This window comes from Dreissena polymorpha, chromosome 15 (assembly GCF_020536995.1).
Source record: "Dreissena polymorpha isolate Duluth1 chromosome 15, UMN_Dpol_1.0, whole genome shotgun sequence".
Classification (NCBI taxonomy): Eukaryota; Metazoa; Mollusca; class Bivalvia; order Myida; family Dreissenidae; genus Dreissena; species Dreissena polymorpha.
In genome coordinates this window covers 20,630,166-20,774,344 of record NC_068369.1, presented here as the reverse complement: position 1 = coordinate 20,774,344, position 144,179 = coordinate 20,630,166, and the positions used below count along the sequence as shown (strand labels likewise).

General features: G+C 34.7%; 5 protein-coding genes and 1 long non-coding RNA gene across 11 annotated transcripts in view; 4 read left to right on the top strand and 2 right to left on the bottom strand.

Annotated features, from left to right (window-relative positions):
• LOC127859393 (uncharacterized) overlaps window positions 1–32,517 on the bottom strand; it is an 87,738-nt gene extending 55,221 nt beyond the window's left edge. For 2 of the 3 annotated variants that reach the window (XM_052396753.1, XM_052396752.1), the window contains exons 1-6: window positions 32,042–32,517; window positions 24,875–24,926; window positions 20,163–20,242; window positions 14,744–14,912; window positions 3,832–3,992; window positions 2,074–2,164 (exon numbers count right to left, since the gene is read on the bottom strand). In XM_052396753.1, coding sequence (XP_052252713.1) covers window positions 2,074–2,164; window positions 3,832–3,992; window positions 14,744–14,912; window positions 20,163–20,242; window positions 24,875–24,926; window positions 32,042–32,107 — 619 coding nt within the window. In that variant the 5' untranslated portion in view covers window positions 32,108–32,517. The remainder of the gene's footprint in view (window positions 1–2,073; window positions 2,165–3,831; window positions 3,993–14,743; window positions 14,913–20,162; window positions 20,243–24,874; window positions 24,927–32,041) is intronic. The other variant, XM_052396754.1, reaches the window with a different exon arrangement.
• A 9,055-nt stretch (window positions 32,518–41,572) lies between these two features.
• LOC127859397 (palmitoyltransferase ZDHHC3-like) lies at window positions 41,573–60,957 on the top strand. Its single transcript, XM_052396768.1, has 8 exons — window positions 41,573–41,732; window positions 44,454–44,610; window positions 46,309–46,418; window positions 50,688–50,749; window positions 51,490–51,577; window positions 53,851–53,923; window positions 55,736–55,841; window positions 57,263–60,957. Exons 1-8 carry the CDS (start codon window positions 41,614–41,616, stop codon window positions 57,337–57,339), a joined length of 792 nt encoding a protein of 263 aa, XP_052252728.1. The 5' UTR covers window positions 41,573–41,613; the 3' UTR covers window positions 57,340–60,957.
• Window positions 60,958–63,840: 2,883 nt separating this feature from the next.
• LOC127860403 (uncharacterized) lies at window positions 63,841–96,415 on the bottom strand. 3 transcript variants are annotated; one of them, XM_052398458.1, is made up of 11 exons: window positions 96,352–96,415; window positions 94,082–94,895; window positions 90,990–91,181; window positions 87,880–87,909; window positions 83,215–83,276; window positions 82,561–82,858; window positions 77,790–77,953; window positions 74,852–74,975; window positions 73,722–73,775; window positions 71,763–71,874; window positions 63,841–69,843 (listed from the first exon to the last, which is right to left on the bottom strand). In XM_052398458.1, the coding sequence occupies exons 2-11, from the start codon at window positions 94,773–94,775 to the stop codon at window positions 69,669–69,671; spliced, it is 1,905 nt and encodes a 634-aa protein (XP_052254418.1). In that variant the 5' UTR covers window positions 94,776–94,895; window positions 96,352–96,415; the 3' UTR covers window positions 63,841–69,668. The 3 variants fall into 3 exon arrangements, with proteins under 3 accessions (XP_052254418.1, XP_052254419.1, XP_052254420.1); XM_052398460.1 differs by lacking the exon at window positions 63,841–69,843 and adding an exon at window positions 70,586–70,727; XM_052398459.1 differs by lacking the exon at window positions 87,880–87,909.
• Window positions 96,416–99,682: 3,267 nt separating this feature from the next.
• LOC127860623 (deacetylase EF_0837-like) lies at window positions 99,683–105,685 on the top strand. 2 transcript variants are annotated; one of them, XM_052398832.1, is made up of 6 exons: window positions 99,683–99,909; window positions 102,419–102,535; window positions 103,392–103,542; window positions 103,957–104,042; window positions 104,413–104,646; window positions 105,003–105,685. In XM_052398832.1, the coding sequence occupies exons 1-6, from the start codon at window positions 99,822–99,824 to the stop codon at window positions 105,422–105,424; spliced, it is 1,098 nt and encodes a 365-aa protein (XP_052254792.1). In that variant the 5' UTR covers window positions 99,683–99,821; the 3' UTR covers window positions 105,425–105,685. The 2 variants fall into 2 exon arrangements, with proteins under 2 accessions (XP_052254792.1, XP_052254791.1); XM_052398831.1 differs by having other exon boundaries at window positions 99,685–100,104.
• A 5,746-nt stretch (window positions 105,686–111,431) lies between these two features.
• Window positions 111,432–134,597, top strand: LOC127860239 (V-type proton ATPase catalytic subunit A). The gene is made up of 16 exons (XM_052398169.1): window positions 111,432–111,528; window positions 114,133–114,226; window positions 115,030–115,158; window positions 116,754–116,843; window positions 117,730–117,854; window positions 118,378–118,515; window positions 119,732–119,883; window positions 120,329–120,491; window positions 121,362–121,470; window positions 124,044–124,281; window positions 125,257–125,320; window positions 126,629–126,772; window positions 127,097–127,156; window positions 128,623–128,717; window positions 131,317–131,488; window positions 132,337–134,597. Exons 1-16 carry the CDS (start codon window positions 111,526–111,528, stop codon window positions 132,427–132,429), a joined length of 1,869 nt encoding a protein of 622 aa, XP_052254129.1. The 5' UTR covers window positions 111,432–111,525; the 3' UTR covers window positions 132,430–134,597.
• Window positions 134,598–138,180: 3,583 nt separating this feature from the next.
• On the top strand, window positions 138,181–141,139 carry LOC127860669 (uncharacterized). Its single transcript, XR_008039882.1, has 3 exons — window positions 138,181–138,335; window positions 139,110–139,171; window positions 140,858–141,139. It is a non-coding gene; the product is annotated as an uncharacterized LOC127860669 (long non-coding RNA).
• The last annotated feature ends 3,040 nt before the right edge of the window (window positions 141,140–144,179 follow it).

Sequence of the window (144,179 nt, the reverse complement as noted above, 5' to 3'; positions counted from 1 at the left end):
AGTTAAAAAAAAACTTAAGTTGAAATATTGCGCAATATTTTTTCTTATCTCCGCCATTTTTTCTTTACAAATAAGATTTCACTTAAGTTAAAGTCTGGTAGCTTCATAAACTTAATAACTTTCTTTACTCTGTGTATTTTTTTCTCATATAATTTAAAATAAAGTTAACTTCCTTAAACTCTTAAATGAATTTCTTAAAGAAAAATACTAAGCGTCTCATGTTTTGTTTTTGAAATTTCAAATTTAACTTAAGAAATTTATATAAGAAATTTCTCAACTTAAGTGAAAACTTAAGAAGCTACTGGAATATGGCCCCTGTTCTATATCGGCTTATTCCAAAATTCTCAAGTCGACAATTGTTCCACACAAATGTTCCAGACAAATGTTCCAGACAAATGTTCCAGACAAATTTTCGTATACAGTATTAGCTTTACCCAAATTTTGTAAATGGACATAAATTAAGTATTTGCTTTGCATGCCATTAAATAAGTACTGAATACTGCAAGTTGTTGTTATTGAGCATCTTTCTTGGATAATTGGGCTTAACACATGTGCCTAAAGTGTTGTCCCAGATTAGCTTGTGCAGCACTCACAGCCTTATCAGGGAGGACCCTTAATGAAAATCAAGTTTAAGCAAAAAGCGTCCTCCATGAATTGTCAACACTTTACGCACATGCATTACGCCTAGTATTCCCCGAAAGGGGCTCAATAGTGCACTGCGCACACACACACAATACACTGTACAGACAGTGCACTGGTATTCACATCATTGGATCCTGACTGCCAAAGTTGTTGGTAAAGCAGGACCTGTTGCAGACGGGCGTTCCTTTCTAGCAGTCTATCCATGTAATCTGAGCAATCACCATAGATACACCAAAATTTGGGTCATCATTAAATTAAGTTTGAGTGATTAACCCTTTCCACCATGAAAAACTAAGTGAAAATGGCTTTTGCAAACAGCATAAAACCAGAACAGCCTGCGAGTAACTGGCAGTCTGTTCAGGTTAAATGCTGTTTGCTGCTCATCAGTAACTAAGGGTTGGAATTGAAGTCTTTAAAACTTGAATCTAGTAAGAAAGGTCTTTAATCAAATTTAATTTTCTAAGGGACTACAAATTCGTTAAATACGTATCTAAGTGGTAAAGGGTTAACCAAAATTTGAACAGTAAACACAGTCTGTTTTTTCATAGTTTAATATTTTGAGTTACAACATATTTGTATTAAAGGTTACTACCATAATATGCTTCAAACCATGGTAATATATTGGAAATGAGCTTGTTGATGGTGTAATTCAACATCAAACATATACATTGCAAAGAAGGAATATTTACATGCCTTGCTCTAGGAAAACCTGTTTTTTTTGCATGTGCTTTAACTCTTTCAGTGCTGGAACCGAATTTTGAAGTCCTTTGCAAACAGTTTGGATCCAGATGAGACGCCACAGAACGTGGCGTCTCATCAGGATCCAAACTGTTTGCTATTTTGATAGTATTCTTTGAAAAAAATCAAAGAAAATGCTAATTTTACAAATTCAGCAGACGACATTTTCGCAGACGACAAATTTCCCAGCATGCAAAGGGTTAAGCGTCATACCAGATTAAAGTAAAGTACAGTAAACTACGGAATTTTTCGTTTAAAGGAAGTCTCTTCCAAACAAAACCTCCAAGGAATGTGTACATCCTGATTCATCTGTGTGGACTGCACAGGAGGCGGAAAACTACAACGGGCGAGGCATGGTCAGGGGTGATAACCCCAAAAAAGGGTTAGGGTAAGGGTTAGGGTTAGGGGTCGGGTTAGGGTTAGGGTTGGGTTTAGGCTAACCCAAACCCTAACCCGACCCCTAACACTAACCCAAACCCTAACCCCCTCTAACCCCCCCTTGCGCAATACCATACCATGCCTCGCCCGTTGTATTTTTCCGCCTCCCGGACTGCACAGGCTAATCTGGGACACTTTATGCACATGCATTAAACCCCTTTTTCAAGAGCATATCTCATACACATGTATATAAATAACAAAGAAATAATAAATTTAAGCATGTGTAACCTTTTTGCACTGTTGTTGGGTACATACCAGCTTTGTTGAACATGCTCTTGTGGGGCTCAGGTCCCAGGTGCTGTATCACAGGGCTGGGAACCTGCTGTATGATATGCTGGGGTGGGGCCTGAAATAGGGGAACCAGTGTAAACAACTATGAGGAGGGTCCTGAAATAGGGGACCTGTAACCGGTAATGTGAACAATGAAAAATGGAGGATAGGCTTAAAATAGGGGACAAGTGAGAACAGTTTAATATGAGGAGGGGCCTAAAATAGGAGACAAGTGAAACCAATTTAATATGGAGAGGGGCCTGAAATGAGGAACCAGCGTGAACAATGTAATATGGGGTGAGGGCATGAAATATGGAACAAGTACAAACAATCTAATATGGGAAGAGGCCTGATATACGGGAGAAGTGTGAATGATGTGGATGGGCCTGAAATAGGGGACAGGTAATAAAAATAACAAGAGCACCACATAACGGGTGCCACGCTCGGCTGCGAAAGCTTGTCAGATTTTTTTTTTTTTTAGAGGTCACAGTGACTTTGGCCTTTGAACTAGTGACCCTAAATGGGTGTGGTGTGTAGAACTCATCAAGGTGCATCTACATATAAAGTTTCAAAGTTGTAGGTGGAAGCACTTTGATTTTAGAGGCAATGTAAAAGTTTTATATTAGAGGTCACAGTGACCTTGACCTTTGACCTAGTGACCCAAAAATGGGTGTGGCGTGTAGAACTCATCAAGGTGCATCTACATATGAAGTTTCAAAGTTGTAGGTGGAAGCACTTTGATTTTAAAGCCTATGTTAAAGTTTGATATTAGAGGTCACAGTGACCTTGACCTTTGACCTAGTGACCCAAAAATGGGTGTGGCATGTAGAACTCATCAAGGTTCATCTACATATGAAGTTTCAAAGTTGTAGGTGGAAGCACTTTGATTTTAGAGCCTATGTTAAAGTTTTATATTAGAAGTCACAGTGACCTTGACCTAGTGACCCAAAAATGGGTGTGGCATGTAGAACTCATCAAGGTGAAACTACATATCAAGTTTCAAAGTTGTAGGTGGAAGCACTTTGATTTTAGAGCCAATGTTAAGGTTTTAGCATGACACCTACGGCAGACGACGAGCTGGCTATGACAATACCTCGGGTTTTCTCCGAAAACAGCTGAGCTAAAAATTAGGGATTGGCTTGAAATATGGGACATGCATGATAAATGTAATATGTGGAAGGGGCCTGAAATAGGGGACAAGCATGAACAATATAATAATGGGAAGGGGCCTGAAATAGAGAAAAGTACCAACAAACTTTTTAGAAGGTCAGGGGCTTTAAATAGGGGACAATTGCAAACAATTTAATATGGAGACAGGCCTGAAATAGGGGACAAGTGCAGACAATGACATTTTGGAAGGGGCCTGAAATAGGGGACAAGTGAGAACAATGTAATATAGGGAAAGGCTTAAAAAGAGAACAAGAGTAAACAATGAAAATTGGGGAGGTGCCTTAAATAGGGACAAGTTCCACATTATATCAGGGAATGGCCTTAAATAGAGGAAAAAATGTCTTTAATGAATCAAATTTTACAGATATAGGTTGTGATGAATAATTTTCAATGCAAAGTTGCTTGTTTATATATAAAAAATAATAATTCTGTTGTGTAAGCCATTGAGATGCATTTACAGATAAAGAGTTTAGCAAAGTGTTGTTTCTGTTGAACATGTCTACTGTCTACATCAGATACAATAATTTCTCTCTTAAAGATGCTGTATTTGTTTTTGGGCAACAGTAATGGTACCTGTATGTACTGTGGTGCCGGGTGCTGCATGATGTGGGGAGCCGGAGGTGGTATAATGATTGGAGGCGGGTTGGCGGGAAACTGTCGTATAGGTGGCAAGTTATACTGGCGGCTCGGGGAGGCTATCCGGTGTTCAATCACATGCTTCACTTGGGACATATCTGAAATGAGAGTCGCAATTTTGCATTGTTTATAATAAAAACGAAAAAATATGAAAATGAATACTAGGGTTGTTACATTGAGCAGAATGATGATTTTGGTATATCATCATCATCATCATCATCATCATCATCATCATCATCATCAATCAATCAATCATCATCATCATCATCATCATCATGAATAAGACCAGTCTGCAGAAACAATTGCTGTTGTTGCTGCTGTTGCTACATTTCTGATGCTTGGAACGCTGTTGCTCATGATGATTATGATGATCACAACTCTCAAATGATGATAATTATAATTATGATAATGATAATGACTAACAACTGGCAGCTGATGATGTTGCTAATGAAAAACATTCTAAGTATGTATGAGTTGCAGTAAAAAAGCAAAACAATAAATGAATGCAAGTAGAGAAAAAAAAGTTCATAAATACAATTATTAAAGATATAAAACAAAAAGTGCTTAACGTCAATACATTGAATTTATTAACAAATTTGGGAATTGTATAATAAATAATCATTAAAATATATGCATATTAAAGTTAACACAATAAGATATTAAAAAATCATATAAATTTAAACAATCTGTCAATGATTAAAGAACAAAACAAAATAATAGTACGTTTCTCTAAGGTTATAGCAATTTATCTGCCAAAGTAATAATCTTTAAATTTTAAATAGTTAAAAAAGAAATAAATTGCAAAACTAAGTGAGTAAAACAATTTCAAATTTAATTTAAACAGACAGTTTATCTTAAAACAATCACCTGACAACGATGATTTTTGATCATCTTGAATATAATCCTTAACTACTTGATCGCCGACTTCTTTCAACCACTGTTCTGGTATCATATCAACACCATTCAATGTCGACATTCATCTGCGGCATGAATTGACCAACGTTCAAGAAAGATCTATCCCCATCAACGCATTTGATTGTTTACCGCATCTTTTCATCAGTACATCACATAAATCATCGAATCATCCATAGAGACACATTAAATTATTGATATAAAATCAATCATCCTTTATAGGTTGAGTCTATTGCTATCAAAAGCGGATATTTCACATACACTGAGGATCCTTTTCATAACATTATTATCGAATTTGAATTCCAATTTGAACTCTCAGGCAATGGTATTGATAGAGTGTGAATGAAGAAATTAATTTCTTGTATAATACTTGGCTATTTGCAAAAACATTTTAAAGAAATTTTTGTGGTAAGTATATTCATCACCTATTCAGCCTTTGAAAAAGCCCTTTCCTCTAACAGAAAAAATGAATGACCCAAGTTTGGTGACTACATGCCCAAATTGTTTACGAGTAGCCAACCATTAGTAGTATAGGAATTGGGTATATTGATTTATTTTCATTTCAGTTTCATTGGTAAATCAACGTCAGTGATTTATGTACCACCTGTGCATGGCTTGTTTCTATGCAGAAAATTTGAAAATGGAGTTAGTTCCCTTTGGAAAAATATCTCCATGATATAATAGAAAATGATTATTTGCCAGTAAGATTTTATTGTGTCTTAAGCAGTAAAAAAGGTGTTGGTTTCAAATTTCCGAAATGGCCCAGATTTCTTGTGCTGACTATTATCCTAAACTTGTTGATTTCATCTTAAATTAGTTTACCACCATTCATGTTTTGGAAAAGAATACTCTTGTAGAACGATTGTCATCCAACAACAGTATGAAATGTAATACTTTGTGTTTTCTTGTCTCTTCAAAAGGCTTAAAATCGGTTATTCCTGCATTGGCAGATTTTTAATCATTATGTAACCTTCTGTAAAAGATTTGTATGAATTCAATCATACAAATATATATGCTTTAACAGACAGAATAAAGTCTATCACATGTATAGAAAAATACGTTCTGCTTCATACAATGAATATTTGCTTTCATTTAACCGTGTACAATTTCACTCATAATATAAATAGGATACCTTTTTTAGGTCTTTACATCTCTTCATTGAATTTAATACATTTATTTTCTATTTGAAAGCTGAGCAGTCTATGTTTTGTTGGCATCCTGTCTAACAATGATGACAAAGCTTATTTGAGGACTAAGAAAAGAGCATTTAACCCAAGTGACAATGACACTTGCATGTCTTTAGGGTGAATACAAACATTATAATTATCAACTATTCAATCTGACAGAAAATGCCAAAAATAATCATAAGGTTATTTAGATATATTTATTAAAAATACAAAGATGGCACAATACACGCACAAAAGGACAAGCATTTCAAAAGACAGATGATAGTAAATTATGTTCAAATCAGAAAAGCAAGATCATCATGTGGATGTACAGGGTTGGTAAAAGTACGCCCCTTTCAGAGCAATAAAAAGAAATATATTCATCTTGAAAATTATGATTGTGAGCATCATAATACTATTCTTATTATAAATAAATCACTTTAACCCTTTCAGTGCGGGAACCGAATTTTAAAGGCCTTTGCAAACAGTTTGGATCCAGATGAGACGCCAAAGAAAGTGGCGTCTCATCAGGATCCAAACTGTTTGCTATTCTGATAGTATTCTTTGAAAAAAATAGAAGAAAATGCTAATTTTAGAAATTCTGCAGACGACATTTTAGCAGACGACAAATTTCCCAGCATGCAAAGGGTTAAGTTTGATAAGTGCTAGTCTGCATCAACTGGAGACAATCCTACATGGATTTACATTGGAAGATCCACATTCTTCCAGAATGGGCTTTTTTGTAAAAAGACCATGTTATCAAGAGAACACTTTTTGTTGAGTGGTCTCTGAATAAAAGATTGACAGTATATATTTTCCCCTTTGATTGCCTTAACCCTTTGCATACTTGGCAGGATGGCCAAGCGGTCTAATTGGTTTTTACTCCAGGACTCGGGGGGGGGGTCATTGGTTCGAGCCATGCTTCCGGCTACTTTTTTTTCCCTGTTTCATTTTATTCTTGATTTTTTACTGGAGCTTTTTAGATCCAATGTTTACATTTATCAATATAAAGCATTTAATGACAAACTTCAAAACATGCCAAAATCTATGAAAAGGCCCCTTTAAAATTCGACATCTCAATGTAAGCTATATACTGAAAAAAATTTGCCACATTTGCCCCTAAAGGTGAAAAAAAAAACACTTACTATATACATAGCTCATTTGTCAGGTATTCACTGATGCTAATAAAGATTTGAATGTTCGCATGTGAGACCCATAATAATAACTTACCTTTAAAGCGCGTTAAAAGAGTTGAGTTGATTGCAAAAGCAGAAGTGAAACAAATATCATGACAACTATATCAGAATAAGATGCCTTCTGAGATTGGATAGTGCCTCACATGGGTCAGATTGTTATAGAAGCTGATCCTTATAAGTAAGTCTTATATGCAGTTTCTAAATGCCTAAAATGTATGCACATACAATTAACAACATTTAAACATCTATTAATGAGCAATTTTTATGGGAGAAAGGGGTTTCATGCATGTGCAAAAAGTGTATTCTCAGATTAGCCTGTGCAGTCCACAATCAGGGGAGACACTTCCCGTTTCAAATGTACTTTTCATTGAAAGGAAGACTCTTCTTTATAACAAGAGCACCGCCTTGCGGGTGCAGACCGCTCATCTATTTTTCTTTTTAAAGGTGTAGGGACCTATCTCAATTTCAATCACAAAGGAGGGAGGGGTGGAGTGGACAGGGGTGTATAGTGTGGGGGTGTGGTCATTTATTACATTATTTTCCAAAAATGCAAAAACAATGCACAAAAAAAATAATTCTTGGGGTGATTCTTGGGTGGGATGGTTGGACGGTATATCAAAAATAAAATAATAAAAATAAATATTTGTGTTTTTTAACCATGTTTGAAAAAAAACAAGAGATGTGTTTGTCAGAAACACAATGCCCCCTATTGCGCCGCTTTGTTGAAATTATTATAATTTTTTTTTTTTTTACCTTTGACCTTGAAGGATGACCTTGACCTTGAACTTCAACCTCTCAAGATGTGCAGCTTTAAAATATAATTTTGTTGACCTTTGACCTTGAAGGATGACCTTGACCTTGAAGGATGACCTTGACCTTGAACCTACACCACTCAAAATGTGCAGCTTTATGATAACGCCGCTTTGAATTATTTTTTTTACCTTTGACCTTGAAGGATGACCTTGACCTTAAAGAATGACCTTGACCTTGAACTTCTACCACTCAAAATGTGCAGCTTCATGATAATGCTGCTTTGGAATTTTTTATTTGTTGTTTGACCTTTTACCTTGAAGGATGACCTTGACCATGAAGGATGACCTTGAACTTAAACTTCCACCACTCAAAATGTTCAGCTCCATGAGATACACATGCATGCCAAATATCAAGTTGCTATCTTCAATATTGAAAAAGTTATGGCCGATGTAAAAGTTTTCTGACGGAGAGACACCATAAATTTGACCTTGAAGGATAACCCTGACCTTTCACCACTCAAAATGTGCAGCTCCATGAGATACACATGCATGCCAAATATAAAGTTGCTATCTTCAATATTGAAAAAGTTATGGCCAATGTAAAAGTTTTTTTCGGACTGACAAGACAGACTGACTGACATACTGACGGACAGTTCAACTGCTATATGCCACCCTACCTGGGACATAAAAATTCTTTTTTTTTTAGGGGGGGGGGGAGGGGGGGTATAGTGTGAGGGTGTGGTGGTCATTTATTAGATGATCTTTATTTAAAAAAAAAATAATGGGGGGGATTGAGGGGGGGGATTCAGGGGGGTGGGGGGTATTGGACGGAGTCAATTGTGGTATGTCAGGTAAGAGTTGTTTTGTCAAAGTATCAATCGAATCTAATCATAAATAAAGAAGTTATAGCAATTCTAGCAAAATTTAAATATTTGACCTTGAGAGTCAAGGTCATTAAAAGGTCAAGGTAAAATTCAACTTGCCAGGTACATTACCCTCATGATAGCATGAAAGTGTTTAAAGTTTAAAGTTTAAAAGCAATAGCCTTGATACTTTAGAAGTAAAGTGGATCTAAACACAAAATGTAATCATATATTCAAATACTCAGTTTTATATCCAGTAGGAAAATATTCTCGGTCAGCAGCTGGAGCGTGCTCGTCGCGACCGAGGCCAGAAGCCGCCTGCAGAAGATTGATTCTCGCGGTTTGATCTTTTGCGGATGGCTCAGCATATATTCAAAGTTACTAAGTCAAAAAAGGACCATAATTCCATAAAAATGACAACCAGAGTTATGCAACTTGTCCTTTACTGTCCCCTTATGATAGTTTGCGAGTGTTCCAAGTATGAAAGCAATATCTATGATACTTTAGGGGTAAAGTGGACCAAAACACAAAACTTAACCAAATTTTCAAGTATTAAGGGCCCATAATTCCATCAAAATGCCAGTCAGAATTACATAACTTTGCCTGCACAGTCCCCTTACGATAGTTAGTAAGTGTTGCAAGTATGAAAGCAATGGCTTTGATACTTAAGAAAAAAGTGGACCTAAACACAAAACTTAACCAAATTTTCAATTTTCAAAATATAAAAAGGGCACATAATTCTGTCAAAATGCCAGTCAAAGTTACATAACTTTGCCTGTACAGTCCCCTTACGATAGTTAGTAAGTGTTGCAAGTATGAAAGCAATGGCTTTGATACGATTACCGGAATAAACCCCCTTCGAAAGAAACCCCCTTCCCTAAAAACGGCATAGCGGAAGAAACCCCCTTTCACATTTTGCATACGCGGAAGAAACCCCCTCGCTAGTTTTGCATAGGCGGAACAAACCCCCTTCGAGTTTTCAGACAGGCGGAATAAACCCCCTTCGTGTTTTCAGAGAGGCGGAATAAACCCCTTTCCTAAGTGTTAAGTCTTTCCCGCAGAGGTAGTAAAATCCCGACTCGAACGATTCCCCAATACATCCGTTTCAACCCGACTCTATTACTGCATGCTTGCTTCTTTTCAAGTTTATATTCATTTCCCGATAATCCCGTTTATAACATTTTTAAAGCACCTTCTGGTAAATATTAACGATAAAAGCTCTCAATAATTTCTTTAACACAAACCTTGCCATGTTTTCTCTTGTATCAAATAAATTTCGGCATAAGTGTACTATTTATAGACTATTTATAGACTTGATGAAATATTCTCGGTCAGCAGCTGGAGCGTGCTCGTCGCGACCGAGGCCAGAAGCCGCCTGCAGAAGATTGATTCTCGCGGTTTGATCTTTTGCGGATGGCTCAGCAAATCCAGCTGAGTCCGTCACCCTCGAGCCGGATGTCTTCTTCACTGCTGAGACTGCTGTCTTCTCCAGGATGCAGCGGATCTGACCAATCCGCTGTTTATCGTTGAGAGCTCGCCTGCCCGTACCGGTCCAGAGGTCCTGTCTGTAGAGGGACGGGTACGGCGGGACAGCAGGAAGGGGGTTTCTTCCGCCTATGCAAAACTAGCGAGGGGGTTTCTTCCGCCTATGCAAAACAAGCGAGGGGGTTTCTTCCGCCTATGCAAACTATGAAAGGGGGTTTCTTCCGCCCTGCCGTTTTTAGCGAAGGGGGTTTCTTCCGGAGGGGGTTTCTTCCGTACACCCTTTGATTTTTATTTTTTTTTTTTTTTTTTATTCAATATCATACATATAATGTAAACATGTATATGATCATACAACACAGTGATTGTATAAAGCAATAAAGTTCAGACATGTTATACAAGATATGCTATTATATATATTTTTTTTTTTGAGAGAAAAGAAAAGAACAACAGAGGAATAGTTTTGAAAAATGATGAGTTGTATTAAGTCGGAAGAAAGCATACTGGATTTGTGTGTTTTGTTGTAAATTCACAATGATCTTGTCTGATTGAAAAAAATATAAACAAAAACTTTTTTAGAAAGATAAAAAAAAGTGAAATGTATATAAGTGGACAAAACATTATGAGAATTTAATCCGATTCCATTTTTGTTCAAAGATTTGTAATGTGTCATTATTGAGGGCTATTTCTTTCTCAATCTGGATTTTTAGTTTAAGACTATGGACAAAACAATTAAAATTTGGTACTTGTTTTTTGTACTTCATGTTTAAGATGAAATATTTCATCAATATAACCATAAAATTCACAATATTATTACCGTCTATTGATTTCAATGAGTTAATTCCGAAACGTACATTTAAGAAAGATAGTTTAACGTTTAGTTGCTGTTGTTCAAGAAAAGATGTTAATTGATTCCAGATAGGCTGGATGTGTTTGCACTCCCAAAAAAGATGTTCTATAGTTTCAATGTTTTCACTGCAGAAGTCACACAGATTTGAGTTAGATAATTTGCATTTAAAGAGATATTTATTTGTAGCTATAATTCTATGGATGTATTTATATTGAAAATTTCTCAGTGTGCATTCAATAGTTGCTTTATATGGCATGGTAAATATGTGTTTCCAATTAAGTTCATTTTCTCCAAAAAGGACTTGCCATTTATTTTGGATTTTGGAGTTTTCCGTAGGGTTTTTAATTTGTAGTTTGTAAAATATTTTATTTGTTTTGTTTTTTCTTCCAAGTATGTTTTCTACAAATGTTGTTTGAGTACATGGTGTATTATTTGTATTGATTTCAGATTTAATATGTATGGGTATGCTTTTGATTAGTGTGTAGTACTTCAGAAAATTATTTGAAGGTATTCCATGTATGTAGCATATATTATCAAAAGAGTAGAAATCCTTAATTCTATAGTCATATAATTGGTCGACATATTTAATGCTTCGTTCAAACCAATCTTTATAGAAAAACGTCTTATTGTTTGAAGTTATGTCTTTATTGTTCCATAAAATTGTTTTACTGCTAGTTTGGGTTTCTAATTTATGAATGACATCACTCCACGCTGATAGAACATCAGACAGAAATATGTTTTCGTTTGCAATTTCATGTAAGATAGTATTGCTGATGTTACATTCAAAGAGTAAGGAGTCACCATATTTTTTTAGGATTTTCTGGTAGAATAATTTCCATTTACTCGTATTGGTATTATCTAGGTATCTTTTAACCCAGCTGCATTTGATTGCATTCAAGAATGAGTCAATGTTCGTTAATTGGATACCTCCATTTTCTACAGATTGAATTAACTGAGTTCTTTTTATTTTATCAGGCTTACCGTCCCATATGAAATTGAATATTGCTGATTTTATATCGTTAATAACATCTTTTGGTGGATTTGGGAGAACTGTTAATACATATATTAATTTAGGAAGTGCAAACGTTTTCAATGCTGTGTTTTTTCCGATTAGTGTAAGTTTACGATGATGCCATGATTTTAAGCAGTTTTTAAAATTCTGTAATTTAGGTAGAATGTTTTTAAGAACTGTATCCTTTTCATTATTTGTGAAAGTAATTCCTAACGTTGTGGCTTCATCGGATGTCCAATTAAATTTCATTTCTTTTTTATATAGAACATTACTTTGTTTTAATTTACCTACTCGTAGCACAGTACATTTACTTTTGTTTAGTTTTAGACCCGATGTCATTCCGTAAAGGGTTAGCGACTCTATTAGGTTATGGAAAGAATCGTAATTGTCGTTTAAAAAGTAAGTTGCATCGTCAGCAAATAGGGATTGTTTGATTTCTTCGTCAGGTTCTAGTGATATGCCTTTTATGTGTTTATTTGATTGGATGTGATGTGATAGAAACTCAATGCAAATAATAAATAGCGATGATGACAGTGGACATCCTTGTCGAACCCCCCGTTCGATGTTAAAACTGTTTGAAAAGAAGCCATTGTTAATGATTATACTTTTAATATCGGTATAGAATAGTTTGACCCATTGAATGAGACTTTCACCAAAGTTCATATTTTCTAAGCAGGAGAACATAAATGAATGATCAAGCGAATCGAATGCCTTTTCAAAGTCTGCAAAGAATATTAGACCAGGACTATTTGAATTGTTGAAATAGTTTATGCATTCTTGGATAAGACGAACGTTTTCACCAATGTATCGTACACCCTTTGATACTTAAGTAAAAAAGTGGACCTATGCACAAAACTTAACCAAATTTTCAATTTTCTAAGTATAAAAAGGGCACATAATTCTGTCAAAATGCCAGTCAGAGTTACATAACTTTGCCTGCACAGTCCCCTTATAATTGTTAGTAAGTGTTGCAAGTATGAAAGCAAAAGCTTTGATACTTCAGGAATAAAATGGACCTAAACACAAAACTTTTTTCAATTTTCTAAGTATAAAAAGGGCACATAATTCTGTCAAAATGCAAGCCAGAATTATCTTACTTTGCCTGCCCAGTCCCCTCATGATAGTAAGTAAGTGTACCAAGTTTGAATGCAATAGCATTAATACTTTATGAGAAAAGTGTACCTAAACGCAAAACTTAACCGGACGCCGACACCAAGGTGATGACAATAGCTCATAATTTTTTTTCAAAAAATAGATGAGCTAAAAATCAAATTTAGGCAAAAAGTGTCATTTCAGATTAGCCTGAGCAGACTCTACAGGCTTATCTTTGATGACACTTTACACACATGCATTAAGACCCCTTTGATGACACTTTACACACATGCATTAAGACCCCTTTGATGACACTTTACGCACATGCATTAAGACCCCTTTGATGACACTTTACGCACATGCATTAAGACCCCTTTGATGACACTTAACACACATGCATTAAGACCCCTTTGATGTCACTTTACACACATGCATTAAGACCCCTTTGATGACACTTTACACACATGCATTAAGACCCCTTTGATGACACTTTACACACATGCATTAAGACCCCTTTGATGACACTTTACGCACATGCATTAAGACCCCTTTGATGACACTTTACGCACATGCATTAAGACCCCTTTGATGACACTTTACGCACATGCATTAAGACCCCTTTGATGACACTTTACGCACATGCATTAAGACCCCTTTGATGACACTTTACGCACATGCATTAAGACCCCTTTGATGACACTTTACGCACATGCATTAAGACCCCTTTGATGACACTTTACACACATGCATTAAGACCCCTTTGATGACACTTTACGCACATGCATTAAGACCCCTTTGATGACACTTTAGGCACATGCATTAAGACCCCTTTGATTACACTTTACGCACATGCATTAAGACCCCTTTGATGACAATTTAGGCACATGCATTAAGACCCCTTTGATGACGCATTACGCACATGCATTAAGATCCCTTTGATGACACTTTACGCACATGCATTAAGACCCCTTTGATGACACTTTACACACATGCATTAAGACCCCTTTGATGACACTTTACACACATGCATTAAGACCCCTTTGATGACACTTTACGCACATGCATTAAGACCCCTTTGATGACACTTTACGCACATGCATTAAGACCCCTTTGATGACACTTTACACACATGCATTAAGACCCCTTTGATGACACTTTACACACATGCATTAAGACCCCTTTGATGACACTTTACGCACATGCATTAAGACCCCTTTGATGACACTTTACGCACATGCATTAAGACCCCTTTGATGACACTTTACGCACATGCATTAAGACCCCTTTGATGACACTTTACGCACATGCATTAAGACCCCTTTGATGACACTTTACGCACATGCATTAAGACCCCTTTGATGACACTTTACGCACATGCATTAAGACCCCTTTGATGACACTTTACGCACATGCATTAAGACCCCTTTGATGACACTTTACGCACATGCATTAAGACCCCTTTGATGACACTTTACGCACATGCATTAAGACCCCTTTCTCCCAGAGGGGGGCTAAAATAATAACCTTGCTTTTGAGAGCGGTTAGTGTCTGGCTGATTGTAGAAGTAGTTGTATCTAGCGAAGTCTGGCAGGGATCGTCTAGATGGAGGGGCAGGCAGGGGGGAAGGTGTGTACCGACGGCGAGCACTGTACGTACGTGGCCTCTTGCCTTCCTCGTTAAGTAGCTGCTCTCTCTGCAAACATGACATAAGGTTATGTGTGAGTACAGTAAAAGTTCTTCAGCAGGCTAAATGTAACTAAAGTAAAACTTCTATAACTACAGGTTGCACCGAGATGACAGAAATGCTGAAGGTTTAATATGACTATGCTGAGAATACAGTAGAACAGATCCCATGCAAAAGATGTCGAACCTTATTTGCTAAATGAACATTGTTTTGCTCAAAGGGAAATATTTCGCTTTTATTTTATATTTGCTAAATGGACGTTGTTTTTGCTTAAAGGGAAATATTTCCCAAACGGAATTGTTTTTCTCTGACATGAAATGTGGGTTTTTCTTTCTGCCTACATAAAGATAACTGTAGTTCCTTAATGTGGAATGTTTGTTCCTTAAAGTGGAATGCATTTTCACTTAAAAGGAATATGTGTCACCTAAAGAGGAATATTTGTTCCCTAAAGAGGTATATTTGTTCCCAAAAGGCGTTTTTTTTGTCCACAAAGATGAATGATTGATTCTATTATTGGAATATTTGTTCCCTGTAGAGGAATTATTGTTCCTGGAGATGAATTTTGTTCCCTAAAGGGAACTCTTTGTTCCCTCAAGAGGAATGAATGTACCTTAAGGGGAATATTGTTCCCTTAAGAGGCATATACGTTCTCTGAAGAAGAATGTTAGTTCCCTAACAAGGAATGTTTGTTCCTTAAGAATCAATTTTGTTCCCTATAGACGATAATTTATTCCCTAAAAAGGACTGTATATCATGATATTAATAATTGATCAATAAAGTAGAACATGTTTACAACTATGAAGGTTGTCCTCTTGCTCTGGATTCATCATTTGAGTCAATAAATTCCATAACTCAGAGCAATATTTGCTTACTCGAATATTTCGACTATATCACATAGTCTTCATCAGCGATGTGCTGGTCAGTTGAACGAGTCACGTGATGTAGGATTAACTCATGTTGAAGTTAAAACAGACAAATTGAAAAAGTGTGGGGTGGTTTATTACATACAGTGTGAACAATGCAAAAACGATGACATAGGTGAAACAGGAAGATCATTGGACATAAGACGGAAAGAACATGTAGCCAGATCCAACTCGGCCATATATGAACATGGCTCCCACACAGGACACAATATTGATCCAAACAAAACCAAAATACTAGCATCTGAGGCCTCACACATCAAACGTTGGGTCAAAGAGGCAATAAACATCAAACAACGAAGACATTCGCTAAACAGGGGCTGAAACTTCAGCCGGTGTACAATTCTCTCCTTGTGTCACGTGACCATCCTACGTCACGTGACTCGTTCAACGGATCAGCACATCGCTGAAAAAGACTATGTGATATAGTCGAAATATTCGAGTAAGCAAATATTGCTCTGAGATATGGAATTTATTGACTCAAAAAGAGTATGTTTCCCTTAAGAGGAATGACTTTTGCCTAAAGAGGAATGATTGTTCCCTTAATAGGAATGTTCATTTAACAAAGAGAATGTTTGTCACCTAAAAAGCTTTTTTTTTCCCAAGATGAATGTTTGCACTCTATAGAGGAATGTTCACACCCTAAAGATGAATGTTCTGGTGCCAAAATGGGAAATGTTTGTTCCATGTAAAGCGATGTTTGTTCCTTATAAAATAAGAGAGAAATGTGTGTTTGCTAAGATGAATGTTTGTTCAATAAAGAGGAGTACAGCAATTTTTGTTTACGGTGCTTAGCAAATCTAGTCCATACAGAGGAATGTTTGTTCCCTTAATGTAAGTGATTTTTCCATTAATGGGAATGTCTGTACTCTATAGGGCAAGTTTTTTTAAGGGTGGCAGCACGTGTGTTTGGAAAAGGTTTGTTTTTCTTACAAGAAGATTTTTTTCAGTCATTTTCCTCAAAATTTGAATATTGTTCCTACAAGAAACGACGTTTTCTTCTAATGGACTTTATGCTTAAAAGGGAAAGTAGGGTATGGAATTAAATTGTTCCCTTTGGGAATATTTTTCTTGGGAAGGTGACAGTTTTCCATTATGTGTACTTGGGATTTAACCTTTATAAGTTTTGCAAGACAACTGATCAATAAACATGCACAAGTTTTATAGCTGCATTTTAATCCATGATACAAAGCTTAACATATCATCTCCCCCCCCCCCCCGCCCCCCTCGCCCCCCTCTTCCAACAGATCTATCATCGACATGATAAACTGCAATGATTTGTGCCGGTTGTGGTGCACAAGCTCACATGCTTGTCACAACTATCGTTTTCATGAAAAATTGAGAATAATAAAAAATACAATGCACTTTGAACATAAACTGACAGCAAGGATGATAGTAAAGCTCATCGTTAATAAATGATAAATTTATTAAAAAGGACTTAAAGGTAAATTATCACATTTTGATAAATTGATAAAATTGAAAAAAATGTTTCACATTTGCAAATTTTCATTGTAGTCATGTTTTTTGCTAGGAAACAGTAATTCTGAACATTGAATATGCTCTAATCTCTCAATTATAATCATCAAATGCAAATCTATTGTATATTTGGAAAGTTCGGTTGTTATCGTTATATTTTGTTACGTTACAAGGATTGATTATTTTAGAAATAAAGTACATGTATAATTACATCAGCACGGAAAGTCATATGGTTTAAGCGCTAGACTTTTACCTAACGGTCAGTTGTTCAAGCCCAGGTTCGGATTACTTTCTTTTTGTTTCTCTAATTTTATTTTTGTTTTATACTGGAACTCTTGAGTTATTCCGATGATTACATTCATCAATTTAAAGCATTTAATGACAAACGTCAAAACATGCCATACCTTTTAATCAATGTTTGGTAAAATGATAATATTGTCAAATAAATTATGAATATTGGTTGACGAATGGGGCTTTTTTTTTCATCAATTGATGGGGCTGAATGGGTTAAGGTCCCCCCGAGTATACTTCAAAGTACCTGGGGTACGTGGAAGTATACTTCAAAGTACTCGGGGTACGGGGAAGTAGTAACCAAGAAAAAATTCGTACCCATTTTTTGGGGGGCATAATTTGTTCGTACCCAAAATTTTCATACCCACATTTTTTTGTACCCAAAATATTCATACCCACATTTTTTTTGGACCCAAAATTTGTGTACCCACATTTTTTTTTGCGTACCCATATTTTTCTAACAAAATTTTTTTTTCCTACCCAAAATTTTTTTTGGCATAACTTTTTGGCACCCAAAATTTTTGTACCCACATTTTTTTTCGTACCCAAAATTTTCCTACCCACATTTTTCATGTGGGTATAAAAATTTTGGGTACGAAAAAAATGTGGGTACGAAAACTTTGGGTATGAAAAAATTATGTCCCCCCAAAAAATTAGGGTAGGAAAAATACATTTGGGTACGAATATGTTGGGTACGAAAAAAGATGTGGGTACGAAAATTTTGGTTACATAAAAAATGTGGGTACGAAAGTTTTGGGTACGAAAAAATAATGCCCCCCAAACAAAATTGAGGTACACAAAAATTTGGGTACAAAAAAAAATTGGGTACACAAAATTTTGGGTATGATTTTTTTCCGGATACTTCTTCAATGTACCCCGGGTACTAATTTGAAGTATACTTCCCCGGACCCCAGGTACTTTGAAGTATATTTCAAAGTACCCAAGATACGGGGAAGTAGTACCTGGTGGGACCGTTACCCATTCAGCCTTAATGGGTTACAGATACACTGACCCTCATATATGAGCAATTAACCCATTTATGCCTAGTGGACAGTCTCCCATCCTTCTTAGTTGGATAAATTTATTTCCAAAATTAGGGATGTCTAGTATATTTATTTCTATATTTAGAACAATTCTAACAGAAACTCCTTTAAGCAAACAGCGTAGACCCAGATGATACGCCGCATCATGCGGCGTCTCATCTGAGTTTTCGCTGTTTGCAATGTCCTTTTTTCAGGACGCTAGACATGAATGGGTTAAAAATAGAACCTGGAGAATCAAAATGGGCAAAATAATAAAGTGTTTGTAAGGCTTTTTCATCGATTAATTGCAAAATAAGTGTATTATTAACAAATCATCTATAATTCTCTGATAATTGTTAATGCCAGATTGACATGGTATTAGTGCCTTAGATATTTCTTCTAAAGGTACCAGGCTGGAATACCAGAATTTTAAGGTAAAGAATTTTAGTCTACATATTTGTCCGATTATAATTATTTAATACTATTTTTAACAAGAGCTTGTCACAGTAGTGCCAAATCTCCGCCGAAATGTGTTTACTTGTATGACAACATTTGTTTTAGAGAGTAGAATAATATTTGTAAAACATGGCAGCTGTGTCATCTATTTATATTTCAAGGATCAATAAATATATTGTGATGGAATTATACTGTAGAGAATAAATATATGTAAAGAAAAGAAAGGGAGATAATTAAAAAAGAAGATTATACACAGTTACTGTTCTTGATCACTGTATTTTTCCTTAAACTCATCTACTCATTTTCAGTGTTCAAATAAAAATATTATTGTAAAATTAGATAAAGGGAGATATTAAAAATTGAAAAGCTAAAATATTTACTATGAAATTAAATTAAATATAATTTAAAATTATTTATAAAAAAAAATTAAAAATAATAATAAATGGAGATAATTAAAAAAACTAATGCCGAAAGAGTTATGGTTCATGTTCACTGCCCTATTCCTACTTGCCATCTGTTTATATTTCAAGTTTCAAGTAAATCCCTTCAGTAGATTTAGAGTTATGCTCCAGACAAAAATTCACTTTAAAATCTTATAAAAGGGGAGATAATTTAAAAACTAAGGTAGATAGATTTATGGTTCTTGGTCACTGCACTTCTTCTAGTTGCCATCTGTTTTTATTTCAAGTTTCAAGTAAATCCCTTCAGTAGATTTAGAGTTATGCTCCGGACAAAAATTTACTTTGAAATTATATAAAAGGGGAGATAATTCAAAAACTAAGGTGGATAGAGTATGGTTCTTGGTCACTGCCTTTCTCCTAGTTGCCATCTGGTTATATTCTAAGTTTAAAGTAAATCCATTGAATAGATTTGGAGTTATGCTCTGTATCCCCTCCGAAAATTTTTCGGCTGAGATAATAATTTATATTTGTAAGTTATTAGATTTAATTATATTTTTCTTGAATACGAAAATCTGTTGCTTCTCCCTTTCAAAATAAACATGTTTGATGTATCAATATGTGGATAAGTGCATAGTCTTTGACAAAACAACAAAAATATAGCATCTTAACACTATTGTCATCCGAGTGACTCACTCTGATCTTATCCAGGAGCTCTTGGCGTCTCAACATCGCCTGCTGCAGTCGGGCCTGCTGTTCAAGGTCGTTACTGTTGCCTGAAATGGGGACAGAATATGCGCACATGATTATTGTTGCTGATGAGCCATTTAAGATTGAAATTTCCCTGCCATCATACAATCACTGATATGCAGCTCCCTGCCATCATACAATCACTGATATGCAGCTTGCTAAAATATGTGTTGCGTTCGGAGAAAACTGGGCTTAATGCATGTGCGAGTGCGTAAAGTGTCGTCCCAGATTAGCCTGCGCACAGGCTTATCTAGGACAACACTTTACGCTTTTATGATATTTTCTGTTTAAAGAAAGTCTCTTTTTAGCAAAAATCTAGTTTAGGCGGAAATTGTCATCCCTGATTAGCCTGTGCCGACTGCATAGGCTAATCTGGGACGACACTTTACAAACATCCATTTTGCCCAGTTTTCTCAGAACGTGACTCAATTATGAATAATCACAATTAATCTTCTGCTGAACATACATTTGTGACGCTCTCTAAAAACCAGTGTCATGCATGTTCATAAATTCTTGTCTCAGATTAGCCTGTGCAACCCGCAAATGCAAATAAGTGACAACACTTAACGTTAAAACTGAAATTTTTCTAGTAGATTAACATGTAGATAAAAGTAGAGACAATGTGCAATTGTAAGATTTTCGTGGCAGGGATGGAAAACTCTGTGAAAAGCCACTTGACCTGCACGGCTACCTGCTGACAATATAAGGTGACTCTTATTTACTTTGTAGATGCCCACACAGTATTTCATGTATTTCACGTCTGTGATTGGTGCATTATACACTATCAAGCATCAGAATTGACAAATCATGTTGCTTTCAGACAAAACCCTGATTTGAAAATAGTTGCAAGTATTTCTGGTGTTATATAGAAGTGTGCATGTGGAGTATTTCACCCCTGTCAACCTTTTAACCCACACATGTCCTGGCCTCAATCCCAATTAACCCTTTGCATGCTGGGAAATTTGTCGTCTGCTAAAATGTCTTCTGCTGAATGTCTAAAATTAGCATTTTTTTCGATTTTTTTCAAAGAATATTATCAGAATAGCAAACAGTTTGGATCCTGATGATACGCCACGTTTTGTGGCGTCTCATCTGGATCCAAACTGTTTGCACAGGCCTTCAAAATTCGGTTCCCGCACTGAAAGGGTTAATGCGGCATTCTCAAGATTTTTCCTAAGACAGCAAGTACTGTTTTCACACAAAAAATTAACTTCACAAGCCTTAACAAATATTAAGTTAAAAAAAGAAAATTTCAATTTTATTCTTTTTGTTAAAAATTAAAATACATTTCCAAATTTTTGTCAATTTAACGGTTTTAACCACATGTTTTTTCCCAATCCAAAGTGCACAATGCAGAAGGGACCAATGCCCCAAATGGTGAGAGAGAAAATAAACGACGCATGAAGAACCATTTACAGTCTTAATATTGCAAACCCTCAACCTGTTTATTTCTGCAGAAGTATTTCCATCAAAATATAGGATCAAGAAGTGCATTTTTAAAATATATTTATGGACTTAACTTTGACAAATTGTGTATTCCATGCTAATGAAACTCAGTTGATGTAAACAGAGACATGTTTAAAGAGTATATCACACAACAAATACAAAGTTGTATAGTATAATTATTATGTAGCTATGAAGATTATGAAGTTTTTGTAAAAACATAAATTAATTGTTATATGGTTTTGACACGTTTAATTCTGCACTATAATAAACATACACATTAAAAATGAAATATTTTTGTGTTGAAGTTGTTCACCCACATGCGTTCTTGAAATACATTCCAAGAATCCCTTGCTAATGTCAATGCCTCCATCTTATTCTGATTAAACACTTTTAAATACCCAATATTATGCCAAAAATCAATGGGTCAAAGGCACTGATAATCTCCACTAACACGACTATGACAAGACGATTTGTATTAAAATGCTTAAATGGTCCATATGTCGTCCCTCAATAATGTGCGATATGATTGAAATGCCATGAATGACAGATAAAATTTGGCTTAAACAGATGTTTCGGGTTTATCAGAGAGATTTTTGCAACACCCCTGTGAAGTCAATTGGCTGAATTTAGTAAAACATTAGTGATAAATTGAAGCACTTGATGTCATCACAGTGTTAATTTTGTCCTGTCAGAGAAAACAAGATGTTAACACATTCTATGAGGGTGTTTGAAATATTAGTAGGAGGACTTTGACGTCAATTGTTTGAAAAATGATTTGAAAAATCCAATAATTAGCTTTCTTAGTGCAAATTTGGGGTCAAAGACTGTTCAGTGCAAGTCAATCAATATGGAAATCACTTAGTAACCATGTCCCTGAGTCCATTGTTTATGTTTTTTGTTTATATTTTAGTATGAAAGGGAACCTAATGAACCTTCAATTAATAATAAGAGTAGATGAAAATGAAGTACAGAGTAAAGGAAAGTTTGATAATAATGGCTCAGGATTGAATAAACATTATTCTTTACTTCAACATTTACAGAATTTCATGGCAAGTTTATCATCCTTGTGAACCTCTTCTGTGAGCACAAAGTTTCTTTTCTCCAAAAGTCCAAAGCAATTTCACGTATAGGGTTATTTGAATATAATATATAACCATAATTTTGATGATGAAAGAGATACAGAAGGACCACAAACTTCATTACACAGCCACATTCTATATTATGATCATCTGGTAATTGCATGCTGATAAGCCATTTAAGACTGAAATTTCCTACTAACAGATAGGACAACACAATCACTGATATGCAGCTTGCTAAAACATGGTAAAACATCTGCTTATTTCATATATTTGAGCTGCATTCAGAGGAAACCAGGTTTTATGAATGTGCGCAAAGTATCCTTCCAGGTTAGCCTGTGCAGGCTGCGCAGGCTAATCGGGGACAAAATTCTCCATTTTTAAAGATTTTTATATAAGGGCCCTGCTATGTGACAAGGGGGTTAAATTCATGTTCGTAAAGTGTTGTCCCAGGTTAGTTAATCAGGGACAACACTTTCTGCTTTTATGGTATTTTTTATTAACAGAAAGTCACTTCTTAGCAAAAATATCATTTAGGTGGAAAGTGTCGGCACTTAATGCACATGCATTAAATCCCCTTTTCACAGAGCACGGCTCAATATATATACATGTACATTTTTGCAACTACAAACTGGGGTATTAACTGCCAGGTAAACTTGAATTAATTTATATTGAAATGCAAACAGACTGTCACATTTGGAAATGCTATTTGCTTGATATTTCCTCACTTGTCACAAATAGGTAGAATTTCAGTCACAGAAATGGACCTTGTGCAATCTTATCTTTCAGCATATATTTAAAGAAAGACTTTCATTTCAGCCAAATGCATTTAATCCAAAGAGTTCAATGGCAAATTGCAAATAACATTGTGTTTGATTTTTTTTAAAAGTTTATAGGTCTTACCCCACCATAGCTTGTTTAAGCGTACAATTTTTGTGTTGGTTTCCACCAACCTCAGACAATCTGTTTTGATTTCTGGGACAAAGGTCCCAGGAAGGGACACGAGAGCGTTTTAACCCTTAAAGCGCTGGAGCTGAATTTTAAAGGCCTTTGCAAACAGTTTGGATCCAGATGAGACGCCACAGAACGTGGCGTCTCATCAGGATCCAAACTGTTTGCTATTCTGATAGTATTCTTTGAAAAAAATCGAAGAAAATGCTAATTTTAGAAATTCTGCAGACGACATTTTAGCAGACGACAAATTTCCCAGCATGCAAAGGGTTAATAAGCCTTTGGCAATCTATGCAATTGAGCTAAAATAAATAGATTTCAACTAATTATCTGCAGCAATGAAATGCTTCCAGGTGTCTATGGGTCCTACAATACTGCAGGATCACACTTTTCTGAAAGAAACATCTGAATTTCTTATCTTTTATGCAATTATTTTATATTGAGTGGATTGGCTATGACAACCATGTTGGTTTAATCATTATCAACAGCAGGATGTTCCCCAGTTATATATTTATCCTCTTAATTATCAATTTGCTGTTACGTTGTAACAACAAAATATTGATGACTTCATATGCAATTGCTTGGTCGTTAACAAATCACATGGCCAATCATTTCTGCTTTTTTATCATGTTTAAAAAGTTCAATAGGCTCAACTGTTTTTGTTCTGTTTTTTGCTAACTCTACACAAGATAGTTTTGGTTTAAACCTATTTATTTGAGCTTGATTGCATCGAAAGCCAAAGGCTTATTAACCCTTTGCATGCTGGGAAATTTGTCATCTGCTAAAATGTCGTCTGCTGAATTTCTGAAATTAGCCATTTCTTCGATTTTTTTCAAAGAATACTATCTGAATAGCAAACAGTTTGGATCCTGATAAGACGCCACGTTCTGTGGCATCTCATCTGGATCCAAACTGTTTGCAAAGGCCTTTAAAATTCGGTTCCAGCGCTATAAGGGTTAAAATGCTCTCATGTCCTTTCCTAGGTAAGACCAGTACTTGTCTATTGGGACGATGAACAAAATGCTCTCATCCCATCGTAGAAAACCAACCCATGACCACCTGGTTGCGGGAAGACCCCATATCCACTACGCCATAATGACACAAGTGAGTCTTGCACGATATGAAATGGCTGACAGTCAGAAACACCACGTCATCAGTTGTTACTATAGACTGGTTTATACTTACTTTCTTCTGAGGGAGGTCTATTAACCAGTCTGTCTTTCTCATTCTGGATTTTCTGAAAAACAGTGTCATTATTGAAAATTAGAGGGTCCACTTATTCATTGATTTATTCCCATATTCATAGATTTTAAATTTTAATATGCTCATTTTATGTTGCTGCTGCGGAACTCACACTATTAGGTCAACAAAAATCAATTATCGACATGAATAGGAGAGTAAATGGCTGACTCATCAGCAAGGGTATGGCTGACTCATCAGCAAGGGTTACATGACTGGCATTTAGAAAAGTGATATAGTTTATACATCAATATCAATAAGATACAACAAGAAAATAAATCACACATAACTAGACTGTATGTCTTTATAGAACACCGGAGTAAAAATGGATCTCCAAAAACAAAAACATCCTTTTTAAAAAGACATTTAAAAATGTATGTACTAATGCCATAATAAATGATAATAGCAATTTATTGAATTTAATCGAAGTAAAATATCAACTGATAATCAACATGATTGTATATTGTTATTTGATCACAGAAAGTCTGGAATTGCCAAAATTTGTTTGGTTTCAGTTATCAGTGCATATGCACTACATTGATTAAATAACAAGTTAATCAAAGATAAACCAAACGTCGAGCGGATTTTAATAAGATTATGTTTCTTTATTCAAAGACAGAGTGCCTCTAGCTATTAAAGTGGCAAAATGTTGTATTGAGAGCTGTTTACAAAACTGTGTGCTATACTACTTTTCACCTACCAGTAAAATACAATGACCATAAAGACATATGTTAAATATGTATCTGTAGAAGTTAAACACCTTCACAAAATAATCACTATAACTAATGCGATCTTGCGAAAAGGGGGATTTAAAGCTAGTGCGAATACCCAAAACAAACTATTTCAAACAATCGTTTGAATTTTCTAGCAAAACAATTTGGAATTCGTTACCCCAATCTATACGTCAAACAAACAATTTAATTACATTTAAGAAAAAATTAAAAGCTTATCTTTCTTCCACACTTTATGAAATAAACTGAACATGCTTCATGTTGTTTTAGTTAATAACATTAGTTTAATGTTTAAATACTGTTCTTGCATACATTGTAGTTTTATGTCTGTCATTTGTTTTTAATTATAATATATATCATTATATGTGCATGCATATATGATTCTTTATGTTTTGTTCTTATTGCTCAAGATGAAATATGATGTATTTGTTGTAAATTGTATCTTGTTAGAAGACCTTGTTGAAAATAAGATTATACATGTATATATTATGTATTATATAAATTGCATATTATGTAATTTCATCTGATGTATTTCTTAACAAGTCTATCTTCTTTAAATAAAGATTGTATTATTATTATTGTTATTAAATAGAATATGTAAAGTAAATGATGAAAAATTATACATTTATACCATGCCATGAAATTTAATTTAATATTTAATTGTTATCAAATCAATTGAGCTGAATGTAATTATCTTTTAGCAATGTCTTCAAATAAGCTGCCTACACAGAAAACTCCATTGCTATATCTTCACTCAAACTCTAGGTATTGAGTAGAAACTCTCTATTTTTAGTAACCATGATTTTAACAAAACTAACTGTTACCTTGACATTGACCCAAGCGGCCCCAAATGCAATCCAATGATAGGTCTACATGTCATTCAGAGTTAGGAGTTGTTGCACGCAAACCATAATGTTCTATGCACAAAAAGGGGCTTAATATATACTGCTAAATTGTAGGTGAGAGTTACTGGCCTTGGTCAGTGATCTAACAAAGACATGTGTAAAGTTTCCATAGAAAATTATGTAGTTACAGAGATATGAACTTGTTGCATGAAAACTTTAACCTGAATTTAAACTTTTAACCACCCATAATCTGATTTTACAAAGAATAGAAGTGAGCATAGCCCTGCTAAAATGATGGTCTGAGTTATAGGTCTTGTTCAGTGATTGTTAATAAAGACCCTGAGCACATTGTTAAGTTTTAGAATCATATCTGTATTAGACCCAGAGATATAAAGTTTTTGTAGGTACAAGTGAACACGAATTTCTAACTACAAAAAGATGCATACTTTTGCTAAATTGCAGGTCAGATTTATGGGCCTTAGTCATTGATTTACCTTGATGGTCCAGAAGACAAGTGTAAAATTCTAGTGAATATTTGAAGTGATTACAGAGATATGTACTTGTGCACACACCTTAACAGACACTTTATGTGTGCAAAAAGGGGAACAATCCTGGTAATAGCCGGTCAAGGTTATAACTCTTGGTCAGTAAATATTCAGGGAGACACCAAACACATATACCGGTAAGTAAAGTGTTATTCCAGTATTTGTTGTTGATACAGAGATATGGGGTGGTTACAAACAATTGTTAACCTGAATTTTCAAAATGTCCAATAAAGGTTCATAATTCTGCTAAATTGGAAAATTGTTATGGAATATTTTCAGTGACATCACACAATAACCAAGAACCCATGTGTGAAGTTCCTTTTGAATACCTGTAGTAGAAACCGTGGTAAGATATTGCACGCACTAAAAACTAGTTTTCTGAGAAAAAAAGGGGGCATAAATCTGCTAAATAGCAATTACGATTTGCGGAACTTGATCAGCAACTTCACACAGCGACCCTGAACACTTGTGTGAATTTTCATTTGAATGTGATCTGTAGTAGAAACAGTGTAGTAGAAACAGTGAAATGTAGATGTTGGACGTTTAACTCTCTCAGTGCTGGAACCGAATTTTGAAGGCCTTTGCAAACAGTTTGGATCCAGATGAGATGCCTCAGAATGTGGCATCTCATCAGGATCCAAACTGTTTGCTATTCTCATAGTATTCAGAAAAAAAATGAAGAAAATGCTAATTTTAGAAATTCAGCAGACAACATTTTAGCAGACGACAAATTTCCCAGCATGCAAAGGTTTAAACTAACCAGAGCATTCCGCGGACGTGGACACAGGCGCCGTCATTTTAGGGAGTTGATAGGTAGTCGAGCTAACATATGTTATAACTTGAACGGATAACGTGCCGATTATATTTATTTTTAAGTACGCACAATTCTCGATTTGCTAAACTTAGTTCTTCGAACACCAGCAACATAGTCACAACAACAAAATGCACGAGTCCTCTAGGCGGATCCAAACAGGAACAAAGGGAAGTAATTATGTATATAGCTTTATATACTATATATAACGATGGTCCAGTATGAAAAGTTAAAAAGTACATTGCGTCCCAAAAACATATGAGGTTTGCTGTAAAAAAAAGTCTTTACAAATGACAAACTAGCGAATGGTTGACAGCGTACGATGCAGATAATGTTTTATTAACATTTGACATTCTGGATCATGATCCAGCGGAGTCTGTTCCATTACACTTGTTCGGTCGTTAAATCGCCTATTAGTCATTCGGTCATTCGTTCGGTCGTGCGTATCTTCATTAATTAACGCATGCGCTCGTTCATTCGTTCGTTTTAACTCATTCAAACATTCACTAACTGCCTCATTCGTTCATTTATATACATAAGTATTCAATCAAAAGGAAATTATCTGCTCAATACAATTACGTTTGAGTTTTAACTTTTTTCACGGCTAAAATTAATTATTAAGGCCATTTTAACATCGATCTGAATTTTATTTGCATAATGATATAAATTAAAGAAATCGTTGTTTTTAATTTTGTAATTTTTATAAAATAAAATTAAACTAAAATAACATACATTACTCGAATTGAAAATACAAAAAAAATTACATGTACAGAACTCTACGTACAACTATATGTAAAACAAAAAATGGAAAGTATTCAGACCAACAAACTTGCATTTAAACATTTATTTTCATGACGTTTTCTTCCACCATATCGGGATATTAAATTACATATCGTATTGTTTTAAACGAGCCATAACGGCCGTTGAATATACTGGCACCTCGAGACAACAAGAACGCACGTTTATCTTGAAATCAGTTAAGCATTGTTTAAAGACGTGACTCATTATTTCAAATTTCAATCTCAATTTCGTTTTAAATTAAAGATACAATCTCAACTAGTCTGAATGTTATGTTCCAGGTGCATATGACGTATCATAATGATGGTACTAATTAAGATAAAACATTTGTTGCGCGTCAGCCTTGCAACAAAATTCCCGATAGTTTTTCGTTTCTATTATTTGGTCAATATTAACCCATATATGCCTAGCGTTTAGAAAAAAAGGCCATGGCAAACAGCGCAAACCCTGATGAGACGCCGCATGATGCGGCGTCTCATCTGGGTCTGCGCTGTTTGCTTTAAGGAATTTCTGTAAGAAATATTCTAATTGTAGAAATAAATATACTAGACATCCCTAATTTTTGAAATAAATTGATCCAATTTAGAAGACTGGGAGAGTCCACGAGACTTAAGTGGGTTAATATTAAACGTAGTTGTATAAGATACAAACATCGGGAACATTCCTTGCATGTTCATAAAACGCCCTAATGCTTGTGTCTTAGGTGAAAAGTTGATTAAGCATATCGTAAATATACATATTCACAATAATAAATACACGAAGTTGAATGCCTCTTTTAATTTGGCCAAACAAATTCAAGTTGTTTGTATCCACGAACATGTCCTAAATAGTATGGATAGATCAATCGTTTATGTCTTTTTACACGACACGAGCTATTCTCCATACTAATATGGTTGTTTAAATACAGGCTTTCATTGTAACATATCTACCATAAGACAAAGTTATTTTAACAAAAACGAGCGAATATAACAAAAAAGCGTAAAAGAACATCCTGGAGACGCCAAAACATGTTGAGGGTGGTCACAAAAAGTTCTGGTCGGTCGGGTTGGGGAAAACAAACAATTTTAGGCCTCAATTCTTTATAAATTCGTTACATATATTGCACATATTTCATAATGTGTGCGATAAGCTAATATCATGAATATTTCGATACAAACGGCGACATTATAAAACTTTTCGCAAAACTATTTTGTGAACAAGAAACGCTAAAGTTCATTGTCTATTTACCTCCGATGAACCATACACGTTTAATTTGTATGAATCTTTTGCTTTTTTGTCTTTCTTCCACGCGGAAATAAGTTATCTGGAGCCGACACTTCAAACGAACTATGGTTATTAAAAGGCACTAGACATACTGTGATTAAATGGGTTTACTGTCATCGTTGTGTTGAATTATCGCATACATCCGTCTCGACGGTAAAATTCAAGTGCGCTTCTCTTTTTTTTCTTTTGATAGGAGTCATTTTTTTATCAACAATATTCTGTCATTCTTATCTTAAGTTGATAAATAGTCAATATAATTGAAGTTGAAACAGATTGTTGTAGACAACTAACAAGGAAAGTTATATTATTGTCTTAGAATAATTGTACATGTACTTGATTTCAGGTAATTCACATGAGACGCTAAACCGATAACCAGTGTGCAAGGTGCTTCACATAGGTCACTAAAAGACCCAAAAGTCGTCCATGAAACGTGGGTCTTTTCCGTCAAGCGACATGGAGGTCACGAGTTCGATTCCCTATATTGGGAACGCTCTTTCGATCTCACTCAAATACACAAAGTACTGGTTTTACCCAGGATATTGATTCGAGAGCGTTTCAATAAGGATAAAGTTTTCGATGAATTCGAGCTAAGTTATAGGTTAAAACTAGCGGGGTTGTCTAGAACATAATATTATTGGGTACGAAAGACTTTCCGATTCATGTAAGTGTAATTATGCGATGCTAAAACTCGTACATCAAAAGCATTATCATTGGCCATGATTTGCACACGAAGTGTGTTGGCTTGTCAGATAGTTTCGTTCTCATTTTAGTTGATTATTAGAGTCGTGTTCTGAGAAAACTGGGCATAATACATGTGCGTAAAGTGTCATCCCAGATTAGCCTGTGCAGTCCGCACAGGCTAATCAGGGACGACACTTTCCGCCTAAACTTGATTTTCGGCAAGGAGGGACTTCTTTGAAACTAAAAATACCATAAAAGCGGAAAGTGTCGTCCCTGATTAGCCTGTGCGAACTGCACAGGCTAATCTGGGATGACACTTTACGCACATGCATTAAGCCCAATTTTCTCAGAACAAGACACATTAATTTATGTCATCAAGACGGGTGCAACATAAGAGCCTAAACATTCATCTGACTCCAAACGCATTAAATACAATTCCACAACGGATATTCGCCATTGATACGGGTCGGTATTTGTATTGGCAATAGCATATTTTGCGACAAAAGCTTTACATCTTCGCGCGCCGACATTCAATGGAACACACATAATACAGGGCAAGCGATTTGATGAAAGCCTTATTTGCATTACGTCGGAAATGATGGCCAAAGAAGCCAATCTTGTCTCATTGTAAGACGTTATTGTATTGTTACTGTTGCCATATGTTTGGCTACTTCAGGTTAGTATGGAAAAATTGCGTCGAAGTCGGTCAACAATGACCATACTTAAAACGGACAGGGGCGTGACTGTGCCTATTTTGAGTATACGCACCGTGGCTAGGGGACCCGGGTCATGCTCACCCGGAAAAATAAACAATTGATACGTCTTTGATGAATTGTTGATGGTACTTAACACGTAAATCTCTCCATAAAAGTAGTTTATAAGGGTGAGAATGACGAATAATATATAATAGTACACATGAATAGATACAGATCGACTGAATGAAAGTTCTCTGCCAAAAAGACACCACGGATTATTAGGACTATTGTATGCCTTAACGGGCTATGGCGACGGTTTTTATTGCATTTTAAGCGTTTTTCGTTTGTCGATGTTGCAAATTAATTGTATGCACGTGCGAAAATGCGTAAGCCCAATCACACACCTGCTAAAAAAGTACATTGGCCAAAAGTGCACTTTAAATATTATCCAGTCAGACTCTGAACGCATCAAAAAATGTATTAAAAGTTCTCATTTCTCTATGACGCATTTTGTCATCCATTCAAAAATAATGTAATGAACCCACACTGGCGATGATAAAACGTAATTTCATATTTTTGCGAATAACTTTTTACCAGTTACCTTCAGTTACTCATCATCATCATCATCATCAGCATCAGCATCAGCACCAGCATCATCATCATCATCATCATCATCATCATCATCATCATCATCATCATCCAATCAGTTTATATGTCACATACAACACCATGACCATTTCTCACCTGTTGGACCATTTTCATCCGCAGCCGGGTCATGTGATCTGCGACGCTGTCAGTATCGGTTGCCATCGTTACACCGTAGTCCAGGAAAGTCTTGTGTCACTTCTATTTTTAGAACACTGACAATCAATGCTGTCTTTAACAGATTAAAACAAGTTTGTTAGAAACATCTGATTGCTTTATTTATACCTCGTATACTATCCCCGTATGTAGTTAATACATTTGTTTTGTATCTGTTTTTAACTTCATAAATAAGGTTTCCGATTTATATTCCAATTTTAAAATTTACTAGTTAAATTACATCAGAAGAAACCGATTCGGTTAAATGAACATCGCGTTTTTTCTTTCATTTCTTTCATATGATTTGTATTGAAAAGATTTTCAAATGAATTGCAGTCGACCGATTCAATAGACTCAAAAAGGAGTGATATGAAAGTAGGAAAATAGAGACGCCTTTAAAGGTGTTCAGTAATCAATAAGCGAGGAAATCTATTAGCAATCGTCAACTGTAGTAGATCTACCTATTTATTGCATATCATTATCATCAAGAGGTATCGCAGAAGAATTTGTTTTGATATAACATGCTATTTCAATTCAATTTGAGAGTTTTCAAATTATTAAGAGGAGTACTTATGTTGAAGTCCCCTACATTAAAACTGGATTCACGGTTTTGTCGGTTTAACAGTACATGTTGATCGTGCAGTTAATTTATTAAAAAAAAATGTAATAAACTTTCAAGATTAAATGTGTATTTCCTTTAAGATTAGTTTAACATTTAAGCTCTTAAATCGATATAGCGGTATGTAATCCTATATATATATAAATATATATATATATATATATATATATATATATATATATATATATATATATATATATATATATATATATATATATATATATATATATATATATATATATTTATTAACAGTTTGTTGGTCGTTTACGATTCAGCCAGACAATATTGTGTTAAAAGAAGGATTCCATGAGCGATTAGTTGATTCAATAATGGGCGAATATTCAAATGAATACATGTGTGAATTTCGAAGTGAAAAGAGGTCTCTCCGCACCTGTTTCTGCATTATAAATAGGGTTGTCCGGTTAGTGAAGTGATTGTTACATGCGCTTCTCAACTGCGACCCGGGTTCATCCAAAATTTCAACGCTAGATGTGGAATGGTTACTTTGAAATGGATTGAACGAGATACAAAAGGCTCTCTTTTTTGTGGCACAACAGATTCCATTTTAATTTCACCCAACGACATCTGCTCATACGACACAAGATATTTTTTTTAAATTGGCATGGTACATGAACATGTGTTGAATATATTGTCCCGAAAAAAAACAAAAAACAGTATTTTGTATCTTGTTAGTTATATGTAACCAGATTAGATCTAGCATTGAAATTTTGGCAATAGCTATCAATGTGTCACACCGGTCTTACTGACCTGTGTGAATGCGCGCTAAGCATTGTGGGAAACGGACTTTTTTCCATCATGGCGTTGGTAAACATAATAAACACGGAAGTGAAAAATGGTAATTAATTATTATCAAAAACAGGCCCATTCAAACCGGGCCAGCTGTAATATATACATGGATGCAGTTTGTGCTTCAAAAGGAGCCACTTTTCATGTCAGTCTATTGTTTGTAAGAATCACTAAACACGTAACTTAGACTAACTAAACACGTTGCAAGACTGTATCTTCGAAATAGTAAATAAATCAAAATAATAAATAAATATTTATAATTAAATACCTGCTGAAATTTGAGAAAGTAAACGATTTAAAATAAACGCTGTGAACATTACAAGGAATCTTACATGTAGGCCTCATGTGTGAGAGGATTAATCAGGGATAAAATAAATGGAGTTCAAACTCAAAGGATCCAACATTTTGAGGAGGACGTCATGGTATCTTGGACATTTGGCACTTTCATATATTTATTTAGTAGATACTGAAAATGCTGAATGTGCTAATTGCAACATCAAAGACAAGCAGGTGAGATTTTTACAGCTTTATTTTTCTTGACATAATGTTGTATGTTTTCCATTTAATTTATATGGCGCTCTAGTCTTATTTATAAGACGCGCAAAGAATTTAGAGATACTTTTTATATGGGCTTAATTCTTTGCTCCAAATATTACCCATATAATAAGTAGCTTAATATTTAAGAGCGTCAAAAATTTGGACTAATGGCGCTCAATTTTAGCTCGGCTGTTTTCGGGGAAAACCCTAGGTATTGTCATAGCTTGTCGTCAGATGTCCGTGTCGTGCTAAAATCTTTACATCGGCTCTAATATCAAAGTGCTTCCACCTATAACATTGAAACCTCACATGTATATGCACCGTGATGATTTTTACACGCCACACCCATTTTGGGGTCACTCGGTCAAAGGTCAAGGTCACTAACCTCTAAAAAATTCTTTTAATAAATTTCATTTATTCAAAACTGCACCGCAGCCTAACTTGGCACCCATAATTTGGTGCTCTTGTTTATATATAATTTTAAAAATGTATTAATAACCAGAATAGTTTATGCATGTATAAATAAAAAGATACAGCCATGAACAGCGCGTTTTAATTTTTAATAAATATGCTTTGATTGCGTATATGCAAAACAATGAAGTCCATATATTGTTAACTGATTTTTAAAATGTTGAATGTCACACATTACGTACCAGTCCGTTTATGTACCAACACTTTATGTACCACTATCTGACACTTTATGTACCATATTTATAATATAAAGAGATAACTAATTTAATATGAATGTGTGTTATTGATGAAATGTATTTTGTGTGATAGTATTTATGAATTTAGACTTATATATTGGCTATAGATTTTATATTTTGTCAGATTGTCTAAGTGTCACTGAGTGTCTTAGTTTAATTTATTAGCCCAAGTACATGTAGTACTTAATAAATGACTTATTAGTCTTACCTGAAATTGAAGTAAATTATAAAAATTCATTTGTCTCTTATCTTATCCTGACTAAGGATTATAAAGTCTAAAATGTTTGTATTATATTGTATAATTGAAATGTGATACTTTGAAGAGAAGAGAGAATGACCTTAATGTTCAAACTGTAAAAAAATCAAATTATTTCCTTCTTTAGACTTTAATCATGTTTAGAGAATGACCTTAATTCATTAGGACTGCTATGAATGAATGGACAATAACACCTATATTTTATGTAGGTGGTACATAAAGTTTCAAAGTACACAAAAGGTCTGGTCCATGTACATAAGGTGTTACACCCTAAAATGTTCATGGTATCAGTGTTTCAATAATGTAGTGTTTCTTATTATGTATTGCTTAGGTTGTTTTGTTTCAAATTTGCATTTATTTTAAAGAATTTTCAGTCATTTTGTGAATTCCATGTTTTTTGTAATAAGGTAAAATATGTTTTACATGGCGCCAAATATTAATTCATGGTCGCTATGGTGTAGAGAATGATGTCCGCTGGGCGTGGGTTCGATCAATACTCTGGGAGTTCTCATTATCGTCTCCATGGACAACAAGTTCTGGTGTACCAAGTAGTAGTAGTAGTAGTAGTAGTGGTGGTGGTTGTAGTGGTGGTGGTGGTAGTAGTAGTAGTAGTAGTAGTAGTAGAAGTAGTAGTAGTAGTAGTAGTAGTAGTAGTTGACTAGTAGACTAGTAGTAGTAGAAGTAAGATCAGTAGTAGCAGTCGTAGTTGTTGTTCTTGTTGTAGTAGTAGATAATTAATTAATTAGTAGTAGTAGTAGTAAGAGTTGTAATGGTTGTGTTTGTATTTGTATTGAATTCTGATAATAGAACACAATGATGCTGCTGCTAAAGATGATGATGATGAATATGATAATGCTGCTGCTGATTGTGATGATGATTATATGATGGGACTTTGGTATTATAAAATTTGTGAGGTTCAAACACAAAACCTGTTGGATAATAAAACTTCTCATTTTATGACAAAAGAGCTAGATTGTAGAGTAAAAAATAAGTATAAAATTCCCTAATAGGAAAGCTACCATTAAAGGACCATGACTTGTGGGCTTCATCAAAAGCAATGCATGAAACAGTTATATCTCTTTCAAATGCACTCAATATTGCTGTTCCAATTGATATGCTCAGAAATGCTTCTGGATGGGCACACACCAATGAGTACTTTCCTTCAGTTATTTCTTCTAAAGACACATTAACAACACTGTCGCCCTTAGCAGGAATTCCGGACGCTCGCCCTAAGATGTTCCCTCCCCAGACATTTCCCCCATTTTAGTTTTAGTGCTTACATTACCCCCCCCCCCACCCCACAATAAATTTATAATGGTTTGGTTGAAGTATAATCTTGATTTATTATCAAAATGATTTTTTTTTTGCTTATGTAATCTTATGTAATTAACTTTTAATATGAAGCAGCTTGTTTGTTGTTTTCTTTGGATTAATCATTCATTATTTTTGTTAAACTGTTTAAGGAGTGCATGTAAATCATTAGTAAGACGTGCATGTTGGTGTACTAGAGGAATACTAGAGGAATACATGGGATATTTTCAAAATCTTACACATGTTATTTTTAATATAATTAAATAGGATCAATTAATTCAGTTTGAGTCAACTTAGGCTGGGTTGTGGAACTATAGTTATTTGTTGTTTTTAATCCAATTAAATAGGGTACTATGTAACTGTCAAAGAAAATATGCATTCATTCGCATATAAGCCAAGTTTTTGATGTCACTGATATTTTCAATTTTACTAGTACCTAATTAAGACTAATTAAAACAGAATTGGACTTTCCTTGCAAAGTATTTATTATTAATAATAAAATAAGCTAATGTAATCAAAACATATTGATATTTTAAAAAATTAACTCAATGATATTAATAATATTTAAATTTGCCCCAAAAAAACTAGGGCAGGTAGATAGGAAGATTTTTTTTTTTGAAAACCAACAGTGTTGTCAGTGTAAAATATTTGTAAAGCTTCTTCAATTTCAGTTTTACATTTTATGACCTGCAACATATTCTATGCTACTTTATTTTACTATGGTAAGTCATTAAAGTGTTATTTATTTTTCAACTATATAATGTGCTAATCTCATATAATGAATTACTACCCCATTTAAAGATGACACCTAATCTAAATTCATTAATACAATAGTTATAATTGTTTTATTGTAACATACTATTCCACTAAAAAATGACCATCATAGAACAGCAATGCTGTGCTTTTACTAAAATTTTCATTGATCTCAATTATTTAAAGAAAAAAAACGATCAGGCATTTATAAAAAAATATATAATTAGGGTGTCAAAATTTAACAAACTGAACAAGTCAATTTGAACTTTTCTTGCAATGCAAATGGAGCCACTTGAAATACCAAGTTGTTCTTATACTAGTCGGCAATATAGCTATGACATTGTGTCTATTCATAACATGCATCAGATACACCTTCTGAAACTTTTTAAGCGGTTTTGAAAACGCTATTTCATTGCAAACTTTCGTCAATAAAGGATACATGTTGTTGTACAACCGAAAGTGAAAGTACAGTTTAAAAAAAATGAATAAAGAGCGAAATTGTTGAAAACTTACGAAAATTTGAAATGATACTAACATAAGACCGTAAGACTGAACAAAATTATACTTGACTTTTAAATCATAACATGAAAGTTTACTTATAAAGCAAATTCTTCATTCATCCGCGGACTTCTTTGTGTCGTAGTCATAAATGCCTCCAAATGGAGGTGCGTGATGCGTCTAAGTATAGAGGTGACAATAACGTAGTGACGTCACCATTTATGTATAGAATGCAATAGCTATAGACCAGTTGACGAGTGACGTCACGCGCACCTGCAAAGTTTAGACTCCGCCGACTGGTTGGCAAAAAGAGGTAGTTCTATTCGAATGTAGGTAAAAATGCCAGAGGTAAAAATGCCATAGGTAAAAATGCCAGAGGTAAAAATGTCATAGGTAAAAATGCCAGATGTAAAGTGGTAAAAATGCCATAGGTAAAAATGCCATAGGTAAAAATGCCAGACGTTATATAGTAAAACAGATTTTTTAGCAATGTTTTTTAAGGATAATGAGTATTGTACGGAAACAATTTTTTATTTGAACTTGTTCAAATGTCTAACTAATACATTTAGACTGTAATTTTGTTGTTTTGTGCTTTATTCATTCTGTTTATTGGTTGGGATTTTTTGTTTCTTTGATGAATAAGATAAGACATGGATAAAATACAAATATGACACATATGAATCTTTCATTTCTTCAAAAAATAAGCACGTAGTCACATATAAATAAGACACATTTAAGACACAGATACAATATAAATAAGACACATTTGAATCTTCCATTTCTTAAAAAAAGCATGTGAATCTTTAGAATACATGTATTACTGACACATTATTCTCAAACAACATGTTTAATTAAAAAAATGTTTCCGTACAATACTCAATATCCTTTTACAATGAATTTAACAAGTTTTCTTTAATGACCGATTCATCAAAGAAACACAAATTCCCAACCATTAACAACATGTTCAATTAAAAAAAATGTTTCCGTACAATACTCAATATCCTAAAAAAATATTGCTCAAAAATCTGTTTTACTATATAACGGCTGGCATTTTTACCTATGGCATTTTTACCTATGGCATTTTTACCACTTTACCTCTGGCATTTTTACCGCTGGCATTTTTACCTCTGGCATTTTTACCTATGGCATTTTTACCTCTGGCATTTTTACCGCACACCGTTCTATTCATATAAGCGCATATAGAGAATGTTGATAAATCAGCGTTTTTAAGGATAATCATGCACAATATCAAATATAATTTTACTAATTACTAACATTGATTTTTTATGTGTTAACTTTATTTTTCGAAATATTGTTTGAAATATTCGCTAACTTTGAGTGTTAATGAGCTTTTAAGTCTATTAATCGCCATTAGCAAGTTAATATTCCTCGAATGGTTAATAATGTTGAATTTATGAGTAGATATAACAATAATGTTAGACAAGTTGATCTTATTTCCAATTAGGCCTATGTTTAATTTCTTGACCAATGCTAGTGAAATAACAGAGACGTAGATAACAGTCTACGTCTCTGGATATAATAAATAAATTAATTAACGATCCTTATTAAAAATGAAAAAGTATAAATGAATGAACGAGTGAGCGAACGAACGAACGAGCGAACGAACGAGTAGGCAGTGAGTGAATGAGACGGTATTAATGTATGAAATATGTGAATTTATGTCTTCTTCGTCATCGTTAACAGAAGTAAATTCTAGAAAACCAGTTCGTGCACGGTAACCGCAGGCCAGTAGATTACGAGTTTTTATTTAAATATATATCCGGAAGCATTAGGGGAAGTTCTTAAAATTAAAAGAAACAAAAGAAGTCGTCTACATAACCAATTACCAATTACAGTTTTAATGATTACTTATTTTAACAATGTAATGTGTGACACATGTGAACTTTTCAAATAACTCCTGTTGACACATGCACTGACTTTAGATGAGACACGTCAATATACGCTCCGTGACACATGTGAACATTTCGAGTAGGTCCTATGCCCCCATTCGCCGTGTTTTATCTTGGCGATAATAATCACCAGGGGCCTATTATTGCGTACGCGGGAAATCAGATAACGTGCACCAAACATGATCGCGTATGCGTTTTGATATCGACTGGCAGTGTGCGTATAGCTAGCATTTGTTGAGCTGTAGGCCCGGGTATGATCATAAAATAGGGGATTCGGGGGTCATCTCCAGGAAAATTTTTAAATCCTATAATGCCTGTGGTGAGATTTAAAGCATATCTAGACAAATAGTAAGATAAGAAAATATTCGACCTTGGCCTGTTTTCCTGTGATATTTTACTATTTTATCTCAATGTCAGAGAACTAAATTTTGTTTTTGTTCGGCATCAAGAGACCGAACCTACCCGGATTTAGTCAATCGATCGGGATACGGGGGAAAGTACTCCATTTTAAATTTCCGCGGTCATAAACATCATTCGGAAAGTTTCTTAAAAATATAACGATAATCGATTACAACTAACTGTAGTGTTAAAAGGGAGACAAGTAGATCTACATGTAGATCTATGTAAACTTGTAACAGAAAGTCACGTGAAAAGAAGCGAGCCAGAATCTATGCACATAGAAATACGTAGAGTTGATAATTGGAAGATATGTCATTTGAACACGACCAGAATCCATTTTCTGAGGATTATGTCAAAATGAAATGCAGATTTGTAACACCTCACACCCTCAGGGTCAACATTTTAATGCGTCTTTCGAAGTTGAAGCATTGTTTTCAAAAAGTGTAGGCCCGGGTCAGCTGTGCCTTATAGCAGCTACGTCCCTGACTGGGACACTTGTGCCCTTTCCCGCATATCTCTCTCTTACGCGGTACCTGCATACGTTTGTTTTGAATGTAGGTAAAAATGCCATAGGTAAAATTGACAGAGGTAAACATGCCAGAGGTAAAATGCCAGAAGTATAGTAAAAAATTGGAGTAATAAATAAAAATGCCAGAGGTAAAAATGCCAGATGTCATATAGCAAATAGAGTTTTCAGCAATTTTTTTAAGGATATTGAATATTGTAGGAATTACATTTGTTTGCTTATGTTACTACTGACATTTTTCTAAATGAACATTTTACATTTATCATAATTGTCTCACTAATTAAGAAATATACTGTAATTGCGTTGTTTTGTACTTTATGCATCCTGATTATTGGTTGGGATTTTGTGTGTCTTTAGTGAATCAGTCATTTAAGAATACTTGTTAAATTTCTTTTAAAAAGTATTGGAGTTTAATTGTTTAAGAAAGAAATGTGACAAACAAGCAGGGTTTTGAGGGCGATTCATCCAATACTCAATCTCGTAAAATATTGCTAAAATCTCCATTTTACTATATAACATGTTTACCTCTGGCATTTTTACCTCTGACATTTTTACCTCCGACATTTTTACGTATGACATTTTTACCTCTGACATTTTTACCTATGATAGTTTTACCTATGACATTTTTACGTATGGCATTTTTACCTATGTCATTTTTACCTATGGTATTTTTAACACACACCGTTTGATTGGGATTACCAATTAAGATAATAACAGAGGAACTTCATATTTGTATGAAACAAACGATTTTTTAATTTTAATTAAAAACGTAATGCATTTACAGAACATAAGGTTTTTTGTCAGCTGGGGAGGGGAAGGGGACACGCGTAACCTTGTGTCCCCGTGCTCCCGAAAAATTCGGACCAGTGGATACATATTAAATATTTTTGAAATTAATTCAATTATGTTTAGCTTGATTAATTTTCCCATCGATTTCCATATTCCTGTGGCCAGGGTGTGTAGAAATACCGAAGTCCCCGTAATTACCGAAATCGATGGGACACTCAAGCAAAACATAATTGAATTAATTTCAAAAATATTTAAGTAAAGATTTTTTATCAATTGTATCTATTTGAAACATGTTAACATTAGTAAAATGTCAAAATAAATAAAATTTTAATGTATATAAATTGGTGTGAGTTTGCCGGTGTGATTCCGTTGAATCGATTGGTTGGCGAGATACCTGTCAAAAATGGTTGTTTTCCGGGGAGATCCGTGTGGAATTTGTTGCATTCTCATCACTTATGCGGCAGTATTTTATGCCGATTATGTTGTTGTCCGTCACTTGGTAATTCCGTCCATGTCTGATACGTAAGCAATTTAAATAAATATTCTCATGTGGCCAAAAATGTATTGTTGTTGATATGCATGTAAATTCGGACGTAATTGTTCGGATAAAGGAAATTACGAAATATACAAATCAGCGTATGTTTAGGGAAAGATCTTGAACGAAACAGCATGTTATTTCCCCCTGCTCCTACACCACCATATAGCCTCTCTGGAATTGCAATTTCTTGCATGTTATTAATTTATTAGAAAATGTCACACATTATCAATTTTTAACCATGAACCATTTTAGCACTAGCAGAACCCTGTACCTTTTGTGATCATAGATCTTTCTTTGACATAATGAGCTCACATTTGATTAAATTAAAAAATGTGTTTTGATATGCAAGCCATTCCCTTTTGAGACCGAAGCTTTTTGTAGCAATTCTGACATCAGTATATAAATTTTGGTAAAATAGGTTGGAAATTCCGTCCCATTCCTCCCCAAATGACTGCTTGAGTAACCCTGGGTTACAAAACGACCTCCCATTCAACCGTTTGAGCTTTGTTTACATTCTATAAATACGTTTTCATGGTATTATGTAACCAATTATCCGATTGGGTGATAGAATAAATCGGCGATTTTGATTTGAAGATGCGAGTTTGTTTGGAGCATGCATGCCATACGTCCCGGATTGTCCGGGACAGTCCCGGAAATGAAGAACTTGTCCCGCTGTCCCGGAAATCTGTCAAATGTCCCGGAATTTACAAAATCCATAAATACATGTACCTTATCTTAAGCTTAACTGCACCTCGAATCTGTGTATATCTGCAGCGTCTCCATGACAATGCCTACCCGAATAGGCAGACTACGCTACGTGTCAAAATCGATCAATTAACAGGGGTCCTGTTATTATATCGATTGTCTCACGTTCGCGGTCAAACCGAAAAGGCGGCATTGTTTAATGTGGTTGTAAATTGACTTTAATCTACTATGTCATTATTTCCCACTGCGTAAGGGCAAAGGATAGTTGTTCACACATCTTAAGTCCAATATCGCTGAGTAAAAAATTAAAAGCAGTTTATGTTCGCACGTTTAACCGACAAAGAAGTTGAGTAAAAAAGAAAGCATATAAAAACGTCATCCTCACACGGTTATTGTCTTGTTCTAAACCCCCAGTAAACATAACGTTAAAAAAAACTATTGTGAATTGATTTGAGTTGACGATCTAACGGTACTGTATTGTTGTATTTTTTTATTATATAAATGTTATAAAGGAATAAAGGCGTATCAACAACTACGCGTTACACACACCGGTCTTAATAACAATAACGCAGTGACGTCACCATCTATGTTTAGAACGCTTACACTGAAAACACGTGGCTTGTATCTAGTAACGGAAGTAGAAATGTTTAATTTGACGTTAATAGATCAAGTGTATTTCGGATAGGCTTTCGAACTTTTGCTATTAACGATGCGAAACAAAAAAAACGTACCAAAAATGCATATGTCTTTAAATATCGCTACATTTTATACATGTCCCGGAAAATCGGCAAAAGTCCCGGACAATTTAACTCCATGTCCCGGAATTGGTCTCAAAAATTATGGCATGTATGGTTTGGAGAGACATCTCCTCTTCACCTTGGTGAAAATCCAAGAATTGGGAACATTTAAAACGGTCATTTTACAAGTTACGGTACGCTGTGAAATGTGTGAATACAGTTGTGAGAAAACGAAATATTTGAACGGATATATTTATCTTCTGAAAAACATAATAAAACTGTTACAAACATTACATGTATTGTAAAAAAAAGAAAACTTAAACTGTCCGATAATCCCCAGGTAGTAAATGCTTCGAAAAATGCTATCGGGGTTCAATAGTGAGTCATTGAGATTACGCTCTCTTTTTCCTGGAGGTGTCCGATATAACCCAGGGTTACTGACAATGCCAATTGAACATTTAAAAAACAAACATTTTTATGAAAGGAAACTTTCAGCTTATCTCTCTTTCCAGCTCAATGATACGAACCTCAGTAAAGATAATGTGAAAAACACTTTTATTCTAACTTCTGTAGTGTTTTTAAAGCTGAGAAACACAACACAATTTTTCAAATTTTATAAAAACAATGGAATATTGTTTAAACCGTATGTTCCTGGAATCATTATCCAAATGGTAAAAAAAACACTGACTTGTTTACTTAATAAGCCATAACATAACAGCAATAAAAATTGCAAACAGCAGACACTCCGAAATTATTATATTGTTAAGCATTGTCAAATTTTGAAAAGCTTACCAATGTTTATGTTTCTTTTGAAAATCTTGAATAAGTAGAACAAGGTAATCTCGCTCCATTATACACATTGTTCTTTGGAGGGCATATAGTGATCGCACTGTCCGTCTGTCCATCCGTCTGTCCGTCACACTTTCTGTTTAGGTTTTGAAAAATGCTCATAACTTCTATGTCTCTTCAGATTTAACCTTCATATATGGTATGCATGTGTAAATTGGCAAGGCCTTTCAATATGTTTACAAATTTTAACCCCCTTGACCTTGAACTTAGGGTCTGCGTTTAGGTTTCGAAATCTATGTTTAGGTTTTGAAAAATGCTCATAATTTCTATCAAAGCATTTATCGGGGGCATATGTCATCCTATGGAGACAGCTCTTGTTTGAATATATAACTGTAACAGAAGAAAGTTTCAGCTTCTCAATCTTTCTATGTTTTATGATTTCAATTTGAATCTTTTGCACGTTCTGTTTTCCAGCCTATGGGGAGTCCTCAATGTATTCCTGTTCAACCTAATTGTATTCCTGATAGCTGCCTCACACCTCCGAGCAGTTATGTCTGATCCAGGGATTGTGCCTCTACCCACCACCAGTCTAGACTTCTCTGACATGCACAATGGGCAGAAGAAAGAATTGGTAATTATACAGGGCCCTCAAGCCATTTTAGGGGAAGCGGGTCACCACCCATAGCAGGGGGAATTTTCGCGGAGTGTCCCTTTTTGGGGGATTTTTTATTTATTTTCTAATTATTACATTAGTACTTGTTTGCACTATATTCATTGCTTTTTATACGCCCGTATAAATACGGGACGTATTATGTGAAACCCCTTGGCGGCGGGCGGGCGGGCGGGCGGCGGGCGGCGGGCGGAAGGCATCACTTTGTCCGGACTCTAATTCAAATTGTATTCATCCGATCTTCACCAAACTTGGTCAGCAGTTGCATCTAGTTGATATCTAGGCCAAGTTCGAATATGGGTCATGCCGGGTCAAAAACTAGGTCATAGGGTCAATAAGTGCATTTTCAAAGGGGCCACTTTGTCCGGACTCTATTTCAAATTGTATTCATCCGATCTTCACCAAACTTGGTCAGCAGTTGCATCTAGTTGATATATAGGCCAAGTTCGAATATGGGTCATGCCGGGTCAAAAACTAGGTCATAGGGTCAATTAGTGCATTTTCAACGGCGCCACTTTGTCCGGACTCTAATTCAAATTGTATTCATCCGATCTTCACCAAACTTGGTCAGAAGTTGTACCTAGACAATATCTAGGTCAAGTTCGAACATGGGTCATGCTGGGTCAAAAACTAGGTCACAGGGTCACTTAGTGCATTTCAAGCATTTAGCATGGTGTCCACTCTCTAATTGAAGTAGTTTTCATCCAATCTTCACCAAACTTGGTCAGAAGTTGTATCTAGACAGTATTTAGGTCAAGTTGGAATATGGGTCATTCCAGGTCAAAAACTAGGTCACAGGGTCACTTAAACCATTTCAAGCATTTAGCAAGTGCTCTCTAATTGAAGTAGTTTTCATCCGATCTTCACCAACTTTGGTCAGAAGTTGTGTCTAGACAATATCTACATGTAGGTCAAGTTCAAATATGGGTCTTGCCAGGTTAAAAACTAGGTCACGAGGTCCCGTAGTGCATTTCAAGCATTTAGCATGGTGTCTGCTCTCTAATTGAAGTAGTTTTCATCAGATCTTCACCAACTTTGGTCAGAAGTTGTGTCTAGATGATATGTAGGTCAAGTTCAAATATGGGTCATGGTAAAGTTATCAAGTTGTCCAAAGTCTTAAAACGGGCGTATCTTGTGACAGTTTGGCACTCTTGTTTCATAATAAAGTATGTTTGACAAGATCAAATTAAAATAGAATTGAGATGTAATAATCATGAGACACATATTTCTAATTTTTTTTTAGAGGGAATTTTTCCCCCAAAAGGGGAAAAAAGTATACTTTTCAGGTGGGGGAATGCGGACGAATTTCATCCGTTAATTTGACGGATTGAGGGCCCTGCCCGTTAAAAACCCAGTTTTGTTTTGGTATAATTTGTGACCAATATGGCCCCATTCCCAATCCCAAAAAGTATATATTGTTACCAAATGACTGCCTTATATTCTCAATAGAATGTTTCAGAAAAAATATTTCTTTAATATAAATTTCAACATTGAGTTTATCTCCCCATCAAGCTCTGTAAATTGAACTTGTAACCATTAGTATCTTTTTTTGATTTTAAAAGCAACTGCGAATTCTGTATCTGAGCAGTAAAGTGTTCATATCTGTGCCTTTCTGAAGGTTTTACAACTGTGCTGATTTAATTCTTGTCCAACTTGCAGTCTAACGGCTGGTCAGTGTGCATGAAATGTGAGACGTACAGGCCGCCCCGTGCCCACCATTGTAGGATCTGTCGCAGGTGTATACGTAGAATGGATCACCACTGTCCATGGTAAGAAACCAGAGTACAGGATCAACGGGTTTTCAGGGCTGTCCAAACGGGCTGGAAAGAATGTTAACACACTGTTAAGAACTTTTATTTTTGCAAATATCGTAAGTTTTTGAAACACCTTTGCAACCAAAAATATTTAGTGCTCAAAAGACAGTTTTAATGCCCCCAGTAGGGTGGCATATAGCAGTTGAACTGTCAGTCTGTCCGTCTGAAAAAAAACTTTAATGTTGGCCATAATTTTTTTAGTATTGAAGATAGCATCTTGATATTTAGCATGCATGTGTATCTCATGGAGCTGCACATTTTGAGCGGTAAAATTTCAAGGTGAACATCATCCTTCAAGGTCTAGGGTCGAAAAAACAAAGTCAAGGGAAGTAATACGCTTTAAATGTAGTTATCTGACCTTCACACGTATATATTTTTGTTAAATAAATCAAAGCGGCGCAGTAGGCGGCATTGTGTTTCTGACAAACACATTGTGGTAAAAGGTCAAGGTCATCCTTTACGGTCTACGGTAAAAAATACAGATTTAAGGGAATAAGCTTTAAAAAGGGAGAAAATTATTCAATATTGAACATAGCCACTTTATATATTTGGCATGCATGTGTATCTCATGGAGCTGCACATTTTGAGTGGGGAATCTACAGTCACGGTAGTGGCTTTTAATTATTTGCTACTAAAAATAGAGATTTGTTACAGACAATTATTTTCAAGGGAAATTATATATAATTATAAATCTCATATTATATATTTCCTTACCAAGCATTGAAGTTCTTTTCACAGTTACTGTACAGATTTATTATTTTGATTATTTATAACCCGAATGATTGATTTTTCAAAAAAATATTTTAAATGATATAATTATTATTTCTTTGATGTTCATTACATACCTGTTGACTTATGTCCATATACAAGATCAACTCTGGCTATTATCTCTTTTAAACCACAGGCCTTGGTTGTCAGTGATGTCTGACATGGTCATAATTGACTGTGACAAAATTTAAGGGAAGTAATAACCTTTAAAGGGAGATGATTTCTATACCTGCCAAATGATAAATAGAAATTTTATTTCAATGCGGCGCAGTAGGGGGCATTGTGTTTCTGACAAACACATCTCCCTGTTTTGCAGTTTGTGTCGATATCTTAAGATTAAAGAATAAATTTTTTAATACGCCTGAAATGGTGCTAAAATTTTACATTGTGTGCTGCTGAACGGTGTAAATAAAGGCTATACACATAGAATTTTTGTTCAAGAACACAGGCTTATTAAATAAAGTAATTCTGGTGTATTTCACATTGCCTTAAGCAGCATAAATAACTGTCTTTTATGCACTAGTTGATATTATTAGCTCATCTATTTTTTGAAAAAAAATTATGAGCTATTGTCATCACCTTGGCGTCGGCGTCGGCGTCCGGTTAAGTTTTGCGTTTAGGTCCACTTTTCTCAGAAAGTATCAATGCTATTGCATCCAAACTTGGTACACTTACTAACTATCATGAGGGGACTGGGCAGGCAAAGTTAGATAACTCTGGCATGCATTTTGACTGAATTATGTGCCCTTTTAATACTTAGAAAATTGAAAATTTTGGTTAAGTTTTGCGTTTAGGTCCACTTTTTTCAGAAAGTATCAATGCTATTGCATTCAAACTTGGTACACTTACTTACTATCATGAGGGGACTGGGCAGCCAAAGTAAGATAACTCTGGCGTGCATTTTGACAGAATTATGTGCCCTTTTTATACTTAGAAAATTGAAAATTTTGGTTAAGTTTTGTGTTTAGGTCCATTTTATTCCTTAAGTATCAAAGCTAGGTATTGCTTTCATACTTGCAACACTTACTAACTATCATAAGGGGACTGTGCAGGCAAAGTAATGTAACTCTGACTGGCATTTTGACAGAATTATGTGCCCTTTTTATACTTAGAAAATTGAAAATTTGGTTATGATTTGTGTTTTGGTCCACTTTATTCCTACAGTATCAAAGCTATTGCTTTCATACTTGCAACACTTATTAACTACCGTAAGGGGACTGTGCAGGCAAAGTTATGTAACTCTGACTGGCATTTGGAAGGAATTATGGGCCCTTTATACTTAGAAAATTGAAAGTTTGGTTAAGTTTTGTGTTTTGGTCCACTTTACCCCTAAAGTATCATAGATATTGCTTTCATACTTGGAACACTCGCAAACTATCATAAGGGTACAGTAAAAGGACAAGTTGCATAACTCTGGTTGTCATTTTTACGGAATTATGGCCCTTTTTTGACTTAGTAACTTTGAATATATGGTTAAATTTTGTGTTTCGATCCACTTTACCTCTTAAGTATCAAGGCTATTGCTTTCAAACTTCAAATACTTTCATGCTATCATGAGGTTACTGTACCTGGCAAGTTGAATTTTACCTTGACCTTTGAATGACCTTGACTCTCAAGGTCAAATTATTAAATTTTCCTCACACTATACCCCCCCCCCCACCCCCTCCCCATTTTTTTTTTAAACGGTTAAAAAACAAAACTATTTATTTTGATTATTTTATGTTTGAAATACCGTCCAACCATCGCACCCAAGAATCCCCCACCCCATCCCCCTCCCCCCACCCGAATCCCCCCCCCCCCCCTAATTTTTTTTTTTTTTTTTAAGATCATCTCACAAATTACCACCACACCCTCACACTATACCCCCCCCACCTCACCCCCCATTTTTTTTTGAAACGGTTAAAAACACAAATATTTATTTTTATTATTTTATGTTTGAAATACCGTCCAACCATCGCACCCAAGAATCCCCACCCCCTTCCCCCCCCACCCCCCACCCCCACCCCCCGATTTTTTTTTTCCTTTTTTTCGCAGTTTTGGAAGATAATGTAATAAATGTCCACACCCCCACACAATGCACCCCTCTTCACTCCACCCCTTCCTCCTTTGTGATTGAAAATGAGAGCCCCTTCACCTTTAAAAAGAAAATAGATGAGCGGTCTGCACCCGCAAGGCGGTGCTCTTGTCTGAAAAAAAAGCATCACTTACTGGTGTGTTTGCATAGATTAAAGTTCAATTGTGTACCCTACATAGTCATGTGCTCCTGCACTCTATTACACTGGGCTTTTTCTAGCCATTAGGGAAGAAGAAGTCAGGTCAACTTGGGATTTTCTAAATCAATGAAATGGATAATTTGTGAAATTTTTATTGACTGAATGGACCGAACTGGGATTTTTCGGATCAACAAATCTTGACACACCCGGACAAAATCATATTAATTATAGTTATATACTTTGTAAGATGTTTATGAATTTTTTATATTTTTTTCGGGGGGGGGGGGGGGGAAACAAAACAATTTCAGTTTTGGACTGGGTCTGATTGCTTTGGGATCAGGTCATTTTAATCAATGCCTATAAAGTTTTTTTTTTTCAAATAGCAGAAAAAATATTGTAATATCACAATGTGCAAAAATATATTCTACTTGAAAAATGTTGTTAGTTGTATCGTCAGATTGGATCATCACTGTCCATGGTAAATAACGTCTCAATTTGCTATCAGCTTTGCACTGCAAAAACAAGGTTTGATGCAGGTGTGTTAAGTGTCGTCCCAGATAAGCATGTGTTGACTACACAGGCTAACCCTTTCAGTGCGGGAACAGAATTTTAAAGGACTTTGCAAACAGTTTGGATCCAGATGAGATGCCACAGAACGTGGCGTCTTATCAGGATCCAAACTGTTTGCTATTCTGATAATATTCTTTGAAAAAAATCGAAGAAAATGCTAATTTTAGAAATTCAGCAGACGACATTTTAGCAGACGACAAATTTCCCAGCATGCAAAGGGCTAATCAGAGTCAACAATTTCCGACTGGCCTTGTGTAGAGAAGAGACTTCCGTTGAATTACAAATACCATAAGATTGCACTGGCTAATTTTTTTGGGACGTCACTTACGCTCAAGCATTGATCCTCGTGCCGTCCATATATTTGTAATTAAAAAATATTGTTACTGTAATTATGCCCTTAAACAAAGTTCCGTAGGGGGCACATTGAAGATATTTGTCTGTCAGTAAATTCTCAGTCCCAAAAACATGTAACCAAATTTTAAACGTTTAAACGTTGAGTAAATATTTTCCACATTACTCAAGCAATTTAATGATATTTTTTGGCTCTGTGAAATGTAGATTTTCAAGCCACTTTTGCATATATTTTTTTTAAGTTAAGTTTGTGTGCAGTATTTAATGGAATATTAATAGCATGTTTACATGACTTAAACTATTTTGCTTTGTTTTCTTGTAGGATTAACAACTGTGTTGGAGAATTCAACCAAAAATACTTCATGCAGTTTCTGTTTTATGTTGGTGAGTGTGTTGTTATTTTCTTGTTAATAATTTTGTACTATAACAAAACATTATTATTATTGATTTGTACAATTTATCAAACGTGCAATGACATTATTTTTTGAAGTGCACAGTGTATAAAAGATTTGTGCAAAATTTTAGTCTGAAATTTTTCTTGTAGAATTATATTTATTGGAGATGAATTGTGTTATAACCCAAGATGCATTTTAGGACCCATTGAATCTAAAATATTGTTTAATAAAAAACATAAATAATAAAATATGGGATAATTGATAAGTTGTAACTTGCAAATTAATTTTTAACATACAGTATTGGGGTGTATTCTTGGCTAATATTGCAGGGTTCCTGCTGGATCAAAACAATTTATGTTGCCACTGTATTTTGCCACTTGAAAAAATGTGTCCCACATATTTGTTTAGTGCTATTGGTCTCACTTCAAACTATTGAAACTGTGAAATTGTTGCCATTTAATAGCATAACCAGAATGCATGTGATTAGATCTTGGCAAAACAGGTCTAAACTGTAAGAAGTATTCTATGTAAAACACATATTTTTCTAAATTATATTAGATAATGTTTAATTTATGTCAATTTTGTTAATTGTTTTGTAGATTTGCAAAAATGTATAAAAAAATACACCTTACTTGAATTTTTCTATATCCTCCTTCCAATTAAGATGTGAATTTATTTGCGTTTCAACTATCTGTCCATTATTCATGATAATTGTCTTCGTCCCATGAGGTATGGCTGCCATACATGCTACAACCATGGTCATAGTATCATGGATTTTGGACCCTGGTGTCCAGGGGGACCATAAAAGTCTGAAGCTGTGAGTATTTCTTGATGTTTTAGTTGCATGTAGCTTTTTGCATTTGTGAGTCTGTTATCTTATGCGTGGAAACATGAAAGTACATATTTTTAGCTCACCTGAGCTTTTGTGGTTGGAGCTGTCTGTCGTGTGTCATCAGCATTTAAATTATGAATGCTCTAAAGGCCACATTGTTTGCCCAATTTATCATGAATTTTCATCAGAACATTTAACATTTGGCTTAATAATATTTCGGCCAAGTTTAAAACTTTGTAACTTTGGGTCAAAAACTAAGTCACTAGGTCAAATTGAAGATTAAGTGTGTTAACTCGTTAGAAGTATTTTTTTAAATTTATTGTATTGCTAAGAACATTTATTGTAATGATATCTTGGATAAGTTTCAAGATAAAAAATTGTTACACTCCGTTGAAAAAGATGGCTGCCAGGTGCATTGCAGTTTTCCTTATATTGATAGCGTGAATCCTTGTAAAGACTTTAGAAGTCTCATTTCGTGTCCAATCTTCATGAAACTTACCCAGAACCTTTGTTCTTATGATATTTTGACTGAGTTTGAAAATGTTTTCAGTCTAAAAAACAATTGTGTCAAGTTGGCATTTCAGTTTTACCATTTGGCTTGAGTGAAACCTTGTGAACACTTAGTTGGCTCTTGTGTACTCTTTAGAACATTTGAGATGTCATATGTTTTTGACCCTTTCAGCATGAACCTTTATCAAAACATTTGTTCTTATGATGTCTCAGACAATTTTAAATATGGTTCTAGGAAAAAAGGTCAGAATTCACATTTATAGTACAAACATCACACAAGCTGATAAGAACAGTGTTTAGTTCCTCTGGTGCTCTTGTGAACCACCTATTATCTTTGGCTGGCTTGTTTGTACATTAGTACATGTTTCTCAGCTAGAGATGCAAATTAAACACTCTACCATATGCCAACATAGCCAGCGGCTATAAAAATGAAATTATGAAGTGCACACAATTAAAAATTCTAGTCATAGGTAATTTATTATGGCCAAATTTGAGGGCGAAATTCAGCCCCAAATCCTCATCAAAAGGTTATTATATTTTCCTTATGATTATTCTAAAATGTTTCTAAAATTAAGTATTTGAAATACGAAGGTGATTACATATGAACAAAAAAAGACTGAATTGGAGACATTTTGACAATAATTATTGCAATTTTCACAAACCAACTTTGATAATAATCTGATTGAGCATTCGTAGCAAAGAACTTTTGTTATCAATTCCCCATCCTATGGATCCGACCACCATTCCACCAAAAGGGGAAACAAAACAGAACAAAACAATGTCATGTTACAGCTTCTTGGATCTATTTCAAACTAGTATAGCCACTTAGAAATGTAAAAAGGCATCATGTTTCTGAGTGTTCAGATACTCCTTACAAAATGGGAAATGTATACTTATTGGCAACAAGCCATACATTGTAATAATCAATTTACTAAAAGTATTATAACAGCATACTTTATTAACCCTTTGCATGCTGGGAAATTTGTCGTCTGCTAAAATGTCGTCTGCTGAATTTCTAAAATAAGCATTTTCTTCATTTTTTTTCAAAGAATACTATCAGAATAGCAAACAGTTTGGATCCAGATGAGACGCCACGTTCTGTGGCGTCTCATCTGGATCCGAACTGTTTGCAAGGCCTTTAAAATTCGGTTCCCGCACTGAAAGGGTTAACCCTTTACAGCTCAGAAGCAAAGTGAAATGGCTGTATGCATCCAGCATAAACCAGAGCAGCCTGCGAGTAATTCAGAGACTGTTAGGTTTTATGCTGTTCTCTGCTCATCAGTAGCTTAGGGTTGGAAATGAAGGGTAGAAATCTTATCTCTAGTGAGAAAGATTTTATTGTCCCCTACCGGTTTCACCGGAGGGGAATTTTTGTTTGCGCTCTGTGTGTCTGTCAGTCTGTCTGTCAGTCCGTCAGTCTGTCACACTTTTCTGGATCTTGCGATAACTTTAAAAGTTTGTCATATTTTTTCATGAAACTTGAAACATGGATAGATGGCAATATGGACATTATGCACATCATTTCATTTTGTTCCTAGGTAAAAAATTCTTGTTAATTTTTTTTTTTAAATTATGACAATGGTGGAGCCGGTAGGGGACATATATTGCTTGGCAATAGTCTTGTTTAATTTGATTTTCTAAGGGTCCAGACTTTCTTTTATGTGCTATTTGATTTGGAAAGGTTAATACTTATTCAGATCAGTCACATGTAAGATGAACATGATTTAAATGTTGATGTATGCTTTCAGGGTCCACTCTATATGCCTGATTATAGAGAGTCTTCTATTTGGTCTGTTTGTGATAGCCATAGGCTGTGATCAGGTGAGCAAAAACCGTCCTAAACATCATAGATTTGTGTCTTATAATGTGAATGAGCTGATCTGGTTATTAAATACTTTTGGTCCGTAGGTGGGGGATATATCAATGAACTCATTAGGGAAATGTGAACATTTATTTACGAAATTTAATCTTTTCATCTTACATGAACATAAGATATTTATCATAGTAGTGATATATGGTAAAATTGACCTTCATAAGTAGCCCAGTGACCTCTGGAATTGTGTGAATTTTAAGGCACTTTATTGAGTTTCCAATCAAAGCATGTTAATAAGAGACCTGTTCCTCTTGTCTGTCATTTGTGCACACTTGATATAGCAATATTAATAACTTACCTTTTATATTGTGACAAAAAAGGAAAGAACTGGATTTTGAAATTAAATGTTTAAATGTACTCCAGTCTGTACTCCCCCCTGTTTAAACTTTGTCAAACAATTATAGATAGAACATGCCAACATTTGTTTTTCTGAGCTGATGATTTACATGTTTAAAGTATGAAATTAATTGTGTGCTGGCTAGTTTATCTATTGTGAGAATGACTATATCTGTTTGCATCTGTTTAGCTACTGGGCATATGAAGCTGAAATGTGTTATTGTGTCAATGTGTATTTTTTTTTTACCTAGGAAGTCTGGGGTATTGACACAAGTCTGTTATCTGGGTAGAACCAGTACTTGATGTCTTAAGAAAAGATCCTGATTATCACTCCTCGAAAGGGGATTGATCCCTAGGCATACACTTTATTTACTAAGCCACAGTGACTGTACCGGGCCCAGTATCATGAGCATTGTCAATCTGTTAGCTCTACTCAGACGATTGAATGTGAGTTTTCACTCAACTCAGTACTGAGAATGTTGTTCATGAACAATTTCAAATCTCGGCTATAAGAATATGCACATATTCCTTCTCAAACTCAGGGTAGAATCAGACTCGGAACAAAAATACGTATGTTGCCACCACATTGCGCATGATGATCAAATAAAAAAAAAATAAAGTTGAGTCAGAATTTTGACCTAAGTATACTTGTAATACTAGGCCATGATGTTTCAGTACATTACTTTATTTATTATGCCCCCCTTCGAAGAAGAGGGGGTATATTGTTATGTGCATGTCGGTCGGTCTGTCGATCCATCCACCAGATGATTTCCGGATTATAACTCAAGAACGCTTAGGCCTAGGATCATGAAACTTCATAGGTTCATTGATCATGACTGGCAGATGACCCCTATTGATTTTTAGGTCACTAGGTCTAAGGTCAAGGTCACAGTGACTCGAAATAGTAAAATGGTTTTCGGATGATAACTCAAGAATGCTTACACCTAGGATCATGAAACTTCATAGGTACATTGATCATGACTGGCAGATGACCCCTATTGATTTTTAGGTCACTATGTCAACGGTCAAGGTCACAGTGACTCGAAACAGTTAAATGGTTTCCAGAAGATAACTCAAGAATGCTTATGCCTAGGATCATGAAAGGTCATAGGAACATTGATAATGACTGGCAGATGACCCCTATTGATTTTCAGGTCACTAGGTCAAAGGTCAAGTTCACAGTGACTCGAAACAGTAAAATGGTTTCCTGATGATAACTCAAGAATAATTAGGCCTAGGATCATGAAACTTCATAGGTACATTGATCATGACTGGCAGATGACCCCTATTGATTTTTCAGGTCACTAGGTCAAAGGTCAAGGTCACAGTGACACAAAGCGTATTCACACAATGGCTGCCACTACAACTGACAGCCCATATGGGGGGCATGCATGTTTTACAAACAGCCATTGTTTCCATTTCAGTTGTCAGCCATATTTAACGATGAGACAGGGGTGGAGTATGTGAAGAAGGAAGGGTTACATCGCAACAAATCAAAATTGCAACTTCTGCAAGAGGTGTTTGGGAACAGTAAGTTTGATGGAGGAAATGTTAAGTTTTACAACAACTCGCCCAGTACAGGCTAGAAAAAAGTGAAACTTGAATCTCCAAAAACACAAAAGAAGGCCAATATTTCAATTAGAACATGAGTGAACAAAATGTCACTATTAATTTGAGTGAAGACAATTTCAAGCCATTTTTTAAATACAATTTTTGCTGTTATAAACCGTAAGTTTTTGGAAACTTAAAAACAAAAAAATAAAAATAAGTGTCTGAAAATTTAGATAAGAAAAATATTCCAAAACTTCAGCTGTCTGAAAATTTAAAGACACAAATTTATGTGTCCTAAAGTTACCGTATAATTATATTGAAATAAAAGCAATAAATCGATGTGAAATAATTTGATTGTGAGCTACTCTTCTTTTTCTGCTTTGAAATAATACAACTTTACAGCTCTTGCCAGAAATGATATAGAACAATAAATCGATGTGAAATAATTTGATTGTGAGCTACTCTTCTTTTTCTGCTTTGAAATAATACAACTTTACAGCTCTTGCCAGAAATGATATAGAACAAAACAGTAAAAACATAAAACATTCTGCTCCCTTAATAGGACAAATCTGTTTCAAATGCTTTTGGGGGAATCCATTGTTGTCTACCTATATTCACGGTTATTTACCCAAATTACACGAATGTAATGGTCGATTTGCCAGGTTTTATGACCTTAATCAGGTTTAAAAATCTATGCTAGAAGTGTCACAAGATAATTAAGCGAAAACAGGACCAAACTCAGTAGACTAGTGCTGTAAAATATACTGTAAATTTTTTTAGAGACATTAATTATGGACAAAAACCTGTATGTCTGAAAATTAAGAGTGGCAAAAAATAATTATTTTTGCTAAAACAGAGGGTGTCTGAAAACTTAAGAAGGCACGCAAACTAAGAGTAATTATGGTATATATGATAATTTATGAATTTGTAACATAATTATTCAATAAATAATTATATAAAACAGAGAAACAACTTCTTTGATTTAAAAAAAATCTATTCACTCAACGTTTCGGTCAATTTAGACCTTCATCAGGAGTAAACATTTTGTTATTCAACATAATTATAACATAATAATAACATAATTATTCTTATTTGTGGCATTCAAGGTAAAACAAGAGTGACCACTCGTTAAAATTACCTTTAACAAGATGATGCACATTGTAGCATATTATGCATACATCAACAAAGTGCATGTAAATTTCATTTCAGTGTTAAATTTTTAAGTTGCTGAATGTCGTATTCTAAGAAGCTGCTTTAATACTAATATTGAACTTTATAAACTTTTATGTCTATTCTGTAATACATTTTTTTTTAAATGGTATGTAAGAATATTTTCCAAACATGTTGATCAATTAAAATTTATACTTGCATGTTGTAAATGTTCTTTTGGTTCTTTTTAGGTCATCCAGCAATGTGGTTATGTCCCTTGGTAGATACTCAACAAAAGAAGGCAACTCTGTCAATGCATGACGTCTGAACATTCCAATTTCAAACTGAAAGGCAGAAATCTGTGATTGAGAGTTTTCTGTACATCAAACATACAGGCAGAAGTTATTATATATGTTGTTATCTGTCGTGGAATGGCAAATTTTATAGTTAAAAACTGTAGAATTTAGAATTAGCACATTTACTTTTTAATCTCAGATATTTTCATATCATATTAAAAGATCATAGAGAATACTGTTGTGTTTTTTTAGCTACTAGTATGTGGCAATTGCGAATTATGAAAAAACAGAAAATTTGCTTATCTTGTAGTCAGCAAAATATACTTAATGTCAAGATTTGAAAATGCTATATTGTTGGTATAGTGTAGCATTGATCAATAACTGAACTGCCTTTAAATCAACATTGTAGAATTCATAAATTGGTTTTGTTGTGACCTGCACCTGCTAATTACCTAAACATTTCTTGATAGTTCACTGTTATCTTCAAGTTGTTCTGTTTAAAACTGCATAGATGTTGAATAGTATCTATATATTGCAAAAATATCACATATCTTGATATGAGAAGTTAATGGTCAGATGTATGGACTGATATTGACATTGTTTACATCTTCAGCTGACTATTCATTCACTTAAAGTTATTAGGAAACTCTGATTTTTGTTACACGTGGAAATATTCACTTCTACGACATACATTTGTCATGAGAGTCACTTTTCTCGATAACAGCATACTATTGAGTTTTAAATATGCCACAATCATTTAAATGAGCGGTTGAAAAAAAGATTCACATTAAATGTGTGCTGAAGTATGAGTCAATGGCTTTCTTTGTTCCCATTAGGTCAATTGATATTATTTGTAAATGATGCAATTATCACACAATGTTGACTCATTTATATGTTAAATTCAACTGATAGAAATACAACACATTATGTAATAGTACCTTTGTTTAACCCTTTCAGTGCGGGAACCGAATTTTGAAGGCCTTTGCAAACAGTTTGGATCCAGATGAGACGCCACAGAACGTGGCGTCTCATCAGGATCCAAACTGTTTGCTATTCCGATAATATTCTTTGAAAAAAAATCGAAGAAAATGCTAATTTTAGAAATTCAGCAGACGACATTTTAGCAGACGACAAATTTCCCAGCATGCAAAGGGTTAAGTGCTGCAAAGATAAGTCATTGTAAAGCATATTTCAAAGATTTGCAAACTCGAAGATGTCTTTACCCTTTGCTTATCGCAGCGGTGTTATATAAATGTTAAAAATTGATGTACATCCAGTCTTGATATATTTTAATGTTGTTTTGTTTTTTAAATTTTAATTATGTTTGCATGGTAATTATGCTCTTGTACATAATGTGATGTGTACATAGGATGGTCGAATTGTTGTTGTATTTGTTGTTATTTATGTGTAATTATCAATGTATATATCATAAATATATCATTATCTTTCACTGTAACTCGGGCGGTGAAATGTTAATAAAAGTTTGTTTCATATTTGATTCTTTAACTATAACATTTTATTTGTTTAGTATAATACTGGTATATAATACCAGCATGCTTTATCTTTTATATACGTTTTTTCTTTGGCATTTTAAATCATGTATTAAGTTTGATTTGTTATTCTTACTGCATGCTTATGTTAAAAGCAACAACATTTTTGGCATAATTTTGTCAGAAACAATGTCCCAAAGTTTAACCAAGCTACTGTTTTAGAATTGAAGAATTATCATTTATATATGCATGTTAATATTTTATTATTTTAGCTCATCTGACCCGAAAGTGCTCAAGATGCGCTATTATGAGCACCCTAGTAGCAGGTGTGCATCCTCTATTGCGCAGTGTGTGCCGTCAACTTTAAGCTCATTAGGTCAATAGAGGCCTGACTTTTATTCAATCTTGATGAAACTGGGTCAGATTTTGTATCTTAAGACAAAGTTCAAATCTGGGTCACTGGTATCCAAAAATAGGTAGCCAGGTCAAATCTTAGACAAACTTGTAAATAACCATTTTAGGTGCCACATTAACGTCAGAATCTTGATGAAATTTGGTCAGAATTTTTTTTTAGGCCAAGTTCGAATCTGCATCCAAAAACTAAGTCACAAGGTCGAATTGTAGGTTTCAGGTCAAACCTTCAAAAATTGTAACCTCTCTACAATTATCACTAAATCATGCTGAAACTTGGTCAGATTCCTTATCAATATCTAGGCCAAGTTGGGAACTGGGTCTTTAGAACCTATAGACTGAAGTTGCAAGTTCAATTCTATTGAAAGCACATAACTCAATCTTGATGAAACTTGATCAGAGTGTTTATCTTGACAATATCAAGTCCATGTTTGGATCTTGGTCAAGGGTGGTTAGAAATCACATGACCAAATCAAGTTTTCAACAATTGCACTTTAACCCTTTCCCACTCAGAAGCAAAGTGAAAATGGCTATGTGCAAACAGCATAAAAACAGAACAAACTGCAACTTGCAGGCTGTTCAGGATTTATGCTGTTTGCTGCTCTTCAGTATCTAAGGAATGGAAATGAAACCTTTTAAACTTGAATCTAGTAAGAAAGGTCTTCTATTAAATTTAACTTCCTAAAGAACTACAAATGCGTAAAAAGTGGCTAGCGGTTAAATATGTATCTAAGTTGTAAAGGGTTAAATAAGTAAGTGGTGAATAATAGTGATGTGCTTCAGAGCCGTCATGACCCTTATGTTTGTAGATTTGTAGTCCCTTTTTTTCCAACCATCAAAGCAAGGTACATGGCTGTATAATATGCAGGGTCAAACCAAGTTCAACATTTTTAAAAGAAAAAGAAGAAACAAATCTCGCAAGTTTTTTGTGATGCGTGTTTTTATTTCATTTTCTAGGAATTAAATTTCCTAGCACAAAATCCGTATTTGGGGTGTATTATTTCACTTATATTCATTATATTTGTAACACTATAATCTGAAAAAATATAAAAACATTATTGTCTGGTTTCTTTTTTCATAAACTAATCGTGTTTTGGTCTGTACAGTCAAACAATCAAATAATATACATGTGTAGGCTGTCCTGTTAGTGATTTAAATTATTGTATATTATAGTTTACATTCACTCAACAGGTTTTCTAGGTTACAGGTTACATGGCACATAACAAGGCATTAAATAGTCGACGCTTCAATTTGCTGATGGACACCTATATTGTTACTGCTTTTTTAGGCAGTTGTGTTTTATCTATTGGCTTAAAGTCATGTTTTTACTTCCAATAAATTATTTGTTAAAAAAAAGAAGCAGGTTTGATGCATGATTTCTTATTTATAGCCAGTACACTTGTCACATTTTATGGTTACTTTAAAATGTATGATATCATTTTTGATTGTCATACTTTTACATTCTCACTTGCTTTGTTTTATAAAAAGAATGACTAATCACTTTTGATGAAATTGATGATTTCTGGCTTTATCTACTTACTAAAATATTCACATAGGTCCTTGACATTACATACCGTTTGTTAAGTGTTTTGTTTGAGTGATTCACTCATCTTTCTGATTTCTTTTAAAATTGCATCAACATGTTGTATTTTCATTTTGTATCCAAGGTAGAAAATGTCATGTTAAAAATGTGACTATTTATAAGAAAAACAAATGTTTATACAAAAATAAACTGAATAAAAAAAAATTCGCATGGCTTGTAGTATGATTTGAAATAATTGTTCTTCAACACTATTGTCTTCACTTTGCATAGATCCATTGTTGGCTCACCTGATCACAAATAGTGCACATGGGGAGTTTTTAGGATCACCTTTTGTCCGTGGTTTTTATCAACATTTGCCTTGTTAACACTCTAGTTTTCTCACCTGATCACACATTTTGCTCATGGGGAGTTTTGAGGGTACTGTAGTGTCCTGTTTGAGGGTCAGATAGCTTTATCTTCAAAAGACTTTTCCTCCTTTACCCCTTAACAGATTATAATTAATTTTATAATAAATTTTTTATTGAATTATCCATAGGTACCCGTCTTTCAACTTTGTTCAAATGGTTCCAGTCCAATGAATATGAGTGTCACCAAACATGAGCATAAATTTTAAGATTGAAAACTTTAAAACTCTTCTCTTAAACAAGTGTCAGGGCTTTGAAATTTGTTAACATTGTCTAAAGTTCTTGTAATAAGGGCCAGGGGTTTAATATGTATTGGTTTATATTGTATAGTTTGTTCGAATCATGCCCTTGGGGGTCAAAATTGTCTCCACCCTAGGGTAAACTTGTTTATGTTTATAATAAAATCTTTCATTTGTTCCTATGCTTTTTCAGACCATATCAAATCTGTGTCATAAAGAGTTAAAAAACTTGACAAAAACCACTGATATACAATTATCCCAAAGTCTTCACATAATATTGTATTTTCAACATATCTCAGAGGAAACCCCCCCCCCCCCCTGTTTGGACAGGCAATTCTCAATCAGGGAAATTCAAAAGAACACGAAACAATCTTTCATCATTAGGCAAGGACCTGTTGCACTTTAAGCTCAAATGTGAAGGATACCGTAAAAAGTTGTGTATAGGGCGCACTTTTCACCCCAAAATTTCATTTTAAAAACTTGATGCGCGTAATGCACAACTACAGCCATGCCAAGACATTTTTTCCCTGTCAGTTACCCAGTTGCGGTAATTTGCATCATTCTGTTCCCCGGTGTTTTAACTGTAACTATGTTAATAAAAGTGTTATATTTACGACCTGAATAAGATGGACAAACATTATAAAGTTAACATAAATATTTGCTATCTTTTTCAGGTACGTACAGAGCATTAATTCAAATAAATTTGAAGAAGAGAATGAAAAACAAGGAAGCCATTTTTATTTAAAATGTTATTGTTTTCCCACAATATTATACCCTACTGTACTAGGGTTACACAATTTATTTGGGGGCACTTGTCGATTTACAATAGCATGTCGGAAAGGTCTTTCCCGATTAATTTATGATTATTTTTCTTGCTTTTCAAATGTGTTAATAAAATTGATGTTGTGTTTGTTTACACGTTTTCATACGTCTTGTCAAGATTGAGCATGTGATTATCGAGAAATTTGCGTCACCTGTCAAGCTTTGTGTAGCTGGGCTATTATCAAAACATGCGAACCGGCAAACGGCTTCACAACTCCATTGTTTGTTTATCGCCGGTAAAGTCGTTATGGTGTTGAGAAGTTTGAGTCGTTAAAGTCTCCTGTCAAGTATAGACACTCGAAAAGAACGCCTGATATCGGCAATTTAAATAAAACGCGCGGTTGTGAATTAGTCATGCATAAATAACCACGTGACAATACCAATCGATAATGTCAGTTTCTTAGTTATAACTAATCCATCCGTCATGTGTATCCTCCACGATAAAATCGTGGACAGTTACTTTGGAGACATATGATAAAAACCTTGATGGTATCCTCGTGGAAAGTGTGCATTTCATGCATAATTCATTTAAATCCAAACATTTATTTTTACGCATAATATGATTAAAAAAAGACACAAACTAGTTGTATCGTTATCGTCTTTAAAATAATTAATAATTGAAGCAATAAAACACGTAAGATCGGCAATGTAAATATAACTATTTTCAGTTAGCCTGCGGTACGGAATTTTTCCCCCGATTTTTTTGCTTCAAAAACTTTTTTCCCGATTTTTAGCTTAAAAAAGTAGATGCGCGTTATACATAAATGCGCGTTATAAACAACATTTTACGGTATCAAAGATCAGAGTTAGGCAGATTGCAACTTGTCTAACTCTGTGAGTTGAGCTTGATATGAGCCTTGTTCTGTGAAAACTGGGCTTGATGCATGTGTGTGAAGTGTCGTCCTAGATTAGCCTGTGCAGTCTGAACAGGATTATCAGGAAAAACACTTTCAACTAACACTGATTTTTGTTTGGAAGAGATCACCTTTGAACAGAAAATACCATAACAGCTAAAAATTGTCCCTGATTAGCCTATGTGGACTGCAAAGACTATACACCACGGCACGAAATGACATCATTTTTTCGACAAAATGATGTCACAAATCCAGCAAAATTATCCAGTTAAACTAATTTTGTTTTAATAAAAAGGTTTACTGAATAAAAAGTGGGATAAATAGAATAAAAGATCAGGTTTATCATGCTCGGCTCGAAAACGAAAAAGCACTGGCCAAGGCTCGTGCTTTTTGTTTTCTAAGCCTCGCATGATAAACCTGATCTATAATCAACACTTGTACCTTTTATTCTGTTTTAAACTAGTTTCTCAATGCAGGCAATAAAACTAGACATTTATCTGTTAAAGGCAAATTTGTTTAATCGATCTCCCCTCCAAAGATAAACTTTGTGACAGATGGATGGACAGACGGACACCGCCAATTCTATATCCCTCCACCTTTGGCAGGAGATAACAAGCAATAGCTGCACAATTTACCAGTACACATTTCCAATATAATAAAGACTCTTGCTGAATTGTATTGTTCTATTTTGGATATTGTTAAAGAAGAAAACAAAAAGCTTAACAATTTTAGTACAAAATACTTTAATTTCATTTCAACCGTAACACTGATTTAATTGGTTGGATTTATTGTATAAAATCACATGGTTCATGCATATTTCAACCTTAATACAAATATTGTCTTGTAACAAATAATACTGATAGGATCTACACAAAGTAACATGTAGAATATACAATATAAGCACATTTTAGTTTGCAACGCTTCACTTTTCACATTATAAAACATTTTAATAAAGAACATTGAGATATGTTTTAGATAATATTTTAAAACAATTTAGATATTTTAAGCCTTATCTATTCAGCCTAATTATTTATAACATGAAAGTTCTTGTTGTGAAACAATTGAGGCAAGACCCAGTTTTTGGTACTGTTGGACAATCCCTAAAAACACTCTCTCTGGGTGATTCTAAATGTTGAAATCATTAGCAACACAGATGTTATTTGATTTTTTTAAAAGAACAAATTCAAAAGAACAAATTCATTTCATGTCTAGATATCAATTGAAATTAATTTAAAGACATTTTCCATGTAATATCAACAATATTTATTTAATAGATAATAGATTGTCACCAAATTACTAGCAATTGATTGACTTATTGATTTATAAAATATCAAGTAAAAAACTTAACCACCATTGCGTAATCACATTGAAACAAGTATAAATAATGATTCTGTTCTTAACACAGGTGTTGGGCGCGTGGCCAAGTCGCTAAAACACTATCAATATGTCATAAAACAACCTTTTCCGTCGATTTGACCAAAATAAAAATTCTGATATAATATATATAAATAAATTATATTGGAAATTAATTTTTGGCAAAGTGATGAAAAATGTGTTTTTATTACATATTGATAGTGTTTTAGTAACTTTGCCAAGCACCGAACACCTGTGGCCCATAATAACAAACAGCCCTTCATTATATATTACATAATTAGATTATGGTTCAATACTATTATTATATTTTGTTTACAATGACCTGGAAAGCTTTTTAAGAGGTATTCCAAAAAAATCTTACCAACTTGGTAATACTTTGCGTAGAAATTATACAAATATGGTTGTTTTCAGGTAAAGGTAAACATATAACAGTAAATGAGAATTTCAAACGTTTAGAATATATGTTCTGCTACAAATTGACAAGGTTTCCACAGTGTACACACTAGGTATCAGAATCAAAACAACAAATGAACTGACAAAACTATCCATAAATATATCACACAATACATGTGCATTTGGCAAGAATCAAACAAAACAAATAATATAATTAAATATACGACATTAACAAAGACTGTGATCTACATGGTAAAATAAAGTATGGATAAAATGAACTACATCAAAATGGACTAGTAGCGAAAAACTACCCTATAAGGTGGAGAAAACAATGAAATGAGTATTATATTACCGTTACACTATTCTCAGGAAAATAACATAACAACACAATAAACACAGGATAAACAATGAACTATGATAAACAATTTTCGCAAGTCTTAAATAGTTTTATCACAATAATAATGTAATACACGAAAAATAATGAATAAATGAAATAATAACTTGTAAACATAAACTACAGATTAACAGATGGCGATCCTCGAAACATGCTCCATCTCTGAAGTAGCACAAACACATAGCTATCGAGAGAAAATGTAATTAATGAATAAAGACAAAAGCCTCGGCAAGAAAACTAATTGAACGGTCATATTGTTAGCTCAGGTAAAACAAGCAAACCATCATGATTTTTTTTTTCTTCCTCGTTTCCAAAAGTATTTTGCTGTATAAAGCTGGTCATCAACCAACTCACACTTTAATTGTTATCCCTCAATTGTTATGAGGGATATTGTTTTTGCGTTGTCCGTCCTTTCGTCTTTCCGTCCGTCCGGCACTTTCGTGTCCGGAGCCATATCTTGGAAGTGCTTTGGCGGATTTCATTGAAACTTGGTATGAGTATATATATATATGGATAAGAGGATGATGCACGCCAAATGGCAATGTACACCATTTGTAAAAAACAGAGTTATGGTCCTTTGTATTTAAAAAAAATGCTTTTTAGCTGAGTGTCAAATATAACACTTTTGTGTCCAGAAACATATTGGCGGGGGATATCAATTCAACGAATTTGCTTGTTTCAATTTATTATCTCCCCCCCACCCACCCCCAAGGTAGAGGGTTATAGAATTGGCATTGTCCGTCCATCTGTCAGTCCCTCTGTCTGTCAGTCAAAAAACTGTGTAGGGCTTTATCTTAAAAACTATATGAATTCCTGCTGCAACATTTGAAATTATGAGGAGCATAGTCACAGTTACAACATGCCTCTGTCACCACTTACTAGTAGTTTGAGCATGTATTGATTGTGATTTATTCAAGAACGTTGATTCAAGGCAATTTATTAACGGTTGTAGGCAATAGATTCAATATGATTGATTCAAGGCCACTGATTCTATATGATTGATTCAAGGCATTTGATTCAAGGTGAATTTTTTAGAGGCAATTGATTTAAGGCGATTGTTCAATTAAACAAGAGCACCGCATAGCAGGTGCCAACGCTCGGCTGCCGGTGCAGTTTTGAATAAATGAAAGCTTTCAGAACAATTTAGAGGTCACAGTGACCTTGACCTTTGACCTTAATACCCAAAAATGGGTGTGGCATGTAGAACTCATCAAGGTGCAGCTACATATGAAGTTTGATTTTAGAGCCAATGTTAAGGTTTTAGCACGACACGTTCGGCGGATGGCGAACGAGCTGGCTATGACAATACCTCAGGTTTTTTCCGAAAACGGCCGAGCTAAAATTTAAAAGACAAACTTTTCAATATCAAATACTTAAAAAAAACTTAAACAAATAACACAAACAATATAAATATATATATATATGTTTGTGTCTGTAAATAACTATCGTAAAGATATCAGAATATTTTTCAATTGCAAATCTGGAGGCACGTCAAGTGTTGAGCTCACAATTGGAAAATAGCAGCAGTATTTACTTTTTTAAGACATTTTAATGTAAACAAAAAATCAAAACAAAAACTAGTTAAATATGTAATTTGTTTTTATTCAAGCAATTTTCAAAAGTTACTTCAAAGGATCTTAAACATTAAAAACCCTGATGGTTACCAGTAAATGTCTAACCTTATATATGTATAAAGACAATTTCTCAACGCTTTTATTCTGGTCCATGCGACTTCCAGCAATCAAATGTAAACAGTAGGCACGTGTACCAATGTGTCTTATAACACAGTCATGAACAAAAAACAGACATTTAAAAACACAAAATATTTCAATTAGAGAAAATTACATAAACACATTAAAAAGTAAGTCATAAATAGTAACAAGAGAATGATGATGTGTTTGTCAGAAACATAATGCCCCCTAATGCGCCGCTTTTTTATGTTGTTGACCTTCGACCTTGAATGATGACCTTGACCTTGACCTTTCACCACTCAAAATGTGCAGCTCCACAAGATACACATGCATGCCAAATATCAAGTTGCTATGTTCAATATTTCAAAAGTTATTGCAAAACTTTACTGTAAGGTTAAATTTTTGGGACAGAATGACAGAATGACAGAATGACAGACAGAAAGAAAGACAGACAGGCCAAAAACAATATACCCCCGATCAGTCGATCCGGGGGCATAAAAATATATCAATATTTTCATAACAAACATTGTTAATTGTATATGACTGTATATTGTGAATTGGAATCTGACTTCACAAGACCTCTGAAGGGCCTGTCACACCCACTGAGCCTCTTGTAATACTCATAGAATTGTTATATACATGTACATGTAGGCAGGTTTCAGATCCAACATTCAAATACATCAATATTGAATTAAAGCTAAGCTCTCATCCAATATTAATTTACTGACATGTATCAGACTTGCTGGGGAAAAATGCTGACATTGATAATATTTATGATGGTGAAAGATGTCTAGACTGATAAAACATGCACCATTCTATGACAAATGAGACATTATGGTGATTGGTCAGTTCACATGTGGTAATCACACATAGGTTAAATACTTGAGGTCAAATATCAAAAGTACAGTAAAACTTTTTCATAGAGACCACTACACAATTTAATTATAAAAATATAGTAATTATTTACAGGAGTTGTATTTATGAACAGAGTTTTAAAATTCAAACATACAGGCAGACTTTTTCCCAAGAATTTTCGCTCATGAACAGAGTTTTAAAATTCAAACATACAGGCAGCCTTTTTCCCAAGAATTTCGCTAAGTTACAGGAGCATAGTTTGCTTTAAATGATTTTTAGTTAGCCACTTCGCATTATGATCTATACTCCATTCAAAATCAAAACCTTAGCAACTTTTTAGCGATTCAATTCATTTTTTCCGTTTTGTTTAAACATTTTGATAATACTAGAAACAATTTTGACAAAAGAAGGGTTAAGACATTGTTTATGAATTGCTGAAAGAAAAAAATCAGTAAGCAAATACTGTTTTTACATAAGTGTTTTTATTGTTAGAAAAAGGCAAATACAAATATTTGAAATAATTCTCTTTAGCATAAGAAGAGGGCCATTAGCAATTTAGGCGCTCACCTGAGACCCAGAGTACCTTACCTGTTGTGAGCCGGTAATGTTTAACTACAGCCACATATAGAAAACTGCCACCCATCCCAAGCAGCACTATTAAAACAGATAAGAACCAATTTCTAATTTGTCCCAGAAATCATTAGAAGACATGTTCTTAGCGAATTTCATTATGATTTGGCAAAATATTGAATTAAAGAGAGTTAAAAGGGTTTTACTGTAAAAGAAAAACGGCCCTGCCACCTGACAGCCATATTTTTCAACAGCCCTGAATCATTTTTGAACACAGCTAAGATCATTAAAACAAATTGTCAAATTTTATGAACATTGTTAACAAATATGACTTCTAGAGTGTTTACACTATAGGTTTCACTAAAGCCATATGATGACAATTTGTTGCAATATTTTTTTTACTGGAAACATGTTGGAACATTCTATTATATATTTTGCATTAAATGTTCTAAACAAATTTCATGATTGGGCAAAAAATTAAAATGATCCAAACAAATTTGTTTAAAAGGTCTCCATGATGAGTTTTACTGTACATGGAATGGCTACAATCCACTAAATGGTGGCTAAAACCCACTCAATAATGGAATAAATAGGATAATATCAAATATATGGTTTCATTACTAAATAATGTTCCCACTGGATAAAATCTTAAGAGCACACTAATTTATCTGGGTCCATAAACTTAGATTAACAAAATGACTTACTTGATTTATAAACAAATGCTATAAATTCATAAGAAATAAGCTTCAAAAGGGTAGTCCACTTCTTAAAATGAAAAAAAATCTAATCTATAATATTTTTTTCAAAAACCTTTTAAAAAGCATTGCAACTTAATTTTAATATAAGTGCCCTTACAATAATAAGATGGTGAAATAATCTGTACGGTGCTGAGGTCATCAACACCTTAACTTGAGCATGTATATTTACCACTTACACAAAAACATTAGAATTAATATAATGGAAGTACATTCTCTAAACATCAATTTTGTTTGTACATAACACATATGGCACTTGATTCTGCTAACAGTGGACTTCAAAGTTAAATGCTTTAATTGGAAAATTACATACCTATCAATTACTTTCCATATTGAATGTTACTTTAATACATCTGTACAAAGCTTAGTATAGTGCTTGGAGTCAATTAGGAATAATCTGACAAGGAATCCATGTTAATACAATCCACCAAATTAATTCTCCTAATCATGGCCCTATTTTCTAGGAAAAACATTTTCCCCAGTCAAATTTGGTTTTCCACAAAAAATCTTCACATCATGCTAATGTTTTCCATATAAAAATCCCCATTAAACATCCAGTCCTCAAATCACGCTCCAGTTTTTCTTATGCCACATTTGCATGAAAATCTCCCGTGTGAGCCGTAATTCTTTTTGCAGATTGGACATGACTCACCAACTTTCGATCTAGATGAGGTTTTGATCTTGGAGCCACTTAAACCAAAGCCGTAGCTGTCATCTAGGTTGCTGCCAAATGAGCTGTTACTGCAAGAGCAATGGGACATGGTCATAGCCTGCAGACACAAAGGAGCTGTTACTGCAAGAGCAATAGGACATGGTCATAGCCTGCAGACACAAAGGAGCTGTTACTGCAAGAGCAATGGGACATGGTCATAGCCTGCAGACACAAAGGAGCTGTTACTGCAAGAGCAATAGGACATGGTCATGGCCTGCAGACACAAAGGAGCTGTTACTGCAAGAGCAATAGGACATGGTCATAGCCTGCAGACACAAAGGAGCTGTTACTGCAAGAGCAATAGGACATGGTCATAGCCTGCAGACACAAAGGAGCTGTTACTGCAAGAGCAATGGGACATGGTCATAGCCTGCAGACACAAAGGAGCTGTTACTGCAAGAGTAAAGGGACATGGTCATGGTCTGCAGACACAAAGAAGCTGTTACTGCAAGAGCAATGGGACATGGTCATAGCCTGCAGACACAAAGGAGCTGTTACTGCAAGAGCAATGGGACATGGTCATAGCCTGCAGACACAAAGGAGCTGTTACTGCAAGAGTAAAGGGACATGGTCATGGTCTGCAGACACAAAGAAGCTGTTACTGCAAGAGCAATGGGACATGGTCATAGCCTGCAGACACAAAGGAGCTGTTACTGCAAGAGTAAAGGGACATGGTCATGGTCTGCAGACACAAAGAAGCTGTTACTGCAAGAGCAATGGGACATGGTCATGGCCTGCAGACACAAAGGAGCTGTTACTGCAAGAGTAAAGGGACATGGTCATGGTCTGCAGACACAAAGAAGCTGTTACTGCAAGAGCAATGGGACATGGTCATGGCCTGCAGACACAAAGGGGCTGTTACTACAAGAGCAATAGGACATGGTCATGGCCTGCAGACACAAAGGAGCTGTTACTGCAAGAGCAATGGGACATGGTCATAGCCTGCAGACACAAAGGAGCTGTTACTGCAAGAGCAATAGGACATGGTCATGGCCTGCAGACACAAAGGTGCTGTTACCGCAAGAGCAATGGGACATGGTCATGGCCTGCAGACACTAAGGAGCTGTTACTGCAAGAGCAATGGGACATGGTCATAGCCTGCAGACACAAAGGAGCTATTACTGCAAGAGCAATGGGACATGGTCATAGCCTGCAGACACAAAGGAGCTGTTACTGCAAGAGCAATGGGACATGGTCATAGCTTGCAGACACAAAGGAGCTGTTACTGCAAGAGCAATAGGACATGGTCATGGCCTGCAGACACAAAGGAGCTGTTACTGCAAGAGCAATGGGACATGGTCATAGCCTGCAGACACAAAGGAGCTGTTACTGCAAGAGCAATGGGACATGGTCATGGCCTGCAGACACGGATTACATTTTTGATTAATGAAAAAACTAGAGATTTGTCACAAATGTGACTAATAAACCCACACTGCTTTGCTCAAGGGAAACTAAGTCAGGATCACTGGAGATAATAAGTGACTTGCACATTTATACTTCAAGGTGATGACATACATTTCCAATTTAAACAAGAAATAAGCAACTTGGATACATTTTGGTAAAATCACATCAATAGACAGTCATAAACAGGTGCTGCAAATTGTGATTTATTTCAATTTGGCTTCAAAAGTATGGTAACATTATACATGGTTTTGGGCAATACATAATAAAGTGCAATAATGCCATAAAATCTAGAAAGTAAAAAGCAACATAAGAAATAATAAACCTCTTCCCACTCAGAAGCAACATGAACATGGCTATATGCAACCAGAGTAACTTGCAGTCTGTTCAGGTTTAATGTTGTTTGCTGCTCATCAGTACCTTTAGTTTGGAAATGAAGCCTTTAAAACTTGAATCTAGTAAGAAAGGTCTCACATTTAATTGGTCTTTTTAAGGGACAACACATGCGTCACAGTGTTAATCTAAAAGGTAAAGGTTGAAATCTTACTGCTCATCTCTATGCAATGGCTTGCTCTTTGTGTTGGCGTTCATCGTGGGTCTGGCACGGGGAGTGTAGCCTGGAGAGGAGCTCTTACTGGACAAGGGCGAGTCACGACCTCCTAGGGTACCACAGGGAATCATAAAATAAGTTTTGTATAGAGAAATATTGTGTACGTAGTAATAGCTGAATTATGAACTCATCACAAAGAAAATGAACCCCAAATTCTCTTATATATGAGCTGGTCTTTGGGAAAACCAGAATTTATGCATGAACATAAAGTATTGTCAAAGAACAGTCTGTGTATTCAGCATGGGCTTATCTGGTACAAAACTCTCCGAGTAGACCAGTTTTTTAACCAGGAAATAAAATAAGCAAGTTTCTGGGAAAACCATGTGTGTGTGGTATTGTCATATTTAGCCTATGCAGTCAGCACGGGCTAATATGGGACAAAGCTTTCTGTCCAGACCTGATATTGGTTTAGGAGGGACTTCTTTTAAGCACCAAATTCCACAGAAGTGGAAAGTGTCATCCCTGATTATTTTGTGAGGACCTCTACAGCCCGATATGGGATGACACTTTACACAAATGAATTAAGCACAGTTTTCCCTGAGAGTGACATATACATTTATTGACAAGCCGCCCAATAAAGTTGATTTGATATTCACTAGTAACATAAAGTCCTTATTTGTTTGCATTATGCCCATACAAAATCACAACATATTTGGAGGCCTACTAGTCAACATGTGTTTTATTATAACTGTAAAAGTATATGCAGCATAAAATAATCTTTTTCAGATTTTGGGATAGATGTTCTACATACTGTTGCTTTTTCTGCTGCAAGCTATTAGTATGGTACACAATTACAGTATCTGTATTATATCAGATACAGCTGGTCAGAAGTCATTAATTTTTGTTGATACCTGCATAATTGGTTAATGGTCTGTTCATATAGCACAAAAGCTTCAAGAAATTCTAAAGGTAAAGGTAAAAAAAGAATTATTTCATATAAATGACAGCATAATTTTTTTTCTTTTAAAGTACCAAACTAAATAAAATGGAAATAAAATACTTAAAAAGCACAATTACAAAAAAATAAGCTTTTTTAATGCAAGGGTTGCTTGCATTCAGCAAGGATAGAATTGCATGAGGTTATGGAGGGGTTAAAGGCGAGCTTTACTGGCAAGTAATTTTACCTAACCAAACTCTCTTTTTTGTGCATAAATGGCCGTTTGTTTTGTTCATACACCATTATAACAACCTTCAAATTGAATTTTTATGATATAAACATGAGTCTCTATCTAGAAAAAACAGGGCTTAACCCTTTCAGTGCTGGAACCGAATTTTAAAGGCCTTTGCAAACAGTTTGGATCCAGATGAGACGCCACAGAACGTGGCGTCTCATCAGGATCCAAACTGTTTGCTATTCTGAAAGTATTCTTTAAAAAAATCAAAGAAAATGCTAATTTTAGAAATTCAACAGACGACATTTTTGCAGAAGACAAATTTCCCAGCATGCAAAAGGTTAATGAGTATGCCTAGTGTTGTCCCAGATAAGCCTGTGCAGTATACACAGGCTAATCAGGGTCCACCATTTCAGCGTTTATGGTATTTTTCCTTTAAAAAACAAGTCTCTTCTTAACAAAAATCAAGTAAGGCGGAAAGTGTATGCTGTATGTTGCACAGGCTTATCAGGGAAAACACTTTCAGCGCTGAAACCGAATTTTAAAGGCCTTTGCAAACAGTTTGGATCCAGATGAGACGCCACATAACGTGGCGTCTCATCAGGATCCAAACTGTTTGCTATTCTGATAGTATTCTTTGAAAAAAATCTAAGAAAATGCTTCTTTTAGAAATTCAGCAGACAACATTTTAGCAGACTACAAATTTCCCAGCATGCAAAGGGTTAACGCATTTGCATTTTGCAAAGTTTTCCCCGTAGGAGGCTCATATAAAACAAATTCTGACCTCGTGCTGTAGAGGTTGCATTTAGCCCTGTCCCACTTCTTGCTCCAGGATGGTCTGAAATGAAAGTTTGAAAATTAGAATATCGTCTAAAAAAACCATCATTTTGCATTTCACAATCAAAACAATTGCTCAATCATGAATATTAAATATTTATTCATAAATGATAATATTTGAAGTCTAAGAAACTGTTTCAAATAATTTGTTGTAGTTTGGATTTTTTTTTGTATCATTGCCCATTTTATGAAAAGGATAGTAATGTGGTGTTTTGCATTTTTAGTGTTTATTTTTATGTCCACCAAACCTGCATATTGTCTTATCTTAAATGCTAGTCCCTGCTGACAAGAACTTATCATAGTTCTTTATAACGACTCGCATGGGATATCAGAATTTTGATGAGGCAAAATACATGTAGCTAAAGAAGCTGTCAGTATAAATTGTGATCATGATAAAAAAGATCAACATTACCGTATTTCAAATATTGTCAATCCAAACATTACCGTATTTCAAATATTGTCAATCCAAACATTACCGTATTTCAAATATTGTCAATCCAAACATTACCGTATTTCAAATATTGTCAATCCAAACATTACCGTATTTCAAATATTGTCAATCCAAACATGTTATTTTGAGGCATTTTGTCAGTCCGAGGCTCTTATTTACCAACAAATTCTAAAACATGAGTCTTAAAATTAAGAATATTCTTTAAACTGTAATGTTCTTATTGTATATTGCAGTTAAATATGAAATGGAATTTAACACAACAAAACAATTTTTTATTAAGAACAATTTCTTTATTAGATAAGTAGCTTTTGTTTCATGTATACTATTAAAACATTTAGCATATTTTAATTGGTTCTAAGTACATTTTGTTATTTGTAAGAATAGGAATAGGTTGGTAAATATGGGCCCGTATCATTATGTTCATTTTTATTTTAATAAGGAATTTTATGTTAAATTCAAACTTCAATGCTTCTTATCATCTATTTTTTAAACATACTCATCCAGTCCATATCATTCAAATAAAGCAACAAGAACAGTAAATCTTCAAAAATCAAAACATCAATTCTTTTTCTGGATACCATCACCTTTGCAATAACAAAGGTTTTGCTGTACCGTCCTCCACTTACCCATGGTTTCCCTTTTAGTGCTGGACCCAGCTGTGGGGAAGTGGTCATAACGGGGTGACCTAGGGGAGTCTGAATCATTGTCCTCACTCGACTTGCCAGGCGGTCGCGGGATTTTCTTCGCATACTGAAATGACAGCAATATTTATAAGTCCTGAGGCATGTATATACTTTTCTCTCAGATTCTGGGATAGTGAAGCAACGATAACAAGAGCTCCAAGGGGTGAGACAAATGTCCCCCAAAACAGGGCCTTGACAAAGGATTTTTTTTTAAAGAAAACTGACTTAACCACTTTAATAAGTTTTTAATTGACATATAAATATCCACTTCTGTTTAATCATCGTTATTGTAGATGGGTTGAAATATTATAGCTAGAGGTCATCTACTGTCCAAGGCCAATGAACATGTGTAGTATTAAGCCAATCAGTAAATTTGTTGATGAATTGATCTGAAACGATTTTCACACTTGTGACGGTCACCTTGACCTTTGACCATGTGACCCCAATTTCTATTGGGGTCATCTACTATCCAAGTCCAATGCACATGTGAAGTATCAAGCCAATCCGTCAATTCGTTCACGATTTATTTATCAAAAACGATTTTCACAATTATTGTTACAGTGACCTTGACCTTTGATCTAGTGACCCCAATTTCATTGGGGGTCATCTACTATCCAAGGCCAATGCACATGGGGAGTATAAAACCAATCGGTCTATTCGCTAACGAGTGATTGATCGGAAACGATTTTCACACTAAGTGTGACAGTGACCTTGAACTATGACCTAGTTACCACAATTTCAATAGGGTAATCTACTGATCAAGGTAAAAGCACATGTTAAGTATCAAGCCAATAGATCAATTCATTGATGACTTATTGATCCGAAATGAACTGGTCTACTGACTGACCGACATCCACCAAACAATATACCCCCTTCAAAGCATATTAAAGAACACTCAACTGGCAATTCCCCTTTTGAAAATTCTAATACCAGAATATACACAATACATGTAGGCATTGGTACAAAAATATGTCTCCATTCTTCTCTCAAATGAGCATAATGAAAATTGTAATCTGACACACTTCCAAATCGTATTGTTAACATGCTAATAACAAATTCTACCAAAATATAAACAGAGTACATGTTTTTCGTGCTAATCCCTTTTCCTGATAAAAACCCCCTTAGAACTATGCTGAACATTACTTTGTGTAACATCAGGCGAACAGCATTTAAAGTGTGGGTGTACTGATTTTTTAATTAAAACTTTGTAGCGTAGAGAAATTATATTCCGAAGTGTCTCTGTCTCTTAATTAACATAGAATCAAATATGCTGCATCTTTGTAGTAACGATTGTTAAGATAGTTCATTATTATTACATGTACTGTATACTCCAAATGGAAGGTGTGTATTCGGCTGCCTGAGCTGTGTATTGGATGTAGATGTGTGTTCATGAGTATTTCAAAGTTTACCAGGTAAATGTAAGGTCAATCCACGCCTGAGGATGCATTATGTGTAGACCCAGCATTCCTACCTTATCAACGATTTGACACACAGAAGTTTGGACACATTTTGAATCATATCTGCAATTTCCAGCAATTTGTTATTTACTAAAAGACTTTTTGAAATTTTGGAGGCGTCTTGTGTTGTGGGAGAAGCCAGAGTACCTGCAGGAAACCCCACCTGTCGTATGTGGCGACCACCAACCAAACTCACATGCTTACAGGAAGGGGGATTGACCCTGTGTTGTCTAGGTGAGAAGCGCTCGTACCAACCACTGGCTGTTGATTATTGAAAAGAATTTGACTAACATTTGTCATGGTTGGCAGAACCTTGTAAACAAGAAATCCTGACCAAAAATTGACTAAATGCTGGGTGTTGTGAAAACGCTATCAGCAGGTCTATTATTGACCTACTGTGTAGACTGCGATGACGAAAGGGATTAACATGAGTGTTCAAATGCAAACTAGGGAATATTTAATGATGGTTTACTTGCAACTTATATACTGACAGCCTTTTATCCATTGCTACAATTTCAAAAACAATGGACATTATTAAAAGAGTCTTTTCTAAGGATGCAACTTTATGTCAAGAAAATACAGCACATGCAAAAATAAACAGAAAATTCAAAAAACATATTCTGGGTAGTCAGTTTTCAGACAGTGAAACTAGCTCTTCATCGGCACTAATATGAAGTTTTTTCACAAGACTAGGTCATCATAATTTCTAATATTTTTTCTGTAAAGTTTATGCTGATGTATATTTCATACTAATGTGTGGTTCAGGGTTTGTTTTTACAAAGCTCCTTAAACCTTTACCACTTAGATGTATGTTTTTGACGCGTTTGTAGTCCCTTAGAAAGTTACATTTAATTAAATACCTTTTTTTTTCTAGATTTAAGTTCAAGAAGCTTCCTTGCCAACCCTTCGATACTGATGAGCAGCAAACAGCATAAAACCTTAACAGACTACGAGTTACTCGCAGGCTGTTCTGGTTTTATGCTGGTTGCAAAAGCCATTTTCACATTGCTTTTTTATGGGGAAAAGGATTACTTATGCTGTCCTTGATACTTCCAGTGTAAATTGCTGATCACATTTTCTATGTGAAATCCAATATTTTCTTCAAACAATAAAACTATTAAAACTTTTGCAACATTTACAAGCTTAGGACATATTTTAATGTAAAACCCCCCACAAAACACAAAATAGCCAGAGGCCTAAACATGTATCTTATTGAATTATGGCCCTGATCACAATTTGCCCATTACACAATTATGTTATAATTACTGTTAACAATCCAATTAAGAATCAATGAACAAAATAAATTGTTGGGATGGATTGAGATATCCTGCACTTTAATAATAAGCATCTAGTAATATTTAAATTCATCTTAATTATATATTTTTATAACAAATAATAACATTATAATAAAATATAGAGCTCACCTCCTTAGCTTTCTGGTATTTACTGCCGTAATCTCTCGCTGCGGGTTTTCCCACCGGATTGAGGGGCGTGCCATGTTCCTTTGTCCACTTCTCGCAGAAGGGAATGTGGTGTTTGGCTGCTGGGTGACTGAATGAGCGACCACACCACTTGCATCTCACTTGAGCTATGGGAAAGAAAACGGTATCATTATTGATCAAATAATTTCACAGGGATTCTAGTTAAGGAAGAATCCAGGCATTTGGTGCAAGCAACCAAACATTTAAAATATTTTCCGAAAGACAAGGTTTCTTGAATTTGACAGACAGAAGCTATACAAAATTGATTAAAGTCACTTGGTAACTAAACGTTTGAACTTCTGATAACACTGGATGAGAGAAGTCTGAAAACATTACCATTTTAAGCATGTATGCTGCGAAAACATATTAAACATGTTAACATATTAACATCTTGACAAAAATACTGCAAATTAATATTAAAGTCAAGCAGTAATGATGATTTAAATGTATTCTTTCAGCAGTGATTGAATATGCACAAACTGGTATCAGTCTGCTTAGGTAAATTCTAAAGCGAGCTTGATTAGAAGTCCATTTTTTATTCAAGAAATGAATAGCTCATTTCGTAATTAAACCCTTTCCCCCATAAGAAGCAAAGTGAAAATGGCTTTTACAAACAGCATAAAACCAGAACAGCCTGCGAGTAACTCGCAGTCTGTTCATGTTTTATGCTGTTTGCTGCTCATCAGTATCTTAGGGTTGGAATTGGAGCCTTTAAAACTTGAATTTAGTAAGAAAGGTCTTTAATTAAATGTAACTTTTGAAGGGACTTTAAATGCATAAAAATATGTATCTAAGTGGGAAAGGGTAAATTGTTGTATAAACTGTCTGGCAAATAGAGGTGCACATATTACATGTAGGCAAAATGTTATAGATATTTTAATTAGAGATTAAATGCAGAAAAATGCTATTCATTTCTTGTAATTACATTTAATGTGCATAAAATATGAAATTCTTTAAACTTTAAGGACCACAATGAACTTTCATTAGCTGACATATGAACCTTGTTTCATTTTCTGATTCATCTAGAAAAATGGACAAACGGTGTCGTCATTTATATATTGACGAATGAAAAGCAATTTAGTTATGATTCTGACACGGCACGTGCCAAATTTCATATAAACAAAGAAGAAAATCGTCCATGGGTTATTCTGCAACAAATCATGGGCGGAGCTTATACACCGAAAGCACGCGCTGTAGCTAAACAAAACATGCCGATACATTTTCCACCAGCAGAAATGAAATGTTTTTTTTCCATCCAGTTTAACTGTTATTGAGGGCAGAGATCTGATCAACAGAGCAGCAGAAAGCTATTTTTATGGGTGGAGCTTCACATAAAATAGTATGCAAGAAAAATAAGATACATTCTATAAATCTTTAGTAAAAATCGTGTTAGAATCGAAATAATTCGTGTACATTATAGTTTGTTGTCGAATAACCCACGGACGGAAGTTTAGATGCGTGGTTTCAAATCACTCGTGCTTCGCACTCGTGATTTAATCCCTACGCATCTTAACTTCCGGCCGTGGGTTATTCGACAACAAACTATAACGTACACAAATTATTTCTTAATTATACATAATTAAACAATTTCATTTTGCTTCTTGTTGAAGAAAAAGAAGTGCGCTAAAGAATATTTATGGGTAAATTTGCATTTAAACAAACAAAATCCAGGATAGCAGAATACAAACAAAATCCAGGATAGCAGAATACAAACAAAATCCAGGATAGCAGAATACAAACAAAATCCAGGATAGCAGAATACAAACAAAATCCAGAATAGCAGAATACAAACAAAATCCAGGATAGCAGAATACAAACAAAATCCAGGATAGCAGAATACAAACAAAATCCAGGATAGCAGAATACAAACAAAATCCAGGATAGCAGAATACAAACAAAATCCAGGATAGCAGAATACAAACAAAATCCAGGATAGCAGAGTACAAACAAAATCCAGGATAGCAGAATACAAACAAATTCCAGGATAGCAGAATACAAACAAAATCCAGGATTGCAGAATACAAACAAAATCCAGGATAGCAGAATACAAACAAAATCCAGGATAGCAGAATACAAACAAATTCCAGGATAGCAGAATACAAACAAATTCCAGGATAACAGAATACAAACAAAATCCAGGATAACAGAATACAAACAAAATCCAGGATAGCAGAATAAAAACAAATCCCAGGATAACAGAATACAAACAAAATCCAGGATAACAGAAAACAAACAAAATCCAGGATAACAGAATACAAACAAAATCCAGGATAGCAGAATACAAACAAAATCCAGAATAGCAGAATACAAACAAAATCCAGGATAGCAGAATACAAACAAAATCCAGGATAGCAGAATACAAACAAAATCCAGGATAGCAGAATACAAACAAAATCCAGGATAGCAGAATACAAACAAAATCCAGGATAGCAGAATACAAACAAAATCCAGGATAGCAGAATACAAACAAAATCCAGGATAGCAGAGTACAAACAAAATCCAGGATAGCAGAATACAAACAAATTCCAGGATAGCAGAATACAAACAAAATCCAGGATTGCAGAATACAAACAAAATCCAGGATAGCAGAATACAAACAAAATCCAGGATAGCAGAATACAAACAAATTCCAGAATAGCAGAATACAAACAAATTCCAGGATAACAGAATACAAACAAAATCCAGGATAACAGAATACAAACAAAATCCAGGATAGCAGAATAGAAACAAATTCCAGGATAACAGAATACAAACAAAATCCAGGATAACAGAAAACAAACAAAATCCAGGATAACAGAATACAAACAAATTCCAGGATAACAGAAAACAAACAAAATCCAGGATAACAGAATACAAACAAAATCCAGGATAACAGAAAACAAACAAATTCCAGGATAGCAGAATACAAACAAAATCCAGGATAGCAGAATACAAACAAATTCCAGGATAGCAGAATACAAACAAATTGCAGGATAACAGAATACAAACAAAATCCAGGATAACAGAATACAAACAAAATCCAGGATAGCAGAATAGAAACAAATTCCAGGATAACAGAAAACAAACAAAATCCAGGATAACAGAAAACAAACAAAATCCAGGATAACAGAATACAAACAAATTCCAGGATAGCAGAATACAAACAAATTGCAGGATAACAGAATACAAACAAAATCCAGGATAACAGAATACAAACAAAATCCAGGATAGCAGAATAGAAACAAATTCCAGGATAACAGAATACAAACAAAATCCAGGATAACAGAATACAAACAAATTCCAGGATAACAGAAAACAAACAAAATCCAGGATAACAGAATACAAACAAAATCCAGGATAACAGAAAACAAACAAATTCCAGGATAGCAGAATACAAACAAAATCCAGGATAGCAGAATACAAACAAATTCCAGGATAGCAGAATACAAACAAATTGCAGGATAACAGAATACAAACAAAATCCAGGATAACAGAATACAAACAAAATCCAGGATAGCAGAATAGAAACAAATTCCAGGATAACAGAAAACAAACAAAATCCAGGATAACAGAAAACAAACAAAATCCAGGATAACAGAATACAAACAAATTCCAGGATAACAGAAAACAAACAAAATCCAGGATAACAGAATACAAACAAAATCCAGGATAGCAGAAAACAAACAAAATCCAGGATAACAGAATACAAACAAAATCCAGGATAGCAGAAAACAAACAAAATCCAGGATAACAGAATACAAACAAAATCCAGGATAGCAGAAAACAAACAAAATCCAGGATAACAGAATACAAACAAAATCCAGGATAGCAGAATACAAACAAAATCCAGGATTGCAGAATACAAACAAAATCCAGGATAGCAGAATACAAACAAAATCCAGGATAGCAGAATACAAACAAAATCCAGGATAGCAGAAAACAAACAAAATCAAGGATAGCAGAATATGAACAAAATCCAGGATAGCAGAATACAAACAAAATCCAGGATAGCAGAATACAAACAAATCCAGGATAGCAGAATACAAACAAAATCCAGGATAGCAGAATACAAACAAAATCCAGGATAGCAGAATAGAAACAAACAAAATCCAGGATAGCAGAATACAAACAAAATCCAGGATAGCAGAATAGAAACAAACAAAATCCAGGATAGCAGAATAGAAACAAACAAAATCCAGTATTGCAGAATACAAACAAAATCCAGGATAGCAGAATAGAAACAAACAAAATCCAGGATAGCAGAATACAAACAAAATCCAGGATAGCAGAATAGAAACAAACAAAATCCAGGATAGCAGAATACAAACAAAATCCAGGATAGCAGAATAGAAACAAACAAAATCCAGGATAGCAGAATAGAAACAAACAAAATCCAGGATAGCAGAATAGAAACAAACAAAATCCAGGATAGCAGAATACAAACAAAATCCAGGATAGCAGAATAGAAACAAACAAAATCCAGGATAGCAGAATAGAAACAAACAAAATCCAGGATAGCAGAATAGAAACAAACAAAATCCAGGATAGCAGAATAGAAACAAACAAAATCCAGGATAACAGAATAGAAACAAACAAAATCCAGGATAGCAGAATACAAACAAAATCCAGGATAGCAGAAGAGATTGTGTAGGCTAATCTGTGACATAACTTTTGGCACATGCATTATGCCCTGTTTTTCCAGAGCTGGGCTCATATAATTCATCAAACAAATCACCAATTCCTTCATCATTTGTGTCCCGTGTCTCTCGGCTGTGAGCGGTCCCAGGCATGGTTGCCGAATTATACCGACGAGTGTTCATCTTGTGGGCTCGTTTTGCACGTCGAATGTTCCGTATGAGCTCCTCGTGCGTCTGCCGCCAGTCGCCGGTTGTCTGGGGGTACTGGTCTTCTGCAGGACTTCCCATGCCGTGATAGATGTCGTCACCGTCACCAAATGTCGCGTCCGCCTCCGTGTCGCTTTCAACGTCGAAACGACCTCCGTGTCTCAACGCGCAGCTTGGCTCGTGGGTGGACTGTGAAAAGAAGTGAAAATATGTTCCAGGTTTAAATTGTTCATCGAAAAATTTAAGTTTTGTATGATGGCATAATAAAATGTTTTTATTTTTGAAATTTTAATTCTAAAATTAGCCACTTAAGCTTCTCTTCCTGAAGAAAAGTCAAGAAATCTTGATGTTTCTTTTTTTTATCATTTAAACTATGGCAGAGTCTGACTTTGGTAAAGTTTCAAATCCAACAGCGATGGTCAAAGAACATAAAATATACCTAACATAGCAAAATTCCGACATGCCTTTTAATTTGGACGGCAGGATCAGAATGGTTATCTGAAGGATTTTATCTTGCATCAGATACATGTATGATTTTTACTTACTAATTGACTGAAGGGTAATCTTTTCTCGCAGTATGTACACTTGAACAGTTGGCTATCCATATCTGAAGAAAGGAAAACAACACAATCATGTAACATGCATATCATGTCTTAAATAGTTAATAACCAGGTAGTTCCTCCATTAAAACACTGATTTTTCAAAAAATAAAAAGTTACAATTTAAATCAAAATCTATGACGTGAAATTCTGAAAACATGGTGCTGTGATAAAGAAGCATCCTCAGCGATTTTTTCCTTCTTTATAAAGTACCGGTGCTACAAATTTCCCAATTGCTGTAAAAAAAAATCCAATATTGGGTTTCTTAAAGAGAAACAAAACAAGAGACCCATGAGGGCCTGAATCGCTCTACTGCTATAAACACTGTGCATGTTTGGAAAGAATAAGATGGAAACTGTGTACTTAATCGAGCGAAAAAGGAGAATTTTCTCAAATTCAAGAAGAGATTATTGCGTACTTATTTCTCCGATACTGCTCATATTCAATAGGGTTCAAGTCCTCATTGATATAAAGATACTGTGCAAATTTGGAAATAATTGGATGAAAACTGTGGAATTAATTGCGTAAACAAGCGGGATTTCAAAATTTTCTCATATTCAAGGGGAAGTCATTCTGGACTTATTGCTTTGATATTGCTCTTTTTTAACAAGGGCTGTTTGTAAAACATGCATGCCCCCCATATGGGCTGTCAGTTGTAGTGGCAGCCATTGTGTGAATACGTTTTTTGTCACTGTGACCTTGACCTTTGACCTAGTGACCTGAAAATCAATAGGGGTCATCTGCCAGTCATGATCAATGTACCTATGAAGTTTCATGATCCTAGGCCTTATTATTCTTGAGTTATCATCAGGAAACCATTTTACTGTTTCGAGTCACTGTGACCTTGACCTTTGACATAGTGACCTGAAAATTTATAGGGGTCATCTGCCAGTCATGATCAATGTACCTATGAAGTTTCATGATCCTAGGGGTAAGCATTCTTGAGTTATCATCCTGAAACCATTTTACTGTTTCAAGTCATTGTGACCTTGACCTTTGACCTAGTGATCTGAAAATCAATAGGGGTCATCTGCCAGTCATGATCAATGTACCTATTAAGTTTCATGATCCTAGGCGTAAGCGTTCTAGAGTTATCATCCGGAAACCATTTTACTGTTTCGAGTCACTGTAACCTTGACCTTTGACCTAGTGACCTGAAAATCAATAGTGGTCATTTGCCAGTCATGATCAATGTACCTATGAAGTTTCATGATTCTAGGCGTATTAGCATTCTTGAGTTATCATCAGGAAACCATTTTACTATTTCAAGTCACTGTGACTTGACCTTTGACCTAAAAATCAATAGGGTGTATCTGCCAGTCATGATCAATGTACCTATGAAGTTTCATGATCCTAGGCTTTAGCGTTCTTGAGTTATCATCCGGAAACCATCTGGTGGACGGACGGACAGACAGACATGTGCAAAACAATATACCCCCTCTTCTTGGAAGGGGGGCATAAAAAGGGTTTGAGTCCTCATTGATACAAAGACACTGTGCAAGTTTGCCAAGAATTGGTTGAAAATGATGGACTTTATCAAATAAAAATACTGAATTTTCATTTTTTTCTCAAATTCAAGGGGAGATAATTCTGGACTTAAAACTCCAATATTGCTCATTTTTAATAGGGCTTGACTCATCATTCAGATAAAGACACTGTGCAAGTTGGTAAATAATTGGATGAAAACTGTGGACTTTATTGCGTAAACAAGCCTCATTTTTTACAATTTTCTCAAATTCAAGGGGAGATAATTCTGGACTTTTTGCTCTGATGTAACCCATTTTCAATAAGGTTCGAGTCCTCATTAATATAAAGACACTGAACAAGTTAGAAAAGAATAAGATGAAAACTGTGGACTTTATCGCGTAAAAAGTCTAACGCACGCAGGGACGGACTACGGAAACCACGCCATGACATAAGCTCTTCAGGCCTTCAGCCAGTAGAGCTAAAAAAAAAACCTATGCAGCTCTATGGCTTGAACCTAAGTTAATATAATATTGACAACTTTACAACATTAAGTTATAAATTTACAAGTATTTGGGAGCAAAAAATACACCAATTTCCCAATATGAAGACTTCACAACGTGAATTTTCCCAATTTCAGTTTTTTTGGCGCACAATTTTCCAAATTGGGCTGATATCGGTACTTTTCCCAGTTGGGGAAAAAAATCGCTGATCCTTCTTCTGAAGATGGTACAAATATCAGTTTCATATGTCTTATAACTAAAGCGATGCAAAGGGATACAGTAATGTACTAACAAATAACTTTATCACTTAGTAAATTGATTTCTATGTAAATAATGTTAAGTGTTTGAGCTGGAACATTCGTATTGATGTGTGCTATCAAGAAAAATGTTTTTACAAAGTTTAAGTCGGTGTATTTTTATTTTAATCCCACTTCTTTCTTTTTGTTACTTTATTTTCGGTTGGATTTTGATAATCAAACTTGTATGTTTAATGAGATTGAACTGAAGGGAACAATGGCTTTTCCTGGAAAAGCCATGGCCTTGTCTGATTTAATTTCTCACGACAAGTATAAGTTATGGTGGAATGTTTTATAGTAAAATGGACTTTTACAGACAACATTGATTAGTATTCTTCTAGAGTAAAGGGTGTGTGATAGCTATGAAGTTGTTTTATTACAACCTTCAAGAAGTCGTGTAAGGATAATCAAGTTCTTTTTTTTTTCATTTTCAAGTTTTGGTCTTTGCACTGATTTTTAGATATTTTTTCTAAATTTGTCAATTAAATACATGAAATTGATAAACAGTGTCATTTATAAACGAGTTGCATTTATTTTAACTGTAGCGAAACATGTTTTCATTTCAAGTCATAATCATTGATAACAATGTCTGATAGTAAGTAGTAAATATTTTCATGAAACAAAGGGAATTCAATTGAAACTGATATGCTTTATAGGAATAAGGTATTTGGTGACACTACACATGAAAGTTGATATTCAAGTTCAACATGGATTTTAAATGTGTACTCTACTTTAGAACATTCATATTCATAATTGCCTCTCTATTTCATGCTGTGGTCTTTTTAAATAAAAATGTTAGAAACAAGTAAATATTGATAAAATTACTATATTATTATCGGTTTCTAAGAGGAAAACACTGGCAATGAGTACACATCAATTAAAAAAATGCGTAAGAGCTACTTGATATTTGAGACTTGACTTTATACATGAATGTATATTGGCTTATATCTGCAATTAAGACAAGATTTACAATACATGTATTGGTAAGGCCAGAGAGTTCTGATGTAATATACAGGATTAGTTCATCTTTTGTGAGCAGATAATTTTTTAAAACATAAAAAACATACTTAACAACAACAACAACAACCATAAATTTGTAACACAAAAAACAGCAGTCTCCTACCTGGTTAATGTTGTCAGTGTAAAAACAGGACCTACATAAGTTATATTAATCTATCTGAAGTTCTTTTTAGTTTTATTTTATGATGCACATTTAAGCTTGGAATTGTTTCTCTAACCATTATAAGATACCACAATTTTGGTCTGACCAAAGCACTGAAAATGTTAACACATTCCCTTTATGGCCCTTAATCCACATACCAAGTTTCATGAACCTAGCTTAAGCACTTTTAAGTTGTTGCAAGATCCTTATACTTGTTTCACTTATTTCTGTAACCAAAGCAACCACACATTTTGTCAGACAAACAAGAGATGTGTTTGTCAGAAACACAATGCCCCCTAATGGGCTGCTTTGATTTTTTTTACCTTTGACCTTGAAGGATGACCTTGACCTTTCACCACTAAAAATGTGCAGCTCCATGAGATACACATGCATGCCAAATATCAAGTTGCTATCTTCAATATTGCAAAAGTTATTACCAATGTTAAAGTTTTGGACACACACACACACACACACACACACACACACACACACACACACACACACATATACAATGACAGACAGGCCAAAAACAATATACCCCCAATCATTGGATCCGGGCATAAAAACTGTAAATAATGTGCATATTTCTCTTAAAGAAACATATACACAGTTCTCTGTCAATATACTGAGTTTCATCAAGTAACCTTATGTAATTTTTGAGTTATTGCAGGATTCAGATTTTTCAGAACAGAAAAAAATAAAATAACATAGTACATCAAAGTACATAGTTTCATCAACCTAGCATACCGGCAAGCACTTTTTGAGTTGTCACAGAATACAGATTTTAGTTAAAACTTATTTCCGTAACCATGGCAACCACAATTTGTGTCCGATATTTATATTTTTCATACGGCCCTTCATCCATATAGCAAGTTTCATCCAGTTACTTGAGGACTTAATTTACGCAGGATCCAGAATTTATTTTTAATTATGCCTAGAGCATTGGCAACCACAAGTTTTTGCCAAGAAAAAATGACATGAGGTGCAAATTCCCAATACGGTCCAGATTACCTGCATACCAAGTTTCAATAGCCTAGCTTCAGCACTTTTTGAGTTATTGCAGGATAAGATTCGGGACAGACAGACCCACACATGGACCAAAGGTATCTCCAGTCACTACTGTAAGGGATTAACAATTGTATAAAAGATAAATCTGAACATTCAGCATCAACTTAAGGCAAGTTACCTTCCGGTTTTGGTGTGGCATCTTCATTTTCTACATTTGAAAAGCATACACACAAACATAGTTTTAGACTGCAGCAAGAACTTTCCTTTTTTATCTCCTCATCATGTATTTTTAAATTCAATACTTATGTGTAAATGGTGATGTAGACATGACGTTTTGGTACATGTATCATACAATTTATAAGTTCTGCCAAGTCCTATCAGTACCGTAAGACTGACACATACTGTCAGAACTTCACAAGCTTAAAGAAAGGACCACTGAAAGTAACAATTCAACAAGGATGGTTGTAAACAACAAGAGATGTGTTTGTCAGAAACACAATGCCCCCTATTGCGCCACTTTGAAGCCATACATTTAACCTTTGACCTTGAAGGATGACCTTGACCTTTCACCACTCAAAATGTGCAGCTCTATATGAGATACACATGCATGCCAAATATCAAGTTGCTATCTTCAATATTGCAAAAGTTATTGCAAAACTTTAACCAAGGTTAAAGTTTTGGGACAGAATTACAGACAGACAGACAGGCCAAAAACAATATACCCCCGATCATTCGATCCGGGGGCATAAAAGTCTAAGAAATTGAGTAAGAAAATATCATTAATAGAAATTTCCAGCATAATTAATGTGTTCTAAGATTTTCTGACTTCTGTTAAAATCAAAAATAAAAATGATCCTTGATAATGTGTTACAATGTTTGGTATGATACAGGTCTGGCCTTAAATCTACTTTCCATGATGAAAAAACGAGAGATGTGTTTGTCAGAAACACAATTCCCCCTAATGTGCTGCTTTGAATATTTTTTTGACCTTTGACCTTGAAGGATGACCTTGACCACATGCATGCCAAATCAAGTTGCTACGTTCAATATTGCAACATTTATGAAAAAGGTTAAAGTTTTGGGACACTCAAACGGACACATACAATGACAGACAGGCCAAAAACAATATACCCCCGATCTTTCGATCCGGGGGCATACAAAAATATGGAGCAAAATCTTAACAAAATGAATACAAGACATTATATGTTTTCAACTTCCTACACAATTAATGATATACCACAGAGACATATGGTTTGGTACTCTGTATTTTAATGATCAGGCCAAAATAATAATTAATGTTTTTCATTTCAAACTAACTTAACCCTTTTTCCCATAAAATGCCAAGTGAAAATGGCTTTTGCAAACAGCATGAAACAGAACAGGCTGCGAGTAACTCACAGTCTGTTCAGGTTTTATGCTGTTTGCTGCTCATCAGTATCTAAGGTTTGAAGATGAAGCCTTAACAACTTGAATCTAGCAAGAAAGGTTTTTAATTAAATGTACTTTCCAAGGGACTACAAATGTATGAGGATACATATCTAAGTGGTAAAGGGTTAATATATACTATTTTATGATTTTTTGCATAAGAGCTGCACTTCAACTTTTATAGAGCATTGTTACTTGAATGCAATCAATATAAAAACTGCCTCAAAACTCAAACTACCAATTACTCCTATGATTCTAAATGTTGACAAAATCACCGGTAACTGTGTAATTTAACCAGCGAACTGATTGTTTGGAGATGATAACTGGTTAACCTCTTGCATCCCTATTAAAAAAGCATTAAATCCCTTTTGGTGTTTTCATTCTAACCACCCCCTTATGTCATTCAAGTAAATTACAGAGACATGGACATTGTGACATTCAGATGTTGTAGTTTTACTTATTTTCAATTAATTCCGCCCAACCTACCACATATATTCATCAGAACAGCATCTAGCATTTCTTGGCCTTATATGATGTGAACATTCTTATACCTGATTATCAGACAGTGAGACTATCTAAGAAAGATACCACTGCCTCAGTGATAGGAAATTCCTGTATCCACCTGTTAGCCCAGTACCAATCCACAGGAATTGAAACAATCCAGATCTGTCAGATAAGAAAATCTTGAAATATGCTTATGCAGCAAAAATTCAGAAACTGGACTTTTTCTATTACTAAGATTTTTTTTTTCTTATTACCGGTATTACCAAACCAATATTCACAAAGCTCTTTAAAGAAATTCAAACTTAAGTTGCACTAAACTTAAAATGTCAGAAATCTGATTTATTCTGCAAACAAAAGGTTGAAAAATTAATCACTGTATCAAACTTAAATTGTTTAAAAAATACAAATGTTAAATTCCCATAAAATAACATAGACAGAGGCTGAATGAATTGAATGTATTTTCTTATTAATAACATTTTCCTGAAAAACTTTGTGAATACCGCCCACTTATCTTTATTTATAACAAAACTATTGCCAAGCAATATATGTCCCCTACCGGATCAACCATTGTCAATTTTTTTTAAATATATTTGTTGCCATAGCAATCAGAATTTTTGATGTAGGAAGAAAATGATAATTTTGCATAATTTCCATATTGTCACCTGTCCATGATTCAAGTTTCATGAAAAAATATGAAGAACTTTTAAAGTTATCGCAGGATCTAGAAAAGTGTCACAGACTGACGGACTCACGGACACGCGGACTCACGGACACACAGAGCGCAAACCATAAGTCCCCTCCAGTGAAACCGGTAGGGGACAATAATGCACAAGTTGTTTTTAAAATTCTGTTGTTGTTGTTGTTTTCAAGTATGTCATTGATTATCAGATAATGGTGATTAGGATATTACAGATGTAAATGGGTTAATGAAATTCAATGAATTTATAAAATGTGTATGAATAATTAATAATTGAAAGAATTATTACCCAAGCATTAACCTGATACTTGAGAACCCTATTAGCATAATTTACAGACTTGAACTACCTGGTATGTAAAATATTCCCATGGTTAAAAAGAGATAAATGACAGTTCATCATTTTGTCTTCTTTTATCTAATTAACAACATTGCAGTACCAAAACAATTCAATCAACCCTCAAATTGTAAAAAAAAATCATAGTCAAAATCCTTATGACAAGGGAATAGGTCATATTCACAAAGTGGTGAGAAAAACACTGTTATTATGTTCAAACATAAATGTTAATATCAGATTAATCTCGATGAGCTATATTAACACTAGTTAGCAGGAGTAATCATGTTAAATTGTAATGCATTACTCCAACTGTGCAAAATTCCCTTACCATCGTCAGAATCATATTTCCTGTTGGTTTTATCATCAAACACAAACGTTTTATCCCTTCGCCCAGTTTGTGCATCATTTTGAGTTTCACCGAAATTAAACATGTACTCCGGGTCCAGCCCATTTTTGCCTCGTTCTGGTGCAACGTTACGTTTTCTGGGTCGCCGGGGTGTGTTAGTCGTGCTAAAGTTACCTAGTAAAAGCATACACTCGAGAGGTGAATATGGGTTAAAGTACAGAACATGTATACAGCCACAATATTAGACAAAAGAAAAAAACATCTATCAACATTTTCTAACATTTTTTGTTTCTTACTTTTGTTGAATACATCTGTAATACAAAACAGTGCTGGTTGCAATTTTCGATATGATTAGTATTGACCAATATACAATGTTAAGTCAGAACAAATACATTATCAAGTATATAATAAAGACATTTTAGTTGTAACATTATCGATGTTACTGTTAGTAGTAAAGGAATTTTTCATTTCAGTCAATTACTTTGAGTCTGGTTTATTGATGTCTACAGTAGTTACTTCATTTTAACAGTATACTGCTGACACACCTTATAAGTTTTACTTTATATTTTAGGTCATAATACACTAAATAATTTCCCTATATCATTCAATGTAAATGCGACAACTTTGAGCGAAAATAAATGCAACATTTTGCACATAGAGACCCCCATAACCATACCTTTTCTTAAAGGCCATTCTAAGCAGAATCGATTTATGCAATAAAAAAGATATGTCATGTACAAAGCAAGAAAGAACTTGACACAAATCAAAATCGACTGTTTTTGCAACTTTTTTTTTCGGCCGTTTCTTAGTGGAATGTAACCTTTTCTAGTGCAATGGTTTACTATAGTCTTCACGTGTATCATATTTCAGGGATTCAGTAGTGAACACCTATTCATGCCCTACCATTATCACCGCAAGATAACACCCGAATAATGGTAAAAAGTGTAAAACATGCCTTCCTGTCAACTATGATATTTTTTTAGAGAGTACAGCCCTACATGAAGCGATCATTTAGTGTATTGTAACCTTTTATCCTTCAGATAGATTATTAAATTACATGTGTACCTTTATTTAAAGCTAATAAAATAAGTGTACAAAAAGGGTCTACTGAACAAATGGTAGCTAGTTTAACAATTTGGCAAAAAGAAAGTAAAGAGCACACTCTTTTGAGACAATACATTTAGTATCATTTCATGAATTTCTACATGGAACCCATTGTTAATCAAGCATTACAGTAACCAGTTTCAGTCAATTGCTTCAAATACCATTATGTCTAAGAAACTAAAACAAGAGCACCACCTTGCGGGTGCAGACCGCTCATCAATTTTCTTTTTAAGATGAAGGGACTCTCATTTTCAATCACAAAGGAGAGAGGGTGGGGGGGGGGGGGGGGGGATTCCTGGGTGCGATGGTTGGACGGTATTTCAAACATAAAAGAATAAAAATAAATATTTGTGTTGTTTAACCGTTTCAAAAAAAAAAAAAAAAATGGGGTGGGGGTGGGGGGTATAGTGTGAGGGTGTGGTGGGCATTTGTGAGATGATCTTAAAAAAAAATTTAGGGGGGGGTTCAGGGGGGGGGGGTATAGTATAGTGTGAGGGTGTGGTGGTTATTTGTGAGATGATCTTAAAAAAAAAAATAGGGGGGGGTAGGAATTTCGGGGGGGGGGGGGGGGAGGGGGGGATGTATTCTTGGGTGCGATGGTTGGACGGTATTTCAAACATAAAATAATAAAAATAAATATTTGTGTTTTTTAACCCTTTCAAAAAAAACCAATTTGGGGGTCGGGGTGGGGTATAGTATAGTGTGAGGGTGTGGTGGTCATTTGTGAGATGATCTTAAAAAAAAAAAAAAAAAAAAAAAAAAAATAGGGGAGGGGGTGATTCGGGGGGGGGGGGGGGCACAGGGGATGGTTTGGGTGAAGTCTATTGTGGTATGTCAGGTAAGAGTAGTTTTGTCATAGTATCAATCTAATCTAATCATAAATAAAGAAGTTATGGCATTTTTAGCAAAATTCAATAACTTGACCTTGAGAGTCAAGGTCATTCAAAGGTCAAGGTAAAATTCAACTTGCCAGGTACAGTAACCTCATGATAGTATGAAAGTATTTGAAGTTTGAAAGCAATAGCCTTGATACTTTAGAAGTAAAGTGGATCGAAACACAAAATTTAACCATATATTCAAAGTTACTAAGTCAAAAAAGGGCCATAATTCCGTAAAAATGACAACCAGAGTTATGCAACTTGTCCTTTTACTGTACCCTTATGATAGTTTGCGAGTGTTCCAAGAATGAAAGCAATATCTATGATAGTTTAGGGGTAAAGTGGACCAAAACACAAAACTTAACAAAATTTTCAATTTTCTAAGTATAAAGGGCCCATAATTCCGTCCAAATGCCAGTCAGAGTTACATAACTTTGCCTGCACAGTCCCCTTATGATAGTTTATAAATGTTGCAAGTATGAAAGCAATAGCTTTGATACTGTAGGAATAAAGTGGACCTAAACACAAAACTTAACCAAATTTTCTATTTTCTAAGTATAAAAAGGGCACATAATTCTGTCAAAATGCCAGTCAGAGTTACATTACTTTGCCTGCACAGTCCCCTTATGATAGTTAGTAAGTGTTGCAAGTATGAAAGCAATAGCTTTGATACTTAAGGAATAAAATGGACCTAAACACAAAACTTAACCAAAATTTTCAATTTTCTAAGTATAAAAAGGGCACATAATTCTGTCAAAATGCACGCCAGAGTTATCTAACTTTGCCTGCCCAGTCCCCTCATGATAGTTAGTAAGTGTACCAAGTTTGAATGCAATAGCATTGATACTTTCTGAGAAAAGTGGACCTAAACGCAAAACTTAACCGGACGCCGATGCCGACGCAGACGCCGACGCCAAGGTGATGACAATAGCTCATAATTTTTTTTCAAAAAATAGATGAGCTAAAAACGTAAAAAAACAGACCTCTAACAAATTCCCATTCTTAATTCTTTCCCACTCAGAAGCAAAGTGAAAAGGCTATATCCTTTGCACACCTGTAACGTATTAGAACATACACGTTTACCTTGCTTACCTTGTGCCTGGCCAAAAAACTCATCGAACGGCTCATCGAAAAATGCAGAAAATTCAAACACTCCAGAATGCATTGGCTGACCCATGAAAAACGTCTCAAATGACATCCCAAGATCATCCACAAACGACTTGAAGGCGAAGGAAAAGTTCGTTTTCGGAGTCTGAGGTTCCGAATATTCGTAGTAATCGCTGGTGTCTGGATCCGTCCAACCTTGAGACCATGGACGTCTCGGTCTGGATTTGCTTGCTTTTGGGCTGGGTTCTTTCTTTTTTGGTTTTGACTTCGGTGGTTTATCCTTTCTCGTGAAAAATGGCATTTCTTTGCCCTCGTCTGCAAAATGTCCAAAAGTAGAATCATTGTAACGCTTATCAGAACTCTCTCCAAATTTCTTTGACCATGAAGACTCATACGTCCCAAAATTATTAGTTTTCTGTTCATTTCTTGTGAAGTTGGTAGTTGTTGGTTGAGTTGTCGCTGGTTTAGGCCTGTTCACTTCCCTTTCATGAATTTCCCGTCTGTCAATGTTCTTTAAAAACTCGTAGGCGGCAGATATTTCTTTGAACTTCTCTTCTGCTCCAGCATCCTTGTTCTTGTCTGGGTGGAATTTCCTCGCCAACCCGCGATAGGCTTTCTTGATTTCATCTTCTGTAGCCCCAGGCTTCACTCCTAATGTAGCAAAGTGATTCTTAGTCATTTTTCTCTCAGCTTTTGAGTAGCCTTGTCTCCTGTCTTAAATTATATCCCTTTTATAATGTATTGACCATTGCAGTATCACATTTTATTGCCATAACCAGGATCATAAGCCAGCTGACACCTGCAAAACAATAACATAATTTGTAAAGCATTTAGCAAATGTTTGTAAGGAATCTTACTAGTTAGAATATCCAAGCGTATTTAAAGCGGGTATATACGATCTTGTCAAATATTTATTAATTAATATAAAATGTGTAAAAAACTTATTATACATATATTTCAATATAAACTAAAATAAAAGTTAAGAAAAACATGTGTCGAAAAATGCTAAATAAGCCAGATATTTAATTCTGAAATCGAAAAAGGCTGTACAGCCGAATTCGCCAGCATGTATATCTTGCATGTACGATGTGAATCTAAATTTAGTTTAACGGTTCATTTGAAATTCCTGCAGCGATATCGATTCATACGACACACGAACACTTACTAAAAAGACGAATGCATCGGTTATTGTAGGAAAATAATTACGTATTATCTTCGTCACAATCGGCTCGGGGCGCTAATTTGTATTTGCTGTATTTTATGAAATTCGACTTAAATGTATCATTTTTCTTGCATATTGTGTGTTATTATAACATATTTGTATCAATATTTTACAATTCAGCACATATAAAAATCGTATATACCCGCTTTAAAGAATATGAGCCCCACTCTTCGAAAAACGGACATCCTGCATATGTGTAAAGTATGGTCATATATGCATATAAAGCCCATATTGATGATTAGTAGCTTTATCAAATGCTTTATATGCCGCTTATTTTGAATAAAATGTAAAAATATTTTAAGATCAACATGAGCAAGAGTTTCATTTTTCCTTAAAAATACTAATTTTAGAACAAGCACATGTGCATATAAACATATTTTAGCAACCAGTCAGAAGGGCCGATATTATGAGAACCAAAGTACATGATACAGATTACTACAGGGAGCTTAATCCAGCCAGTATTGTGCCAAAACAATGTTGAACTAAATGCAGTTTTCGTTATGTCCAAGAATACACATTTACTACAGATTGACATGTAACACATGCGTGCTTTTGTTTTTGTTCACATCCAAAATGTGTTTGTTGTTATGTATTCATTTATGCAAAGTTGTGTATTAAATATAATTAATGAATAATCTGTTGATACAAAGTTATTGCAACATTTCACAACGTGCTTATAACCAACATAAATAGATAAATTTTTCACACCAAGTTACACTGTGTACAGATAAACATTCCCACACGGATCATCTGGCCTCCCTTACATTGACCCTTTTTTAAGCAGCACTTTGTACATTTTTATCATGCTAAATCTTCTCTAGAAAAGGCTACACTTTCAACCAAATTTCAGCCTTCAATTTGATAACATTAACAATTCTTGTATAAATTTGTTAGAAACGGTTGCATTCAAACGACGAAATAAATAGGTGAAACAATAATACACTTTTGTTTTAAATAGTTAAAATAACATTGTTTTATCTATAATCATGGTCACCTTAAATAATTGAACATTTAATGCAAATCGAGATTTTACCTTTTATGGAACTTGAAACCATTTTGTTGTTTTCATTGGTTTCCATTGAGGCTGGCGAATAAATCCAAAGTAATCCAAGTAATATACGTATACGGTTACATTCTACTGATACAATCGTTATCGTTACCCTATAGAAAGTATTTTGCTGTGTAGCAATTAAACTCTTTTAGTATTATAAGTAGACACTGCATTCACAATTAATTCGTTGCATATCCAGTTGTTACTTTTTAATGTATACAGAACAGAGTTGTGCAAAATCTATAAATGGTGAAACGTGCAAAATACAATATGCAAGTGCGTTCATTGTAAGTTCAAAATGCCACCGAAGTATTTTTTATTTTAAAAATGAGATCTTGACTGCCAAGTTAGGAAAACAGACAGGTTCTATTTATTTCTTGAAAAAATAGAAAAATGTGTAGTTGCAAATTTTTGCTCCTGATGGATAAAATCTATCCAATTAATCAAAAATGCACACATTGGACAGTATATGTTCATATTTTAAAGAAAACAATATCATTTACTTCTATAATAGTTTGAAGATTATAATATTAGTGTTCTATAACTCAAAGGCACTAAATTATTTGTCTTCCTCTTAGCAGTGAGGTGTTTATACTCTATTGTTAAATTGTATTGATTGGATTGCAATCTATTTGAGATTGTTATGGTACGATTTAATTAAAGTATCATATACAACTTTTCAGAAATCCCTCATTAACCGATTAACCGGTTAACCGATTTTATATCATAAATTTATCAAATATATGTTGCTGAGACTTGAATATTCTTAACTGCTTCTGCGAAACACGATAAGTTTATTATATATTGATATGAGGCTTCTTTTTTCAGGTTACGCATAATAATGTCAAATTTTAAACTTGGGAACTTTTTTTTTTTTAAATTAAAGTCTGAAATTTTAGTTATTAATGATAATTTGAATAATCGGCAATGTTTCGTTACTCCCAATTGTAGAATAACAATGTAAAATTGGAGGGGGGCATAACCAGAAAAAAACAAAATAAATTGGGTCAGAGTTTGTTAAGTATACAAACCGTCAAGAAAATGTAACACCATTTCTATCAGTTTTAACTTTTAAGTGGATGTTATGTCTAAAACATGCTTAAAAATAAAAGTATTTATATCGGGACAAATCACGCTATAAATCATACTTGTTTGTTCATATAATGTTGAAACACACACCTTTTGCGTATAACCAAAATTGCACATGTTAGGTTCCTAAGATAAAAAAGTTCTTATAAGCGAACGCTTGGACACTCCTTTCTATCTCACTCTTAAGGATCCAGACATTCCTGTAAGATTTCACGTGAGGCACATTAATTCATCGATTTGCTGCCCTGTTAAATCGAACCCACAAAAGACATATCTGACTATATCTAGTAAAGCATTTTGACTCGCGCCAATAGTCTAAAACGTCTAAAACATGTAAGTTGTTTGGTGCTTCTTTATGTTTTCCGATTTTCGATCGTTTGTTTTTTGGTATGCTGTAGATAAAAACGCAGAGGATTTATTTCAATAAGCATATTCATACACAAATTGGTTTAAGTCCTTTCGCGACTAAGGCTGCAGTACTTATATAGGTAATTTATAGCCGCTGCTAAGTATGGGTACACACATGTCGACGGGGTTTAGTACAAATGGTGTGTATAATAATAGTCCTTAATAATGCTAGATCTCCAAATATTTATTCATTTAAACACATACTCTGTATGGTAGGAATTGTTGTTTCAAAATATAAAAAGTGGTACTTTAAAGCGCAATTTAATCTGTAAAACACGAGTTTAATTTAACACTACGATGTATTACTTATTCTCTTCTTTTTTTTCTCATTTATTTTTCACATTTCTTTACAATGTAGTTTACATCCATACTTACTAGAATACGGCAAAAACATAAGAAAGTGTATGAAAATAATGTACATTTTGAACTATAACATATCAAATATTTAGCGTATGCGTGATTATATTTTAAAAATTGATTACATTGCCTATGTAATATAAAGAGCTTTGTGATTTATAGCAAAAACATAAAACTAATAATTATGTTTACTAAACATAGAGGTTTTATTTCTAGAAAAAGTAAAGAAAATATTTTACAACAAGATTTGTTTCAATGGAATTGTTGTAAGTATTTGTTTTTGTTTTTAGAAGGATTAAAAAAATAGTTTTGCTATAAAAGTTGTCTGGGTAGCATTATTGATGGTTTGTAGAATGTATGATTCACCTAATTGAATCCATTTTTTTTGGTGTTGTTCATATTTATTTTTTACAAGGACAATCTCAGATTCAATTTTTATTCTCGTATTTAGGTATTCAATAAAGTGAGGAAAGGTTGGTATGCATTTTTTGTATTTCATTTTAAATATAAAAGATTTTAATAGTATCACAATAAAGTTAAATACATCAGAGTGTAGTTTTTTCTCAGTGCATCCAAAGAAAGCATGAGTTTTATTTATTTCAATTAATATGTTTTTACTGGCAAGAAACGTTTCCATCTTTTTCCATATTATTTGAATGTGTTGGCACTCCCAAAATAAGTGGTCTATTGTTTCAATATGTGATTGACAGAAATCACATAATGTGCTGTTGCTAAGTTTGCATTTAAAAAGATGTGTGTTTGTGGGGACAATTCGCATGATAAATTTATATTGAAAGCTGCGTAAAGACATGTCGATGGTTGAAATGTGGGGAACAATATGGATTTTTTTCGAAGTGGTTGAGTCTATATCGGTAAAATTCGTGTTCCATTTGTTTTCTAGAATGTCATTGTCCTCGTTTTGTAACTGAATATTGTATATGAATTTAATAGGGTATTTTGTTTTGATTATTGCTTTTGACAAAGTTTCGTCTGGTTGATTGATATCGAGGTTATGAATGCTTTCTTCAGTTTAATATTCTGTTGGGATAGATGTGATTATGGTATTGAATTTCATAAAGTCGTTGTTAATGATGTCGTAGAGGTATTTAATGTTTTCAAAATTATACATGGTTCTATTTCTGAAGTAAAAAAGTTGATATATGTATTTTATCCCTCTGTCATACCAATCGCGATAAAATAATGTTTTTCCGTTGGCTGTTATTGACTTGTTATTCCATATTATTTCCTTTTTGATGCGTTTTTGTGAATGCCGTGACTTGTATATTGTATTTGCTGCAGAGCACTTATTTTCTTCTTAATTTAGATTAGCCTTTACACAGTATAACTTGCTATAATACGCGAGGATGTATTTGCCCAACGTTGATAAATACTTCGGTTATAGCTGGCTGTCTAACCGAGTTTACTCTATTTATAGACTTTGCCTTTGGCTAATCTTGTCGTATCTTATGAAGTTATCATGAGGGTTTATACACAAGAACGTTCTGCTGTTAAATTGATGCAAACCTCTAAAAAGGCTGTACAAGACTCAAGCACATTGATAAGCGTTATTCATAACTTAAATTGCGTGAAATCATACAATGGAGGTCGATCTATTGATTGAAAACGGTAGAGTGATCGATCCAGCAAATAACTTGGACGGACAGCTAAAAGTTGCAATCAACAATGGTAAGATTTTAGCGGTAGGAGAAAACCTCGACTTCAAACCACGCGAGATATTTGACGCCAGTGGATGCCTCGTGACGCCAGGTTTAATTGACGCTCACGTGCACTGTTATGAGTACGCTACACCCATAAGCATCAACGCGGACGACTGCTGTTTGGCAAGGGGAGTAACAACGGTGATTGATGCTGGAAGTTCAGGTTTGCACACGTGGACCATTGTACGGCTTTTTTACAGCTGTATTGTATAAGCGTTTGCCAAGACCATTCCTTTTTACTTTGTGTTTGGCAACGTAACATATAAAGCCATACCATATTGTCTATGTAAATATTTTGTGTATGTAGGCATAACAAGCATGCCTTTTGATTTCATTTAACTGACGACAGCGTTTATATATGTATGTTAACCAAACTACTTGCAAATTAAAATATGTTCACCAAATAATAAAAAAAACAACAGATTTTATGCCCACTAGAATCGCGACATTAAACGTTATCCGTGTCTAATTATTTGCAACAATTATATCATCTGTGAGATACGATTACAGCTACTTCCCTCAAAGGGAGATTCATTGAAGGTCAACATGAATTTGAAGTTTTGTAATACCATACATTATACATGTATAAATATAAGTTTTTAGCACAGGAAAGCGGATTCATATTACGGAGCCATCGGTATAGCATTTTCCAGATTCTCTCAGTAAAGATAGATAGATAGATAGATAGTTTATTTCAGACTTGTACATGGTACATCGTCTATAACACAAGAAATAGTTTACAAAGTGACAACGTGAATTTTACACACTAACAACATTTCATTTAAACAATGGTGTATAAGAAATACATTACAGCAATGGTTATTGAATAAACATACAGTTTATAAAGAGTAAGAAAAAAGTAAGTATTATTCATGTAACAATAGTTAATTAGAGTCGGTTTATTAATGACTGCCAATAGGCAGTGGAGATGAACAATTACACAATACTGTTATAAAAGGCAGAACGTACACCTAATGCTTCTTTTATAAATGAAGATAATTTGATAAGTTCAGTTCTATTTACACTTTTCAATAACTGTATACTAGTATATTTAAACACTGATGGTCGTATACGATATTTCTTATTTATATACTTTTTTCTTAAATCGGAAAAGCAAGGACATATACATACAAAGTGGTATTCGTCTTTTATATCAAATGTGTTGTTATTTAAACAGTACAAGCAATATCTTTCATTTCTAGGTTTATTAATGTGTCTCCCAGTCTGGATTAGTAAAGGATTGGCAGACATTCCCAATCTACAAAAATAATATCTTAGGCTTCTAGGGACTTCATTTAAATATGTTTCATATTCTAAGGTAGCTTTGAACTGCCTACACATATCGAGCACAGAGCTACGTTCAAGGGAACGATACCATTCTTGTTTAAAGTTATCTATTACCCTGTTTTTAAAGGTACATACACATGAATTTACATCTAAAAAATGCGCATTATCAAATAAGAAAGTAAGTCCGTATTCGTTAAACATATTTTTTTATATTGTGCACCCAATTTCGGTTACCATCGTCACAATCGGCTACAGCATGGGAATAGATACGCTTTAAGATAATATTATCAGTCGAAATAATATTGAGCCAATAATTTAAAATGCGAACGTAGCGATTTATAAACAGAGGGTATCTACCCAGTTCTCCATAGACTGCGGCAGTGCATGTATTTGTGGGGACATTTAGTAAACGCTTATAAAACTTTAAGTGAATCCTTTCAATTTCTTTACTCTGTGTGTAGCCCCATATCTCTGACCCATAACTTAAAATAGAACCAACGAATGCATCAAATAGTTGGCATAGAACTTTTGGTTTTAGGTCATAAATTTTACATTTGTGTAATAAAAGGTTCATCGCTTTAAGGGCCTTTCCGGCTAGATGCTCTTGATTTAGATTAAAGTTTCCTGTATATTTAAATACCAGCCCAAGGTAATTGAAGTTATTTACAGATTCTATTGGTATGCCATTTTTCAGAGCCCAATAGTCGAAATAAAGTTGACAAAACAATACGTTAAACAGTTAAAACTTTGGCTATCGTAATGCAGGTGTGTGCGCGCGTGTGTGTGTATTTCAAAGTTGTTAAGGTCTTACCGCGCCCGAGGCTACATTATGTGAGGATCCGGAGTGTTTTCAAGCAATCCTACTTAATTTGCTTATTTACCTGAATACTTATTGGACGAAATTTCAATTACAGCGGCAATGTCCAACTATTCAGTGTTTACTGAAAGATATTTAATTTTGATTCTGTGGAGAGAATACGGAGTACCCGAAGGAAACCCCAATTGTCCGGTGTTTTGACCACAAACCAAACTAATAAGCGCCGGGATTTGGGATTTAACCCTGAGCACACACATAGGATGCGCATGTACCAACCACTGCGCAAACCAGACAGCAAGCAATTAAAATGTCATTTCAAAGCATTTTGGGGTCTAAACCGGTTTCAACTGTTACACGAGTCCCCACATTTCAGGCGCCACGACGTTCATGGGCCTCCGGAAGTACGTTGTGGAGCGCTCCAAAACACGAGTCAAGTGCCTCCTCCACATAGCACTGCATGGGCTGGCGGCGTCTGGGTGCTCGGCAGGGGGTATATTTGTATAGAAAGTGATTTGATTTAAAGTAACATTACTACTCAAAATCAACGAAAATTTCGTACACTATTTCGTAAAATAAAGCTAAACAATAAAAAATTATTGTTCCTTATGGCCATTGTCGAAATTTCAACGCCAGATGTGGTCTGGTAAAATAGAAGTTTGTGGATACAAAATGCTCGTTTTTATTATGATTTTAACATGGTACCATTTTAGTGTTCGTGTATCGCATTAATAGATATATTCGCAGGAAATTTACATGCAATTTATTGTGGTCACAAATAAATTAAAACGAGCATTTTGCATCTACAAAATCTATGTAATCATACCACATCTAGCGTTGAAATTGTGGATATTGCTATAAGTAACACTGATTGTTTAGGTGTTAACTTTATTTTACGAAATACTTTACGAAATTTTCGTTGATTTTGGGCGTTATAGAGACTTTAATTGTAAATATAGCATACCATGAAAATCGTCCAGAATATTATAAAAGGGAATAAAATGACCTTCTATAAGCACAAATGCTTAAAACTTGGATCACCTCAACGACAAATGGCATTATGCGGGTTTAACGGTTTGAGGGCTAGGTCGACCTAAAATTTGCTCATATTGACTTACATTGCTTCCTGCTTTTAGTAACCATTCCAGCGCAAATTTATATATTATATAACATTAAATACTAAATAATAAAGAAGTACCTCATATTTTATACAAATGTATAACACATGTCTGTTAATGTAATATTGTTGATATATGTGTGTGCATTGGTAAGATGTATTCAATTCTGGACTACAAATGTGGTCGATAATTACGTCTTACGATTTTGTGCTAAACGTGATACAATTACAGCGGGCGGAGGCGAGTCCGACACCCTGGCTGTACTCGACGAGGACGCATGCGCGCAGTGCATCAATTATAACCGTGACGTCATTGTCGGTGTAAAGGTCAGGCTATCTTTGGACGTCTGCAACATGGGAAAAACTGAAAACGAAGCCTTCAGGTGGATTGTCTAACTAAAACCTTTTTGGGGCAAATATATGGTTCATGTTTTAGGTTTTGATTTGGTCATGTAAAACTAAATGTAAATTTTGTAAACAACTAGGAGCACGCTTTGTTATAATAAAAGTGCAGTAAGTTTAATAAATAGTCCATAAATCCACATATGAGTTAAAGTAAAGGATAGTATTCAGACGTCACATACCCGACCAAGATATAAAATGCATTTTTCGCCGTCGAACTGTAATACGAACATCTATGGGTCATAAGAATTTACCCCAAAATACAAAGTCAAGCCAAAGTATAAAACTTTTACAGCAGAACGTCTTAAATGGTGGATCATCAAAATGGATTATCAATAAAGGATACATGAATAATATGCTCTTCTTTGAAATGTTCAAATGACAATGTGTTTCAGACGGGCTCTAGCAGTAGCCGAACGCTGTTCGGTACCACTTATGACGCATCACAGTGTGTCAACGGTTCCGACACAAAAGTCATTAGGTTCGAAGAGTTACTTACTATAAACACATGTTAACACGCAACTGTGATAATAGTAATAGTAAGCTCTTTTTTGACGTTCATTGGTTATTAATCATGTCAACAAGAACTGTTATAGTCAAATTCAGATACCTTTCTATCATATATAAAAAATAATACTGTTAAAAGTACATTTAATACTAAATCCAAATGGAATCGCTATGTCTGGATATGGATATGACATTCAGAACGATCACGATTGACGTTTCAATGACCGCACTAAATTATACTTTCACATGAATTGACGTTTGTTTTAATCATGGCAGAGACTCTTAAAATTATTATATTTTTTATATTTAATGTACTTATGTTCTTTAAAAACGTATTTTCTTAGATCCGAAAGCCACATTTGGTTGCCCAGGTGATCTAAGAGCCGGGGATATTTACACGCACACATTTCATGGTTACCCAAACACCATTATTGACGTCAATACGGGTCAGGTTCATAGTGACGTCATTGATGCAAGATCACGTGGAGTTTTGTTCGACGTGGGGCATGGCGCAGGCGCAATGAACTGGACTGTGGCTGAACTCGCTACTAGTCAAAACTTTTTCCCGGATATGTTGGGTATAATGTACAACTATCGTTTCTCTTTGATATTAAACGCTATACCTACTGTTTAACCTTCATAATTGGCTAGAAAATCTTCGTTTTCATGAATTGTTATTCAGGAGTTCAAGTGGTTGTTTGTCCAAGTCATGAACATCTTTCAACCAATAAAATCACGTTTTTGTTAAACATATACACATGTACATGGGAATGGTTAATTCAAATTGTGCCGAATATTTAGTGTAGTGTCATCAAGTAGTGATTAGAGACTGCATATAGTGGAGTTCGACGACGATGTTTTAAACAATGATAAATAATACTTCTTATCACTTATTCGGTGCTTTGATGACAAATATGATAATGTGTTATTTCAGGATCTGATTTGCATCTAGTAAATAAAGATGGCCCAGCCTATGACCTTCCAACAGTTATGACGAAATTTTTACACCTTGGAATGCCATTGGTAGATATTATTAATTCAGTGACGTCATCACCTGCTAAGGCCTACGGCATTGAAACTGAAACTGGTTCCTTGACGAAGGGTTTATCCGCTGATGTAACCGTTCTGAAAATAGAAGAATGTGACGTAATGCTCGAGGATTCCGTCGGTCAAACTAGGAACGTGCGACAAAGGATAAAACCAATAGCTGTTTGGCGGGAAGGAGAGCAAATAAAAGTCACAGTGCCTGTGCTATGGCCAAATCCGGATTCCATCGAAAAAAGCCTGAGACAGAAAAGTCGTCAAGAAATAAATGACGATATCGCTGCAGGATATGAACCACGTGTGTCCAAATAAATGGTTTCCATGAAGGGTTTGTTAGCCCAAAAGTAGTACTGTACCTGTCAGACCATTCAACATTTCGCCTACAGAGTGTGTATTAATGAAAATGAAGTCATCGTGCATTTTCAGTGCAACTAAACTGAAATTGCTTGTTGTTGGTTATGAAGTTCATGAAAAATCAACATGAAAAAGTAGTCATCGCCATATAACAATAATTTGTCTGGCAATGCATATGATATTGCTTCTGATTTGTTATGAATAAAAAACACACAACAACAGCGTCTTGTATATGAGATAATAATAAATGATTTATTGAGGTACACGTAAAGTATTAATGCTATTTATGTGAAATGGTTATTGCTAAACAAATTTCAGATGCTTATACAAAAATCGTGCAACTAATTAAAAACGCCATGTAATACACAACATGCTTGGCATTGGAATAGAGTAAAACCACCGGTAGTCATCTTATCGTAACCATAATTCTGACATATAAAGTTGAATACTTAAATTATTACGATTAGAAGTCTGTTTGTGCTTGATCATACACAGAAGAAAATATAAGTAATTTCAGAGCAAATAAATTATTCGATTGAAAATAGCATTTTTATCCACTTGCTTTTACGGTTTTAATGTCACCATGTTATTTTCTCAATTTTAAAACAACAGAATACAAGATAAGTATTGATGCAAAGCATCAAAGGGCGTCGGGAATTTCAGTGTAAAAGGCACCCAATGAAGTTACATGGAACGATTTTTTTCTACTGTAAATATTAATATATTGGCCGATTATTTTAAACAAAATAGAAAAAGATACTGGTATAACAAATATCTATGATTTTGTGTTATAACCCCCAAATGACCATTAGTTATGATGTTGTGTTATAACACCACCAAATAACCATTATCTATGATTTTGTGTAGTAACTCCCAATTATTTCATAGTTCATTTTATTTACATTGGTTTCTTTTTTTACTGGTATCCGTGTGCAGTTTTCATTAAAGGAACAGAACTGTGTAGGTTTTAAAATCTCTGCTTCATCTTGTAAGCGTAATTTCATATTTTTCTCAACTTCAAGGGGAGATGATTCTGAACTTATTCTTACGTTGCTCATTTGCGATAGGGGTTGAGTACTCATTGATATGAAAACACTGTAAAAGTTTGAATTAAAATGGAATAAAACTGTAAATTGTATAAAGAAGCTGCATTTCACAATACTTTGAAATTCAGTAAAACATCATAATAGATTTATTGCTCCGATATTCATCATTTTCAATAGGGTTCGAGTAATACTGATATAAAAACACTTAACAAGTTTCGAAAGATTCAGACGAAAGTTGTAAAATCTTTTAAACAAGTGGAAATTGTTTATTTTTTCAAATTTAATAGAAAAAAATCTGGACTTATTGTCCCAATGTTTCTCATTTTAAATGAGGTAAAAATGGTCATTGATATGAAGACACTGTAAGTGTGGAAAGAATCTGATGAAAAATGTTGACATTATCACATAACCAAGCAGTTTTTCACTTTTTTTTTAATTCAAAGAGACATAATTCTGGACTTATGGTCCGATATTGCTCATATAGAGTTTGGGTTGGGTCCTCATTGATAAAAAAAAATCTGTGAAAGTTTGGCAACAATCGGATTACAATTTTAGACTTCGAACAAGGATTTCAAAATTTCTCAAATTCTAAGGAAGATAACTATGAACGTAATGGTCGGATAATGCTAAAGGGCCCATACCACCTGGATAGTAATACGTGTCGCGCTTCGCGCTCTATATGTGGTTCTTAAAAAAAAACTCCGAGGAATGCTTGACTCTAGGGAAACGGGTTGCTGGGACACAGCTCCTCCTTGATAAGCGGCTGCTTCCTTTATCGCAACTTATTGTTACAATCAATAATACGTGTCGCGTTTCGCGCTCTATATGTTGTAGGGATAGGCATATGATAGACAGCCATACAAATACATGGATAATAGATGTGTTGTTTGCATTTATTTGTTAATATAAAAACACGTGTATTTTTCATAAGATATTTAAGTGATGTTAGAAATTTTAATTAACGTTGTCACCACGTTGCATCCAAATAAAAAAGTCCAATTGTAGTAAAATGGATTATAAAAATGTCTGCATAAAATAAAGCTTTTTTATATTTATTAACCTGACTGAAAACAATGTCAGCCGCCGAACTGTTCCGTTCGTGCCGGAACCCGGGATTGAACCGGGAGCCTTTAGATGACTGTTGCGAAAATAACTTCAGTCTGACGCTCTTCCGACTGAGCTATTCCGAATGACGTTCACTTATGTACTGCTAATTGGTCAATTTGTGTATAGCGATCGTTATTACATGTCTATTAACAAACTAATACATTGTACGTTTTCGTACCACTACGCCTTCCAATAAACTTGCTTGCGCGATAGGTCATCAAATATCGTACTACATTGATTCTCCACTAAATAAGCAAATTAGAAAAACCACAAAATAAATATATTTTGATTATGTTTTGTTTTTATACAAAACATCATTTGTTTTTATACAAAACCAGGAAGTTTCGCGTATTTGCCCAGTCCCTGTGATCTTTCCCCTTTGATCAGTTGTGGATCAGTTATTAATTAAAACAATTAACTTTGCATTATTGACAATAAATGTTGTAATAAATGTAATAGGCACAAATGCAGTACTTATTTACACTAATTTACAAAAAAAATCACCACTATGCAAGATATTCTAAAAAAAATATATAAACATTGATCCGTAAAATAACTTCTCCTCCCATAAGCGAAAAAATGCATTACATACTAGTCGCCATCTCCAGGGCGACGCCAATAAACGAGGAATGATAAATAAAATAAATTAATAAACATTCAATTGGAACAGGTAACAAACGTTGCTGAATTCAATGAAATTCATAACTACCAAGATAACGCCGATACTGTTGCAGGCACCATAGTCGTGTCAATATGAAAAATTGAGTTTACAAACGAAAATTATTTGCAATTGAATAAACTTTCACACAATTCGTCAATGCTCTGGTAATACTTCCTCTAATTTGTTAGTCATCTACTTTTATCTGTTTTGTATTATTAAGTAAGATCGTATATACCCGCTTTAATGGGACCTGTTCACGTTTTGATAAATTGACAAAATTGATAAAAAAAGTTTTAGATTTTCAAATTTTCGTTGTAATTATGTTTTTTTTGCAAGAAAATAGTAATACGGAACATTTACCATGATCTAAAATATCAATTATATGAATCTTTTGACTACTTACAAATCTGAAAATTATAAAGCGTTACAAACGCGAAATGATGGAAAAATTTGCAAAGTTATGTTGTTAAATATAAAGTACAAAATACCTCTGCTATTTTATCGGCACGGATGGTCGAGCGATCTAAGCGCTAGACTTCTTCTTCAAGGGTCATTGGTTCGAGCCCAGATGTAGATTACCTTGTTTCTGTCTTTACTTGTATTCTTGTTTAATACTGGCGCTCTTTAAACCCATTGTTTACATTAATCAATTTAAAACATTAAATGGCAAACTTTGAAACATGCCAAAATATGTGAACAAGTCCATTTAAGCAGTGGCCGATTGTATTAGAGTCAATCTGCCAAGGTTTGGATCTCGACGTAAGCTTTTAATCATGAAATACAATTGTAAACAAGTCTCAAAGCAAAATTTAACAACACAAAGTATGGACTGACAATTACTATATAAGACCCAACTAAATTAACTCATGTTGGATTTATTTGCACATATCTTAGCTGTTATATTCATGGTTTGATATAAATGTTGTATTGCAGTCTAAGTTGTTAAGCCGAACGGCTGATGTTCCTCTGCGAGAAAATTGTTATAAAAATTTTCTGCAAAATAAATCCGGTGAACTGATGAGTTCGGAAATATTTGCGCCAAACTTCATTAATATGCAAGACGCAGTGTTCAAAACATTGCAATTCAAACTGTGACAATTATTTGTCTAACGAGTGATGATTATAATTATGTGATTAAATACACTTAAAACAGTATAAACGTATCTACTTTTCTTTACGCAGCACTTTTCCCGCCATTATGCAAAAATGTAAATCGACAAATCTGTTCAGTGATAATTCTACAGAAATTGACAGTTTTAAAGAACCTGTCTTTCAAAAACAAACATTTTTTTAAAATATAAACCTTATTCTGTTATATAAAACCGTATTCAAGATTTTTATTTGTTGGTTGTTCCCACGAAGTTTACTCGAACAGGATTGACCCGGCCAATTGCTGATACGCCGTGAAATTCAACTAATGACCTACTTATCTTAGTTTTGGAGGTATGAATTTAAGGGGCCTTCGAGATAATTATGTGGAAGTATGATTGCATGGTGTGTGGGGAGTTCCGGTTAGCGCAGTGGTTGGTTCATGCGCTTTTCGTCTAGGCGATCCAGGTTCAATCCCCGTTCACTGAAGTATGTGAGTTTTTCAGTAAAAATTAAATAGCTTGATATTGCAGCTGTAATAAAAGAAATCTTCCTAGTGTGTGTACGTCTACTTAAGTTTATTAGGTATGAGAGCTTGACACACTCTATGACCTCATAAACACACACACGTATGGTTTGTGAACGTGTAATTGACCAGAGTGGTGAGAGTCAGACTGAAATGTGACATCAGGTTTCTGATCGCGGACCACATCGTGGCGGCAACTTATGTGTAAATACTAAATTTGTATAGATGTAACTGGGGGATATTAAATGGGGTATGTAATTAAAATGTTATTGTTGCAATTTATTTGTGTATTTAATGTAGTGATCACTCATGTACATGCCATTGATCTGTTAATGTTTTGCTTACTTAAAGTCAAAAGTTCAACATTCAATATTGATAATACTAAATGTTCCACATACACCGTTTAGACCAATGGCGTGCTTTATTGTATTACTTTTATGGAGTATTGTTCTAAATAAGCAATGGTATTAATTTATGCTATTGTATCCTTGAAGATTCTTTTGATGGTGAGAATGAAGTTGATTGGGATTCATTAAATTCATTACAATTGATTAAAATTAAGTAAAACGTATTGAAACTGAGGTTTGTAAAAGTGTCGTTTATATAATTACCTACGATGGTGAAATTAGGAACTTATGAACATTATTAAACCAATCCGATAAATTGCTTGTTACGATAATTGTGACAAAATATTAATGACGAAAACAAATCAATTCAATTTCGAAGGATTATAAGACTGTGTAGAGAATTGATGTCCGACGTTTTCTCATATTTATTGCAATACCAAAAATATGTTTAAGCAACTCTGCACAGAAAAGTGAGCATTTCTCATTATTAATGAATGGGTTTTCGAATGGCTATTTTTTTTTAAACTTAAATGTCCTTAACATTCTGGTATCACTTCTGGTATTGCTCCTTCTGAACGTTTATTCTGGTTTTTAATTCATACCCGTTTTATCTCGTTATAAACACAAGGTTGAACGTACCGTTCAAATCTAGTGATTCAACAAAAGTGGCAAATCCTTTCAAGGCTTCATCTGAGGGTTGAACCCCGGGGCTCCCGAGTGATAAACAGACACACTCAGCTCGCCGCTGCAGAGCTTACCCAGCACGACTGTTGGAAATGAAATAATTTAACTCTCACTCTTTTGGTTTCCAGGACGAGACACACCTCCTTCAATGTGCCTTGCATGCGCATGGCCATGAATAACTTACATGAGCTTATACATGTTTACTTATTCACAGCTCGTGTATTTCTATTAGCCATTTAATTGAAAATGTTCTGAGCTCCAACGGGGCATTGAACCCGGGTCCTCCCATGTGGTAAGCAGGAATTTTAGCCATTTTACAAATACATTGAAGCTTGTTTAAAGTACTTCGACACAATTTGAAGCAAAGCACTGGTCAAGCTCCTTATTTTCAGTTCCAAAATAGCATCTTCTGAGCATGTACATTATAATCATCTTGAAGTTTACGGACTTCGATAAAGTGTTCTACGACCTTCAGTTTATATCATTTCCGGTACATAGTGTAATTTTGCCTTCAAAAAGAAACCGGAAACGGAAATAATATATGCAAACGGAAGTGACCTACATCATATGATAGATCATCAGACAGCAAAGAAGTCAAAATGGTAAGTATTTATTTTTGTATTTGGGAAATATATATTTCGAACGCTTAATAGTCATAGAAAAAAGTAACTTAGTTTCATTACCACAAATTGCAACGACTGACATAAATGCGCTGGCAACTTAAACGAAAGAATTACCTGTCAACAAAAAAAAACATATCACCGGTGAAACTGTTCATGAACATTAAGATAACCTCATCTATTTAATGTTCAATTGTATGACTAAAATTCCTATTTTAAGCATTTTTTTACTGAAAGGATGTACAGAAAATAATTGAAACATTGTTTTTGCTACTCTCTGTGTCAAGTTTTTGCCGGAAAAATAGAGAATCAAAATGAACTTTAATTATTTTGAACTGCACTGTAGGGCAGTGTAGGCTAGGGCTCTAATAAGTACCCTAAAATCTAATCATGTTGAAAACTTATCTGTGGATGCACAAAGGTTTTACAAAGTGCCGAACATCCCACACGTTTTTTCATATTAACGCGCCGAACCCACCAAAGACATTTTTTTACTTGTTTTAGCCCTTCTTGTTTGTTAATTATGAAGACTATAATACCTGTCGATAATACCCGAAAGGGGAGTTAGACAGTATAAATAGATAGATAGACTCAAATTCAAGAATCATTAAATAACCTGTGCCTGATATTAATTATTTTAGTCATACGGAGCTTCTCACAAACATTTAAAGTAGAGGCATTTTTTATAGCTACCTTTTTTTCATTAAACCAATTTTGAGTTTAATGCTATTTAGCATTTGTATACAATTATTTGATTAGCGATTAATGCCCTGTTTTTTATAGATATATTGTTTTTTGTCTGTCTGTCTGTCTGTCATTGTGTGTGTCTCAAAACTTTAACCTTGGTTAGAGTTTTGCGAACACTTGCAATATTGAAGATAGGAGCTTGATATTTGGCATGCATGTGTATCTCATGAAGCTGCACATTTTGTCTGGTGAAAGGTCAAGGTCAAGGTTATCCTTCAAGGTCAAAGGTCTAAAAAAACAAATCCAAGGGAAGTAATAAGCTTAAAAAGGGAGATAATTACTAAACCTGCCAAATGATATATTGAAATTTTATTTCAAAGCAGCGCAATAGGGGGCATTGTGTTTCTGACAAACACATCTCTTGTTGCATGATTTTTTTTTCAGCAATTATTTCCAGTCTATCTTTTAATTCATGATCTGAAGATTTGTTTTACTTGTTAACTGAAGAAAATGGAAGTATGGTGTTGTTTTGCAAGCATGAGATGGTTATAATGATTGAGTGACTTTAAAGACTTTGTTGGTGTTGTTGGATTTCTTAATGACCTAAAATGCATCAGTTTGACATAAAGCCATAATGACCCAGTAAATATTTATGAAATTGACTATGATTAATAAAATAACATTCAAGTAGTTACTTGTGTTTTATTTTTAAACATTATATAATGAACTCTAACTTGTTTATGTGCATCATATTATCCAAATAGTAGTAATTTTTGAATAGTAAATAGATCTGTTCATTCATGCATATGTAATTGTGCATTGCTCATATAAGGGACGTAATGGCTTAAATACAAAAATAAAATCATAATGAAACATATTAATTGTATTCACTGTGTGTTACAAAAAAATACTTTGCTAGGTCCGTGTACCTTTTTTCCAATAAGTTACATGCAAACGCACTGATGGAGAAAATTGTTAAGGCATGTCATACTTAAATGGACAGATGCTGTTGAAACATAATATTAAGGACTAGAAAAAGAAAGTTACTGTATTTTCCCTGGGGCTAAATATTGCTTTATAATCTTGGAAAAAATCTTAACTGTATGGTCAAGGTAGATCTTTTCAAGACAAGCTTTATTTTCCATTATTTTTTGCAGTTCAATATTGGAGTCAATAAAAAATCAGCATGTCCCAGATTTGCAAGGATTCCAAAAGATTATTTTAAGTACTGAATTGAGCTTTTGGCTTAACATATTGTAATGTTAAAAGTTACAAAGCTAAGTTTTTTGTTAAATTAATCTCTAAAATCAGAGGGCGTTGCTGACACTTGATCATACTATTGTACACCTCTGATATTATTTCTTATAACAGTTACATGTTGTATAATTATGACTGACACTTTGCATCTCACATGAAAGCAGTGTAAGTTTTACCCTGGTCCCATGATATGACAAGCCTGTCAAAAAAATTATAGTCACTATCAAACGTCTTCCAGTTACACTAAGATCAAAATTCAATGTCTGACCAGAAATCAGAAGAGTTGACATAAACAAGTGTGAATGTCTTGTATGTTTACGAAATGTCTGACAAGATTCTCACTGACTCTTAATTTTTTATGACAGGTCCTTCACGTTTGAGATATCATGCAGTCAGTTAAAAACATGGTTTGGTTCGTGCATCCTTTATGAGTGATATTCCAGTGTGTTTTTGTCCACCATTTTTGTTGGGGTTCTTTGGATTCAAATAAATGTTGAGAGTATTTAAAGCATTTTTTTGTAAACCTTCATTTGGGAATTTGTTGCAGTCATTTGGGAAACTTGATACTATTTGAGATTAGGAATGGGGCTTAATTACAGCCCCAAATTGAAAACAATCACTGTATATTATTGTGTTTTCCAGGCAGGAGGAATGGAAAGAACCCGGGTCCTCCCGAAGATCAAGGACTCTGAGCGGGAGATGGTGTTTGGATATGTGTACGCTGTATCTGGTCCTGGTACGTGAATATTTTTATGTCCCCCACCACTATAGTGGGGGAAATATTGTTTATGCCCTGTCTGTTGGTTGGTTGGTTGGTCTGTTTGCTTGTTTGCACCAACTTTAACATTTTGCCATAACTTTTGCGATATTGAAGATAGCAACTTCATATTTGGCATGCATGTATATCTCATGGAGCTGCTCATTTTGCGTGGTTAAAGGTCAAGGTCATCCTTCAAGGTCAAAGGTAAAAAAAAACAAATCCAAGGGAAGTAATAAGCTTTAAAGGGAGATAATTATCTGAACCTGCCATATTATAAAGAAAATTAAAATAAATCAAAGCAGCGCAGAAGGGGACATAGTGTTTCTGACAAACACATTTCTTGTTTAGAATAAAATCTGTACTTTGCCTTGAACATTGTAGCCTCTGATTTTACAAGTTTTGAAAATTTGGTTTTGACCATTTTAGTTAAAAGAATGATATTTTTGTTGATGATCATGCTTTATGTTTGTATTATACTTTCATCAATCATATTCTTTGCTGCAAATACTTAGTTATGCTATAGATATTAATTGGTTTGATGAAAATTACTTGAAATGTGTCAACAAAATTCCTCTGTCTTTGTCCATTTTTGTCTACATTTAGACAATACAAAAATACATATAAAAGCTTAAATTGACAGGGGATTTGTTAAGTCATTATAGGGTAAAATTATAAACCTTTTTAGTAGAGAAATCAGGCCGAATTTTGACCCCTAAAAAGCCCTTAATAACCACCTGAAAAATACATTAAACTAACCTACTCTATTGTTCCTCTTACAGTCGTGACGGCTCAGAACATGTCAGGGTCTGCTATGTACGAGCTGGTGCGTGTAGGTCACGACGAGCTGGTAGGGGAGATCATTAGGCTGGAGGGCGACATGGCAACCATCCAGGTCTACGAAGACACTTGTATCCTTTACAGTGTTTTTTTTCACCATTTTGGGAATGGAACAGGGGCCCTCTGGATTGGAAAAAATGTTGTTTTGACTATAATTTGAATTTGATGTTGCTGTTTTTTTGCTAACAAATACTTTAAAATTCGGAATAAAAATATACACACTATTAAAGTTATGTTCAACTTATAGAGTTGGATTGGAAAATGAACTAAATGTTGAAATTTATTATAAAAGCACTCCTTCAATTGGGGATTTTAGGCAGTTGTTTGGGAAAAATATATACTTTTTGAGATTGAAAACAAAGCTTAAGATTGGTAACCGTAATTTTACCAAAACAATCACATTTTTATGTCCCCGAAGGAGGAATATAGTGATCAGACTGTCCATCTGTCTGTCTGTCTTTCCGCCACACTTTGCGTTTAGGTTTTGCGTTTAGGTTTCGAAAATGCTCATAACTTCTATATCCCTTCAGATAGCAACTTGATATTTGGCATGTATGTGCATCTCATGGAGCTGCACATTTTGAGTGGTGAAAGGTCAAGGTCTTCCTTCAAGGTCAAAGGTCAAATATATTGCTTCAAAGCGGCGCAGAAGGGGGCATTGTGTTTCTCTTGTTACTTTAAGTTTCAGAGCAATCTTCGTGCTTACCACAGGCCCCACAGCCTGAAACTAGTAAAAAAGTATCAGCTTTTGGGGCTAGTAAAAAAACAGTTATGTATGTTAGATATGACTGACCTGTACAATTTAGTCTGTTACTACATTACAAGTACTTAATGATTCAGGCTACTAGATGACATTAATGATTGCAATTGCTAATTTGAGAGTTTTGTATGTATACTTTTCATTTCTTTGAATATTTGTATTCTATCTATCTTCTATCTTCGGATACTGTTGAACTCCCCTTTCGGGTATTATTAACAGATCGCGCTGTTAGTGCAAGAGAAAGATTTATACAATATTGTACAATAAAAGTATTGACAGTGAGACATCAAAGAAAGAAAGTAAGACTAAAACAAAGTTTGAAAGTGTTAGTACATGTATATGTATAGACAAGAGTTAAAATCAGGTTAAAACACACACTCTGCCGCAACTAATTGTATGGAATTTAGTTTACTGTCAGCATGAAGGATTCAAGCGTTGGCAGGAGGACAATTTATTAGGGACGTTGTTCCATAGTATGACAGTGCTGGGAAAATAAGAAAATTTATAATAGCAACTGTGTGAATCTGCCTATCAGCTAAAGGATGTGTATGGCGAGTCGATCTCTTTGGTTTTCCAAAATATGTGGAGACGGGTATTTTCTGGCAATTAAATTACATTAACTAAAAAAGACATGTTTGCCGATTTGAAGCTGGAACCATAACTTTGGAGCAAAGTATGAAGATGAAATAGTATTTATATCTTGTCGTCAAATAAGCAACCTAATTACATAAAGACCAATTTGTGCATGGACATTTTACAGATATGGCAGAACTATTTGTTGAGCAAATAAATACCTATGAGAACATTGTATTTCTTATAAGAATCTAAAATTAATGACCAAAGGTATTTCTCATAAAAAATAATTTATGATTGAAAAGAGTGTTCCCCCTTAACTCTGGTCCCCAGCTGGTGTGACTGTAGGTGACCCAGTGCTGAGAACCGGCAAGCCTCTCTCTGTGGAGCTGGGACCCGGTATCATGGGCTCCATTTTTGATGGTAAGAATGGAATAAAAAGATGATATGACTGTCACTGTCCTACTTTACCATGTAGTATGCATAGTTTGATGCCTCCACATTTCAATTTCAAAAGCTGGTGAACTTTAATAAAACGCTATTCTGACTGCAAATGTGCAAAAAAAATCACTTTGTTATGGTAAATATCCATAATTGTAATAGTTCATGTACAGGTAATTCATGAACATAGCTGCGCATAATACATGGTTAATTACGTTACTCTATAGTTTCACATTTCTTAATGTTTTAGTTAATATTTATCAGAAATTTGATATTACATGTGCTAACTCTATGTGTAAAAACATAATAAATTCAATGGTGAAACTTAAACATGAAGTTGAATATTAATTGAACAAACTCTATAATTAAAGACAATTTTAATGTATTTTGTGACAGTCATAAAGTTTAGTATTAAACGTCTCAACTCTATATTGACTTGAACAAATAGTTAGCTATTAAATTTATTCAAGAAAGACAGCAAAGATGGCTTTCACAAATAAAAAATATCACTTGACAGCTAAACAGGGTATGATCATCCGTTGATAACCAAAGGGGCCATTCAGCCTTTTTTGTTGATTGGTCTTTTTTGTCAAATAATTGACACTTTCTTTTGGTGTAGTTTTACCATTTCCAGCTCAGAGAGACAGTAACGATGGCTATATGCAAACAGCATAAAACCATCACTCATCAGTATATTAGGGTTGGAATTGAAGCCTTTGAAATTTGAATCTATTAAGAAAAGTCTTTGATTTATTTTAATTTAAAAATGGACTACAAACAGGTTGAAATGTGTATCTGAGTGTTAAAGCATTAATTGGCCATTACTATTGGTGCAGTTTAACCTCAATGGTTGCCATGGTGTTTCCAGGTATCCAGCGTCCCCTGGAGGACATTGCCCATCTCATGCAGAGCATCTACATTCCCAAGGGTATCAACACGCCGGCCCTCGACAGGTCCAAGAAGTGGGACTTCGAGCCTTTTGGAAATATACGGGTAGGTTTATATAGTGATAGTATATATATTGTAGCTGCCTATTGTTATTCCTGGCCGAGATTCTGAAAATTTGGCCTTTACATTATTAGTTCCTTGTGAATCTTTTCATTTTGCTCCCCACTGCTGCCCTCTTGATTAATGTATTTATAATTTTAAATCTTTGAAATTATGCAAATTTTCAATGGCAGATATTAAAACTATGCTTACAAAGTGTAAGACTTAGAAATTTCTTGCATTTTGAAAATTGATTTGAAAATGTTGAAAGACTGGTCTTGCATTCCACCCTGCCCCTTTAAGCAGCAACGTGTACCTCACGCCATTCTAGATCTTTCCCTTAGATGTGATTAATATTCTACTCACTATCAAGTATTGTTCAAGACAAAAAGAATTGGGTCTACCCAGGATACAGACTCAAAAGCATTTCAATGAAATCTTAGACTTTTGAAGCTATCGAGCTGAGACAATTAGAGCTTAAACTTACACTAAATGTTGTAAAACATGTTTAAATCTCTCTCCTGCACAGGTTGGCAGTCACGTGACTGGAGGAGACATCTACGGTTTGGTTTATGAGAACATTCTGGTGAAGCACAGGCTCCTAGTTCCTCCTAAAGCCCGTGGAACAGTTACATTCATTGCGGAGCCAGGATCATATGACATCAATGTAAGTGAGATCATGTACCACTTTACCCTTTGCATGCTGGGAAATTTGTCGTCCGCTAAAATTTCGTCTGCTGAATTTCTAAAATTAACATTTTCTTCGATTTTTTTCAAAGAATACTATCAGAATAGCAAACAGTTTGGATCCTGATGAGACGCCACGTTATGTGGCGTCTCATCTGGATCCAAACTGTTTGCAAAGAACTTCAAAATTCGGTTTGAGCACTGAAAGAGTTAATGCTATTTTGGTTTGTCAATTAAAAGTTGTTTGTTTTCACGAATACATAAAATGATTGTTTAGTTTGGTTTGCCAAACTTTTTATGCCCCCGGATCAAATGATCAGGGGTATATTGTTTTTGGCCTGTCTGTCTGTTTCTCTGTCAATCTGTCTTAAAAGTTTTGCGATAACTTTTGTAATATTGAAGATAGCAACTGGATATTTGGCATGCATGTGTATCTCATGGAGCTGCACATTTTGAGTGGTGAAAGGTCAAGGTCATCCTTTAAGGTCAAAGGTCTAATATATGGCTTCAAAGCGGCGCAATAGTGGGCATTGTGTTTCTGAAAAACACATCTCTTGTTTATCTTCTTTTTAACAATACGCTTGTTATTTCTGGCTTCAGTGAGGACGTTTCAATGACAGGAATCTTTAATTGTTTATGCAGCATTATTTCTTTATATGTTTAAGTTAACTCAGCAAAATATGATTGAATCTAGCAAAACCTCAACCGCGAATACCAAAACATAAAAATGTGGTGGGACACAAATTAGGGTTGGTCATATAAGTGGAAAAAGAACACAACTTTTTTTACATTTAAATTGATTAATAGATGGACAGATATATTTGAAACTAAACTGTACAATTTACCTGGCATCAAAATAAAAAAAAAATATAATTAAGGTTAATCAATGTTGCATGTTATGGATTGCAGGATAGAAGACTTTAACCCTTTGCATGCTGGGAAATTTGTCGTCTGCTAAAATGTCGTCTGCTGAATATCTAAAATTAGCATTTTCTTTGATTTTTTTTCCAAAGAATACTATCAGAATAGCAAACAGTTTGGATCCTGATGAGACACCACGTTCTGTGGCGTCTCATCTGGATCCAAACTGTTTGCAAAGGCCTTCAAATTCGGTTCCAGCGCTCAAAGGGTTAATTCAAATCAATTAAAGTTACCTAATAAGATAATAAAACAGCTTATGTTGGTGGATATTTTAGGATGTAATCCTGGAGACAGAATTTGATGGTCAGAAGTCAAAGTACACGATGTTGCAAGTGTGGCCCGTACGTCAGATGAGACCTGTGGCAGAGAAACTGGCGGGAAATAACCCGCTTCTTACCGGGCAGAGAGTATTGGACGCTTTGTTCCCGTAAGTGGATTTCATTTTGTGGATGCTGGTTTTCAGTATTATGAATTTAATATGGACTTGAGTTTACCTGTAACAGTCTTCACATAAAAATACTCAACTGTCCGTCATATTAAAATTATTTGTAAGTATTATTCAATTATTGTTTTTTGAATAAAGTTTCAATAAGCCAATGGTTACTAGTAAAAGTTTTAAACAAACCGTTCATATCATAACTTTATATACTGAAAATAATCACTCCAGTATTGCAGCAAGTATTACTTTTATAAGAAGAAATTATTAAAACCAACAGCAAACTAGTAAAAGTTTTGCCTGTAAATGATTTTGTTCAAGTTTTTGTAAAGCTGCATGCATTAGAGATTGCGTAGGCTTGACCTACCTGTGCTAAAGAATTACTGCTAAACATAATTTAAAAAAAAGCCATAATTATCTTATTTCCTTCCCACAGCTGTGTGCAGGGAGGAACTACGGCTATTCCCGGGGCTTTCGGCTGCGGAAAGACTGTGATCTCTCAGTCGCTGTCTAAATATAGTAACAGTGATGTCATCATCTACGTCGGCTGCGGTGAGCGTGGTAACGAGATGTCAGAAGTACTGAGAGACTTTCCTGAGGTAAGTTATGTTAGGACATTTGGTAATCCTTTTTAAGATGACATGCATTCTAAATGATATCAGTTGATTAATGTCAGTACATAAACAAAAAGTTAAACTCAGTCAGCGCTTTTCACCCTTATATAACGGGGGCCGAAATTCGGCCCCTTCCCAATTGAAAATAAGGTCATTTTTCCCCCAAATTGATAGAGGAATTTCCCAAATTGTAAAAAAAAAGAAAAAAAAGCCCTGTAAGTTGCATGAACTATCAGGTATTTTTGAATATAAATTGTTCATAAGAAATTACAGGTTTTATTGCTTACATGTGATTATTATGTTAAGTAATTGCAAATATTTTTTGTGGATAATTGATACGGTACTTAATAATTTAACATCAATACTGGCATATGCTGAGGCTTGGTTTTTGTGGAGCCCACTTTTGGTAATATCAGTTTATAATTCTCAATTGTAAAATGCATATGGATAGTGCAATCTCAAAATGACTAATCACAAATGTTCACCAGTACCAGATGTGTCTGGCAATAAAACTTTTTATCTGGCCCTGTGTTCACAAAACGGTTTTGCAATCGAAAATCGATTTTAACTGACATCGATTTTCATTTTTGCCTGTCAACTCCAATGGAAATCCATTTTCAATGACAAGCAAAATCGTTTTTCGATTGTAAAAAATGTTTTGTGAACACGGGGCCTGGACTGTGACGTTGTCATTCATCATGAAGTTTTGAAATAATTTATCAAAACTGGCCATCCTCAGAAGACAATGCGTATTGTGTGTATGGTAATATGGTAACTCAAAGACTCCACTTCCATTGCTTTTCTTTATAAGAATCGTTTTCATTAAAAACCAGTTATCACCTTTGTTCCCCATAGTTGACCATGGAGGTGGATGGGAAACCTGAGAGCATCATGAAGAGAACAGCGCTGGTGGCCAACACGTCCAACATGCCTGTAGCTGCCAGAGAGGCCTCTATCTACACAGGTATGTTGGATATGGTTGCATTTTTATGTCCCCCACCACTATAGTGGGGGACATATTGTTTTTGCCCTGTCTGTTGGTTTGTATGTTTGTTTGTTTGCGTCAAACTTTAACATTTGCCATAACTTTTGCAATATTGAAGATAGCAACTTGATATTTGGCATGCATGTGTATCTCATGGAGCTGCACATTTTGAGTGTGAAAGGTCAAGGTCATCCTTCAAGGTCAAATGTCAAATATATAGCTTCAAAGCAGCGCAGAAGGGGACATAGTGTTTAATGCTTAGAAATGGAAATTGAAATTTAATTTAAGATATTTAAAGCCTTTAAATTTCCAACCTGATACTGATGAGCAGCAAACAGCCTTAAAACATGAACAGACTGTGACTAACTTGCAGGTCATTTTTGGCTGGTTGCATATAGCCATTTTCATTTTATTTCTTAGTGGGAATGGGTTTAATATTTCTCAGAAATGTTTACAAAATTTGGTTTAACTGTTAAATTTTGTCATTTCTGTGGATCTTTATTAACAGGATAAAGAACAAGTAGGGTCCTATTTAATTAGTTACAGTTTGAAATGCAATATTTTCAACATACAGTTTAACTTTGTTTTTGCCCCCAGATCGATAGATCGGTGGTATATTGTTTTTGTCCTGTCTGTCTGTCATTCTGTCCCAAAACTTTAACCTTGGTTAATGTTTGATAACTTATGCAATATTGAACATAGCAACTTGATATTTACCATGCATGTGTATCTCATTGAGCTGCTCATTTTGAGTGGTGAATAGTCAAGGTCAAGGTCATCCTTCAAGGTCATAGGTCAAATATTGTATTTTCCTAACCTAAAACTTAAAAATTCGTTAAAGTTTTATCATAACTTTTTTAGTATTGAACACATCAACTTCATTTTTGGCATGCATGTGTATCTCTTGGAGCTGCACATTTTGAGTGGTGAAAGGTCAAGGTCATTCTTCAAGGTCAAAGGTCAAAATTTAAAAAATAATAATTTTCATTTCTCCATTCAATCTCTTACTTCTCGTGGAGCTGCACATTTTGAGTGGTGAAAGGTCAAGGTCATCCTTCAAGGTCAAGGTAAAAAAATAAAATAAATTTCAAAGCGGCGTTTTCATGAAGCTTCACATTTTGAGTGATGGAAGTTCAAGGTCAAAATCATCCTTCAAGGTCAAAGGTAAAAAAAATAATTCAAAGCGGCGTTATCATGAAGCTGCACATTTTAAGTGGTGGAAGTTCAAGGTCAAGGTCATCCTTCAAGGTCAAAGGTAAAAAAAGTTATTTTTCAAATCGGCGCAATAGGGGGCATTGTGTTTCTGACGAACACATCTCTTGTTGTATATAATTTCTAACTGCATAACTTATTCCTCAATCAATAATTATAAACATTCTTAACTTTGTTAATCATTTAAGATCCATTTCTTACATATTATATTCTCACAAAAATCAAATATTTTTTAATCATGCATAAAAAATGTGTTGTTATTTTGATGAATATGTATTTATGATTGCTTTATTGTTTTGTTTTTTACAATGAGCTATATATGTTAAGTTGCAAATCTGTTTTTTTCTGTGTAAGTCTTAACTTAATATACTGCACCGTCTAACTAGTAGGCATGTCAACAATTTCATTACCCTGAGTTGCTGTTTGTTAATATACTTGGCTACATATGAGCTTTGCATTCCATTTTCCAAATGATGTAGATGAATGCTTAAAGTCCTTGGACCTGACTTTTAGCCATAACATTTTATATATAGTTTTGTTGAGATCTTAAACTTTGTTACTATTAGAAGTGCTATAGGTAGGATAAGAAAGGGCAGGGTGATCTTTTGTCAATAGGCTTTACTGTATTATAATATGATCAGATGTTAAAAAAGGGCATGGTTGGAGTCAGAGGGGGAAGGGTGGGACTTTGGGGCGGCAGAGTGCTGTGCCTTCTGTTAAGGATTAAAAGCCGGATCTGAACTGCTTGATTTTGCGGTGGTAAAATGTAAACCTGCATTAACTAGTAGGCTGGGTTTATATGCTAGTGATTCACTGCTAACATCAGAGTGTTTAAAAATAGAAACACGTGTTTGAGCAGACAGCCATTTGGAATAGCATTGCATCTGTATTTACATGTAAACTTGATTTGAGTCATTCGCTAGCTATTGGCTGAGAGGAGTTCATAACCTTTCTAGTAGGCAGTGCTTAGCATTAACAGGGAAATTTGAATTTCAAGCAGACAACAAACATTTTTTTCTGTAAGTCAATAACTATATAACTTTCAACCACCAAATTACACATACATATTGTTTGTATACTAAAGTATATGTATGCCAAATTTCATTGGAAAATATTAAATACAAACTTAAATATTATGAACATAATCAGTTTTGTTTTCTGCTGTTTACACACCAGTGTACAACTGAAAAGTAGACATTTTGTGAGTTTGTGGCCCTTTTATACTGCTTCTCTGGTGTTTAACTGGAGCACTGTATTTGTGTCTATTGAATTAAAAAAATATGTAGAAAAATACCCATACATTGTTTTGATGTCCCTGTCACACAATATCTCCAATCCAGGTATCACACTGTCTGAGTATTTCCGTGATATGGGTTATCACGTCTCCATGATGGCTGACTCCACGTCACGTTGGGCTGAGGCTCTGAGAGAAATCTCCGGTCGTCTCGCTGAAATGCCCGCTGACTCTGGCTACCCTGCCTACCTGGGCGCCCGTCTGGCCTCGTTCTACGAGAGGGCTGGGCGTGTGAAGTGTCTTGGCAACCCGGCAAGAGAGGGCAGTGTCAGCATCGTAGGAGCGTAAGTGGTTGTCAAAAATGTTTTTTTTAAATCATGTTTGTTAGTTTAAACCTATTTATTTTAGCTTGATTGCATCAAAGTCAAAGGCTCATTGAAAAGCTGTCAAATCCGTTTCCTGGGCAGAACCGGTACAATGTGTCTTTTGGGGGAAATAAAAAAAAATGCCCCCACAGTGGGGATGGAAACCTCCCAGTCACTAGGCAGACACCATATCCACTATGCCACATGTTTGTTAACTTGCAGGGTGTTGATTTTTTGGTGGATCTGGGGGTAATTTTTGCAATTCCTGTAAATTCGTACAAAACTGGGGGAGGGGGGGGGGGGCACAACCGATTCAGCGGGCGTATTTCATAAGCGGCCCAAAAATCTCCCCTCAGACTTCACCTCAATCACACCCCTGTTAAGGCTCTTTAGTTAGTTTTTTGTATTCCAATTTAAGGAAATCAATGAATTCATGTTTTTGTATTCCAATTTAAGAAAATCAATGAATTCATGTTTGAAGCATTATGACTGGTGAACATAATAAGACAAAAGCTGAAGCATGACCTGTTAAAAGTCTAAACAATATACATGTAATGAGAAATGAGACTCCACATTTGTATAATTGTCATATGTCAGAGAAAATAGTAGAAATTTGTCAGCAGTATAAGCAATATTTTTTTGTGGAGACCAGTTTGTAACTATCCTATCTGTTGTAGAAATTTTATACTGAGATATCATTTAATATGTCAATCAAAGGCAATTACCAGTTTTGATAATATAGGCCTTGTTTGTATAAAAACTGGTCTTTATGCAATTGCAGCATGTACATAAACTATCAGGTACAGCACGTTTTGTAACAAAAAACCCAGTTGAAGCGGAAAGTAGTATCCCTGATATGCGGACTGAACAGGTTAATCTAGGACAACACTTTAAGCACATGCATTAAGCCAATTTTTTTCATAAGTCTCTTATAAAACCCTGGTTCCCTTTCAGCGTGTCCCCGCCTGGTGGTGACTTTTCAGATCCTGTCACTGCAGCCACCCTGGGTATCGTGCAGGTCAGTGTTTTTTACCATTTTGGAAATGGGGCCAGGTCCCTTTATATTTAAAAAAAATTTGTGTTGTTTTGATTTAAATTGGGAAATAAGTGTTGTTTTTAGCTCACCTGTCACGAAGTGACATGATGAGCTTATGTGACCGTGTGATGTCCGGCATCCGTTGTGTGTGCGTGTGTGCGTCCATCAACAATTTGTTTGTGTAGACAGTAGAGGTCACAGTTTTCATCCAATCTTTATGAAATTTGGTCTGAATGTTTATCTTGATGCAATCTGGGTTGGGATTGTATTTGGGTCATCTGGGGTCAAAAACTAGGTCACTAAGTCAAAAACTAGGTCACATAATAGGTCAAATAATAGAAAAACCTTGTGTAGACAGTAGAGGTCGCAGTTTTCATCCAATCTTTATGAAATTTGGTCAGAATGTTTATCTTGATGAAATTTGGGTTGGGATTGTATTTGGGTCATCTTGGGTCAAAAACTAGGTCACTAGGTCAAAAACTAGGTCAAATAATAGAAAAAGCTTGTGTAGACAGTAGAGGTCACAGTTTTCATCCAATCTTTATGAAATTTGGTCAGAATGTTTATCTTGATAAAATCTGGGTTGGGATTGTATTTGGGTCATCTGGGGTCAAAACCTAGGTCACTAGGTCAAACACTAGGTCAAATAATAGAAAAACCTTGTATAGACAGTAGAGGTCACAGTTTTCATCCAATCTTTATGAAATTTGGTCAGAATGCTTATCTTGATCAAATCTGGGATGGGATTGTATTTGGGTCATCTGAGGTCAAAAACTAGGTCACTAGGTCAAATAATAGAAAAACCGTCAACAATTTGTTTGTGTAGACAGTAGAGGTCACAGTTTTCATCCAATCTTTATGAAATTTGGTCAACATGTTTATCTTGATAAAATCTGGGTTGGGATTGTATTTGGGACATCTGGGGTCAAAAACTAGGTCACTAGGTCAAAAACTAGGTCACTAGGTCAAATAATAGAAAAACCTTGTATAGACAATAGAGGTCACAGTTTTCATCCAATCTTTATGAAATTTAGTCAGAATGTTTATCTTGATGAAATCTGGGTTGGGATTGTATTTGGTTAGTCAGGTGAGCGATTCAGGGCCATCATGGCCCTCTTGTTTATCAAGAAAAACTTCATTTTTTTTGTTAGAACAAAAGTATTTTCAATATTATATTTACAATGGTTTAGCTTATAAAGCTACTTGTGAGATAAACTAAATGTTGTGATTTATTAAACAATGGTTGGTATTTTGAAGCCTTCAATTTTTTTACGAAACTAAACATTGCAGGTGTTCTGGGGCTTGGACAAGAAGTTGGCCCAGCGAAAACACTTCCCCTCCATCAACTGGCTTATCAGTTACAGCAACTACATGCGTGCCCTTGACGAGTTCTACGATAAAAACTTCCCAGATTTTGTGCCACTTAGGACCAAGGTATGCTGTGCATGACTGCTTCAGGGTTACAATTTTATAAAGACTATGTTTCTGGGGTTGTCTTGACTTGAGTATTGAATGATTCAATTGTGCCTAATTGAAGTTAAAGAAAGTGTAAGTATTAGGATTAAATATATTCTTGTGTAAATGGAGTCTTTTATAAATTAAAGTTCAGTGCTTTTATTGTTGTGGAAAATTTTACCTTTTTGTAATATATTTTCTTTGACAGCTTTCATCAAATTTGTTCAACAGCTATTTATATCAGTTCACCATCATTTTATTCACTTTTATCTTTGTGTCTTATCATTGCATGTCTATTTGTAGACGAGAGAAATTCTACAGGAGGAAGAGGATCTGTCAGAAATCGTACAGCTGGTCGGAAAGGTAATAACGTCTTCTATAATGAGAGGAGACCATTAAATCTTTACCACTCAGATGTGTTTTCAGTCCCTTAGAAAATAAAATTAAATAAAAGACCTTTCTGACTAGATTCATGTTTAAAAGGCTTTATTTCCAACCCTTAGATACTGATGAGTTGCTTCTGGATTGGAAAGAGTTAATATGAGGGACACAACTCTTGTCAGTTTAAGTGTGTTAAGCTAACAGTCGATTGGTGTATAACGGATAGCTAAGGACTTCGAGTCTAATTTCAACGTAAACACCATGCATTCAGTAATTAAACCATTAAACCTAGATAGACACATGTCTTTCCTATTGAAACATGCCAGCGGTTTTAAATTTCCGAAAAATATTGTTTGTTTACAGCGCGAATTTCGTGGTACGCTGATTCAGCCATTACTGGATCGCTTAGGTCTTTATCGGATTACATGTGTATCGTGTTATTTCTTGAAAGTTGACACAGCATTTGTAAAAAATAATTGCAATATATGTACATTTTTAGAAAGGAAATTCATTTCTGCGTTTAATAAGACCAAGTTCATGAAAATCGCTGCACAATTGATGAAGTAATGGCTGTTCAAAGCGATGCACCCTATATTCGGTTCATTTTGAGTTGAATACCTTGTTATATATATAGATTTGATAGTGAAAAATATGTTTTCAGAGAAATCAATTTTTCATTATAATTTGATTATTTTTCATTTAAAATGATGTTTTCACTAATTAATATCATAGCCACAAGCTAGACACATGTGTATTGGACAACTTCAATTGAGTTTATATTTTTTTTTGAGACAATCCCCACATTCCTATATATGGGTCACCACATGTTCATTATTCACTAAATCCCGAGCTGCAGCTTTCATGCTTATTTTATATGGTACGCATCAATTTGGTTTCTGAGCATTCTTACTTTTGTAAAGGACACATAATACTAAAATATTACATCAATGAACATTATGTTTATCAAACAAAATCTGCAAAATTCAAGAAACCATTCGTCTGCACTTTTCCTGTAGTCACAAAAACGGTGCGTACATAATGTGACCTTGTTTTGCTTTCGAAAAAAGAAACAGTTGTAAACATTGACACACGTCAACAAAAACATGAATCGACTTAACAATGATAGGCCTTTTGTATTCAATTCATAGAAAACTATAAATCTTAACATAAATAAAAGTATTTTGCAAAACACATCTAACCTATCCATTACTCACTAAAATCCGCTATACATCAATCAACTGTATTGAAAGCTATCCTGACAGGATTGTTTTTAACATAGCGGGTTGTTTGCGCATGTTGAAAATTAATATCCTAGTTATCATTTCTGAGCATATTTTCTTAAAATTATATATCAATTAAAAAGCAATAGAAAGTATAAAAATTTAATATTAAACAAGGCTTGTGATTTTATATTGGGAATTAATATGCAAGCATTTATTCATGTTCAGGGTTCCCTCGCTGAGTCGGACAAAATCATTCTTGAAGTTGCCAAGTTGTTGAAAGACGATTTCTTACAGCAGAATGGTTACACGCCATATGACAGGTAAATGACATTTACATTTTGTACAAATGGTAAAGAGGATTTTTTCTTGGATTATTTGAATCTTGTTCTAGAAAACAGGGCTTTGTCCAAGTTTCATGGAAGTTTAGCCTATGCAGTTAGCGCAGGCCAATTAGGGACAACTCTTTCCAAATGCACTGGATTTTGGGTAGAAGAGACCTTGTTTACATGAAAGATTCCATTAAACAGGAATGGGTTTTTAGCTCATCTATTTTTTGAAAAAAAATTATGAGCTATTGTCATCACCTTGGCGTCGGCGTCTGCGTCGGCGTCCGGTTAAGTTTTGCGTTTAGGTCCACTTTTCTCAGAAAGTATCAATGCTATTGCATTCAAACTTGGTACACTTACTTACTCTCATGAGAGGACTGGGCAGGCAAAGTTAGATAACTCTGGCGTGCATTTTGACAGAATTATGTGCCCTTTTTATACTTAGAAAATTGAAAATTTTGGTTAAGTTTTGTGTTTAGGTCCACTTTTCTCAGAAAGTATCAATGCTATTGCATTCAAACTTGGTACACTTACTTACTATCATGAGGGGACTGAGAAGGCAAAGTTGGATAACTCTGGCGTGCAGTTTGACAGAATTATGTGCCCTTTTTATACTTAGAAAATTGAAAATTTCTGTTAAGTTTTGTGTTTAGGTCCATTTTATTCCGTAAGTATCAAAGCTATTGCTTTCATACTTGCAACACTTACTAACTATCATAAGGGGACTGTGCAGGCAAAGTAATGTAACTCTGACTGGCATTTGGACGGAATTATGGGCCCTTTCTACTTAGAAAATTGAAAATTTGGTTAAGTTTTGTGTTTTGGTCCACTTTACCCCCAAAGTATCATAGATATTGCTTTCATACTTGGAACACTGGCAAACTATCATAAGGGTACAGTAAAAGGACAAGTTCCATAACTTTGGTTGTCATTTTTACGTAATTATGGCCCTTTTTGACTTAGTAACTTTGAATATATGGTTAAATTTTGTGTTTCGATCCACTTTACTTCTAAAGTATCAAGGCTATTGCTTTCATACTTCAAATACTTTCATGCTATCATGAGGTTACTGCACCTGGCAAGTTGAATTTTACCTTGACCTTTGAATTACCTTGACTCTCAAGGTCAAATTATTAAATTTTGCTAAAATTGCCATAACTTCTTTATTTATGATTAGATTTGATTGATACTTTGACAAAACTACTCTTACCTGACATACCACAATAGACTCCACCCAAACCATCCCCAGTGCCCTCCCCCCCCCCCCGAATCCCCCCCCCCTAATTTTTTTTTTTTTTTTTTTTTTTTAAGATCATCTCACAAATGACCACCACACCCTCACATTATACCCCCCCCCCCACCCCACCCCCCCAATTTTTTTTTTGGAAACGGTTAAAAAACACAAATATTTATTTTTATTAGTTTATGTTTGAAATACCGTCCAACCATCGCACAATCCCCCCCCCCCCCCTCGAATTTTTTTGCATTTTTTTTCGCATTTTTGGAAGATAATGTAATAAATGTCCACAACCCCACACTATACACCCCTCTTCACTCCACCCCTCCCTTCTTTGTGATTGAAAATGAGAGTCCCTTCACCTTTAAAAAGAAAAAGAGATGAGCGGTCTGCACCCGCAAGGCGGTGCTCTTGTTTCTAATTAGCCACAGGCTGGTCTCAGATGACATTTAAGGCACATGCAGTAAGCCAAGTTTTCCCTGAACATAGCTCATTTTGATCACTGGAAATTTCTTATTTTCTTCATAATTGATATGAGTTTAGTTCTGAGAAAACTGGGCATAATGCATGTGCGTAAAGTGTCGTCCCAGATTAACCTGTTCAGTCCGCACATGCTAATCAGGGACAACACTTCCCGCTTTTATGATATTTTTCGTTGAAGTCTCTTGTTAGCAAAAATTCAATTTAGGCGGATAGTGTTTTCTATGATTATCCTGTGCAGACTGCACAGGCTAATCTGGGACGACACTTTACGCAAATCTATTATGCCCAGTTTTCTCAGAACACGACTCATATAATGAATTATAACACTAACAAAATGTATTGTACGTCCTTTGTAAAAAATCCGTGTTATTATGGGAACACCCGAGCAGAAAATATATGTAGTGGGCATAACTTAGTTCAGCATGGATGGTTTTCAAATCACTTTGAAGACTTGATGAGCAAGCTGAGATAGTAAGTGTCTCACTAGACCAAGGTCAAGGTTACAATTCACGGCAGAATTTATGAGATGTGGTGTTGAGCGCTATCAAGTTGTCCTTGATATTAAGAAATCTTGTCTCAACAGTGGTCTTGTGGTAAGATACAAGTCTAGGAATCGAGAGATCCCTGGTTTAAATCCTTCTCAGACCGCTGGTATTTTTCCAAGATTTTTTTTATCCCACACTTGCTCCTCCCTGTCAAGGAGTATAAATGTGTACCTGTATGTGGAAATGAGCCAATTTGCCCTGGCTGTACACTGCACAGAATGTAAATGGAAAGCTTATTTCCCAATGAACGGGCGATTAATGTGAAAGTTGTCATCAATATCAGACTGCAAAGGCATCCTTTTACTTTTTTAACATGTTCTCTTCTCAGATTCTGTCCATTCTACAAGACAGTGGGCATGCTGAGGAACATGATTTCATTCTATGACATGGCACGCCATGCTGTAGAGACGACTGCCCAGAGCGAGAACAAGGTAACGTGGGCCATCATACGTGAACAGATGGGCGACACACTGTACAAACTGAGCAGTATGAAATTCAAGGTATGTATTTATACTGGATCAAAAATTGTGTCGCGTTTTGAGAAAACTGGGCATAATGCATGTGCGTAAAGTGTCGTCCCAGATTAGCCAGTGCAGTCCGCACAGGCTTATCAGGGACGACGCTTTCCTCCTAAATGGGATTTTTACTAAGAAGAGACTTCATTTAAACGAAAAATGTCATAAAAGCGGAAAGTGTCGTTCCTGATTAGCCTGTGTGGACTGCACAGGCTATTCTGGGACGACACTTTATGCACATACTTAAAACCACATTTTCACAGAACAAGACACAATTATTTGTTATGATTGCATTTGAGCCACTTTTTTGGAAAATGGTATTTAATGCATTTCTGTAAAGTGTCGTCCTAGATTAGCCTGTGCATTCTGCATTTGCTTATGAGGGACGACACTTTCTGCTTTTCCGGAGTTTTGTTGAGAAGAGATTTTCTTTAAACAAAAAATACCATAAAAGTGAAAAGTGTCATCCCTGATCACATTGTGCAGACTTCATAGGCTTATCTGCTATCACACTTTACCCACATGTATTAAGCCCAGTTTTGCCAGAATGAAACAAAGAATAAACTTTTTCCATTATAACAGTTGAAATTAACGCTCATGAATGTGTAGTTATTGTGAAAAAAAAATCTTTAAAAAAACAAGATAATTAGTCTTTACCTGTACGCTTATAATCAGGGTACGTATTTATTCAGTATTGATATTGAAACAAAAACAAGCAAGTCATCTTTGCAAAATGAAGATTATTAGTCATAACAAGTGGAATGATTACTGAGATTAAATGTTTACCGGTAAGTGGCCTGCATGTAAAAAGCATGTTTATATATTGTTTTCAGGACCCAGTGAAAGACGGAGAGGCCAAAATTAAACAAGACTTCGACGACTTGTATGAAGAAATGCAGACAGGCTTCCGAAATCTAGAAGACTAGACTTCTAGAAAACTATAGTGTTCAAATTAGGAGCCCAAATCATGGAACAAGCTTTTGACCAAGCAAACCTATCATTGTTGCAAGTTTTGAATGCAACAGATTCGTATATGAAGCACCTTTTGGATTATAGCGCCGCAAACCAGGTTCACTTCTTGAAAGAGTCATACAAACATGTAGTATTTTATTAATGTTAAATGGATTTGTAAAAGGTTTCTCATGTAGGATTCTTTTCTATTATCATATGCTAGTTTCTCATTAAGTAGTTGGTTGTTACCGACTTTTCAAGTGTTGCATTTACCCACTGTGTGATTGTGACACAAACAGTTGTGTAATGCGTGTATATACATTCCAAGTAAAAGACTTGAAATGTTTGTTGATATATATATATTTTTGTGAAGCACAGGTATATGAAAAACATTTTATTGCTGATACTTATGACAAATGAATACTTTATTATAAAATTAGTCAAATCACAAATTATTAGTATTACTGATGCATTTTGATTTCCTTGTTAACAAGTGGTTATTGCCCAATAGTTTCTTATTCCAACATTTTCAGAGCAAAATGTTTTTGGCAAATCAAACTAATACCGTTTATGAGTGCATTCATGCCTAGTCATAGAAATAGTATGCACTAATTGTGTGAAACATGAATGAACGTTGATCTAGATGTATTTTTGTCTTATGCCATTTGTTAATGTCAAGAAAGCATTGTTGAAATGTAATTGTGCAAACGCGTATATTTAAGATGTTTGTGACAGTGTAGCTGTATTAAATGAATTTCGTATTCTCTTTTGATGAATTCAGTTGTGTGTTATTATTATAATAATTATATTATAACTATAATGATACATAATTATGATTGTCACGTGTTTAATGTACAGGGTAATAATGAAGAACACTGCTTCCATTCAATTACAAACTTATTATTATATAAAACAAATGTTTACTCCAGTTTTTAGATAAACTTTGAATTATATTAACATTTTTCAGTTTGAAGTAATAGTAATGTATATTCCAGAAAGGTATACACATGTATTATTATTGTTGAATAACAAACATAGTTCACAAATGAACATAAGGTTTGTGTAAATGTCTAATAAACTGTTCAGTAAATAAACCATGACTGTTAACGTTCATTCAATTTGCATTCAAATGATTTGTCTTTGCACTGAAGTGTCTACCTCTGTTCGTTGAGACAAACATTTTCAAAAATGTTCCTGAATCATTTTATTTAGCACGATGATAATTGTTGTGTTTTTATTCATTCAACATGATCTTCATAGAAATCAATTTGTGTGAAGACAGTTTTCAGACTATAAATTGAGCTATGATTCATGAGTAAACTGAAAATAAAGAAGTACAGAATTGATATAATCGTATTTTAAAACGTCAAACCTACACTAATTTCAGTTGCACTTAGGAAAATAATTTTCTCTCAAACAATGTATTGTTCTTGCAAAAATAATGTTGAGAGTTTCCAATGAATGATCAAACTTAAAACTTTGTGTAAGTTAAACTTAAACTGTATTTTTTTTTCATTCTATACATCTGTAAATTTAAATCATGATAATAATCTGTATAATGATTGTGTGCAATTTCCTGCAAAGGAATTCATTCCAGTACAGAATGTGCTTGATAAGATATAAATATATTGTACAATGTGAGAGTTTCTTTGAGTGTGGAAGGCTCTATTAAAATATTTGTTGTTTTCTCCCACTCTTTTGTCTATTTACTATGATTTATCAATTTAATATTTTACATACTGGCTACAGCATTTTGTACTAAAATGCATATGCATATGAAATACATTAAAATAACATGCTGCAAAACTCATATGATATGTTCCAAAAAATTAACTGGTTTTCAACTTGTTAGTATGCCATTCTGATACTTCTAGTCTATCTTACTTCAAAGCCAAATGATTTCCATTTCTGCGTTCTGTTCAACTGTCTTATTTTCTATTTGTATGTAGTTGAAAAAATGCCCAGTTATGCATGAAATAATTGTTGCGTGTGTATTTAGAAATAGATAAATTTAGTATTTTATTTGAGCTATTTAGATAACAAACACGTGTTGTTTTGTTTTATGTATACATTGTATGTTAAACATGATTTTGTATCTGTACAGAATAATATATACAAGACAATAAAATGTGATGACATTTCATGTCTGTTGGAAGACTGTCTTGCATCTGGAGTAATAGATGACAAACTCCTCTTGACCAGTTAAACATTCCGTAATCACTTAAGTTTTCTGACACTCGAAATTTTCATTGACAAATTATTTTTTTCGTGATTCAAAATTTTTGGACATACGCATTTTCGTCCATAATAAGTTACTATCAATTTTCGGTTAGTGGCGGTATATTTTTAACCAGGTTTTTCGAAGGAAATAAACTGGTTATTGGATTGGCGAATGTCGGCAGGTTGGCGGGGCGGGCGGAACAAGCTTGTCAGGGCCATAACTTTGTCGTTCATTGTGAGATATTAAAATCATTTGGCTTATTTGTTCACCATTATCAGACTGTGTGTCGCGCGAAAGAATTATGTTGATATCTCTAAGGTCAAGGTCACACTTTGAGTTCAAAGGTGAAAAATGGCCATAAATGAGCTTGTCCGGGTCATAACTATGTCATTCATTGTGAGATTTTAAAATCATTTGGCACATTTGTTCACCATCATTGGACGGTGTGTTGCGGGAAAGAATTACGTCAATATCTCCAAGGTCAAGGTCGCCACGACTTAAAATAGATTGATTTTGAAACAAGAGGGCTAACTTTTATCAGTAACAATGCACATTTTGAGTTGGTCTCCCTTTATCACACTTTTTAGCCGGATTTTTTTCGAAAAAATCTCGGCTTATAGATTGATGTTGTCGGGCGGGCGGGCGGGGGGGCGGGCGGGCGGGCGGGCGGGCGGCGTGCTCGAAAATGTTAAAGTTCTTATTTCATGGTATAACTTTGGTATGCTTGGACCTAGAGTCTTCAAACTTGACATGAAGGTTGGCCAGGATTAACAGATGACCACTGGTCATTTCAAGGTCATTCATTTGAAGGTCAAGGTCACTGTGACCTTCAATATAAAAAATGTTAAAGTTGTTATTACTTTGGTATGCTTGGACCTAGAGTCTTGAAACTTGACATGAAGGTTGGCCATAACTAGTTAGTAACCACTGGTCATTTCAAGGTCATTCATTTGAAGGTCAAGGTCACTGTGACCTTGAATGTAAAAATGTTAAAGTTCTTATTTCATGGTATAACTTTGGTATGCTTGGACCTAGAGTCTTCAAACTTGACATGAAGGTTGGCCAGGATTAACAGATGACCACTGGTCATTTCAAGGTCATTCATTTGAAGGTGAAGGTCACTGTGACCTTCAATATAAAAATGTTAAAGTTGTTATAACTTTGGTATGCTTGGACCTAGAGTCTTGAAACTTGACATGAAGGTTGGCCAGAACTAGTAAGTAACCACTGGACATTTCAAGGTCATTCATTTGAAGGTCAAGGTCACTGTGACCTTGAATGTAAAAATGTTAAAGTTGTTATAACTTTGGTATGCTTGGACCTAGAGTCTTGAAACTTGACATGAAGGTTGGCCAGAACTAGTAAGTAACCACTGGACATTTCAAGGTCATTCATTTGAAGGTCAAGGTCACTGTGACCTTGAATGTAAATTCAAGTTCATATTTGTGACCTTAAATGTTATTGTTGTTCATGTATATGCATGCATTCAAAACATAACACAAGGTTTGCTCATGCCTTGAAAAGTACTTACATTTCATTTTGACCTTTGAACAATATTTCAGTAATTTAAGTATTGCATTGACAAAAACACGAAAGGTACTTTCCTGTCATTTAAATCAAAAATCCGGCTTCAATGCGGTCATCTCCGACCGCGGAACTCTTGTTTCAAATTGAAATCAAGGTCGCCGCGAGTGAAAATAGATTGAATCTTACACAAGGGGGGTAACAATGCACATTTTGAATTGTCTCCCTTTATCAGACTTTTTCTTTCAAATTGAAAACCTGGTTTTGTGACAATTTTGCCCTTTGTTTAATTTTATTTGACTGTAATTCTGCGCTGTTGCGCTTACCTGATGACATTTCGATCATGTTTTTTTTATAACCAGATTTAGGTCATAAAACTTGACAGAGGAATGTCCTGAGGCAACGGACCATTTCATTTGGGTACATACTTATGTAAACCGATCATTACTATGGATACCGGTTATAGTAATCGTTTCACACAACATCTCTAAATGAAATATATATTAAAGTTATTGAGACTATAATCCATGGTATTTTACAGGCACTTACTATAGTAAGCTGAAGCAATTAACGCTATAATAATGGCATACATGTATCCGATTGACAATTAATTATTTAAATAATGTCTTTACATTTTTGAACACCTGTTTTTTGTCTCTTAATTTTCAGACACTTGTATTGTTATGCCCCCGGTCCGGTGGCATATAGAAGCTGAACTGTCAGTCCGTTTGACTGTCTGTCTGTCTGTTGGTCTGTGTGTCCGTCCGAAAACTTTAAACATTGGCCATAACTTTTGCAATATTGAAGATAGCAACTTGATATTTGGCATGAATGTGTATCTCATGAAGCTGCACATTTTTAGTGGTGAAAAGTCAAGGTCAATGTCATCCTTCAAGGTCAAAAGTAAAAAAATACAAAGCAAGGGAAGTAATAAGCTTTAAAAGGAAGATAAATTCTAAACCTGCCAAATGATATATTGAAATTTTATTTCAAAGCGGAGCAATAGGGGGCATTGTGTTTCTGAAAAACACATCTCTCGTTTGAATATTTTTTGTATCTATTTTTTCAGACAGGAGTTTTTTTTACCATTTGTAAGTGGCAGAAAACTTCGAGTAAAACGGTAAGTTGCGTGTGACTAACACTATATTGCTAATACGTAGAGCTAACGGTTTAAATGTGGCATCGGATTTAATGGATTCGCGCGAATTCTGGACGAGTGTTGTGTCTGTAAAATATTAAATGGAAAGCTGTAAATGTATCAAGTCGGAAAAGAAAACGGATGGTTGCATAATGGTTTGCGTGAAATAATGTAATTCTACGTATTTAGTTTCATAGTTATGTCATTTTGTAAACATTCACATTCGTCACTATTTGGAATTCCCGTTTCAAAAAATAGAACATTAGGTTACAATATACCAAAAGATTTCCTACACAAATTCAATGTAAAAGCAATAACTTCAACAAAAAATAAAGTCAAACTTTTGCGCATAGAGACCCCCATAACCATACCTTTTCTTAAAGAGCATTCCAAGCCGCAATGATTTAGACAATAAAAAAGGGGGGTCATGCGTTTTGCAAGAAAGAACTCGATGCGAATCAGCGGTCACTGTTTTACAGCCATCAATTTACCGGGTTCGTACCAGTGGATGAGGGTTTCCCGCCATCTGTCAAAGTCTCATGTAGTCTTTAACCTTCAAGCAAAATGAGTGAATTTCTGTTAAACATCAATGTTTTCCCTACCACATGCACAAAGAAACATTCTAAAATAAAGTCATGGCAAGTGCCCACACAGAAAATTGTGTCTTCTTATAAATGATGTTCAGGTTTTTAAAGAGTATAGCATTGCACTCCCAAAAGATTTAGTATATTGTAACCATTATGGTAGCAACAAGGTTACAATACACTAAATACTTTTGGTGTTCAATGCAATACCCTCTAAAAACAAAATCTTCATTTATTTGAAAACACAATTCTCTGTACGGGCACTTGCCATGACTTTATTTTTGAATATTTCTGTGTTCATGTGGTAGGGAAAACATTGTTGTATACTACAAATTCCCTGTTTTGCTTTTAGGTTGGAGACTACATAAGACTTTGACAGTTGGCGGGAAACCATCATCAACTGGAGAGATGCCGGTAAAAAGATGGCCATAAAACAGTGACCGCTGATTCGCATTGAGTTCTTTCTTACATATTGGATGACCTATGTTTTTTATTGCTTAAATCATTGCGGCTTGGAATGCTCTTTAAGAAAAGGTATGGTTATGGGGGTGTCTACGCGCAAAAGTTTGACTTTATTTTTTGTTAAAGTTATTGCTTTTACATTGAATTTGTGCAGGAAATCTTTTGGTATGTTGTGACCTAAACTAACTTATGATAAAAATGAAATATCATCTGCAAGTGCAAAATATGACTGGGAAAGCTGATTTTTGGTCATTTCTTAGCAAAAGGGAAGAAAATAAGTGCATTAAATGCATGAACTCAGATTATTTGACCTAGAATAGTTTTTTTTTCAAGTTGACCCCCCACCCTTATATAGTGGAATAAGGGCTAAATTGCTTTCCGACTTAAATTCAACCGCATATTGGTTGACCGTGTCGCGTAAATGTGTTACATGAAGTTAGAATTCAACGCCAGGGACTCCGTGAGCGAGTAACGCAACTAAAGCTTTTGCGAAAAGCATGAACATTCAAACAGAGCCCCATTTCAACGACATGGAATGGCGGGCATTTTTACAGTATTGACAGTGCAGCAGATGCTTAACTGAGCCAGCCTTCATATTTAGTACAATCATGAATTTAGCAAGCTTTATCACTTCATATAATTCATAAAAGTACACTTAAAATACATAAATGCATGTTTTTGTTTCATTTTTTTATCTTTTTCTATTGGGTATTTTGACTTTTTCAGGTAGAGGAATGTCTGCGACTAAGTCAAGGGCCACTGGATAAGGGTTGTTGATGGCAAAACAGGTAATAATATCATTTTGTTATCATGTACACAAGCAAATAAGCATATGTATGATGCTTTAGGTGTGAAAGACTGTCATAATCAGGTTTGTGGTCACTCACACCCTTGCCGTCATGTAATTCTCCTCGCAGTTTGTATTGATAGTTCCGCGTCCTGACATGTAAAGCTCGCGCTTTGTTGGCAGCTGAAGTTGGCACTTAACAGGTTTATCCTTGTTCCTGAGCATGTATGCAGTACAGCTGAGTTGATTTGCTACTTGTAACCCTACAATTAGCTTGTTTTTGGTATTGTTTTCTCACAATATGCTTATATTCATGGTTCCGGCTTAAAAGGGTGTCGCGCCTTACTTAAACATAGGATTGTTATAGCAAGTGTCCCCTTCATCATTTACCTTAGAGGGACTTTTTTGACAAAATTTGGCACTTTCAGCAACATGTTTTAATTTTTATTTGGTACATGCTTCTCTCATTCAGTGATTTAATGACAGTATTGTCCATATTCCTTTTTCTTTGCATAGAAAGGTGACATGAATCATTGATATTTGTTGTGTTGAGAATTCTGCAGGAAGCTGTGTCCCCAAAAGAAGTACTAGAAACCCCTTTCAGGACACTGCCTTGATCTGAACTGCCTTTCTACCCCTGTTACTACATGGAACATCATTGCTAAGCTTATAATGCTTGCCTACATATGTGTATTTTGTTCAATTTAACTTTTCCTCCCCCCCCCCCCCCCCCCCCCCCCCCCGACAAATGAGCATTGTATTCTTTCGCTTGGTTACAAACTCCCATTTGGACCAGATTGCCACCATAAAAATAGCCTAAAGTACTCATTTTGTGTCAAAAATATGAAAATTTGTATTGTCTTGAACCTCTAAATGAGAGCTGGCAATGCATATTGACCATCTGCTGCAGTTAAAAGGCACCCATGACATAATATGCTAGAATATTTCATTGGCGGCTGGTAAATAAATGGGCACCGATCGACAAGGCGCTTTCAAGATTTTACACTTTTATTGGTGTGAAATAACAAGTTATTGGGAGCATATTGATTTCTACACTTGAAAGTATCTTTGATCTCTCATTTTGAGTAATTAGTTTATTGTCTTGGATGAAATTGGATTGTTTTTGCTTTGAAATTGGCATTTTTGGGATGATTAAAAAAAAACACACAAATAAGACATTATCAAAATTGCTTAGAGTGAAAATATCTAACAAATTCATTCTTTCCCCACCACACATTAGCCCCACTTGCATGTCTATTTGGTTTGTTTTGGTATTTTATTGCAGATATTGAACACAACAGCTTTAAATCTTTAAGGGGCAGTTAAGCTTTAACAGGCCTAATATCGCCTTCTTCGGACTGAAAACACCCGCGTGTGAAAATATGATACAGAATGGCCAAATGGACAGCTAATCCAGCCAAACTTAATATATTGGTGCAATATGGATGGGAAGATAATAATATGAAAGAAAAACACATTTCAGTCAAAATAAATTTCTCTTATAGGTTACAATACACTAAATACTTTTGGTGTTCAATGCAATACCCTCTAAAAACAAAATCTTCATTTATTTGAAAACACAATTCTCTATACGGGCACTTGCCATGACTTTATTTTTGAATATTTCTGTGTTCATGTGGTAGGGAAAACATTGTTGTATACTACAAATTCCCTGTTTTGCTTTTAGGTTGGAGACTACATAAGACTTTGACAGTTGGCGGGAAACCATCATCAACTGGAGAGATGCCGGTAAAAAGATGGCCATAAAACAGTGACCGCTGATTCGCATTGAGTTCTTTCTTACATATTGGATGACCTATGTTTTTTATTGCTTAAATCATTGCGGCTTGGAATGCTCTTTAAGAAAAGGTATGGTTATGGGGGTGTCTACGCGCAAAAGTTTGACTTTATTTTTTGTTAAAGTTATTGCTTTTACATTGAATTTGTGCAGGAAATCTTTTGGTATGTTGTGACCACAACAAGGGGGGCGACTCGTGATGTCAGCAATCGTTAAGGTTACAATATACTAAATAATCGAGTCATAAAGGGCTGTTCTCTCTAAACAAATCATCATATTTTCCTCGAAGGCATGTTATACACTTTAGACTGTTGTTCTGGTTTTATCGTTTGGAGATATTGATAGGGTAAGCATAGGTGTTCACTACTAAATCCCTGAAATAGGATAAAGTTGGAGATTAAAGTAAAAATGGCACTGCGAAAGGTTACAATCCATTAGAAAACGGCCGAAAAAAAAAGGCGCAAAAACAGTCGATTTTGATTTGAGTCGAATTCTTTTTTGGTTTGAACATGACATATCTTTTTATTGCTTAAATCGATTCAGCTAAGAATGCCCGTCAAGAAAAGGTATGGTTATGGGGGTCTCTATGTGCAAAATGTTGTATTTATTTTCGCTCAAAGTTGTCGCTTTTACATCGAAACATATAAGGAAACTATTTAGTATATTTTGACCTAAACATTTACTTCAGCAGCAACTTCCCTGTATCTTGCAACTATGCTTTCAGCGCCATCGGCGCTCTCGTAATTGTTGTATTGAGATTTGTTGAGCCTGATTTCAGAAACCTTAATTTAATATAACAGTCATAATGGTCAATTGTATGTGCATGTGCGAGTCCAATCATGTCTAAACTGTATCTTTGTTATTCTTCATTCAAATTTAAAATAACATACCTCAAATGTTGATAATCATAAGACCCCGGATGAAAAAAAACCCTGATTCCCTACCTTAAAGGGACCGTCAACCAGATTGACGAAGAAAATATAAGTTCTAAAATACCGTATTTTTTGCAATTATTAGTTTATATTGATAACAATATCACGACTGGTATATTACATTACTTGAAAAAAGTTGTAAAGTTTTCATATTTTCAGTATATTCGGTAATAAAATTTCGCGATGTGAAATCGAAAGTACATCGCGAAAATAGGTGACATACCGATATACACACTATAAATAACGCAAGTAGATTGATCATTTTATATGTAAAATATAAACAACTCACTACGCATGCATAATTTGCATTCCACGTGACGATGATGATCAATCTACTTGCGTTATTTATAGTTAACTGGTAGTTACCGCGGTAGACATACTCAGTTAACTTTTATTACCGAATATACAACTTTTTTCGGTAATGTAATAAACCAGTCCTGATATTTTAATGAATATAAACTAATAATTGTAAAAAAAAAAAAATACGGTATTTTAGAACTTTTCATTTTCGTCAATCTGGTTGACGGTCCCTTTAAAGGGCGAAGGTACACTTTTGAATGATTTTTAGGACTTTAAAAACTCGCCCATTCATGTACATGTATCATGCAATTGTAAAATAACAAATCTCCATTGAGAGATTGCGTGTCGCGTGAAACACCCATCTCCCATTGTCAGAGTTCAAGGTCACACTTAGAAGTCAGAGGTAAGACCTGGCCAATAAACCGCATTTATTGACTATAAATTCATCATTAACATGCAACTTTTAAACTAAAAGCATAAACACTGCGAGTATTGATTTATGTCTTTGTGTACTTGCCTTTTTTCTTCGAGTTGAAGAAATCTTTCATACTGCAAAGCTCGTGACATGATATTATTAGGGCTACCTTAACCTTCTTTTGATTTTAATATCTTGTTATATCTAGAAACTATGAACAAAATACAACTCTGGTAATTTCACTTTCACGTGTCCGTTCATATGACAATGTCAAATCAACTACTTCTTGCTCTACTGATAGTTTCGTCCATTCTTGTTATCCCCCGCCATAGGCGGAGGGATATTGTTTTGGCGTTGTCCGTCCGTCCATCCGTCCGTCCGTCCATCCGTCCGTCCGTCCGTCCGTCCGTCTTTCCGTCCTTCCGTCCGTCCGGCACTTTTGTGTCCGGAGCAATATCTTGGAAGTGCTTTGGCGGATTTCATTGAAACTTGGTATGAGTATATATATGAATAAGAGGATGTTGCATGCCAAATAGCATTGTACACCATCTGTTAATAACGGAGTTATGGACCTTTGTGTCTTTAAAAAAAATGCTTTTTTCGCTAATAGTCAAATATAACACGTTTGTGTCCAGAAGCATATTGGCGGGGGATATCAATTCAACGAATTTGCTTGTTTCATTAGAAAGCCATTATATACAATATAGGTTAAACGAGCAATTTATCTAAATAAACACTGTCACCAATGTTTGAGCAAACAAGAGAACTGACAGCAGATTTTCTGTTAGCGTTAAATGTTCAAACACAACTTATTACCCTATCTTGCCCATTTGAAGTAATTAAGATTAGCAAAGACTTGGGCAAGTACACCATCTTTTGAGCAAATTTATGTTCCAGCTTGTTAAGTTTGCAAATAAGTTAAAAACCAAAGATTCTAAGACTTGGCGATGACAGAATAGTTTTAGCGACCTCTCGGCAGGGTGGTACCTTGAATTAAAGATATTGCGTACATTATTATTATTAATTATTATTATTATTATTATTATTATTATTATTATTATTATTATAATTATAATAATAATTATTATTATTATTATTATTATTATTATTATTATATTATTATTATTATAATAATAATAATAATAATAATAATAATAATAATAATAATAATAATAATAATAATAATAATAATAATAATAATATTATTATTATTATTATTATTATTATTATTATTATTATTATTATTCTTGCGTGAATATTAAACCTTATAATAACACTATATAACTTTTACAACAATCAATTTACTGTACGATACAATATTGTGTAATATTTATCCCATTTTAGAGCAAAGTCAGCTTGTATCTATATCAATCCATACGGGGCATTAACTTATAAGGTTCAAACAGGTAAACATCCAGTGAAATTTAAACATGGGTATTGTTATCAAATAGAATCACAAAATATCATGAAAATTTAGTATTGTATAAAGAACCACAAATAAAAGATGCTACACATTATCTATAACTATATGATATAAATAAATAAGTAACATAAGACATTCATA

Coding starts and splice junctions, on each gene's coding strand:
- LOC127859397 (XM_052396768.1), top strand. CDS start 41,614: ATGGTTGTTTTCCGGGGAGATCCGTGTGGAATTTGTTGCATTCTCATC. Junction 46,419..50,687: donor ATGGATCACCACTGTCCATG/GTAAGAAACCAG, acceptor GTTTTCTTGTAG/GATTAACAACTGTGTTGGAG. Junction 51,578..53,850: donor GACCATAAAAGTCTGAAGCT/GTGAGTATTTCT, acceptor GTATGCTTTCAG/GGTCCACTCTATATGCCTGA.
- LOC127860403 (XM_052398458.1), bottom strand. CDS start 94,775: ATGACTAAGAATCACTTTGCTACATTAGGAGTGAAGCCTGGGGCTACA. Junction 82,859..83,214: donor GATTACCCTTCAGTCAATTA/GTAAGTAAAAAT, acceptor TTCTTTTCACAG/TCCACCCACGAGCCAAGCTG. Junction 71,875..73,721: donor TGCAACCTCTACAGCACGAG/GTCAGAATTTGT, acceptor GTGGTACCCTAG/GAGGTCGTGACTCGCCCTTG.
- LOC127860623 (XM_052398831.1), top strand. CDS start 99,822: ATGGAGGTCGATCTATTGATTGAAAACGGTAGAGTGATCGATCCAGCA. Junction 103,543..103,956: donor ACTGAAAACGAAGCCTTCAG/GTGGATTGTCTA, acceptor AATGTGTTTCAG/ACGGGCTCTAGCAGTAGCCG. Junction 104,043..104,412: donor TCCGACACAAAAGTCATTAG/GTTCGAAGAGTT, acceptor GTATTTTCTTAG/ATCCGAAAGCCACATTTGGT.
- LOC127860239 (XM_052398169.1), top strand. Junction 118,516..119,731: donor CAGGATCATATGACATCAAT/GTAAGTGAGATC, acceptor TGGATATTTTAG/GATGTAATCCTGGAGACAGA. Junction 125,321..126,628: donor CCACCCTGGGTATCGTGCAG/GTCAGTGTTTTT, acceptor TAAACATTGCAG/GTGTTCTGGGGCTTGGACAA.